A 135,885-nucleotide genomic window follows, 5' to 3' on the forward strand; every position below is an offset into this window, starting at 1 on the left:
CGTGGCTGGTGGATTTGAGTTGCCAACCTTTTGGTTAGCAGCCTGAGTTCTTAACCACTTCACCGCGAGGGCTTCTCATGAGACATTAAGGAAATGCAAATCAAAACCACAATGAGATATCACCTCACCTCCATTAGAATGCAATGATTAAAAAAAAAAAAAAATGAAAACAACTGGTGTTGACTAGGTTTTGGAGAAACTGGAACCCTCATCCATTGTTGACGGGAATGTAAAATGGTATAGCTGCTATGGAGAACAGTTTAATGGTCCTTCAGTAAGTTAAACATAGAACTATCACATGACTTAGCAACCCCAATCCTAGGCATCCACCCAGAAGAGGTGAAAGCAAGAACACAAACAGAAACTTGTACACCAATATTCATTGCAGCACTTTTCACAATAGCCAAAAGGTTGATGGAATCAATTGACACTTCCATTGACAGATGAATGGATAAACAATATGTGGTATATACATACAATGGGATGCAGTCATAAAGAAAAATGAAGCCCTGATGCATGCCACAACATGGATGAACCTTGAAACCATCATGCTGAGTCAGTTGCAAAAGGACAAATATGCTATGATCTCACTTATACGAAATAAGCAAATATATAGAAACCAAAGATTATTAATGGTTACCAGGGGCGAGAGGGATGGGGAAAGGGAGAGTTTTTGCTTAGGAGGTGTTGAGTTTATGGTAAGGCTGGAGGAATAATTTGTAAAAGGTTGGTGATAACGGTTCTACATAAAGTATGTCATCAACATCACAGAATTACACACTCGAGAATGTTTTGTATATATTTGTGTATATTTTCACCACAGTGAAAAAACTTATGTACAAAGAAAAGAGAAAAAAAAACAGGCAAATAATCTTGCGAGAGATATAGCCTAGCCTTCTCATCTGCTTTCTTCCCTGCCTGGAATGGTAGAAACTAGAAGGGGAGGTCAGAGAGGTGAGGGGGCACCCTGGGACTCTTCACAGTTCACCTCAGGTGAGCTAGGATGGATGTAAGTGCTAAGATACATCAGTGAGTAAAGGAGATGTGCCCTTATACTTTGCACCAAATATGAAAATCACTCACTTCTTTTTTTATTTTTAATTTTAAATCTGAGGAAAAGCACTATTCTGCTTTAATTTTCAAATAAGTCTTCCACACTAAAGCTCTATAACTTGGGCTATTATCAATTCTGTAAGATGAGTGGCCCTTTCTGGTTCTAAGAGCAGCAACTGTCTGTGTATGGCCCCAGGAATAATAGCCAAGGTGTACCCTGGATTATTTTATTAGTTCTTATCGACCAGGGGTGTGGGTACCCAAAGATTCAATAAAGAACTATGGTTCAATGACTAAATAAAGCAACACCTTCAAAATAAGCTGAAAAAAACCAAACCCATTGCTGCCAAGTCGATTCCAACTCATAGCGACCCTATAGGACAGAGTAGAACAATCCCTTAAGGTAAGGAGCAACTGGTAGATTCAGACTGCCAACATTTTGGTTTGCAGCTGGGCTCTTAACCATTGCACCACCAGGGTTCCACATGGCTAATTCATCAGGGATTATAATAGTAACAAGAAGGAATTTACAGACCTCAAGGAGCAATTGAATCTAACTGCCTCAAAGGAGTGGTCAGTAGCTGTCGTCTTCGGCTATTTTAACTGAACAAATGTGAATTGTTAGAAACTATAGACAACATAATGAGTATATGCTGAGCAATTCCTGCCTACGGGAGTTTCTAGTCTAGTTAAGGAAGACAAGACATGTGTAGTTGAAACATTTAGCAGAAAAACAATACTGAATAAGTGTTATTTACCAATATAATGTGCTATATTGTGCAGCTCAGTAACTTGAGAAATAAAAAGGAAATTGTACAAGAAAGCCTATGCTGATATAAAAAATTAGAAATACAAAAATAGAGTCACTATAATAATAAGGCTTACTATGTCAAATATTTTTATCTACCTTGGTCAAAGTATGCCTGTCCCTAGCATACCAAGGTACCTGGAGTCCGCTCTGACTCATGGTGACCCCATGTGTGTTACAGTAGACCTGTGCTCCATAGGATTTTCATGGTTGATTTTTCAGAAGCAGATTGCCAGGCCTTTCTTCTGAGGCACCTCTGAATGGACTCAGACCTCCAATCTTTTGAGCCCTTGAACTGCTTGTGCCACTCAGGGACTCTGTCCTTAGCATTGTTGTTGCTATTGTGTGCCATGGAGTCGATTTCAACTCATAGCAACCCCATCTGACAGAGTAGAACTGCCCTATAGGATTCCCTAGGCTGTGATCTTTATAGGAGGAGATCACCAGGCGTTTTCCCTGTGGAGCTGCTGGGTGGATCCAAACCTCTGGCCTTTTGGTTAGCAGCTGAGCTCTTTACTTTGTGTCACCAGGGGTTTCCAAGGAGCACCTGGTGGATTTGAACTGCCAACCTTTTGGTTAGCAGTCATAGCTCTTAACAACTGCGCCACCACAGTTTCTGTCCTTAGCGTAGGCCTCTTAAAGTAACAGTATCCAGATTTGTAGGCTTTATCCCTCTCTTTAATACCAACATTACAAAGTTTTTTCCAGTGAACTAACATGAATATTTGGGCTTAGTTCTCTCACAGAAGCCCAGGTGAGGAGAGCAGCAAATATTAAGGGTAATTTGAAAACATACTAGAGGAACCAAAAATTACAACCTATGATGATTTTTAAAAAACCCAGCTTAGTAGTATATCACATTAACATGAAGAGGAATTTGGAAATAATTTTGGTGTGTGGGGCATAACTGCTGGTTACGATCAATTTTTCCACTATGGATTTGTCACCATGACTCATTGTGAAGAATAGAACCTTTCCCTATGATATCCACGGGGCTATATTATCAATATTCTTCTTCTACATAATATTAAATTCATGACAAATGGAGTAAACGTTTCCTGGGTCACAACTGGAACAAAACAAAATCAATAGGATCTTACTGAGTGTCCCCTAGCAGACACTATCACCAGCCCAGCTCCTTGCACACACCCCCATTTCCTTGGCAGGATGTGTGGCGGCCTCAGCCGCTCTCCGTGCTGCCCTGCTCCTCATCACAGCCGAGCCCTTCTGCTCCCGAGGACTCTAGCTCCTTCTCAGGTGCCACTTATTTATACTCCCTGCCCTACAACATGTTTTCTGGCTGTACGTGTCAGGCTTCTAGGAAGTCCTGCCCACCCGCAAACAGAGAGCCCTCCAAACTAGGAAGGCCTGAGTTACAGGACCACTTGGGAAGCCCAGAATCTCAGAGCTTGATGGTACATTGCCTTAACTTCCTAGTGCTAACGTAACAAAAAAATACTACAAGTGGATGGCTTTAAAGAACAGAAATTTATTTCCTCACAGTTCAGGAGGCAAAAAGCCCAAATTCAGGGTAAGGCTGTAGCAGAGGCCCTTCTTTCCTGTTTCAGCTTCTACTAGCTGCCATCAATCCTTGGCCCTCCTGAGCTTGTAGATACGTCTGTCTCATTGTCTCTTCCGTGTGAGTCTCTGCCCATCAGCTACTTTTATAACTCAGAAGTTTTGAAAGGTTTAGGACCCACCCTTCTCTGATATGACCTCACTAACACAACAAAAAAGAAAATTCCTATTTCCTAACAGGGTCATATTTACAGGACAGGGTTTAGGATTTCAATACATATTTGGGGGAAATAAAATTCAGTCCATAGCATGCATCTTACAAACAGAAGTGTCATTTTAGAACTGGGATATAAGATGATGCCCGACAGCAGGAGAGACAATGCGGAGCCCCAGAATACAAGCCTGGAGCTCTTTATATCCCTCCTGCCCCAGATTAGCACTAGTCCTCCAAATGGGCAAGGGCAGGAGGGCTCCAGAGTCTTGGAAGCAGGCTGCGGTCAGAGATACTTGTTTGATTTCATCGCGTGCTGCTTCTCAAGGGCCACCACAGAAGTGCATAGTGCCACCTTATGGACATCTTGAGTAGTCGCACATAAACATTATTAATTATAAAACTCTGACAAAAGCAAACCCACTGCCGTTGAGTTGATTCTGACACATAACAACTCTATAGGACACAGTAGAACTGCCTCATAGGGTTTCCAAGGCTGTAAATCTTTACAGAAGCTGTAGAGAGGCCGGTAGGCTTGAACTTCTGACCTTTTGGTTAGCAGCCAAGCACTTTAACCACTGTGCCACCAGGGCTCCTTAAAATTCCAATAGAAAAAAAAATAATAATCATGAGTTGTTTTATATAAATATAAAATGAATATATTAAAATGAAAAATTAAATCGCAGTAGCAAGAGAAAAAAATTCTCAGAGCTCTTAAGGATTTTTAGCATTTTAGGAATTAGGAATCTTTTATTAATAGGATGCTCTTATTACTTCTGCTAAATTCTGGTTAGAAAATCCATTTTCAGTTACATACTGGTCTGGACAACTTGTATCTCTTAAAATTCCACTTTCCTCGCTTATATTATTGATCTCAAGAACATGCTACTCTAATCCCCATTTTTAAGATGGAAAAATTAAGATTTGAAAGGCTTATATAACTTTTTCTAAGTCAAACTAAGGGTAAACCCAAAATCTTTAGACTCCTGTCTGTTCACTTTCACATCAAAGAGGGAGGGGAAAATAAATTCGCAAGGATGCTGGATTATCTAGCAAAGGTAAGACAGATGTCAAGATGTCTCTGAAAAAATACCTGTTAGCTTAGAAAACAGGCAATACTCAGTAAGTGAGATAGCATGTTGAAGCAGTGAGAAAAACCAGATGAAATCGAAATTCATCTTTATTCTTATGAGAGCAGAAGAGTTTCAGAAAAGAACCCAAAGGCAATCAAATAAAATCTACTATAAAAATATTAAATAAAATTGATTTAAAAATAATACTGCTTTTTCTGAATGTGAAATAATTATAATTGTTTAAAATATGAAAGACATAGAGAGAAGCATAAAAATAAAGATCACAAATAATTTCACCACCCAAGGATAAAAACGTATAATATCTTTTCAATGCATACATCATATACATACCCTTTAATTTTTCTTTAATATTAACAGCTTTTAATTTAAAATCGCTTCTTTGGGGTCAGTTATGTTGCTTTCAGTTTTCACTGTAATAAATAATGCTGTTCAAGCATCAAAGATTATTTCTTTAGAATGAATACATTTTAATATTAAAGGATGCTTGACTCCATTTTAATTGTTAACATCCAAATATTTGCAGATCAACCAATGGCTGGTTTGACCCATAACCTAATCCTTACCACCACTCAAGACAAAATCACTGTTACCTGATGTGTCTGTATTTTGAGGCCTTTATGTATATGTAAATGAATTTAACATTTATATTGTATAATAATTGCATTCATAAAAGCACCTGCCACACTGGAGGCATTTAATAAATACTAACTGAATAAATTAATGGATAAATGAATACACATATTCTTACATAAATATTGTGGTGCTTGGGGATATGTGGGTTGGTTTGTTCATAAATGGCATCATATTACTCATAGCACTCTGCCATCTGCCTTTTTCATTCAAAAATTTGATTTGATGATATTTTATTTTCAGTAGGTATAGCTCCTTTCTATTGCATGTAATAGTATACGTACATCTGCGTAATATTCAATAGTATGGATTTGCCATATTTTAATCATTCCCCCATTGTTGAACATTTAAGTGGTCTCCATGTTTTTGCTTTTATAAACAAGGCTGGAATAACACCCTTACACAGGCCTTTTTGAGCTCACAATTAAGTTATTCTGAGGAGAAACCAAGAAATGCATTGCTGTATTAATTTACTCTCTCAACGGAAGTGTATGAAAATACTCTCATCCATACTTGATGTCACCACTCCTTAATTTTTGCCAATTTGATTACTGAAAAATGGTATTTCATGTTGTTTTAGTTATAACGTCTATGTTTCCTGGCAAGATTGGGTGTGTTTATATATATATTTTTAGATATTTTAAATTTATTGTTGTTGTTGTGAGGTGCCATCAAATCTGTTCCAACTCATAGCGACCCTATGCACAACAGAACGAAACACTGAGCCATCCTTACAATTGTTGTTATGCTTGAGCCCATTGTTACGGCCACTGTATCCTTCCACTATTGAGGGTCTTCCTCTTTTCCGCTGACCCTGTACTCTGCCAAACATGATGTCCTTCTCCAGGGACTGATCCCACCTGACAACATGTCTAAAGTATGTAAAACGCAGTGTCACCAACCTTGCTTCTAAGGAGCATTCTGGTTGTACTTCTTCTAAGACATATTCGTTCCTTCTTTTGGCAGTCCAGGGAATATTCTTCGCCAACACCACAATTCAAAGGCGTCAATTCTTCTTCGGTCTTCCTTATTCATTGTCCAGCTTTCACATGGTTATAATCGAATTGAAAATACCATGGCTCGGATCAGGTGCACCTTAGTCTTCAAGGTGACGTCTTTGCTCTTCTACAATTTAAAGAGGTCTTTTGCAGCAGATATACCCAGTGCAATGCGTCTTTTCATTTCTAGACTGCTGCTTCCATGGCTGTTGATTGTGGATTCAAGTAAAATGAAATCCTTGACAACTTCAATCTTTTCTCCATTTCTCATGATGTTGCTCATTGGTCCAGTTGTGAGGATTTTTGTTTTCTTTATGTTGAGGTGAAATCCATACTGGAGGCTGTGGTCTTTGATCTTCATTAGTAAGTGCTCCAAGTCCTCTTCACTTTCAGCAAGCAAGGTTGTGTCATCTGCATAACACAGGCTGTTAGAGAGTCTTCCTCCAATCCCGATGCCCTATTCTTCTTCATATAGTCCAGCTTCTCAGATTATTTGCTCAGCATACAGATTAAATAGGTATGGTGAAAGAATACAACCCTGACGCACACCTTTCCTGACTTTAAACCAATCAGTATCCCCTGATTCTGTCTGAAGAACTGCCTCTTGATCTATGTAAAGGTTCCTCATGAGCACAATTAAGTGTTCTGGAATTCCCATTCTTCGCAGTGTTATCCATAATTTGTTATGGTCCACACAGTTGAATGCCTTTGCATAGTCAATAAAACACAGGTAAACATCGTTTGGTATTCTCTGCTTTCAGCCAGGATCCATCTGATATCACCAATGATATCCCTGGTTCCATGTCCTCTTCTGAAACTGGCCTGAATTTCTTTCTTTTTTTTTTTTATCCGTGGTTCCATGTCCTCTTCTGAAACTGGCCTGAATTTCTGGTAGTTCCCTGTTGATATACTGCTGCAGCTGTTTTTGAATGATCTTCAGCAAAATTTTGTGACATTAATGATATTGTTCTATAATTTCCACATTCCATTGGATCACCTTTCTTGGGAATAGGCATAAATATGGATCTCTTCCAGTCAGTTGGCCAGGAAGCTGTCTTCCATATTTCTGGGCATAGATGAGTGAGCACCTCCAGTGCTGGATCTGTTTGTTGAAACATTTCAATTGATATTCCATCAATTCCTGTAGCCTTGTTTTTCGCCAATGCCTTCAGAGCAGCTTGGACTTCTTCCTTCAGTACCATTGATTCCTGATCATATGCCACCTCTTGAAATGGTTGAACATCGACTAATTCTTTTTGCTATAATGACTCTGTGTATTCCTTCCATCTTCTTTTGATGCTTCCTGGGTCATTTAATATTTTCCCCATGGAATCCTTCAGTATTGCAACTCGAGGCTTGAATTTTTTCTTCAGTTCTTTCAGCTTGAGAAACGCTGAGCGTTTTCTTCCCTTTTGGTTTTCCACCTCCAGGTCTTTGCACATGTCATTATAATACTTTGTCTTCTCAATATGTCCTTTGAAATCTTCTGTTCAGCTCTTTTACTTCATCAATTCTTCCTTTTGCTTTAGCTGCTCGATGTTCAAGAGCAAGTTTCAGAGTCTCCTCTGACATCCATCTTGGTCTTTTCTTTCTTTCTATTCTTTTCAATGACCTTTTGGTTTCTTCATGGATGATGTCCTTAATGTCATTCCACAACTCGTCTGATTTTTGGTCATGTATTCTTCAGATGGTCTCTAAATTCAGTTGAGATACACTCAAGGTCATATTTTGGCTCTTGTGGACTTGCTCTGATTTTCTTCAGTTTCAGCTTGAACTTGCATATGAGCAATTGGTGGTCTGTTCCACAGTCGGTCCCTGGTCTTGTTCTGACTAATGATATTGAGCTTTTCTGTCGTCTCTTTCCACAGATGTAGTCAATTTGATTTTTTTGTGTTCCATCTGGCGAGTTCCATTGGTATATAGCCACCGTTTATGTTGGTGAAAGAAGGTATTTGCAATGAAGAAGTTGTTGGTCTTGCAAAATTCTATCATTCGATCTCCAGCATTGTTTCTGTCACCAAGGCCATATTTTCCCACTACTGATCCTTCTTCTCTGTTTCCAACTTTTGCATTCCAATCACCAGTAATTATCAATGCATCTTGATTGCATGTTCGATCAATTTCAGACTGTAGCAGCTGATAAAAATCTTCTATTTCTTCATCTTTGGCCCTAGTGGTTGGTGCATAAATTTGAGTAATAGTCGTATTAACTGGTCTTCCTTGTAGGCGTATGGATATTATCCTATCACGGACAGCATTGTACTTCAGGATAGATCTTGAAATGTTCTTTTTGACAATGAATGCAACACCATTCCTCTTCGAGTTGTCATTCCCAGCATAATAGACTATATGATTGTCCGATTCAAAATGGCTGAAACTAGTCCATTTCAGCTCACTAATGCCTAGGATATCAATGTTTATGTGTTCCATTTCATTTTTGATGATTTCCCATTTTCCTAGATTCATACTTCATACATTCCAGGTTCCGATTATTAATGGATATTTGCAGCTGTTTCTTCTCATTTTTAGTTGTGGCACATCAGCAAATGAAGGTCCTGAAAGCTTTACTCCATCCATGTCATTAAGGTTGACTCTTCTTTGAGGAGGCAGCTCTCTCCCAGTTATCTTTTGAGTGCCTTCCAACCTGGGGGTCTCATCTTCTAGCACTTTATCAGACAATGTTCCACTTCTTTTCATAAGGTTTTCACTGGCTAATGGTTTTCAAAAGTAGACTGCCGGGTCCTTCTTCCTAGTCTGTCTTAGTCTGGACGCTCAGCTGAAACCTGTCCTCCATGGGTGACCCTGCTGGTATTTGAATACCGGTGGCATAGCTTCCAGCATCACAGCAACATGCAAGCCCCCACAATGGAGCAAACTGACAGACATGTGGGGGATTTTACATTTACAAGTCTGTAAATGTCTTGTTTATATACTTTGGTCATTGGGTGATTGGTTATTTCTTATTGGTTTGTAGGGGTTCTGCCTTTATTCTCAGTATTAATTTTCTGTCTGATAACTATTTGTACACATTTTCCCCAGTCTGTACCTTGTTGTTTTCAAAATTTTAAAACTTTTTGTGATATATTTTGCCATATAACCCATTGTCATCAAGTCAATTCCAATTCAAAGCAACCCTAGAGGACAGGGTAAAACTGTGCCATAAGGTTTCCAAGGAGAAGCTGGTGGATTTCAAAAGGTGACCTTTTGTTTAACAGCTGTATTACTTAACCACTGCACCACCAGGGCTCCTTTTGTCATATAGAAGTTTACATTTGTGATATAATTAAATTTACCAGTGCTTTTCCTGACCTTTACTTTTTTTGTGTCTGGTTTAAAATGACCTCCCTCACCACAATGAAATAATATAAACTTCCACACTTTTCTAATAGTTTTATAATTTTGGTTTTAAGACATAAAATTTTAATCCACGTGTGTGTGGGTTTGCACGTGGGTGTGAAGAGATATTCATTTATCATATTGAAAATTGATTTCCTACTATTGGGAATTTATATTTCAAAATGAATTTTCAAATCACCTTGCTAGTTATCTCCTTGAGGGATAAGTTATAGATGCATATTGCTCCTAGAGCAATCAATAGAAAATAATGTAAAAAAATAGCTAGAAAACCAATAGAGAAATTAAAATGGAATGTTAAGGTGGGGCCAAGATGGCTGACTAGCTAGAAGCTACCGTGGATCCCTCTTGCAAAAAAGACTCAGAAAACCAAGTGAATCGATTACATACATGACAATCTATGAACCCTGACCATCAAACACAGAACTAAGGAGTTAAACTGAGTGACAGGGGAGTGAAAAGCTGTGCCCTGAAGCAGCAAATGCTTCTGGAACTGGCATCCTGTGCCATAGCTTTGAGCCCTCGTGGTTCCCTGGTGCCAGAGTGGTGGGGCTGATTGCTGCTTACTGAGACAGGGCAAGAACAGGATGCAGCCCTAACCCCTAGCACCCTGGAGTAACCTCGGTAGAGACTCAGCCAGCGCAAGCAGACTGCACACTGACACTGCTGACAAGCGAACGAGCTACCACGGGGAAGCAGCGACTATTTTTGGAGCCTGGAGCCACCATCCCAGTCAGAAAACCTTGGAGCCGGGCTTTGGACTAAGTGCAGAGGAGCTGATCGCAGCTTCCTGAGACAGCACAAGCACGGGACACAGCCCTAGCCCCCTGAAGTAACCTCAGTGGAAACCCAGCCAGAGCACACAGGCTGCACAATGCTCAGCTGACAGAAGAAGGAGAAATCATGGTGAAGCAGCAACTGGTTTTGGAGACTGGAGTGCAGTGTCCCAGCCAGAAAACCTTGGTGTTGGGCTTTGGACTAGGAGCTGAGGAGCTGATCATGGCTTTCTGAAATGGCACAAGAATGGGACACAGGCCTGAACCTTGGGGGCAGTCTCAACCCAGCCAGTGCACACAGGCTACGTGCCCCTCTGGAATCTGAGATAAAACAGTCATCTCCAAGCAAGATAAGTAACTTTGTCTATATTGCCACACACTACTCTCTCCTCTCTATCTGATCTCTCCTCTCTCTGCCCCAGGCAGCTTCACTAACATTGGAATTTCCTAGGCAAGGGAGTGAAGTGCTCTGTGGTTTTTTTTTTTCCTAACCCATTCTTCTGGCCTGAGAAAAGCAGCAATTAACAACCCAGCGGGGAAAATCCTTCCTTGACTTTCCTAAACTGGAATAAAAATACAGAACCAGCTCCAGCCAAGCATAAGAGATCCACTGTCTTTGGCTTTCATCCTTACAGGGAACAAGGTGACTATTATAATGCAAAGGCAATTCTGATAGAGATCTGACCGGAATTGTTTTAGCAGAGCAGTGGAAAGGCAAGTTTTGGAGGTCTGATACCTCTCTACCTACTAAACAGAGCCCTCACTGATCCACAGCAGGGAACTGAGAGCTGAAGCTCCACCCAAACCACCTAGCCACCTGCTAAAGGGGTCTGAGGATAGTGACACCTACCAATCTTTAGAGGTACAAGCATTGGGTGCCTAAGGTACAGCTGCAGAGCCCACCCACCAAAGTGCTCTAGGAATAGAGACATACCTATCTCACTGGCACATAGAGGAAGGCTGTCAGCATCCTGCCTTCCTCAGAGTGTGACCCCCTCCTTCTACTAGAATCTGGTGCATACAACTATCACCACTACTCCTCTAATTAATAGGTGACAGCCTACACCACACACTTGGTGACCCAAAATCAGGACACCTAAGCTGATTCTATTCAAGAATAGCGAATGGACCCTTATGATTATATATCTGGTAACAGCTCAAGCAAGCTGGTAATAGGACATAAGTGATTCAAAGGCTACGACAATCAAGACAGCACAATCTAGGAGCCCATCTGGGTATACTGAAATGAAACAAAACAAGAAGATAAAACTCAGTGAGCAAATATAAAATAAATCATTACAATATCTTATAGATGGCTTGGAGACAGCAGTCAATATCAAATCACATAAAGAAGCAGACCATGATTGCTTCTACAAATCCCCAAATTAAAGAATCAAAATCTTTCCCAAATGAAGATACAATCCTGGAATTGCCAGGAAAAAAAAAAAAAAAAAAAGATGCAGATAATAAAAACTAATATACAGAATGCTTCAAGACATCAGGGATGACCTCATAAACAAAGTAAGGCAATCTACAGAAAAAGCCACAGAAGACACTGATAAAGCAGTTGAAGAAATCAAAAAGATTATTCAAGAACATAGTGGAAAAATTAATAAGCTGCAAGAATCCATAGAGAGACAGCATTCAGAAAACCAAAAGATTAACAGTAAAATTACAAAATTAGACAACTCAGTAGGAAGTCAGAGGAGCAGAATCAAGGAATTGGAATGCAGAGTGGGGGAGCTGGAGGATAAGGCAATTGACACCAATATAGTTGAAGAAAAATCAGATAAAAGAATTAAAAAGAATGAAGAAACCCTAAGAATCTTGTGGCACTCTATCAAGAAGAATAACTTGTGTGTGATTGCAGTTCCTGAACAGGGAGGGATAAGAGAAAATGCAGAGAGAATAGTTGAAGATCTGTGGGCAGAAAACTTCCCTGGCATCACGAAAGATGAAAGGATATCTATCCAAGACGCTTATTGAACCCCATACAAGATTGATACAAAAAGAAAATCACCAAGGCATATTATCATCAAACTCGCCAAAACCAAAGTTAAAGAGAATATTTTAAAAGCAGCCAGGGATAAAAGAAAAGTCACCTACAAAGGAGAATCAATAAGTTCAGACTACTTAGCAGAAATCATACAGTCCAGAAGGCAATGAGATGGCATATATAGAGCTCTGAAGGAGAAAAACTGCCAGCCAAGAATCATATATCCAGCAAAACTCTCTCTCAAATATGAAGGTGAAATTAAAACATTTACAGATAAACACAAACTTAGAGAATTTGCAAAAACCAAACCAAAGCTACAAGAATTACTAAAGGAAATTCTTTGGTCAGAAAATCAATAATATCAGATACCAACACAACACGAGATCACAGAACAGAACATCCTGATATCAACTCAAATAGGGAAATCACAAAACAAATTAAGATTAATTTTAAAAAGAAAAAAATGCTCAAAACAGGGAATCATTGAAGTCATTATGTAAAAGATCACAATAATCAAAAAAGAGGGACTAAATACAGGAGGCATAGATCTTCCATATGGAGAGGAAAACAGGTGATACAGGACGATACAAGTTAGGTTTTTACTTAGAAAAATAGGGGTAAATATTAAGGTAACCACAAAGAGGTCTAACAATTCCATACTAACAATTCCAAAATAAAAACCAAGAAAAACATAATGACTCAGCAAAAATAAATTTAACTACTATGAAAATAAGGAATGCACAATTTACAAAGAAAAACTCAGCACAAAAAACTAAGTGGAAAAAGGAAATGGTCAACAACACACAAAAAAAGGCATCAAAGTGACAGAACTAAACTCATACTTATCTATAATTACACTGAATGTAAATAGACTAAATGCACCAATAAGAGACAGAGAGTCTCAGACTGGATAAAAAAAAACATGATCTGTCTATATGCTGCCTACAAGAGACACACCTTAGACTTAGAGACACAAACTAAAATTCAAAGGATGGAAAAAAATATACCAAGCAAACAAAAATCAAAAAAGAGCAGGAGTGACAATATTAATTTCTGACAAAATAGACTTCAAAGTTAAATCCACCACAAAGGATAAAGAAGGACACTACATAATGACTAAAGGGACAATTGACCAGGAAGATATAACCATATTAAATATTTATGCATCCAATGACAGGGCTGCAAGATACATAAAACAAACTTTAACAGAACTGAAAAGTGAGATAGACACCTCCACAGTTATAGTAGGAGACTTCAACACACCACTTTTGGAGAAGGACAGGACTTCCAGTAAGAAGCTCAATAGAGACATGGAAGATCTAATTGCTACGATCAAGCAACTTGACCTCACAGACTTATACAGAACACTCCACCCAACAGCTGCAAAGTATACTTTTTTTTCTAGTGCACATGGAATATTCTCTAGAATAGATCACATATTAGGTCATAAAACAAACCTTTACAGAATCCAAAACATCAAAATATTACAAAGCATCTTCTCAGATCATAAGGCCATAAAAGTGGAAATCAATAACAGAAAAATCTGAGAAAAGAAATCAAATACTTGGAAACTGAACAATACCCTGGTGAAAAAAGACTGGGTTATAGAAGACGTTAAGAACGGAATAAAGAAATACATAGACTGCAATGAGAATGAAAACACTTCCTATCAAAACGTCTGGGACACAGCGAAAGCAGTGCTCAGAGGTCAATTTATATCGATAAATGCACACATACAAAGAGAAGAAAGAGCCAAAACCAGAGAACTGTCCCTAGAACTTGAACAAATAGAAAGAGAGCAACAAAAGAATCTGTCAGGCACCAGAAGAAAAACAATAAAATTTAGAGCAGAATTAAATGAATTAGAGAACAGAAAAACAATAGAAAGAATTAACAAAGCCAAAAGCTGGTTCTTTGAAAACATTTAACAAAATTGATAAACCATTGGCCAGACTGGAAATACAGAAATACAGGAAAAGAAACAAATAATTTGAATAAGAAATGAGATGGGCCATATCACAACAGACCCAACTGAAATTAAAAGAATCATATCAGATTACTATGAAAAATTATATTCTAATAAATTTGAAAACCTAGAAGAAAAGGATGAATTCCTAGAAACACACTACCTACCTAAACTAGCACAATCAGAAGTAGAACAGCTAAATAGACCCATAACAAAAAAAGAGGTTGAAAAGGTAATCAAAAAACTCCCAACAAAAAAAACACCCTGGCCTGGATGGCTTCACTGCAGAGTTCTAACAAACTTTCAGAGAAGAGTTAACACCACCACTACTACTAAAGGTATTTCAAAGCATAGAAAAGGATGGAATACTACCTAACTCATTCTATGAAGCCACCATCTCCCTGATACCAAAACCAGGAAAAGACACCACAAAAAAAGAAAATTACACACCTGTATCTTATCCCTCATGAACATAGATGCAAAAATCCTCAACAAAATTCTAGCCAATAGAATTCAACAACATATCAAAAAAATAATCCACCATGACCAAGTGGGATTTATATAATAATGCAAGGTTGTTTCCATATTAGAAAAACAATTAATGTAATCCACCATATAAATAAAACAAAAGACAAAAACCACATGATCTTATCAATTGTTGCAGAAAAAGCATTTGACAAAGTCCATGATAAAAACTCTCAGCAAAATAGGAATAAAAGGAAAAATCCTCAACATAAAAGGGCATTTATACAAAGCTAACAGCCAACATCATCCTAAATAGAGAGAACCTGAAAGCATTTCCCTTGAGAACGGAAACGAAACAAGGATGCTCTTTATCATCACTCTTATTCAACATTGTGCTGGAAGTCCTAGCCAGAGCAATTGGGCTAGACAAAGAAATAAAGGGTATCTGGATTGGCAAGGAAGAAGTAAAATTATCTCTATTTGCAGACAACATGATCTTATACACAGAAAACCCTAAGGAATCCTCCAGAAAACGTTTGGCAGAGTTTCAGGTTACAAGATAAACATAAAAAAATCAATTGGATTCCTCTACGTCAACAAAAAGAACGTTGAAGAGGAAATCACCAAATCAATGCCATTCACAGTAGCCCCCAAGAAGATAAAATACTTAGGAACACATCTTACCAAAGATGTGAAAGACCTATACAAAGAAAACTACAAGGTACTACTACAAGAAACTAAAAGGGACCCACAGAAGTGGAAAAACATACCTTGCTCATGGATAGGAAGACTTCACATTATAAAAATATCTATTCTACCAAAAGCTATCTATATATACAGTGCGCTTTGGATCCAAATTCCAAAGATTTTTTTAATGTGGTGGAGAAACAAATCACCAACTTCATATGGAAGGGAAAGAAGCCCCAGATAAGTAAAGCATTACTGAAAAAGAAGAAAGAGGGAGGCCTCACTCTACCTGATTTTAGAAAGTATTATACAGCCACAGTAGTCAAAACAGCCTGGTACTGGTACAACAACAGGCACACAGACCAATGGAACAGAATAGAGAACCCAGACATAAATCCATCCACATATGAGCAGCTGATATTTGGCAAAGGCCCAGTGTCAGTTAATTGGGGAAAAGATAGTCTTTTTGACAAATGGTGCTGGCATAACTGGATATGCATCTGCAAGAAAATGAAACAATACCCATACTTCACACCATGCACAAAAACTAACTCTAAATGGATCAAAGACCTAAATATAAAGTCTAAAATGATAAAGATCATGGAAGAAAAAATAGGGACAACGTTAGAAGCCCTAATATGAGGCATAAACAGAATAAAAAACATTACTAAAAATGATGAAGAGAAACCAGACAAGTGGTAGCTCCTAAGAATCAAACACCTATGCTCATCTAAAGACTTCACCAAAAAAGTAAAAAGACCACCTACAGACTGGGAAGAAATTTTCAGCTATGAGATCTCTGACCTGCACCTGACCTCTAAAATCTACATGATTCTGCTAAAACTCAACCACAAAAAGACAAACAACCCAAATAAAAATTGGGCAAAGGATGTGAACACCCACTTCACTAAAGAAGATATTCAGGTGGCTAACAGATACATGAGGAAATGCTCTCGATCATTAGCCATTAGAGAAATGCAAATTAAAACTACGATGAGATTCCATCTCACTCCAACAATGCTGGCATTAATCCAAAAAATACAAAATAATAAATGTTGGAGAGGCTGTGGAGAGATTGGAACACTTATACACTGCTGGTGGGAATGTAAAATGGTACAACCACTTTGGAAATCGATCTGGCATTTCCTTAAAAAGCTAGGAATAGAACTACCATACAACCCAGAAATCCCACTCCTCAGAATATATCCTAGAGACATAAGAGCCTTTACACGAACAGATATATATGCACCCATGTTTATTGCAGCACTGTTTACAATAGCAAAAAGATGGAAGCAACCAGGGTGCCCATCAAAGGATGAATGGATAAATAAATTATGGTATATTCACACAATGGGATTCTACACATCAATAAAGAACAGGGATGAATCTGTGAAACATTTCATAACATGGAGGAACCTGGAAGGCATTATGCAGAGTGAAATTAGTCAGATACAAAGGACAAATATTGTATAAGACCACTATTATAAGATCTTGAGAAATAGTTCAAACTGAGAAGAACACATTCTTTTGCGGCTACGAGAGGGGGGATGGAGGGAGGGTGGGTGAGGGTTATTTACTGATTAGATAGTAGATAAGAACTACTTTAGGTGAAGGGAAGGACAACACTCAATACAGGGGAGGTCAGCACAACTGGACTGGACCAAAAGCAAAGAAGTTTCCTGAATAAACTGAATGCTTCGAAGGTCGGAGGAGCAGGGGCGGGGGTTTGGGGACTATGGCTTCAGGGGACATCTAAGTCAATTGGCAAAATGAATTCTATTAAGAAAACATTCTGCACTCCACTTCGAAGTGTGGCGTCTGGTGTCTTAAACGCTAGCAAGTGGCCATCTGAGATGCATCAATGAGTCTCAACCCACCTGGATCAAAGAAGGATGAAGAACACCAAGGTCACAAGGTAATTATGAGTCCAAGAGACAGAAACGGCTACATGAACTAGAGACTACATCATCCTGAGACCAGAAGAACTAGATGGTGCCCAGCCACAACGGATGACTGCCCTGACAGGGAGCACAACAGAGAACCCCTGAGGGAGTAGGAGAACAGTGGGATGCAGACCATAAATTCTCATAAAAAGACCAGACTTAATGGTCTGACTGAGATTAGAAGGACCCTGGTGGTCATGGACCCCAGACCTTCTGTTGGCCCGGGACAGGAACCATTCCCAAAACCAACTCTTCAGACATGGATTGGACTGGACAATGGGATGGAGAGGGATGCTGGTGAGGAGTGAGCTTCTTGGATCAGGTGGACACTTGAGGCTATGTTGGCATCTCCTCCCTAGAGGGGGAGATGAGAGGGTAGAGCGGGTTAGAAGCTGATGAAATGGACATGAAAAGAGAGAGTGGAGGGAGGGAGCAGGCTGTCTCATTAGGAGGAGAGCAATTGGGAGTATGTAGCAAAGTGTATGTAAGTTTTTGTGTGAGAGACTGACTTGATTTGTAAACTTTCACTTAAAGCGTAATAAAAATTAAAAAAAAAAAGCCCATAAACTGGGCCATTAAACAAGTCTTAGTTTTCAAAAGATTGAAATCTTATAGAATACATTCTCTGACTACAACAGAACTAAATCAGAAGTCAGCAATGATAAAACACCTAGAAAAGATCTGGAATTAAACAACTCATTTCTAAACCATCAACATGTAAAAGAAAAAAATCACAAAGGAAATTAGAAAATACCATATCTCTAACTGAATGGCAGTGAAAACACAGTGTATCAAAATTTGTGGGATGGAGCTAAAGCAGTGATTAGAGAGAAAGCTATAGCTTAAAATGTTTATATTAGTAAAGGAGAACCCTTTCATTCATGAAATTTATGTTGGATGTTCTTTATTAGTGATTTTTCCTATAGGCTTCATGCTGTTTTTTGGTCTTACCATTGTTCACCTTCTTCATTCGTATGAGGGAAGATTTATCCGGGTCTGTTATTTGCCAAATGACAAGATACTAGGTTTTTGTTTTTTTTTCTTACTTATGCTAATTGAACACACTTTGAAAACTAGACCTGGCAAAATGGCAGTCATCCAGTGCTGCTCTTCTTGCCAGAGACCAGATCTCCTCCTCCCCCAGCCTGTCCCCTTGGACAACTTCGTTTGAGATTATTATCCAGTGGTGTCCTGGGTCCAGCTTGTACCAGCTCAAGACAACCAATTGTTAAATTTTCAGGAATTATGCAAGTTGGTTGTTAATCGCAGCCATTATTAAAGATTAAATTACATAAGCTTACAAATAAATATTTATATTAAAAACAAAAGTTATACTTGAAAGTATCACTTCCTTGTTTTTATTACTATTTTCTTTGCTTTTGAGGTTATTCAAGTATGTTTTATCTGAATAGCATCAATGTCATATAATAGTGTGCTACTGCAAATCCAGAAACCCTGGTGACATAATGGTTAAGTGCTACGGCTGCTACGGCAGTTCGAATCCACCAGGCGCTCCTTGGAAACTCTATGCGGCAGTTCTACTCTGTCCTATAGGGTCGCTATGAGTCAGAATTGACTCGCCAGCACTGGGTTTGGTTTTTTTTTGGTTTGGACTGCAAATCCTTTTGTTCAGTGACATCATGTTGTTTACTTGAAATCAGCTATCCTGGGTGTATTTACACTGTGGAAATCTACTAGGACTTGATTTATTGATTTGTTGATTGTTAATCAACACACATTAAAATTAATAGTGTGTTGTGTTCATAATTGAGAAAATATTCTTCCAGTATTTGAAAGCTATTATCTGATTCAGCAAAGAAGTCATTGACATCATTGATGAGTGGATGAAGTTGTAACACATCTTCATTGTTTCACTTTTGTAGGGCTCATTGATAAAAACAAAAGTATCAACTGCATTCTTCTTCGAACTACACACATTCCTCAATGACATGAGCAACTTCTTTGCTGAATCAGATGATAAACAAGCATTTATTCATATTCTGAAGCTGTCAAATCATGGCTGAATTAGAAGCATAAATTGGCTATGGATATGATCCAGAAAAAAAACCCACTGCCGATGATAGTTTGGCAAAAATCAATGGAAACATTCTCTAAAAATCAATTGGCTATATGGAATTTACAATAAAGAGTATCAGATTTGTGACTTGTATGCTATGCATCATTTATACCAGTAAACTTTATAATGATTTATTATATGCATATATTTTTCCCCAAGAGAGATGATTGTTAACATGTACCAGCACACCACTGATTCTGATTCTCAATATGTCATAAGCTCGTTCTACTCTCCGCCACCTGCCTTTCTCTCCCGTTGCCATATTTATTAATAACTGAAGTTTTCAATGAATATACCAAGAAATAGAATGTTGGGTAGAAAATAATCCTCCAAATTCTTTAAAAATCAGTGCCTGGACTGCAGAGGGATGGTTATTGTCTTGGCTTATTGCAACTCTCTGAGTCTCTGAGCCAGAGGGCAGTCAGGGGATGTTCAAAGCCTTTCCCTGATTAATTCCAGGCCACCAGATTTGCTCTGACTCAGAGCAAATTTTTCCCCTAATTCAGATCCATCAATCTTGCAGTTCCCAATAGTTTGCAGTAGTAATAGGCTTTTCCAGTCTAAGTACTTAATATTATGAGTTTCCATTATTCTCAGTGCCTTAGTTTTGCATTCAATGAGAAAAGAGAATATTTGCTGCAGTATATTATTCAGGTGACATTTAAAATTAAAATTCAAAATCTGGCATTTTTGACATGAAGGAGATAGGGAAAATTAACAAAAAGTTGTATAAGGTTCTCCTAGATAGAAGACTAGTTGGTTTTTCTCTCTAGCTGAAGTGATGAAATTAAAGTAAGTTCCTAAATCATTTATATTCCTTACAGTCTACTTAATCACCTGCACAACCGTACCTCAGATTGCTTGGATTTAAAAAGAGAAGTTTTGCTTATTTTCATTAAGGAGTTCATAAATGTGTAGAGAACAGCTATTTCAAAATGCACTAATTTACCAAGTATTTTTTGACTGTTTTTGTACAAATCGTATTTCTAAGTGTCACAGAGGGTTTCAAGAGGAAGATAGTAAAATAATTCTGAAACCCAGTTTCTCTTCTCTGGGTCTTCATATATATGAGATCCAGAGAATATACAAATGAAACCATTATTAAGCGTTAATAGATCTATGACCCACAAAAAAAATAATGAGCACCATAGATAGTGTTGTGTGAGGATAAAAACAAGGTCAGATCAGTGTAGGAGGCAAGCCTTTTACTGGTTCTTAAAAGATACTTTCAAACATATGCAAGGAACAAAACAAACTGCTCTTCAGGGGTAACATCTCTCCTAGGCTATTTGGCTTTTCATAACTTACATTCTTCTCTGATAAATGCATTTTCTTAGAACCACATTTTCAGAACCCATTTGTCCTTAAAGTTAATTCTGGGTAGATTCAAATGAAACACTTATCAGGGTTATGTTTCAAAATCTTAAGATTCAAGCTTTTTGCAATTAGCAGGAATGTCTAGAAATCTCATTTCATCTATTGCCTTGCATGTTTTGGTCAACTGGTCAATGTTTGTTCTCATTAGAGAGTGTTGAAACCTCTTTTTGTTTCAAGAATGTTTTCCCTTAAATATTAAAAGTATGATGTGAAGAATTTGCAAGAAATTTATGCATGGACATCTGTGGTCCCTGCCAAACTCTCCCTGTGGATGTCTGTACAATAACATCTTTTTCAGTTAACAAGAAATATTTCATTAAAAACCAAAATCTCCAGCTGCTGCATATTACAGGAAGCAACCATAGAGTAAAGGGGATCAACTGACATTTGTAGACAAGATCTTCATCTTCAGAGTGGACCAAGGAGACAAGTAGAATTACCTACAGAATGATTTCTAAATAGGACCTTAAGCCATCATGGTAGGACATATATTGTTATCCCTTCACTTTACCATCTGTTGTTTTTGAAAAGAGTGATAAGTGTTTTCCAATAACTGCTATTTCACCAGGGTCAGGTTGTCAGTAAATTGATCTTTGGTTGTTCTTTGATTCAGCCCACTACAGCTCTTTAGAAAGAGATTCCTAAAGGGAAAAGTTTGTGGTACCTGAGCTGTTGGTATGAACTCAAAGGTGAACTTAGGTTCCCCAGAGGTTTACCGATGGCTTTCTGGGGAAGCCAATGAACAAAACTGGATAAACACAGTAAATCTTACAAAACAGGTCCCGAAACTGGAAAACAGGCTAGTATTAAAGAAATATCTATGCATATTAGAAAGACAAACTACTCATGGTGCAATGATTTCTGGGAGATGTGCTACCAGGCTGCTCAGAATCAGGATAAACACTAGTAGGGAATACTGGGAGTTTTATTGTTTGTGGTTTGCATTTTCCCATGAATCAGAGATGTAGTCAAAGGGGTTTTATGAAAGATGCCACCTTTGTAAAACAGAAAGGCCCATGTGAAGCTTCCTAAAAGCAGAGAATTAGATTGAATTAGAGAGTGTACCAGTACTCTAGCTATAGATATTACTAGGGAATAAAAGTGGACACAAAACAATCCCAGAACTACTCCAGCCACTCACCCTCTCTATCAAAATAGAACACGTATATTCCTGAAAAAAAGGTGAAGAGAATGAACAGGATCATGGGAGCAACAAGTGGAAAATAAGTTAGACCACTGGAAAGGTAGTGACTAGAGAAGACCCAGAAAAAGAGGATCAAGAAAATTATCTATCCAGGAAATGAATAACTTGAGGAAAGTTCGGCTTTTAAGCAAAATAAAAGCATAAAGTCACAGGGGAGGCATGGCTAAGTTGAAAAGTCAGCAGGTTGACTTCTAGCCAACATGGGTGACCGAGCTGGGGCAGAAAAATGCATGCTCTAGCTCAAAACATGTGGAGATACTGAATAAAATATCTTAAATATTTTTATTTCTAAAGTTTTTAATTTAGCTCAAAACTAAGAGAAGAAAATACTTAGGCAAGAGAAACAAGGCAGGAAATCAAAATCAGAGGGGTAAGTATAACTGAGACAAAAATAATTCACTGGGGCATTAGGATGGAGAGTAAATCTTAATAGGTGGGGCTAGGATTCTAACATTGACACCCTCACAGGTCCACTTGCTATAGGGTTGAGAGAGTCCAGGATTCAGCTTCCACATTCCCAGTTAACTGAAACTACCTGTATACAACTGGAAATAAAGACATGGTGCCCCATTTCAGAAATGGGACTAGAAGTTCCCTGCATCTCCCCTGCCTGCCCAACTGGCTTAGTGATAGAATGCAAGGACGGATTACCCAATAAGCAAGTTTACTGTAAGCTCGTGTGTACCACGCTTACTGGTTAATCCACCCTGTGGTAGGAGCAAGGATGTTTGCCATCCATATGGGGTTCTATGTGGATAAAAACTTATTGGTGAGAAATTCAGGTATCAGGATTGTGCCATCCATAGATATGAGTTTGGATTTTCAACTATTCATGTGAAATAGGAAATGTAAGCTAGGAAATTAACATAAAACTGATCCAGTCCTCTAGATCCCAATGATGGGGCCAGGCAAAGGCCCATAGGTCATCCCCATGCAGGTGTGCTTCCACAGTCCTTTCACAGGGGCTCACACTGGAATCTACTGCTAAAGATGAGCTCACAGTCAAAAGCTACAAACATCAAAGGAAAGGAATCACCATAAAGGAGAGTCAGTAGACCCAATAAATGGAAGGACTGGCATCCCAAGAATTGGGAAAAATAGAGCAAGCTGAAAGAGATGTTAAAGTAAGTGTAAAAGATACAATTATGCAAAAAAGAGTAACTTTTAAAAAAGATTTTTTGATATAAATTCTATAAATAACATAATCAATGAAATGTAAAAAAAAAAAAAAAAGACACATGTAAAGTTTACAAAGACAAAGAAAGAGGGTCCAGAGGAATCTGCCCCAGATTTGCAGAGACTAAGAAGGCATAGGAACTAAGTGCAATGTGGGATCCTGGATTGGGGCCAGGACTAGAACAAGGATGTTAGTGGGAAAACGGAAAAGATCTGCATAAATTCTCTGCAGTAGTTGAGTACTGTAGCAATGTTAGTTGCCTAGTTTTGATCACTGTGCCACCATTATGAAAGATGCAAACATTAGGGGAAGCTGGATAAAGATGAATGAAAATTTTTTTGTAAAATATTTTTTGAAGAGTTTTTAACATTATTTCTAAATAAAAAAGTAAAACAAACAAAGCACCATGAGTAAATGCAAGAGATGAAGATGGAGAGACAGGATAGGGTTGGCTCTCAGAGAGCCTCCCGCCCCGTTTTAAGAAGTATAATACGTTTATTCTTTAAAAAAGACCTGCCAAGAAAGAATTCAAAGAGGAGGAGCGATATGGTCAAATCTGCCCTTAAGACAGCCCGCCCTGGCAACGGAGGAGAGCTGATGGGGGAACAAAGACCGGGTCAGGAGGATTCGGACACAGCAACTGAAGGAGAGGAGGGTCCTGTGAAGGATGATAGGAGGTGGAAGGAGGATTTCGTGTCCCTTCAGGGTAGGGGAAGAAGGAGCAAGAAAAATAAAGGGGGGACGGTTTTAGGGCCACCTGCTCTTGTAGCGCTTCGCAGGTGTACCTGCCTGGCTGGGCGCGCGGAGCCTCCAGGTGCTTCCACGGGTGGGGGTGGGCCAGGGCTCGAGAGCCTGGCAGCAGAGTGGGCGGGGAACGTTGGCGCCTCTCAGGCCCAGGACCCACATCCTCTTCCTCCGGCTTTCTCTTCTTTTAGCTGGACTAGCACCAGGAGAAAGCACAGCAGGAGCCCAGCCACCCTCGGCGCCGCAAGACCCTAGGCACCCCAGGTACTCGGACTTTAGGAGCTCCCCCCTAAAACGACTACAGACCCGTCAAGGTAGTTCGGATCCTCAGAGGTTGTTCATTCCTGTTCTTTAAGACCCCATCTAGCTTAAAGGAGGATCTGTTTTGTGTAAAGCTTGTTGGAGAATCCAGCACCCGTGAATGGGATACAGCCTTGTCCGTGGCCATCCCTTTGCTTTATGCTGATATCCGCTTTCACACACATACAGACAGACACGCGAGCTAAGCTGGCCCCTGACATCAAATAGGGGATTCTGGCGTCACTGACTGAATAGTTTTGAAAAGTTTATGTTGTCCTCCAGAACACACCAGTGACCTTGTTTTAAAAATAAAATATCTTTGGAGTGGGCAGATCTTAAGAGGGACCGGAGAAAGATCTACATGCATGTTCACAGACAATTAAAATGTGAGCAGATTAAAATATAGAGAGGGCTTCATAATACTTCAGGAAAATGAAGCTATTAAAAAAAAAAAAAAAGACCACCAGTAACTGGTAACATTCCTGCCTTACTTCAAGGTTATTGGGAGAATAAGACAGTGAGATAGTCATGCATCAAGCGTAGATCCCAGCAGTGACATTAGCTCCTTCTCTCCAGAGAAGGTGAGAGTGCATCAATGCCTTGTGAAGGGTGCAGCATATTAAGATGTTGTTTTAATGCAAAAAGGGGAAAACATGATTTGAATTTCCTCTGAAATGTTTTCTATTTTTCTCCTCTTGTTCATAGGATAGATAAATGGCGAGCAAAAAGCGAGGAGAAGCCCAGTTGCAGGTAGGCATGACACATCCACAATCCTTTACTTGCTGCACTGGTACTTGAAGACCCCTTACAGTGCCTTCCTTTTTGCAGGCTGTCATCAATAATCAAAGCCTGTGGGATGAGATGTTGCTGAACAAAGGCTTAACAGGTACGGGGCTCCCCTGTGTCCCGCCATGCAGGGCCCAGGGCACCCTATCGCATCACAGGACAGACTGAGGTTCCTTCCCTGGCGCCTGAAACCCTGCTACACCTTTGCCCTCCCTCGCCCCGGTGTTGGAATGAGCTACTATTCTAGGTTCTTTGCTCTGTTCTTTCACAAACATTATCTTCTAGTGATCGACGTTTACCAAGCCTGGTGCGGACCTTGCAAAGCAATGCAGACTTTATTCAGAAAATTGAAAAATGAGCTGAACGAAGATGAAATTCTGCATTTTGCTGTCGTAAGAATTTCATTTCCATCAAAAAATTGTTTTCTTGTTACTCAGCGTCTTCTCTAAGTAGCCTCTAACACTTTAAATGTTGTCTTAATTTAAACAACCTTCAAAACAGACAGTTTTTGCCTGGCAGTTTTACTATGTATTTAGTTCTATCGTAGTTGAGATTGAATGTGATTTTTGCCCCTTCCCTGTAATGCTGAGGATTTTTAGCATGACTGTGAATGTTAGGAAGATATAAAAATGGACACCTGGCTATTGACCTGTTTCCCTAAACCTCACCACATGTTCCGTGGGTGCCCCTTGGAATAAGGGTTGCATATGCTGTTTCCTGAGGAGCCTTGGTGGCACAATGGTTAAGCACTTAACTGTTAACTGAAAGATTGGTAGTTCGAATCTACCAACCATCCTGTGCGAGAAAGATGTGGCAGTTTGCTTCCACAAAGATTAAAATCAAAGCCAAAACCTAACCCACTGCCATCGAGTTGATTCCGACTCATAGCGACCTATAGGACAGAGCTGAATTGCACCACAGGGTTTCCAAGGAGCAGGTGGTAGGTTAGAACTGCTGACCTTTTGGTTAGCAGCTGTGGCTCTTAACCACTATGCCACCAGGGTTTCCCCATAAAGATTACAGCCTTGGAAACCTAAGGGGCAGTTCTACTCTGTCCTACAGTGTCGCTATGAGTTGGAATGGACTCTATGGCAGTGAGTATGCTGTTTACTGGATGTCGTTGGGCAGGACTCTGGGCACTTACCCAGTTACCAATTTTCCAATGGTAGTGATTTTCCCCTCACTTGGGTGTGCCACCCAGATGTGACAAGGGATTAAAAGTGTCACAGACAAACTTACCTGACTTCACTGTATTGTCTTGATTTTTCAATTTATCCACATCAAATTACCAGCTGCTTAGAGGTTTCTCATTCAATGTGGTATCCACTACTGCAAGTTGCTACTGAGTATCTGCGATAGGCTAATGAAACTGAGGGGCTGAATTTTTTCATTTTAATCAATATGAATTTAAATTTAAAAACTGATACTTGCTTCAGTTATCAGAAAACTTTTAAAGTTGTTTGGGACAACTTGGGTGTGTGAATCAACTTTCTGAGCTGTACATTTTATGAAATCTAAATATCAAGTACTTCTGCTTAAAATTTAGCATCCGAATTGAGATACGGTATAAGTTTAAGATATACACACAGGACTTTGAAGACTTAATAGGAAAAAAAAAGTGAAACACCCCATTAATTTATTTTTACATTTTATTACATGTCAAAATGATAATATTTTGGATATATTGGATTAAGTTAAATACGTTATTACTTTTTTGTCTTTTTTTACTTTTTCAGTGAGGCTATTAGAGAGTTTAAAGTTATATATTTGGCTCACACCATCTTTCTATTGGACAAAAACACATCCAAACCAATTAGACCTAAGATACAGAAGCAGGTAATTGCTTGTTTATCTGTACTCCTCACCCCTGAAACACATAGTCTCTGATGCAGATGTGAAAGGTCAATGCATTGCATGGCCTCCTGTGAATGGGCTTTCCATGACCTTGTTCAACCTTGATCTTGGGATGATTTGTTTACTGACCTTCACTTGTGTTTGACTCTCCATACCCTTCTTGCAGATACATTCTTTATAGAACTTCTTTTCCTTAGTTCAATGTTAGTAACAAGTACTCTAAAGCCTCAAAACTAAATTCTCTCATAATTTTTGTGTTCAAGAGAGAAGAAAAGTGGGCAGCTGTATACGGTGGTTAAATCCTTTTGTCCTGAGCAAAGGGGTTGAGGTCATCTTCTGAGATAAAGGACTTGTCGTTTTCAGCCATTTTCACTCTGTAGAGTCAGGACCACCTGAAGGAGCTGGGGTGTGAGTCTAGATTTGATCACAAGCAGGAAGGAAAACCCAAGTGGGCAGAGTATATGGCTTAATAGGTATAAAAAACCCAAAACCCGTTGCCATCAAGTCAATTCCAACTCATAGCGACCCTGTAGGACAGAGGAGAACTGCCCCATAAGGTTCCCAAGGAGTGGCTGGTGGATTGGAACTACTGACCTTTTGGGTAGCAGCCATCAGCTCTTAACCACTGTGCCACCAGGGCTATAGCCATGCAAAATAGACTAGAGGTTGGCATAAGAAGTTAGTTAAAAAATAGTATCAGAAGGGTCTAAGAGCTGGCAGGTGCATCACAGAGAATCTGGGGTCACAAAACTCTCAGGGATCCTGGCAGTTGACGTTGGGGAGGTTTGCCTGGACTCGGTGAGACTGCAGTTTCCCAGGCTAGGGATCGTGGGAATACTCCAGTGTCTAGCAGGAAATTGGGCTCAGTGAGGAGAGGCTAACACCAGCAAGGCACATGCCCCCGTGCACCTGTCAGACTACCTGCAACGGAACTCGGGCACAGAAAAGTAAGATAAAGAGTCCTTAGATCAGCAGGAAGTATAACTAGATGTTGTACTCCCTGGTGGTCTAGAGTCATCAAATCCCCCTTGTTTATATGAGTTTGGGTAAGAACAAACATGGCGTCTGTGTGGGTTGGATGTGATGGTAGAGACTGAAGAGTGAGTGTTTGGGGGATCAGACTGCAGAGTTTGTTGGGTTCCCATTTCAGCACACCTCAGAGGAGCCCCCAGAAAGGAGGGCTGGTCATAGGAAAGGTGTTGGGGGATAGTATGCTGTAGCTCTCTTCACAGTGGCTCCTGCCAACCCCAGAATCTTTAGGCTTGTGTCCATCCAGCAGTACCAGGCCCACTAGACACAATTCCTCAACATACTTTTTATATTCCACAAGGCTCAGTTCAACTAATACATCTATCCCACTTGGAAGTGCTAGTAAAGTCTTTACAAAACACGTCCTAGTCCTAACACTAGCACAAGTTGAATTTAACAACAAATAAATGTGTACTATCTCCCAAAATACGTTGACTTCTGTTATGTTTGAGCTTACTGAACATTCACATAGATTGGTGCTATTTTTATGATATGATCGGCTCATAAATGGTGAAAGAAAATGCATGTATTAGTCTCCAAATCGCCATTGTGAGCAACGCTTGGTGGAGGGGTGCCCTCTGCTGGACATTTTGATTTCTGCAGTTAAACCGAAGAAAGTAACCGTTTCTGAACTTGTAAATTAATGTCCAGAATTAAAATTTACGAGGTCCATTACCTATTAAAAGATTTTTTTTTTTCCTGTTGTGGGTTTTTTTAAAGACTTTTTGTACTAACATTAGACCTTATATGTCTGTCTGTCTCATGACACAGTGCCTCTACATATAAAAATTCAATGTTATTTGCAGTAGCTATTACTAAATTTGTAACTTAAATAACTTATTTATTATAAACACTGTTATGATGATATTTGGACTACTTTTAAATATAATCTTTGAATTTTCTACTTTAATATTATAAATTAGTATCTTTAAGCCCACTGTTTTTTAAAAGCAGCACTTTTTTTTTCCTAAAAGAAAATCATGTGGAAGCCAATATGCTAAAAAAAAAAAAAAAGAAAGAAAATTACAATACAGCTGCTCTCTTGCTGAGACAGAGGTAAAGGAGCCTTGACTGGCTTTCCCCTCACTGTCCTCCGTGGCTCTTGAGGAACCTCCTGAAATCCCAGTTTGAAAAACATTGCCCTAGGTTACAATAACAATTCTTAGAGAAGACACGACCACATTTTCTCATTCTGATAGCTGGACCAACTGAAGCTGTGTTAATATGGAAGAAGACACCATTATTTAATAAGTAGTTTTATATTCAATTTAGTATAACTTGAAATGTCTGAGAAAATTTTAAGAAATTTACAAATATGTAGAAATCAAAGACTTTAAAATTGAATGACCAGTTCATTCAAGAAGCATTTAGTAAGCAAAAACTGGTTACCACTGAGCCGCTTCTGACTCACGGCAACCCCGTGTGTCTTAGAGTAGAGCTGTGCCCCGTAAGGTTTTCAGTGGCAAATTTTTCAGAAACAGATTGCCCATGGTGCTTGTGGATGGGTTCGAACCTCCAGCCTTTTGGTTAGCAGCCAGGCAAGTTAATGGTTTGCACTATCCAGGGACTCCTTTAGTATGGAAGCACCTTATTATGTGTGGTCCTGTGACTGCCACTTGGCAGTGGGGAGAGAGATATCGAGGTGAAGATGAACCACCCTCAATTCATGCACATAGCTTTCCTGCTAGAAGAGGAGAAGAAATGGGCCCAGGTATAACAGTAGTACAACATTGAAAGCGACAATAAGTACCTGAAGAAGGTGCATATAGTGATTTGTGGAGGGAGAGATGATTTGTAGTAGGAGGGAGCAAGACAGACTTCATGGAGGAAGGTTACAGGAGCTGGGCTGGAAAAGCGAGGGGAGACGTCCCAGGTCCAGAAGCAGTAGGAGCCCAGGGAATGAGGAAGGAATACAGAGTGATGTATAGTGAAGATCAAGGATGAGATGAGTTTGACTGAAGGTTGAGCTCCATAAAATGGGACAGGGAGAGGTGAGGTTGGGGCCAAATGGTGCAAGGAGTGAACTGCCAGGATAAGCAATTTGATCATGATGACCACTCTACCATACTCAGAAAATGTTGTAATAAATATAAAGTAAAAATTGTATGCATTGCTGCATTTTTTATCGAATGACTTGGATATACACCTTCTTCTCACTTATTGGAAACCCCGATGGCGTAATGATTAAGAACTATGGCTGCTAACCAAAAGGCTGGCAGTTCAAATCCACCAGAAGCTCCTTGGAAACCCTATGGGACAGTTCTACTCTGTCCTATAGGGTTGCTAGGAGTCGGAATTGACTTGAAGGCAGCAGTGTGTATGGATGATGACCTCCTTATTGGCTATCTCTTTATCCAACATTTTCCCTTTACTATAATAGTAAAAAATCTATAATCTGACTAATTTGTGCATTAACAATGTACATCTGGCAATAACAAACTAGTGGTAATGAATGCTGAGGTGTGAGGCGAGAGTAATGCAGGGCTGAGTCTCAGCGGTTTGACACTTATGTGATATAATTTGGCAGTTATGTAATGATGTAGTAAGCCTCCATTTTGTGATCTGATGTGGTCATTTTCCATTTTCGCATAATGCCAATTTCACATGATGATCTGGTCTTTGGAACCTAACCATGTCAATAAGTGAGTAGAAGGTGTAGTTTCCTTTATTATATGAAATTTTTGCATTTATTTCAGGCAGAAGCTGACAGCGTTGTGACTTTGCAGTCATTTAGAGATAAATGTGAGCCCGTTTTTCTCTTTAGTCTTGTAAGTACAATATTTATACACTCGATTGTGTTATCGGATTCCAATACACGGTAAAAGGACAAGTAGCATTGTAAAATTACCATGGAACTATTTGCTGATAATAGTAATTGTACATTTTTTGTCTTATCTTTGCTTATCTATTAATATATTTTATAACTTGACCTCCAGGAGTTCACAATGGATGGAGGAGATTAGACTGCTACATACTGAGTTGATCAGGGAAAAGGAAAATAAGATGGTATTTACCTTTCCTAAGGAAGTAATCAGAGATTTGTACTGTGAGTTATTATTTACAGGTGTGAAAAATTGAAAATTTTACTGAAAGACCCAGAAGGGAATTGGTTATAAATATTCATGCATAACCATAGAAGAAAATATTCTGCACCATTAAAAAGCATGTCAGAGTATTTACTGACCACCCCCCCGCTAGCTGCCATGATGTAATGTTTAGTGAAAAAATAAAAAAACAGGGTGCAAATAGTTTGTAGTATGATCACAGTTTGGTAATATATATTCCTTTTATCTCTGTGTTTACAAATGCATAGAAAGAAGATAGAATGTGGATTCACCAAAATGTTAGTAGTAGTTTATTATATATGGTGGCACAAACAATTAAGTGCTGGGCTACTAACTGAAAGGTTGGCAGTTTGAACCCACCCAGAGGCATCTAGGAAGAAAGGGCTGGCAATTTGCTTTCAAAAGGTGACTGCCATGAAAACTCCATGGAGCACAGTCCTAGTCTGAATTGACTCAACGGCAATTGGTTTTATGTACGGTGAAAGGGTGCATAATTTAAGGGTGTGTTTTTTTTTTTTTTTATAATTTTCTGCATCTTCCAAATATTCTGTGATGAACACATAACTTTGATAATCAGAAAACAACATAAGTGCTGCTTCCTAAAAAGAGAGTATTCAGTTAAGTGCTAAGTTGTGTGACACAGGCTGTAGTTGCTCCAAAGTTGGAGAGTCGTGATGGTAAGGAAAAGCTTCACCAAGGATGTAAGACTGTAATTAGGTAATTCGACTATTTGTCATTAGGAATAATTATTTTAAAAAATTTCCCTGGATATAACCTTTTGTTTTTATTAAGCAACACCCTTGAGGTTATCTCAAAGAATTGAATTTCTGGGTCAACGGAGTAAAAAGCCTGTGCTGTAGATATTGCTGTAGAATCTGATGGTTAAGATTAGCAAACTGAATTAGGAAACTTGTCTGTAAAGGGCCAGCCAGGAAATATTTATGACTTTACAGAAATACAGTCTCTCCTGTATTTCTGTGTTTTTTTTTTTAGCAACCTTTTAAAATTGTGAAAAAAGATGCTTAGCTCTGGGATGTGCAGGTCCAGTTTGGCCCTTGAGCCACAGTTTGCTGACCCCTGGCCTACATATAGTGGTTTAGGGAGTCAGAATGCGTCAGTGACCCGAGGTAGAAATAAACTTGGGAAAGGGAGGAGGACCTCATGGAACAATTGGGAATGTCTAGCAGCAGGTAGCTGTTAGGAGCAAGGCATTGAGGCAGACCAAGCATGTGGAGTCTGGAGCTCTGGGACAGCACTAACTTCACCACGTTGGTCAGATCTGACCAGGAGACCCATAACCATGCTCCTTAAATGGGCCATCCAGTCCAAGTTCTCTCATTCCTCCAAATCATTGCCCAGAATGTAAGCCCCAACCTTTCCCCCAGCCATGTACCACCTAGCCTTCTAATGCTCAGAATTTTCTTTTCCTGACCCCATTCTCCACTACACTTCCTGTGTCCCAAACCGTTTCACGTTGTGACATCTGGAATTGACACAGACAACCCACAAACTTCCCAAGATCTTCAATCACTCCTCGGAGCTTTTGCTCCACCTCCTTGACTTACCTTAAGCCTAGGTCCTTCCCAAGGATGTTTTCTCTGCAGCCTGGAAGTGGTGACCACTTTCTCAGGCCTTGTTTCTTAGTGCCAGGAGTGGGATTCCCATGACTGACTTCTTCAGTAACTCCTCCCTTCTTATTAGAGGTCTGTTCTATTTGTGTAAACCTCCTCTTCCACCATCTCACGCCTGTCATTAATTGACTTTCTAACTAGTTCCTCCAATGACTGAAGACTTTGGCAGCTGGTTCAGTCTTCCTCTCCAACTCAAGTCTTGCCATTACCCTGGAGACTTTAGTATCCATGTGGGCAGCCCATACAATATCCTGGCCTCTCAATTCTTGACCTCCTTACTGACAATAAACTTTTCTTCCAATTTCCCATAACCCTTTTGAGCCATCTCCCAATTTATCTCCTTAAAATCACAGCTAAATTTCTCAGAACTCCATTGCCATCTAGTCGATTCTGACTCATAGTCCTATAGGACAGCGTAGAACTGCCTCATGAGGTTTCCAAGGAGCGACTGGTGGATTTGAACTGCTGCCCTATTGGCTAACAGCCAAACGCTTAACGACTGCACCCCTGGGGCTCTGTTAAAACTCATTCTAGAAGATGGCATATATATATATGGTTTGGCTTTTTAAATACATACATGTATATAAAACCAAACCTGATGCCATCCAATCAATTCCGACTCATAACGACCCTATAGGACAGGGTAGAACTGCCCCATAGGGTTTCCAAGGAGTGCCTGGTGGATTTGAACTGGTGACCTTTTGGTTAGCAGCCAAGCTCTTAACCACTGCGCCACCAGGGTTCCATAAATTTCTCAGTTTTCATATTTTTTTCTACTCCATTTTCCCCCTCTCATGAACCCTCAACCCATTCAATCTGACTTCCGTCTGATTATTCCACTAAAATTTTTGTCACTGATATATCCAATTACCACCTTGTTGCCAAATATAATGGATATTCTGTATCTCTTAAATGTATTGAATACCATGTCTATGCCTTCCTTTTTAAAACAGTCACTTCCTTACGCTTTTGTGACTTGGATTAATCAGTTGCTATCAAGTCATATCTGACTTGTGGAGACCCTATTTGTGTTACAGTAGAACTGTGCTCCATAGGCTTTTCAATAGCTTTAATCTTTACACAAGTATGTTGCTAGGTCTTTCTACTGAGGTGCCCCTGGGTGGACTTGAACCTTCAACCTTTCAGTTAGCAGCCAAGTATATTAACCATTTATACCACCCAGGGACTCCTCCTGGGTGTTACTCCCCTCCATATCCTTTTTAGGTTCACCTTTCTTTATCCAGCCATTAAAGATTAACCTTATCTCTATGAAACCAACATATCCCTGATACCAAAACCAGGTAAAGACACAACTAAAAAAGGAAATTACAGACCTATATCCCTCATGAACTTAGATGCAAAAATCCTCAACAAAATTCTAGCCAATAGAATTCAACAACATATCAAAAAAATAATTCACCATGGGATTCATACCAGGTATGCAGGGATGGTTCAATATTAGAAAAACAACTAATGCAATCCATCATATAAATAAAACAAAAGACAAGAATCACAAGATTTTATCAATTGATGCAGAAAAGGCATTTGACAAAGTTCAACACCCATTCATGATAAAAACTCTCAGCAAAATAGGAATAGAAGGAAACTTTCTCAAAATAATGAAGCGCATTTATACAAAACCAATAGCCAACATCATCTTAAATGGAGAGAGCCTGAAAGCATTCCCCTTGAGACTGGGAACCAGACAAGGATGCCCTTTATCACCACTCTTATTCAACATTATGCTGCAGGTCCTAGTCAGAGCAATTAGGCTAGATAAAGAAATAAAGGGCATCCAGATTGGCAAGGAAGAAGTAAAAGTACCTCTGTTTGCAGATGACATGATCTTATACACAGAAAACCCTAAGAAATCCTCAAGAAAACTACTGAAACAAATAGAAGAGTTACCCAGAAAATCAGGATACAAGATAAACATACAAAAATCAGTTGGATTCCTCTACACCAACAAAAAGAACATCGAAGAGGAAATCACCAAATCAGTACCATTTACAGTAGCCCCAAAGAAGATAAAATACTTAGGAATAAATCTTACCAGAGATATAAAAGACTTATACAAAGAAAACTACAAAACACTTCTGCAAGAAACCAAAAGAGACTTACATAAGTGGAAAAACATACCTTGCTCACAGATAGGAAGACTTAACATTGTGAAAATGTCTATTCTACCAAAAGCGATCTATAGATTTAATGCAATTCTGATCCAAATTCCAATGACATTTTTTAATAAGATGGAGAAACAAATCACCAACTTCATATGGAAGGGAAAAAGGCCCCCAGGTAAGTAAAGCATTACTGAAAAAGAAGAACAAGGTGGGAGGCCTCACTCTACCTGATTTTAGAAACTATTATACCGCCACAGTAGTCAAAACAGCCTGGTACTGGTACAACAACAGATACATGGACCAATGGAACAGAGTTGAGAATCCAGACATAAGTCCACCTGCATATGAGCAGTTGATATTTGACAAAGGCCCCAATGCAGTTAAATGGGGAAAAGAGTGTTTCTGACAAATGGTGCTGGCATAACTGGATACCCATCTGCAAAAAAATGAAACAAGACCCATTCCTCATACCATGCACAAGAACGAGCTCGAAATGGATCAAAGACCTGAATATAAAGTCTAAAATGATAAAGATCATGGAAGAAAAAATAGGGACAATGTTAGGAGCCCTAATACATGGCATAAACAGTATACAAAACATTACTAACAATGCAGAAGAAAAAGTAGATAACTGGGAGCTTCTAAAAATCAAACACCTATGCTCACTCAAAGACTTCACCAAAAGAGTAAAAAGATTACCTACAGACTGGGAAAAAAATTTTAGCATGACATTTCCAATCAGCACCTGATCTCTAAAATCTACATGATACTGCAAGAACCCAACTACAAGAAGACAAATAAACCAATTAAAAAATGGGCAAAAGATATGAACAGACACTTCACTAAAGAAGATGTTCAGGTAGCTAGCAGATACATGAGGAAATGCTTTTGATCATTAGCCATTAGAGAAATGCAAACTCAAAACTACAATGAGATTCCATCTCACTCCAGCAAGGCTGGCATTAATCAAAAAAACAGAAAATAATAAATGTTGGAGAGATTGTGGAGAGACTGGAACACTTGTACACTGCTGGTGGGAAAGTAAAATGGTACAGCCACTTTGGAAATTGATTTGGAGCTTCCTTAAAAAGCTAGAAATAGAACTACTGTAGGATCCAGCAATCCCGCTCCTTGGAATATACCCTAGAGAAATTAGAGCCTTTACACGAACAGATACCTATGCACACCCATGTTCATTACAGCACTGTTTCCAATAGCAAAAAGATGGAAGCAACCAAGGTGCCCACCAACAGATGAATGGATACATAAATTATGGTATATTTGCACAATGGAATACTATGCCTCGATAAAGAACAGTGATGAACCTGTGAAACATTTTATAACATGGAGAAATCTGGAAGGCATTATGCTGAGTAAAATTAGTCAGTTGCAAAAGGACAAATATTGTAAATATAAGACCACTGTTATAAGAACACAGGAAAGTTTGAACAGAGAAGAAAGTATTCCTTGATGGTTAAGAGATGGGGGAGGGAGGAAGGATGGGAGAGGGGTATTCACTAATTAAATAGTAGATAAGAACTACTTTAGGTGAAGGGAAAGACTACAATACAGGCAAGGTCAGCACAACTGGACTAAACCAAAAGCAAAGAAGTTTCCTGAATAAACAGAACACCTCAAAGGCAGAGTAACAGAGGCGGGGGTTTGGGGACCATGGTTTCAGGGGACATCTAAGTAAATTGGCATAATAAAATCTATTAAAAAAAACATTCTGCATTCCATTCTGGAGAGTGGCATCTGGGGTCTTAAACACTAGCAAGTGGCCATCTAAGATGCATCAATTGTTCTCAACCCACCTGGAGCAAAGAAGAATGAAGGACACCAAGGACACAAGGCAATTATGAGCCCAAGAGACAGAAAGGGCCACATAAACCAGAGACTACATCAGCCTGAGACCAGAAGAACTAGATAGTGCCCGGCTACAACCGATGACTGCCCTGACAAGGGACACAATAGAGAACGCCTGAAGGAGCAGGAGAGTAGTGGGATGCAGACCCCAAATTCTTGTAAAAAGACCAGACTTAATGGTCTGACTGAGACTAGAAGGACCCTGGTGGTCATGGCCCCCAGACCTTCTGTTGGCCCAGGACAGGAACCATTCCCAAAGCCAACTCTTCAGACAGGGATTGGACTGGACAATGAGATGGAGAGGGATGCTGGTGAGGAGTGAGCTTCCTGGATCGGGTGGACACTTAAGACTATATTGGCATCTCCTCCCTGGAGGGGAGATGAGAGGGTAGAGGAGGTTAGAAGCTGGTGGAATGGACACAAAAATAGAGAGTGGAGGGAGGGAGCGGGCTGTCTCATTATGGAGAGAGCAATTGGGAGTATGTAGCAAGGTGTATGTAAGTTTTTGTGTGAGAGACTGACTTGATTTGTAAACTTTCACTTAAGCACCATAAAAATTAAAAAAAAAAAAATTGACCTTATCATGCCATATACTTTTGGTAGGTAATTTCCTCCACGATTTCAATTGTCTTCACATATACATCAATAATTCAAGTTTATATTTTCAGCCAAATCTCATACTTTGGGTTCAAGATAGGTTTATCCAGCTGGTGACAAAGATATCTCAAAATGAACTGGTCCAACACCAGACCTCTTCCCCTACCCTATAAAACATTGTCTTCTTCCAGTGTCTCCTCATTTGGCAAATAATACAATTTATCCAGTTCTCAAGCCAAAAATAGGAGAGTCATCCTAGTCACTCCTCTTTATATCACACCCAATCCAAACCATCCCTTGGACCTGTCAGTCTCACTGCCCAAATCTCCCTTGTCCCTATCTACTTTTTCCATCTCCACCACCATTACCACTGCTGTAGACTGAGCCACCATTGTTTCTCATCTTCACATCTAGAATAATTTCTAACTGCTGTACAAACACTCTCTCTTACCTCCCCCTGCCCCAACTTTTTCTCCACGCAGTAGATAAAGTGATCTTTGTGAACAACAATTCTGCCTGTGTTTAAACATTCCAAAGCCTTCTGACTGCACTTAGGATGAAGGCTGCATCCTTTCTTGTCCACAACTGTCTTCCCACCTATCTCCCCTGGCTGTGGGCCTTTAGCTCCTACCAGGCTCCCTTCTCTGTCTCTGCTGACCTCACTTACCATATGCCCTTCCAGCTAGGACTTTGCATCTGCTGTTCACTTTACAAAGAATGCTCTTTGTTTTCCTTTTCATCTAAATATCTCTTACTTTAATCATTCATATTTTTAATCCTTCATATATTAACCCAAGAATAACTTCTAATATTTAAAGTACCTCCCCTGGCCTCCTTGACAAGGACAAATTCTTGTAGATTCTCCCAACATTTTGTATCTTTGGTGACTGCAACCGTCATGGTTGCTATTTCACATGTTTGTGTTGTCTTTGTTGTTTAACTAGGTCATATACCAGGCTTGTTATTCCACACCATCATTCCTGATACAGTGCCCAGTAACTAGGTGCTCAGTATATATGTGTTGAAAGATGGATGATAGAGGCATGGTGCCACAATAGTTAGGAGGGTAACATTGAGAGGCCTGTAGAGAATTGTTCAAATTTAATGCAGGGATGCCTCAGGAGAGGTTGCCTGCTATACGTGCTCTTGTAGGGTGGTGAATCCTGCAAAGTGCTGGAGGGTGTTGCCTCATCTTTCGTTGCAGGTGGTCAGACAAATTGAAGGTAGATCTCAAAGAACTGGGTTTACCAAATGGGGACATACTTTCTTTCACATTGTTGTTGTTAGCTGCCGTCAAGTCAATTCCAATTCATGGCTGCCTCATCTGTGCAGAATAGAACTGCCCCACAGGGTTTTCAAGGCTGTGACCTTTTGGAAGCAGATCACCAGGTCTCTCTTCCAAGGTGCCTCTGGGTGGGTTTGAAGCACTCACCTTTGGGTTCATAGTCAGTTCTTAACCATTTGCCCCTCCCAGGGACTCCTTACTTTCACAATGTTGTTGTTAGTTACTGAGTCTATTCTGACTTATGGTAACTCCATGTGTGCAGAGTAAAACTGCTCCATAGGGTTTTCAAGGTTGTGACCTTTTAGAAGCAGACCACCAGGCTTATCTTCCAAGGAGCCCCAGGGTGGGTTCGAGTCACCAACATTTCAGTTAGTAGTCAGTGCTTAACAGTTTGAGCTACTAATTACGGTAGCTAAAAGAGGATGGGGGAGAGGAACAGGAAAGGGTAACGTAGTCCAGTTTAAGGGTTAATTGTTGACTTTTCTTGAAAATGAACATTTCCTTCATGTTTCATTTTCTCTTGTAGAATGGTAAAATTATTTCAAAGGTTAAGGGTGCAAACGCACCACTTGTTAATGACAAAGTTATTCAGCTCATCAACGAGGAAAAGAAAATTGAAGCAGGTGAAATGGTTCGCCCTCAGGTAATACTTTTAATCAAGGATAATTTTCATTTTAAAAATGTGTTACATTTTTCCTAATTTTATATCTATCTGGGAGTCTAGGTATAGCCTTTCTGGGAAGCCTGTTGACAATGTTAAAATACATATATATCCTTTGATTCAGCAATTACACTCCAATGATTTTCCCTAAGAAGACAGTGACACAAATATAGAAAGGGGTGTTGATTGCACTGTTATCTGTATCACTAAATGTTTGGAATCAGCCATCTTATGAGATATTTACAAATGATAAAACCAAGGCTTTAAGAAAACTTAAGCCTTATGTCCAGAAACAAGCAACTGATAGTGAAACCAGAATTTGAAGTCAGGCAGGATGAATCTCAACAGTGAATTAATTACATAAAATGTATGTAATGTATGTCATAAATCATACAAATCCCTACAGTGAGGCCCCCACGTGTCTGTCAGTTTGTTGTACTGTGCGGGCTTGCATGTTGCTGTGATGCTGGAAGCTATACCACCGGTATTCAGATACCAACAGGGTCACCCATGGAGGGCAGGTTTCACCTGAGCTTCCAGACTAAGACAGACTAGAAGGACCCGGCAGTCTACTTCTGAAAAGCATTAGCCAGTGAAAACCTTATAAACAGTAGCGGAACATTGTCTGATACAGTGCTAGAAGATGAACCCCCCAGGTTGGAAGGCACTCAAAAGATGACTGGGGAAGAGCTGCCTCCTCAAAGTAGAGTCGACTTTAATGATGTGGATGAAGTAAAGCTTTTGGGACATTCATTTGCTGATGTGGCACTACCGAAAATGAGAAGAAACAGCTGCAAACATCCATTAATAATCAGAACCTGGAATGTACAAAGCATGAATCTAGGAAAATTGGAGATCATCAAAAATGAAATGGAATGCATTAACATCGATATCCTAGGCATTAGTTAGCTGAAATGGACTGGTATTGGCCATTTTGAATTGGACAATCATATAGTCTACTATGCTGGGAATGACAACTCGAAGAGGAATAGTGTTGCATTCATCATCAAAAACAACATTTCAAGATCTATCCTGAAGTACAACACTGTCAGTGATAGGATAATATCCCTACGCCTACAAGGAAGACCAGTTAATATGACTATTATTCAAATTTATGCACCAACTATTAGGGCCAAATATGAAGACATAGAAGATTTTTATCAGCTGCTGCAGTCTGAAGTTGATCAAACATGCAATCAAGATACATTGATATTACTGGCGATTGGAATGCAAAAATTGGAAGCAAAGAAGGATCAGTAGTTGGAAAATATGGCCTTGGTGATAGAAAACAATGCCGGAGATCAAATGATAGAATTTTGCAAGACCAACGACTTCTTCATTGCAAATACCTTCTTTCACCAACATAAACGGTGACTATACACATGAACCTCACCAGATGGAACACAGAGAAATCAAGTTGACTACATCTGTGGATAGAGATGATGGAAAAGCTCAATAACATCATCAGGACAAGGCCAGGGGCCGACTGTGGAACAGACCATCAGTTGCTCATATGCAAGTTCACGCTGAAACTGAAGAAAATCAGAGCAAGTCCACAAGGGCCAAAATATGACCTTGAGTATATCCCACCGGAATTTAGAGACCATCTGAAGGATAGATTTGACACATTGAACACAAGTGACTGAAGACCAGATGAGTTGGGGGATGACATCAAGGACATCATCCATGAAGAAAGTAAGAGGTCATTGAAAAGACAGGAAAGAAAGAAAAAGACCAAGATGGATGTCAGAGGAGACACTGAAACTTGCTCTCAAACATCAAGCAGCTAAAGCAAAAGAAAGAATTGATGAAGTAAAAGAACTGAACAGAAGATTTAAAAGGGCAGCTCGAGAAGACAAAGTAAAGTATTATAATGACGTGCAAAGAGCTGAAGATGGAAAACCAAAAGAGAAGAACATGCTCGCCATTTCTCAAGCTGAAAGAATTGAAGAAAAAACTCAAGCCTCAAGTTGCAATAGTGAAGGATTCTATGGGGAAAATATTAAACAACGCAGGAAGCCTCAAAAGAAGATGGAAGGAATACACATGGTCATTATACCAAAAATAATTAGTTGATGTTTAACCATTTGAAGAGGTAGCATATAATCAGGAACTGATGGTACTGAAGGAAGAAGTCCAAGCTGCTCTGAAGGCATTGATGGAAAACAAGGCTTCAGGAATTGATCGAATATCAAATGAGATGTTTCAACAAACAGATGCAGCGCTGGAGGTAATCACTCGTCTCTGCCAAGAAATATGGAAGACAGTTTCCTGGCCAACTGACTGGAAGAGATCCATATTTATGCCTATTCCCAAGAAAGGTGATCCAACCAAATGTGGAAATTATAGAACAATATCATTAATATCACACACAAGCAAAGTTTTGCTGAAGATCATTCAAAACTGGCTGCAGCAGTCTATCAATAGGGAACTGCCAGAAATTCAGGCCGGATTCTGAAGAGGACATGGAACCAGGGATATCACTGCTGATGTCAGATGGATCCTGGCTGAAAGCAGAGAATACCAGAAGGATGTTTACCTGTGTTTTATTGACTATGCAAAGGCATTCGACTGTGTGGATCATAACAAATTATGGATAACATTGTGAAGAGTGGGAATTCCAAAACACTTAATTGTGCTCATGAGGAACCTTTACATAGATCAAGAGGCAGTTGTTTGAACAGAACAAGGGAATACTGGTTTAAAGTCAGGAAAGGTGTACGTCAGGGCTGTATCCTTTTGCCATACTTTTTTTTTTTTTTAATCAACCTGTATGCTGAGCAAATAGTCCGAGAATCTGGACTACATGAAGAACAGGGCATCAGGATTGGAGGAAGACTCATTAACAACCTGTGTTACGCAGATGGTACAACCTTGCTTGCTGAAAGTGAAAAGGACTTGACCCACCTACTGATGAAGATGAAAGACCACAGACTTCAGTATGGATTGTACCTGAACATAAGGAAAACAAAAATCTTCACAACTGGACCAATGAGCAACATCATGAGAAACGGAGAAAAGATTGAAGTTGTCAATGATTTCATTTTACTTGGATCCACAATCAGCAGCCATGTAAGCAGCAGTCAAGAAATCAAAAGACACATTGCATTGGGCAAATCTGCTGCAAAGGACCTCTTTAACGTGTTGAAGAGCAAAGATGTCACCTTGAAGACTAAGGTGCACCTGACCCAAGCCATGGTATTTTCAATCACATCATATGCATGTGAAAGCTGGACAATGAATAAGGAAGACTGAAGAAGAGTTGAAGGCTTTGAATTGTGGTGTTGGCAAAGAATGTTGAATATACCATGGACTGCCAAAAGAACGAACAAATCTGTCTTAGAAGAAGTACAACCAGAATGCTTCTTAGAAGCAAGGATGGCGAGACTGTGTCTTACATACTTTGGACATGTTGTCAAGAGGGGTTAGTCCCTGGAGAAGGATATCATGCTTGGCAAAGTACAGGGTCAGCTGATGAGAGGAAGACCCTCAATGAGGTAGATTGACACAGTGGCTGCGACAATGAGCTCAAGCATAACAACGATTGTAAGGATGGTGCAGGACCAGGCAGTGTTTCGTTCTGTTGTGCATAGGGTCGCTATGAGTCGGAGCCGACTCGACGGCACCTAACAACAATGGCATACAGTGGGGTATTATCCAGTGCATTCTAGTTCTGTACTTATAGGCATGAAAAGGGGCCAGGATAGATTGATGAATGCAAAAAGACACTTTAAAAGGGGACTTTTGATAAGATACTATACGTGTATGTGTGTATGTGTTAATACATTACCTGTGTAACAAGAAATAAGACATTTTAAAATGAGATGAACCACAAAGCACGTAGAGATAAGAACATAATAGCATAAGAAATTAAACCACCTAAAAAAAAGAAGCAGATCAGAAATATAGTCAGAGAAACAGGAGAGACTGATGTTATTAAAAAAAGAAAATAAGGGAAAGTATGATATTAAGAAACAGTAGAGATTAATCTAGAAATATTGCAACGTAGAATACGGAGAAGATACAGGCTCCAGCATGTGTATTTGTTATAAGAAGAAGTGTCACTTCAAATCTGGAAAGCATAAGAAACTTCAGTAAAGCAGGGTTACAAATATTGGCTTAACTATATTAACAGATATTGGGTGTAGAAAAAAAAAGATGTCATTTTGTCATGTTATGTATGTAAGAAAATTCCAGATGAATTAAATAATTGAATATAAAGAAACAAACCATAAAACTATTTGAAGGAAATATTGGTGAACATTTATATTGTTATAGGTTGAGGAAGGTCTTCTAACTGTATCACAAAATAGAGAAATCAGTAAGGAAGAATTGAGAGATTTGATTATTTGTTTATCTAAAACTTTCAAGGGAAGCAACAAACTGAGACAAGTGGATGTACTCTATGTGTCACTGTGCTCATGTCAATAATCTATGCAAAGTAATTTCTGAGCATTAAGAAAAAGATGAACATTTCAACAGAGAAGTGACAAATGACTTAAAGGGAAATTTATATTTATTATAATGATTTTTCTCATCCAATAACTTTTTTTTTTTTGCGTTTTCGAGTTTTCTTGTTTTTCAATGAATCTTCACCCCCTTCTCCTCCACATTCCCACTTCTTTCAGAAGCCATTAGTGAGGACTGGCTATTGCTAAGATCTTCAAACAGATTTCCTCCCTTAATTCGGGCAGCCATCTTACAAGATATTTACAAATGATAAAACCAAGGCTTTAAGAGACTTAAGTCTTAACGTCCAGAAACAAGCGATTGGTGGTGAAACCAGAATTTGAAGTCAGGGAGGATGAATCTAAAACAACCCTCACCTGATTGCCCTATTCTCTTGAGCTTTCTTCATATGTAACCTGTTCTGTGGTTTTGTTGTTCTTATTGTTCTGGTTCTTCTCGTAGAATGACATCCTATTTTAATTAACAGCTGTGTGTATATGAGAAATTTATTGATGTTTGATTTATTATTCCGTTTTGTTGAACACTCCCCATTATGTAGCTTTATTGCCTAATTGCTTTGTCTAGCACGGCCCTGTTCAATAGCAATAAAATACAAGCCACATCAGAGTAGTTCATGCCATTTAAAATTCCCTAGGAGTCACAATAAAAACTGTAAAAAGAAACAGGTGAAATTAAGTTCAAAGATGTGTTGTTGTTGTTTTTATGTGCTGTCGAGTCGGTTCTGACTCATAGCGACCCTATGTACAACAGAACGAAACACTGCCTGGTCCTGCGCCATCCTCACAATCATTGTTATACTTGACCCACTGTTGCAGCCACCGTGTCAATCCATCTTATTGAAAGTCTTCCTCTTTTTCCGTGACCTTCTACTTTACCAAGCATGATGTCCTTCTCCAGGAACTGATCCCTGTTGATAATATGTCCAAAGAATGTGAGACGTAGTCTTGCCATCCTTGCTTCTAAGAAACATTCTGGTTGTACTTCTTCCAAGACAGATCTGTTCATTCTTTTGGCATTTCATGGTATGTTCAATATTCTTTGCCAGTACCGCAATTCAAAGGCATCAATCCTTCTTTGGTCTTTGTTCACTGTCCAGCTTTCACATGCATATGAGGCAATTGAAAACACCATGGCTGGGTCAGGCACACCTTAGTCTTCATGGTGACATCTTTGCTTTTTAACACTTTAAAGAGGTCTTTTGCAGCAGATTTGCCCAATGCAATGCGTCTTTTGATTTCTTGACTGCTGCTCTGGGTGTTGATTGTGGACCATTCCAGGGTCCAATTATTAATGGATGTTTGCAGCTGTTTCTTCTCATTTTGAGTCGTGCCACATCAGCAGATGAAGGTCCCAAAAGCTTGACTCCATCTGCGTTATTAAAGATGTATATATGACTTTATCCAATATACTCAAAATTTTCCAATTTAAAGATGTACTCAATATAAAAATTATTAATAAGATATTTGCATCTTTTTCATACTAAGTCTTTAAAATATGCCATGTGTTCTACACTGGTAAAAGTAAGCATATCTTAATTCAGACTAACCTCGTTTTAAGAGCTCATGTAGCCTTATATGGTCAGCTACTGACATATTGGCCAACACAGGTCTAGCAAATGAAAAGCGAAGTTAATTTGAGGTTGTACCTAGCACAATTATCTTATTCCTGATTATAATAGGAATGAATGCTTTTAAGGTAGTGATTTCCAACTTTGGGGAGGGTCTTTATTCCACTGAGACTCTGAATTTATGCACTTTCTTACAAACAAAAAAACGTACGTATGAAACTTCTTAGGTAGTTCACAGAACCACATCCACACAGTCAGGGCTTCCCTGGAAGTGAAGAACCCCTGTCTGTCCTAGTGTTTTACGTTTTAGTAGGCTATTGGCTATTGGTTTGAGAAAAATATTTTTTATAGGTTAAGGAGGCATTTCCTGTTCCTCATTTGTAAGAGTATTATCAAGAATGGATCTTGAAATTTAGTAAATACCCTTTTGAACTTTAATGTGATCACCATGTGTTTCAAAAACCGAATCAGTTGCCCCCAAGTCAACTCCAGCTCATGGTGACCCATGTATGTCAGAGTAGAGCTATGCTCCATAGAGTCGTCAATGGCTGAGGTTTGGAAGTAAATTGCCAGGCCTTTCTTCCAAACCATGTGTTTACTGCTTTCTTATTGTTCATCTCTGTTTCTTATTTTACTCTTTGTGTGCTTAAGTTTATTTTATGCTTTTTTTAAACTATTTTTCCATATAGCACCAATGCATTATTTCTGATAGCCTCCCTGTGCCACTTTTAAATATCCTTTCTTCATTTCAGTGGAAAAAAGCTGAGAAAAAATAGTGCTAGGTAAATACAGGCACATTTTCACTTTACCTTCTATCTCCTGGGTTATACATATTTATTACAAACAAAATTTCTAAAAACTCTTTCACCATCATATTAAAACATAACTGTGTTTTACTTGCATTTCTTTTCCATAGTACCATGAAATTATGTTTGCAGACTCAGATACAGAAGATGCTGGGGAAGGACAAGGTGAAAATGCTGGTAAATAAATTTACTTTAAGATAATGGCAAGAATTTAATGTTCATGGATGTCATTACTGTATTGTTTTGAAACTGCAAAAAGCTGGTGACAACATCAATGTTAATCAATAGGGAATTGGTCAGATAAATTATGGTTAGACTAGACTCTCATGACTACCCTGAATAGCAGTTCTTATTTCATCCTTCGTTATTTTCCAAAAATTTGTTAAAATGATTTCTTCCATGATGACCCATGCTACTGTTTATTCTGCAGCTAACAATTTTATGCCTTCAGTGTGATTGTATGTGTGTGTGTGTGTTTATTCTTTGGAGGGAGGAGAGGGAAACAGACATGCTCAGTAAGCTGTCTTGAGCTAAAAACTCATAAGAATGTAGATAAATTTGTAGGTGGTAAGTCCATCAGTTTGTAATCCTTTTTTTTTGTGTGTGTGTTTTAGGTGAAAGTTTACAGCACAAATTAGTTTCTTATTCAAAAATTTATACACAAATTGTTTTGGGACATTGGTTGCAATCCCAGCAATATGTCAGCACTCTCTGCCTTTCCTTTTACACTCCAGGTTCCCCATGCCCATTCATTTGTCCAGGTTTCCTGTCCCTTCCTGCCTTCTGCTCTTTGCTTTTGGGCAGATGTTGCCCATTTGGTTTCATATACTTGATTGAACTAAAAAGCATGTCCCTCATGTGTGTTATTGTTTTATAAGCCTGTCGAATCTTTGGCTGAAAGGTAGACTTCAGGAGTGGCTTCAGTTCTGAGTTAGCAGGGTGTCCGTATAGTCTTGGGGGTTCCACCAGTCTCTGTCAGACTAGTAAGCCTGTTTTTGTGAATTCAAATTTTGTTCTACATTTTTCTCTCGCTTTGTCCGGAACTCTGTATTGTGATCCCTGCCAGACTGATTGGTGGTGGTAGCTGGGCACCATCTAGCTCTTCTGGGTTCATGTGACCTATTAGTGCTTTGGACTGATATTTTCCTTGTGTCTTCGGTTTTCTTCATTCTCCTTTGCTCCGAACCAACAGGTATATTTTGGATGGCCACTCGCAAGCTTTTAAGACCCCAGATGCTACTCACCAAAATAGGATGTAGAATATTTTGTTTACGAAGTATGTTACGCCAGTTGACCTAGATGTCCCCCGAGATCAGTTTATAATCTGTCCTTGCGTAATGGAAAGTTGAAACTCCACTCATACAGATATTGAACTGGATGGATCATGGGTATGAATCTAAGGCTTTGAATCAAAATCCAAATGAAAACTCACCAGTGTCTACCTACTCATCTTTTTACTTATTGACTAAAACCTCTTGTGAATTTTTGTCCTGTACACAAATATAACTACACTTTGATTCTAAGTAGAAAACCTTTGGTAGTTGAAATGCTGTAATAAGATACAGAGCTATCAGTGGACAAAAACTCACTAGACGTTAGGGATTTACATTTCCAATCGCCAAACTTTTCATTATCCAGACTCATGTCAAGAAAATGAAATTCTTCTGTTTTTTCCTAGAGGAACAATACAATATTGTTATAATCAAACCAGATGCTGTGTTTAGTGGAAAAGCCCAAGAAATTATAGAACAAGTAAGTAATATTTTCTAACAATAGCTTAAATTAATTGCAAAATTCCAGGTGCCATTGAGTCCATTTCCACTCATGGTGACCTCATATGTGTCAGAGTAGAACTGGCCGATTTTTCGGAAGTAGGTGACCAGGCCTTACTTAAAGACTACCAAGCTTTTAGTTAGTAGCTGGTAATGCTAACCATTCGCACCATCCAAAAACAAAAACAAACATTCCTGTGAAGTAAATTCTGACTCGTAGTGACCCTATAGGACACAGTAGAACTGCCCCACAAGGTTTCCAAGGTGGATTCAAACCACTGAACTTTTTGTTAGCAGCCAAGCTCTTAACCACTGCACTACCAGGTGACGCTTAATTGTCAATCTGTAGACAAGTCTATCATTTAGAGTAAAATAGAATATAATGAACTGCTGGTGTTAAGTAACTCTAAAGTTTTTGAATTTTTTTTTTTCTGAACAAAAGACTCCATTTACTCATGCATCCTTGTTTAAATAACCCTGCTCTACCACTACTAGATAGGAGCCCTCGTGGCACAGTGGTTAAGAGCTGTGGTGAGCTATGGCTGCTAACAATAAAGGAGGGCAATTTGAATCCACTAGCCACTCCTTGGAAACCCTCTGAGGCAGTTCTACTCTGTCCTATAGGGTTGCTATAAGTTGGAATTGATTTGATGGCAATGGGTTTGTTTTTTCTTTGGTACTAGTATTACATATAAATTGTAAAAGTTATATTTTTATATTGAATTGTATTAAATATATTTTATGTTTAATTATTAACAATGCAATCTTGTTAATAGCTCTTGTTAGCTTGGGTTCTTCTCTGTATGTTGTCACCAACGTGTCGTCCTTGTAGATACATGATAGTTTAAGGGAGCATTTAATGTTTCTCCATAGAGCCAAAATAAATCCAATTTTTTTTAGAGAAAGATTTTATTCTAAGCCAGAGGTCAGCAAACAGTTTCTGTAAAGGGCTAGATAGTAACTATTTTCAACTTTGCAGGGCATAATGGCTTTGTTGCAACTACTCAACTCCAGCATAGCATCAAGAAAGTGGCCACTGATAATATGTAAATGAACGGGCATGGCTATGTTCCAAGAAAACTTTATTTACAAAGACAGGTGGTAGGCTGGATTTGGCCTGTGGAAGGGTTGTGTATCTCTTGATGAACATCCTATCAGGCATTCATTCTTTAGCTGTAGCTGTATTTACATTGATTAAGCTGCAATAAAACACCTGATCAAAATTCTGACAGCCTTCTTTACAGAAATAGCAAAACCAGTTGTCATCTTTATATGGAATAGCAAGTGGCCCCAAATATTTAAATAAATTTTGAAGGAGAAGAACAAAATAGAGAACTCACACTTTCTGATCTCAAAACATATTTTACAGCTACAGTAATCAAATAGCCTGGTAATGGTGTAATAATAGACACATAGATTAATGGAACAGATCGAGAGTTCATAAATAAACCCACACACCTATGGTCAACTGATTTTTGACAAGGGTGCTAAGTCCATTCAATGGGGAAAGAAGAGTCTTTTCAATAAATGATGCTGGGAAAATTGGATTTCTACATGCAGAAAAATGAAACAGGATCCATGCCTCACACCCTATATAAAAACAAATTCAAAATGGGTTAAGGACCTAAATGTGAAAAATAAAACCATAACACTCTTAGAAGAAAATGCAGGGGCAAGGCTATCAGGCCTAGCTTCTAACAATGGATTATCTGATATGATAACAAAAGCATGAACAGCAAAAGACAGAATAAATAAATGAAACCTCATAAAAATTAAATACTTTTGTTCTTCAAAAGACTTTACCAAAAGAGTGAAAAGACAAGCTACCCATTGGGAGAATATCTCCAGAAACCATATATCTGTTTACAACCTAGTAACCTGTGTGTGTGTGTGTGTGTGTGTGTGTGTGTGTGTAAAACTTCAACAACTTAACAACAAAAAGGCAAATAACCCAATCAAAAAATGGGCAAAGGACTTGTGGAGACATTTCACCAAAAAGGGTATTCAAATAGCCAACAAACACATGAAAAGATGCTCAACATCTTTAGCCATCAAAAATATGCAAATCAAAATGACAATGAAATATTGTTTTACAGCCACTAGAATGGCTAAGGTAAAAAAAAATGTTGATGAGGATGTGAGGACATTGAAACATTTATCCATTGCTGGTGGAAATGCAAAATGGTACATAACCCTTGGAGAAAATAGTATGGTGGTTCCTCAAAAAAACTAAAAATAGAACTACCGTATGATCCGATAGCTCTTCTAGGAATATACCAACGGGACTTGAAAGCAGTGATGGGAACTGAGATACGTACACCCTTGTTCATCGCAACAGTATTCACAATAGCCAAAAGCTGAAAACAACCTAAATTCCCATCAGCAGATGAATGGATTAACAAAATGTGGTACAAACATGCAATGGAATACTACTTAGTCAGAAAGAGAAATGAAGTCCTGATACATGCTACAATATCGATGGAGCTGGAAGACATTATGCTTAGTGAAAAAAGTCAATCACAAAAGGACAAATATTGTAAAATTATATAAAAAGAGAAAAACAGGCAAATGCATAGAGACCAAAGTATATTAGTGGTTACCAGGGGTAGGAGGAAGGGGAACAGTTGTGGTTATTGCTTTTGGAGCACTGAGTTTCAATTGGCATTGATGGTAAATTAGCACTGATTAAGTGTAAGGGTTACACAGCCTATTAATGTAATTGATGTCAATAAGGTGTACACCTGTGAATAGTTATATTGAATTGGCAAAAGTTGTGTGATAGATATATTCACAACAACAAAAGCGCAGCTGCTGAGATTTCTTATGTACAACCAAATCCCTCATGGGATTTGGTTTCTTGGTTTGGAGGTTTGGGGTCATGTTTTCATGGGACATCCCAGTTAATTGACCTAATATCATGTTTAGTGCTTCCATTCTACATCCTAGTTTGTTTTGTAGTGTCTGGGGTCTTAAAAGCTTGTAAGCAGCCATCCAAGTCACAACGATTGGTCTTTATTCACTTAGAGCAACAGAGGAAAAAAGAAGAGTCAGGAATAGGAGGAAGAAATGGAATTTGTTGCTAATTGTCTCCATGAGGAAACCCTGGTGGCGTAGTGGTTAAGTGCTACAGTTGCTAACCAAAGGGTCGGCAGCTCAAATCCGCCAGGCGCTCCTTGGAAACTCTATGGGGCAGTTCTATTCTGTCTTATAGGGTCGCTATGAGTTGGAATCAATTTGACGGCACTGGGTTTTTTTTTTTTTGTCTCCATGAACAATTGCCTCCTTTGCCACGAGACCAGAAGAACTGGATGGTGCCTGGCTACCATTACTGATCGTTTTGATCAAAGATTCTATAGAAGAATCCTGATCAAAAGGGGGAAAATGCAGAAGCAAATTTCAAATTTTCACGGAATCTAGACTTTCTGGAGTCATTGAAACTGGTTGAACCCCAAAAGCATTGCCCTGAGGTAACCTTTAAACATTGAACCAAGAATATCCCCTGAAATCTTCTTTAGTTTAGCTTAATTAATAAAGACTGTCTGCCTTGAGCTTTGTGCTTTTTTAAAGAACTATCTATAAAGGATCAAATTGACAACAGCAACTTGAAAGATTAGTTAGGAAATTTAGGGAGCAGTGTATTCATGTTAATAGGGGAGGAACAATTTGGAAAAGGAGGGTAAGAATGGTTGCACAACTTGAAGAATGCAATGAGTGTCACTGAATAGTATATGTAGAAAATGTTGGATTGGTATGTATTCTGCTGTGTATATTCTCAACAACAATAAAAAAAGACAGTAATTTTTTTTTTTTTTGAGAAAGTAAAAAAAAACCTATAATAAAATAGATGGTACAGAGGTCATGGGACACACATATTTTCCTCCAATTATGTGTTGATTTCATCAATATGACTCTATAAAGGTAGCCTTACTTTCCATTTTCTATCGTTTGTCAAAGGAGTGCACCAAACTGTACCTCACTCCCCCATAAATCGGTTATATTTTATAACACCTTTCAAAAATAATATCATATACCAATGGTTTACTGTTCCTTATTAGAGTATGTTTTAATAGCCATGATGGTGAAGGTTCTCAAAATATATAGTTCTTTTAGTTAATACAATGCTGTTAATCATCAATTCATCCTAATTTTTTTGCTTCAGAGTAATAAATATTTTTGAGATGTAATGAATATCTACTAAAGACCTTACTTTTCTGAATTGTAGTAAAAGGCAACATAACAGATAAAATAAGGAATGTGGAATATTTTGAACAAAAAGGAAATGAACACAGGCATTTTTCAACTACTGTAAAGGAGGAGTTACTGAGTTTCAGTATTACTTAGATTTTATTTACTGTTTTCAGGCACTAACTAACTTAACAAAGACATGATTTGAGTTTTAAACTTTGTTCGAAAGGAACGTTTTTTAGGAGATTATTCACACAGATGTAACTAATGATCTGTAACACCAAAAAGCCATTGGAACCAGTACAGTGTTTGTTTTCATACTAGATGCAGAATGTAGCTGGTGCTGGATGCTCGCAAATCAAATTAAGCTCATATTGATGGTATCATTTAATGCAATTATTGAGTTGCTTCGAACCCAGTTTCTGTTCGTATTTAATTGCTTAGTATCTCATTTGCCTTGTTATATTTCCATCCAAACTTCCATTTGTTACATTTTATTATTCTTGAGGGACATGCACATGGAATTTTGGCATTATATTAAATTTTCATTCAAATAAGTAAAAAAAAAGTTAACATTGAGTTGATTTCAACTCATGGCAACCCCATGTGTTTCAGAGTAGAACTGCATTCCATACGGTTTTCAATGGCTACAAGCTTTTGGAAGTGGATTGCCAAGGTGCCTCTGGGTGGATTTCAACAGCCGACCTTTTAGTTAGATGAGTGCTTAACATTTGTATCATACAGGGACTCCTAAAATAAGTAAAAAAAAAAAGCATGATTAAATCTTAAATCCTGCCTTCCTAATAATTTATATGTATATGTTTGTGTGTGTGTGTGTGCTTTAATAACATGTGTGCTGTAACTTTAACAAATTCTAGAATATATGCTATAAAAAATAGCTTTAGCAAATTGGAAACCCTGGTGGTGTAGTGATTAAGAGCTACGGCTACTAACCCAAAGGTCAGCAGTTCAAATCCACCAGGTGCTCCTTGGAAACCCTATGTGGCAGTTATACTCTGTCCTATAGTGTTGACTTTGGTTTGGTTTTTTGGTTTAACAAATTAAGGACTAAAAGAAATTTAAAACAATTTTGAAAATAGCGACTAAAAAGTGCTTTCAAATTTATGTCTTTAGGAACTATTTAGAATGCTATGTCTTTCCTTGGAATTCAGTTAGTTTGTATATATTCAAAGGCAGTCCACTTAAATAACAGAAATATGCCGAATCTCTGGTACAAGCCTTGACAACCCAGATATCTGGAGGGAGTGAAAAGGGCCCTCTTTGTTTATATATTTTTAGCAGCTTGAAACCTATAGATCCTGCTGAGGTCTTTACACAAAACACATTCAAATCTGGGTGGTTTGTTAAGCCCAGGAAATAAATGTCCTTGACTTGTCTTACATGTGGTCCCACAACACTTCTGGATCTGACCTTACTCTCCAATGGAAGATTACAAAGGCAGGATTTGTCATAGAAGCAGAAGATAAGAGAAGGCTCACTGAAGAAAATGTTAGGGACTTCTATAGTCAAATGGCAGACCAGGTAAGAAAGTTTAAAAAAAAAACAAATCAAACTTTTTTTTTTTAATACAATGGGTTACCATAAGCTTTTTGGATTCTCATTATAGAAACTCAGTAAGTGTGACCAAACAAGTAAGTTCCAGATGTCCTTGTTAGTGTCAATATCATGGTGATGCCAGTGATGGCAGCTATGGGGAAATCCCCAGGAGAAATAGTGGTGGCTGAGCACAACTGGATGGCCTGATTCTGTTGTGTGTGTGTGTGTGTGTATGTGTGTGTGTGAAGACCTCTTTATTTCATGATCTCCAAGACTCTCTGTATCAACATTCTAGAAGTGAATATCCAGTCCTTTCCTATACATTCTTACCCTGGGTTGAAGTTTCCTTGTCATAAACTACAGAGGATTACTTTACCCTGTCTCTACCTAAAGGTCTTTCTCTCAAACTATTTCTTTAATTCTCCTTCACCTGGATTATATAATAAAGGCAGTGCTGTGTACTGGAAAGTGCACTGGCTTGGAAATCAGGAAACCTTGTTTCTAGAACTACACTGCTCAGTATGGTAGGCACTACATACATATGGTTATTTGAATTTAAATGAATTAAAATTAGATAAAATTAAAAATTCAGTGTCTCGATTGCACAAACCACATTCAAGTGCTCTATAGCTACCTGTGGCTACTGTGTTGTACAGTAAGGAAGAACATATCCATCGTATCAGAAAGCTCTATTGGACAGCGCTTTCTAGAACTAGCTGCATAACTCAGTCTCTCTGGACCCCAGCTTCTACACATGTAAAGGAAGAGGGCTGGATCAGCTGCATCAGCATCACCGGGGAACTTTTTAGAAAATTGAATGCCTGAGCCCCACCCAAAATCCCAAATCAGACTCTGGGGCTGGGCTTTAGCAATCTGTTTTAGTAAGCCCTCCAGATGATTTGGATACACGCTAAAGTTTGAGAACCATGTTATTAGTCTGTCTTTAAGATCAATCCCTGCTCTCAGTGAACATCTATCCTTCAAAGATTTGTTTATTAACAGGGAGTTTATAAGGATAACATTCTCTTACCCAATGATCACAAAGGGGTACATTTCACTTGACTTGGTTAGTGCTGCCATTTTAGTTCATCCAGTTGAGAAACCTGAATAAACAGCTTTTAATTTTATTTTGTAGCCTGACTTTGAAGATTTTGTCTCATTTATGACAACTGGCATAAGCTACATTCTAGTTATCTCACAAGGAAATCAACAACAGGCTCCCTTTGAAGAACATGAATCTGAACCAGAGACCCAATCTGAAGAACCGTCTGAAGACCACCCCGAGGTCGAAGATGAGGGCACATCTGCAGAGATGAAGAAGAAACAAGACAGGTAGCTCAAGACCAGAAAATTTAATATTTACAATGTGTTATTAAATAATGAAATGTAATGTCCAAATATCTCAAGATCTAAGTCAAAGCATTTTTATGATGAAGTCTCAAGTATTTCTTCTAGTCAACTGAGTAATATTGTATATTCAGCAAGCCTGGGATTGCCCTGAAAGTTTATATCAAGAGAATTAGAGAGGAAAGAATTTTCCCTGCTTGTATTTATAAAGTTAGGCACATCAGTCTAGCATCGTAGCCTGGAGCTGGAGGGGTAGTTTGGGACTCTTCATAATCCTTCCCAATCCAGTCTCCACTTCCATGTCCCCATCCCACTTCCACCTTCCTTGTATCCTAAAGACATGAAGCATAGTTTGCTGCTTGACTTAGGGCAGTTAGTAGTTATAAAATGCTGAGAACAAAATGGTTATATATTTTTGTTAATGAGCTTTTAAAATTATATTTGAAAATGAGCATAAGTAACATGCACATGTTGGCTTTATGTGTTGCCATTTGTGCCTTTTATTTCCCTGAAGACTCAGGATATCCAAAGAATTCGACACACAGTTAGAGCTGTGACTGTAATAAAGGTGGGTGAATAGGAACGTAGTTAAAGTCACTGAGTCTTGCGACTTCAGAGGATGTGTCTCCTCCTGCTTGGTAGCCAATTGCCACTGCGTTTTCTGGTTGTGAATCTCCAGAACTTTCTTTGTTGCCTTATTAATGAATTGTAGTGGTTTGTCTTGAGTAGCTCTATCTACTGGTTCCTGGAGCTGTCATATTTTTCTAGGTAGTGAGAAGGCCCCAAATAACATTAATTCTAAGTTTTAAACAGGATAAAACCAGTTCAAACTCAGGATGACCCCATGTGTGTCACAGTAGAATTGTGATCCATAGGGTTTTCAGTGACTAATTTTTTTAAAGTAGATGGTCAGGCCTTTTTTTTTTTTGGAGGCTCTTTTGAGTGGATTCAAACCTCCAACCATGTTAATCATTTGCACCACCCAGGGGAGAGACTCATAAAGAAAATCAGCTTCTGACAAAGGGCTTTGTAAACAGCACTAGTTATTTTCAGGGTTTTGAGGGGAAAATTATAATAAGCGGACAGGAGAAAGGTTTGGGTGAGAGCGTTGGGTTTAAAAACGTGTCGAATTTCATACCAGAATTTATGAGCCATTAAAAGAAAAAACTGTTCTATGAAACACTCATTAATGCAACCGGTAAAAGCGAAGTTGCCATCCCATTGGTGCTATATTTCAGGTAAAAAGTCCCCACTGGATCCAACTTTGAAGCTATTGTCCCCACTTTTTCAAAACCCATATAATGACAGGAACAATTTAGACATTTTAATTGGAAACATGGTGGTGGAATGAGATGTGGAAGTCTTGTTTTGACAAAGTCTGTAGTATTTTCTTCCTAAACTTAAAAACCAAAAAACCAAGCCCATTGCCAATGAGTCTATTCCAAATCATAGCAACCCTATAGGATGAGTAAAACTGCCCCATAGGATTTCCAAGGCTGTAGTCTACCACATCTTTCTCCTGTGAAGCTGCTGGTGGGTTCAAACCACCAACTCACCCACCTTTCAGTTAGCAGCCATGCACTTTATCCACTGCACCACCAGGGCTGCTACTTCCTAAACTTAGAGATTCAGTTTTTTCCTCGGCCCATGTTTATCCTGAGCAATAGCCACAAGAGGGCAGCATGGAATGGTGCTAGTATCCAAACCCACTGCTGTTGAGTAGATTCAGACTCAGCAACCCTATAGGACAGAGTAGAACTGCCCCATAGAGTTTCCAAGGAGCGCCTGGTGGATTTGAACTGCCGACCTTTTGGTTAGCAGGCATAGCACTTAACCACTATGCCACCAGGGTTTCTCAAAAACCAAACCCACTGCGTCAAGTTGAATTCGACATACAGGGACCTTATAGGACAGAGTAGAGCTGCCCCCATAAGATTTCCAAGGCTATAAATCATTATGGAAGCAGAGTAACACATCTTTCTGCTGTGGAGTGGCTGGTAGGTTTGAACCACCAACCTTTTGGTTAACAGCCAAGCACTTTACCCTCTGTGCCACCAGGGCCCCTGGTGCTAGTATAGAGCTGGAATTTTACATCTCTTTTCTGGAGGCCAGGCTCAACAAGTGCCATCCACATCCACCTGACGTACTTTAAGTAGACCTAGAACCTGAAAAATTAGAGGGCAGAAACTCTCAAGATTAATTTACACATTTGTTTACTTCTACTTTTTATTGCCACCCTCTTCCCGCATCTCAGAGCATCCTCTCTCTCCTCTTTGGGGCTTGGCAGGTGAGCTGAAATGGTTGTTCAAACCAGAGCAAGTAGACTGGGGGTACTAGGTGGTCCCGTCCATAAACATGAAGGGGTCTCTGGGTGGTACAAACAGTTAAGCGCTCAGCTGCTAACCAAAAGATTGATGGATGGAACCCACTCAGAAACATCTCAGAAGAAAGACCTGGCAGTCTATTTCTGGAAGATCATAGCCATTGAAAACCCTACGGAGCACAATTCTACTCTGAATTGTTTTTGTCAGACTCAGCAGCAACTGTTTCCATGAACATGAGCCCCACGTCTTTGTCAGGTTGGTTATCCCTGCACAGACAAATGCTTGAAGTTTGTGAACCTGCATCGCCTGGAGGAAAGTTTCTCCATGACAGAAGTGGCCAACCTGTTCTGCTCTATTTAGGTCCTCAACAAAAGATACAGAAAAAATGCTGTGGTACTTTTTCCACTGAGGGCTTGGTGTGTGCCTCGAGGAAAGATCTGAGCCCAGGAGATCAGAACCTGGAGACAGACCACAGACCCTGGGAAGAGCTAACACAGACTTGTGATGTCCAAAAGGAAGGGTGATATTGGACTTCGCTGGGTTCCTGACCCCTGAAATGCCAAGATGGAGCCGAGTGGAATTACCGAATTCATTGTCCTTGAAACCCAGCACTCTGGGCTTTTTCCACTTGTTCCTGCAGGGAATGACAGCCTTCTGGCTTCTACAGCACAGCGCATAGCCTAGAGGCCACTTTGCCTTCTATCTACAGGAGTTCCACCACTTAGTACTCTTAATAAACAGAGCTAGGTTAGTGAGCCAACAAAGGAAAACAACTACCTACTTAAGGGAGCCTAGCAGCCAGAGAAAGACCTACACAGCAATCAAAACACATGTCCAGTGAACGAGAACTGATAAAAGAGACAGACAAATCCTAAATGATAATAATAATACTTGAAATACAAGTACAGGACAGACTAAAAAAAATTGCTTTTAATTTGAATTATAAAAATCATAATTTGACCTAGAAATTCAGAGGAGAATTAGAGGGTCTGATAGTCATTTGAGACTTGGAAAATCAGATGCAGGAATAGCTCGAAGTACAGAACAAAAAATGAGGTAGAAATCACAAGAGCATCAGTAAGCAATCTAGAGAATATATCTGGGAGAATGAATGTGCTAATGAGGGAAAGTCTATACTGAGAAAAAGAGTGAAGGTGGTGAAGCTATAATTCGGCAAATAACAGAAAAAAAAATTTCCCTGAAATAAAGAAGAAAAAAAAAAAGATATGAGTCTGTTGACTGAAAGAGTTTATAGTGGTCTAGCCTGGGCTGATACAAAAAACACAGATTTGGGCAAATCCTGGGATAAAACCCTAAACATGAAGGATAAATATAAACTTACAAAAGAGGAGACAAAAAGGAAAGGGAGAACAAGTGTAGTGTTAAAGACTGAAATAGAGTACCAGGATGCAATTTATAATTGGAATATATGTGTCTGGTTATGAGAGCAGGTAAAAGATGTTAAACATTAGTTCTGTGCACAGGTGTAGTACAACTTCCACATTAATGGGGTTAGGGGTAGGGCAAGAAAGGAATAGCAACTTGATCGGATCAGGAAAAGAATAAAGAAGAAGCCACAATGTCAAATAAATAGATGTATAAAGTAATGTGGAAGGAAGAAAATCAAATGTATGGCTGTATACTAAATATTAAAAGATTTCATTCTGTCATAAATCTAATCTAGAGATTACCAGATTATGTTAAAAAAAAAAAAAACTGAACTCACTAAAACCATCATAGTAATAACTGATTTAGATAAGAATCCTCAAGGGGCACTAAAACCAGGTATAAAAATATTTACACTATTTCAAATAATGTTCCCACAGATTGGACTGGACTATAAGACAGAAAATGACACTGGTGAGGAGTGAGCTTCTTGGCTCAAGTAGACACATGAGACTCTGTGGGCAGCTCCTGTCTGGAGGCGAGATGAGAAGGCAAAGGGGGACAGGAGCTGGTTGAACAGTCACAGGGAATACAGGGTGGAGTGGAGGAGTGTGCCGTCTCCTTGGGGGAGCACAGCTAGGAGAACATAGCAAGATGTGTATAGGTTTTTGTATGAGAGACTGACTTGATTTGTAAACTTTCACTTAAAGTATAATAAATAAATAATAATAATAATGTCCCCACAGGTAACTTATTATTTAAGTGGAGAAAATGGTAGCTTTTCAGTGGAGAAAATTGGAAGATACTACATTAACCACATCAATATCACCAATATTGGGAAAAACAGACATTGTACACTTCCTATCACGATGTACCAAGCAGGACACATCACTATGGAGTATTCCTGCCAACAGTTCATCCATTGGGTACATCCAAAATGAGGAACGCTACAAAACATCTGGCCTAGACTCTTAAAGATACCAGTATCATGAAAGACAAAAAACAACTGACACACTGTTAGGCATTAAAGGAGGCTAAGGAGACAGGACAACTAAATGCAATGCATGAACCTGGATTAAGAAAAAAAAAAAAAAAAAAGACTGCTATAAAGGAGAGTATTGGGAAATTGGTAAAATTTGAATATGGATGGTTTATGAAACAATAATTTATATCAATGTAAAATTTCCTGAAACATTTGAGGGTAAATGGCTAAGATGTTTGCAACTTACCCTCAAATGTTTTCTCCCCTCAACAAGCATACACACACACACACACACACACACACACAAACATGTAGAAAGAGAGAGAAAACAGATCCGGCAAAATGTTAACAGTTGTTGAATCTAGATCAGTGGTATAATTGGGAGTTCATTGCCCTTGTCTTGCAATTTTTGGTAAATTGTAAAATTTTTAAAAACAAAAAGTTTTAAAAAACTGCACTCATCTATGTTGTTTGCAAGAAACACAGAAAGAGAAATAAAAATAAAGGTATGGCAGAAAACAAGTAGCCAGGGAAGATAAAAGTATTTGAATTGAATGGTAAAAGCTCTAAACTTGATAAAGAAGGATGCAATGTAAAAGTCAGTATTTATGAAAAAGATACAGTAATAAGAAGACTTATCTCCAACCAATGTAACAGCTAAATACATAAAGGAAAACAGTATTCAAAAAATAAGGAGAAATGGGAAAAAAATACCATTGTTGTGAGAGAGCTCAGTACATCTGCTAACACACAGAAATAAGCCAGGATATACAGTAATGAAAAATATATACTCCATAAACTACATATAGTAAATGACCTATGATATATGATATCCAAATATATTCATATATACAATCTCAAATCCCCAAAATAAAAATTAAAAAATTGACACTTTTTATCTCCATGGAATAGCCACAAAAAAATTGGTGATGTCTTTGTTCACAAAGAAAACCTTAACAAAAGATTTCTTAAAAATTAAGATACTACCACTCACATTTTTGTCTATGCAAAGGCATTCGACTGTGTGGATCATAACAAACTACGGATAACACTGAAAAAAATGGGAATTCCAGAACACTTAGTTGTGCTCATGAGGAACCTTTACTTAGATCAAGAGGCAGTTGTTCAGACAGAACAAGGGGATAGTAATTGGTTTAAAGTCAGGAAAGGTGTGCGTCAGGGTTGTATTCTTTCACCATACCTATTTAATCTGTATGCTGGACAAATAATACGAGAAGCTGGACTACATGAAGAAGAAGGAGGCATCAGGATTGGAGGAAGACTCATTGACAACCTGCGTTATGCAGATGGCACAACCTTGCTTGCTGAAAGTGAAGAGGACTTGAAGCACTTACTAATGAAGCTCAAAGACCACAGCCTTCAGTATGGATTGCACCTCAACATAAAGAAAACAAAAATCCTCACAACTGGACCAATGAGCAACATCATGAGAAACGGAGAAAAGATTGAAGTTGTCAAGGATTTCATTTTACTTGGATCCACAATCAACAGCCATGGAAGCAGCAGTCAAGAAATCAAAAGGCGCTTTGCGTTGGGCAAATCTGCTGCAAAGGACCTCTTCAAAGCGTTGAAGAGCAAAGATGTCACCCTGAAGACTAAGGTGCGCCCGACCCAAGCCATGGTGTTTTCAATCACATCATATGCATGTGAAAGCAGGACAATGAGTAAGGAAGACCGAAGAAGAGTTGACGCCTTTGAATTGTGGTGTTGGCGAAGAATATTGAATATACCATGGACTGCCAAAAGAACGAACAAATCAGTCTTGGAAGAACTGCGGCCAGAATGCTCCTTAGAGGCAAGGATGGCGAGACTGCGTCTTATATACTTTGGAATGTTGTCAAGAGGGATCAGTCCCTGGAGAAGGACATCATGCTTGGCAGAGTACAGGTTCAGCGGAAAAGAGGAAGACCCTCAATGAGGTGGATTGACACAGTGGCTGCGACAATGAGCTCAAGCATAACAACGATTGTAAGGATGGTGCAGGACCGGGCAGTGTTTCGTTCCGTTGTGCATAGGGTCGCTATGAGTCGGAACTGACTCGATGGCACCTAACAACAACAACAACAACTACTCATATTTACTGAGCATATTCCAATAAAATTGGAAATAAATAATAAAAAAGACCCAAAAGGTCTTAGCCATTTGAAAATAGGAAATGAGCTTGTGCTCCAAAAAACCTTTGGTTCAAAGACAAAACTGAAAGGAAAAATAGAAACTATTTGTAAAGCTCTACAAAGAGGAAATATACATATTTTATTTTAAATAAAACATTTTATCTTCAAGTCTGTTTATCCTTGAAGATAGTCAGAAATAGAGGATATCATATCACTGATTCTTATTTGGTGTGGTTCAATAAAAAGAGTTGAATTAAATGCCATATTCTTGGACATGACAGACATATACAACTTGCCTTTACTTGAAATTCAATGTTTACTTGTTTTTTTAAACCCCCACTTATTTGTTAATATATTTTTTAAGTCTTCTTTATTTGCATGTTTATTAAACTTCAGTTTATAATAATCTTAAATTGTATTTTGGATTTTGACAGTTTAGAAGAATACCTGGAAAGACAACATGTATCTCAGTTTTGTGATGTTGAAGATGATTCAATTAATGTCAGCAAGTTCGTTGATATCTTCTTCCCTGAATTTAAAAAAATGAAAAGCATGAAATTGGAAAAGATCCTAGCGTTGATTAGACCAGACCTCTTTAAAGAAAATAAAAGTAAGTAAGAAAATATACATCGATCATTTTGTAGATGGAATCATTGCTAGTATAAATAAATGACATTATTTTAAAATTGAAGGCAAAGACCTGAAATAAGAAGTTTAGTTAATGTTAATTTGCTAATTTCTTATAAAAATGAATATAACATTTTTTCAGTTAAAGAGTTTACAAAGCATTTTCTAACCTGTGACTCTGTTAGAGTAGATATTAACGTTGGAGGAATTATTTCATAAGACTAAAAATTGGAATCTTTCAAGTCTGAAATTCCTCAGTTCAAAGCTTTGTCCAACCACTCACTGATAGTGTGACTTGAACAAGGTAATTTACCAAGTCTATTTCTTTTTTACTTTTTTATTTCTTCAGATACAAGGAGAAACATAAGTGCCAGTGTAGATAATAAGCACTAGTTGTTTTTGACCATAGATTTGGCACATAGCAGAGTGAATATGGCAGCATAAGAACACAACTCATTAATTAACATCATCATTCTTTGTTATACCTAATCCCGAGAAATACAGTTGACACAGCATTTGTATGTTGACCTTGTATTCTGTGACTTGCTAAACTCACTCATTAGTTCTAGGACTTTTTTGTTGTTGTTGCTTTTAATTGTGGTAAACACTTGCCATTTTAACATTTTTGTGTGTGTGTGTACAATTCAGTGACATTAATTATGTTCATCTTGTGATACAACCATCATCACTATTGGTTTCCAGATTTTCCACCACCCTGTCATCCTCTTCTGAGCCTGTTCCTATTGGGCTTCTACCAGAACTATTCTGGTCAAGACCACCAATACCTTTCAGATTGCCAAATCCACCTTGTAAGTGGTCAGTCCTTTCTTCTCAGCTCTTAGTAGTATTCAGCACAGTTTCTGCATCCATATTGGTCACCTTAGGTTGGATTGTCATTGACATCCTAATTCCCATTCCTGGGAAGCAAACATACTCTAGCCATTTTTCTAAGCAGAGCAAACCCACCCCCTATCAGGTTCCAATGATCTCCCCTTATACCCTTAAAAATTTTTCCCCAAACAAATACAGTTTTCTCCTGTGGAGAATTTTGGTGGTAGCTGTTAATATAATATTTCTACTATATACACATGGAGCCCTGGTGGCGCAGTGGTTAAGAGCTGGGCTGCTAACCAAAAGGTTGGCAGTTCAAATTCACCAGCCTGCTCCTTGGAAACCCCATGGAGCAGTTCTACTTTGTCCTAATGTTTTTCTTTTTTGGACTTTGTGCACAAATCTCACTGATGCTTAAGGATGACATGTTGTTGTTGTTAGGTGACGACAAGTCAGTTATGTCTCATGGCGACCCTATGTACAACAGAATGAAACACTGCCTGGTCCTGAGCCATCCTCACAATCATTGCTATGTTTGAGCCCATTGTTGCAGCCACCATGTCAGTCCATCTTGTCAAGGGTCTTCCTCTTTTTCACAGACCCTCTGCCTTACCAAGCATGTTGTCCTTTTCTGGGGACTGGTCCCTCCTGATCACATGTCTTGCCATCCTCGCTTCCAAGGAGCACTCTGGCAGTACTTCTTCCAAGACAGACTTGTTTGTTCTTCTGGCAGTCCATGGTATATTCAATATTCTTCACCAACGCCATAATTCAAAAGCATCAATTTTTCTTTGGTCATCCTTATTCATTGCTCAGCTTTTGCATGCATAAGTGGCAATTGAAAATATCCTGGCTTTGGACAGGTGCACCTTAGTCCTGAAAGTGATATCTTTGCTTTTTTAACACTTCAAAGAGGTCTTTTGCAACAGATTTGCCCAATGCAAATACGTCTTTTGATCTCTTGACTGCTGCTTCCATGGGTGTTAATTGTGGATCCAAGTAAAATGAAATCCTTGAGACCTTTGGTCTTTTTCCGTTCATCATGTTGTAGTTTATTGGTCCATTTGTGAGGATTTTTGTTTTCTTTATGTTAAGGTGTAATCCATACAGAAGGCTGTGGTCTTTGATCTTTATCAGTAAGTGCTTCAAGTTCTCTTTGCTCTCAGCAAGCAAGGTTGTGTCATCTGCCTATTGCAGGCTGTTACTGAGTCTTCTACCGATCCTGATGCCACATTTTTCTTCATATTGTCCAGCTTCTTGGATTATTTGCTCAGCATACAGATTAAGTATGGTAAAAGGATACAGCCCTGATGCACACCTTTTCTGGTTTTAAACCACCCAACATCTCCTTGTTCTGTTCAAATGACTGCCTCTTGGTCTATGTACAGGCCCAACATGAACATGAGTATAAGTAAGTGTTCTGAATTCCCATTCTTTGAAATGTCCATAATTTGTTATAATCCACACAGTCGAATGCCTTTTCATAGTCAGTAAATCACAGGTTAACATCTTTCTGGGTATAAAAGATTGAATTGTGTCCTCCCCACCCCCAAGATATGTGTTAACTTGGTTAGGCCATATGTGGTTGTCCTCCATTTTGTGATTTTTCCTATGTGTTATAAATCATAATCTCTGCCTGTGGTTAAAGAGGATTAGGGTGGAATGTAACACCCTTGCACAGGCCACATCCCTGATCCAATGTAAAGGGAGTTTCCCTGGGGTGTAGTAGCCTGCACCACCTTTTATCTTACAAGAGATGAAAGGGAAGCAAGCAGAGAGTTGGGGACCTCCAAGAAAACAGTGCCGGGAGCAGAGCATAACCTTTGGACCTGAGGTTCCTGGCTGAGATGCTCCCAGACCAAGGGAAGATTGATGACAAGGACCTTCCTCCAGAGCCGTCAGAGAGAGAAAGCCTTCCCGTGGAGCTGATGAACTGAATTTGGACTTGTAGCCTACTAGACAGTGTGAGAATAAACTTCTCTTTGTTAAAGCCATCCGTTTGTGGTATTTCTGTTATAGCAGCACTAGATGACTAAGACATTGCTATTCTCTGCTTTCAGCCAAGACCCATCTGACATCAGCCATGATATACTTCATTCCATGTCCTTTTCTGAATCTGGCTAGATTTTTTGGCAGTTCCCTGTTGATGTACTGGTGCATCTGTCTTTGAATTATCTTCAGTAAAATTTTACTCGTATGTGATATTAATGATATTGTTTGATAATTTCCACATTCTGTTAGATCACCTTTCTTTGGAATGGGCACAAATATGAATTTCTTCCAGTCAGTTGGCCAGGTAGCTGTCATCCAAATTTCCTAGCATAGATGAGTGAGCACCTCCAGTGCTGCATCCACTTGTTGAAACATCTCAATTGGTATTCCATCAGTTCCTGGAGCTTTGTATTTAGGCAATGCCTTTGGTATAGCTTGGGCTTCTTCCTTCAATACCATTGGTTCTTGATAATATGCTACCTCCTGAAGTTGTTTAATGTCAACCAGTTCTTTCTGGTACAGTGTCTCTGTGTATTCTTTCCAACTTCTTTTGATGCTTCCTGCATTGTTCAATATTTTGCCCATAAAAACCAAACCAAACCCGTTGACATCGAGGCAATTCCAACTCATAACAATCCTATAGGACAGAAAAGAACCACCCATAGGGTTTCCAAAGAGCAGCTGGTGGATTCAAACTGCCCACCTTTTGATTAGTAGGCATAGGTCTTAACCACTTTGCCACCGGGCTCCATTTTGCCCATAATCAAAAACCAAACTAAACTCGTTGCTGTCGAGTCGATTCTGACTCATAGGGACCCTATAGGACAGCGTAGAACTGCCCCGTAGAGTTTCCAAGGAGCACCTGGTGGATTCGAACTACACCGCCAGGGTTAGGAGCCCATCAGTATTGCAACTTGAGGCTTGAATTTTTTCTTCAGTTCTTTCAGCTTGAGAAATGCCGAGTGTGTTCTTCTCTTTTGGTTTCCTAACTCCAGGTCTTTGCACATTTCATTGTTATACCTTGCTTTGTCTTCTCAGGCCGCTCTTTGCAATCATCTGCTCAGCTCTTTTACTTCATCATTTCTTCTATTCCCTTTAGCTACTCTGCGTTCAAGAGCAAGTTGCAGAGTCTCTTCTGACATCCATTTTGGTCTTTTCTTTCCTTCCTGTCTTTTTAATGACCTTTTGGTTTCTTCAGGTATGATATCCTTGATGTCATCCCACAACTCATCTAGTCTTCAGTCATTAGTGTTCAATTCATCAACTCTATTCCTGATGGTCTGCAAACTCAGGTGGACTATACTCAAGGTAGTATTTCGGCTTTTGTGGATTTGCTTTAATTTTCTTCAGCTTCAACATGAACTTGTGTATGTGCAATTGATGATCTCTTCTGCAGTCGGCCCCTGGCCTTGTGCTGACTGAGGATAACTGAGCTTCTCCAACATCTCTTTCCACTGATGTAGTCAATTTGATTCCCATGTATTCCTTCCAGTGAGGTCCATGTGTATAGTTGAAATTTATGTTGTTGAAAAAGTTATTTGCAGTGAATAAGTCATTGGTCTTGCAAAATTCTATCATGCAATATTTGGCTGCATTTCTATCACCAAGGCCATATTTTCCATCTACTAAGCCTTCGTTTTTTGTTCCCAACTTTTGCATTCCAGTTACTAGTAATTATCAGTGCATCTTGATTGCATGTTTGATCAATTTCAGACAGCAGAAGTTGGTAAAAAATCTTCAGTTTCTCATCTTTGACATTAGTGATTGGTGTGTAAACTTGAATAATGGTTGTATTAACTGGTTTTCCTTGTAGACGTATGGATATTATCTTATCACTGACAATGTTGTACTTCAGGATCAATCTTGAATGTTTTTTTTTTTTGCAATGAATGTGATGTTGTTCCTCTTCAATTTGTCATTCCCAGCATGTCACCCAGTCCATTTCATCTCACTAATGCCTAGGATATTGATCTTTATGTGTTGTATTTCATTTTTGACAACTTCTAATTTCCCTAGATTCATATTTTGTACATTCCACGTTTCGATTATTAATGGATATTTGTAGCTGTTTCTTCTCATTTTGAGTCATGCCACCTTGGCAAATGAAGGTCCTGAACGCTTGACTCCATCCACGTCATTAAGGTCCACTCTCCTTTGAGGAGGCAGCTCTTCCCCAGTTGTGTTTCAAGTGCCTACCAACCCAAGGGGCTCATTTTTTCTGCACTACATCAGACAATGTTGTGCTGCTATTCATACGGTTTTCACTGGCCAATATTTTTAGACATAGATTGCCATGTCCTCCTTCCTAGTCCATCTTAGCCTGGAAGCTCCACTGAAACCTGTCCACCATTGGTGACCCTGCTGGTATTCGAAATACAGGTGGCATAGTTTCCAGAATCACAGCAATATGTAGGCCACCACAGTATGACAGACATGTGGTGGAAGATGACATAAAGGTATTAATTAAAGAGAGGGAAAGCAAAATTTGGAACTGGTTATTCAATATCACTCTTCTGTTGATCCATTGCTTGACTCTGGCCTCATTTTTTATTATTTCAGCTTTACATGTTTACATGTGTTTGACATCTGGTAGTTAGTGGTAATTCACTGCTTTTTTTTTAACTAGTTTTTTGGCTGTTATTGGCATTTTATTGTTCTGAATCACTTCCTGAAATTCCAAAGCAAAGTCCACATGGACTGATTAATTTGGGGAAAATTAATATCTTCATCATATTCTCATATATTTATTCAAATACGATAGTTTCTCATATTATCTTATTTTTTAGTTAAATGAACTAATATGCACAAAGCTCTTTGTTTTTTGCCTAATATGATATGCACTCAATAAATGTCAGTTGTTTGCAGTTGTTGCTGTTTAAACCAAACCAAATCTGTTGCAGTCAAGTCTATTCTGACTCATACCAACCCTATAGGACAGAGTAGAGCTGCCCCATAGAGTTTTCAAGGAGCAGCTGGTGGATTTGAACTGCCAACATTTTATTGGTTAGTAGCCTTAGCTCTTAACTACTGCTCCACCAGAGCTCCTGTTGCTGTTTAATGCCCAGATATTTCTTTTTAGGGTTATTCTTAGTTTTTTTGTTTTTTATGGTGAATGTAATCTTTTCTCCCCTTCATTTCATTTTCTATATAAAAAAGATAGTGATTTCTGTATACTTTTTCTTACTGACCACTTTATTGAGTTACAAATTTAATTCTAAATATTTCACCTTTTAAAAATTGACTCTAGAATTTTCCAAACAGCTTATGTTCAAACATAATTTTATTATCTTTCCGGATTGCTTAGAACTTTCAGAAAAATGTTAATATAACTTCCAGAAAAATGTTAAATAATTATTATTGAAACATCTTGCCTTATTTTTTTTTTTCCCCTGACTACTTTTTTTTACTGTTGAGGTCTGTAGTCTTTTTAATTATGATGTTGGTTTTTGACTTTGGAAAACCTTTTTAAACATCTGTAGGCAATATCTTTCTATTCCTACTTTGCTATAAAGTGATGCAAAAAGATTTTGAATGGAATCCAATTTTTTGTTTGTTTTTTTGTTTTACTGAGAACATAAGATATTCTTTGTCCTTTGACTTATTGATGAAATGAGATTTTCTAAGGTTCAACCTTCCTTGGGTTCCTAGAATAAATTTAAATAAGTTATGGTATATACCATGGTATTGCAGTTTATTCAGTAATATTTATTTTAGTTAAAATATTGTTCTTCATTCTTTCCCAGATATTGTTTTAGGATTATTCTAACTTTCCTTTGTGTTAAACACAGTGGGAGAATTTTACATATCATAGAAACTATTTATAACTTAATAAGATTTACTAATGAAAGTACCCAGTTGATTTCCCATTTGGGGGAGATAGTTAAGATTTTTAAATTTTTTCCATGGTTATTTATCTGTTTCTGGTTTTACAAATTCTTCCTTGGTTAGTTTTGGCAATTATACTTCCCTTGAAATTCATCCATCTCTTGACTTTCAAATATACCAAAAACTCATTGCCATCAAATTGATTCTGACTAATGGTGACCCCATGTGTTAGAGTTAAGATCTTTTTTAAAAAAAAGCAATTTGTTTTTCTTTCATAATTTCTTATTTTGGTTTTTATCTATGTTAATTCATTTGCATTCATTTTTATATCTTAGGTCTCTATTTTTGTTCCTTTCCTAACTTCTTGATTTGAATTTTTATCCACTTATTTTAATTTTTTATTGCTTGTTAATTGAAACATTCTTATGAGTATGACTTTGGCTTTAGCTCATAATTTTCAGTATTCATTATTCTACCCGGAAATTGTTTTAACTTAATCTGAGAATCTTTTGCTATTAGTAAGGAATTTTAGCTCATATAATTTTATTATTACAGCTGTTTTATTACTTATTTTGTCTGCTCTTTCGTTGTAATCTTTGTTTATTTTGCCGTAAGGACTAAGTATTTCTTGCTTTTATCTTTTCTACTATTTTGCAAGATGAATATCATGTTTTTAGTTCTACTTATGATTGTTTTTACTTTTTTAAAAGTAAGTTTAAACTCATACTTGATTATTTTTCAAAATCAAGAATGAATCATTCATTTGAGTTTAGCTGATTTTTTTTTAATTTCTCTCCCGATGCTCAAACCCACCTTATTCCAATTTCTTATGTTTTTAACTGGTTTAATGTTGTTTGAGGGTTTAGTAGACGGATAGCTTTTAAGTTCCTTTTTCAATACATCTTAATATGATAATGTTTAGAAATTTATATTTTGTTTGCAATCAGATTTACAACAGATGCATTTAGAATTTTCTTTATACTAACTGGTTTTCATGCTTTCCAGAGTCCTAAAAAGATCTACTAATTTTTACTTTTTAATTACATAATTGTATTTTATCTTTTGGTTATCTGGAGATATTTAAGCATATATTTTTAAACACATGTACCAAGTTGCTTGTTTTTTTTTTTGCCCTTGTATATCAAAGCATGTCTTTCTATTTTCTTTATATATGTGAAAGAAGACTTGTGTGGCAATACAAGTTGTTATATTAGCCTCTAACCCTCAAACCTATAGCCTTTGGTATGCAGACTTTTGATCTTTTGTATTGTAGAAGAAAAGTCTGCCATCAGCCTGGTTTTTGTACATTTGCAGATAATTTCATCTTTTGTTGTTGCTGTTTTATTTTGTTTGTTTCACTTAGATACTTACAGCCATTTTTCCCTTTGCTTTTTGCACAGATTTTTTTCAAGATCATGTAGAAACATAAGAATGAACTGATTTTTTACAGGTATTTTATTATTAACACTTTATGAAACAGTTTGTCTACAGTTGATGGACAAGTTATTCCATGAAACGTCCTTACAATGACTAAAGGCCTTTGTGTAGAACTAGAAACTCCCTGTGTCAGCATACCTGTCGCTGAATACATGCATTAGGTGGCATCACTGAAGTGTTTGAGATGATGATCAAAAATCTTCATGGATTTCATGTTTTTTTTTTTCTATAAGATAAATAATAAATAAAATGTTTATTGTTTTATCTGTCATAACGTTTGAAATGGAACTTAATTCTCTATTTGTGAGGTCAAGGAAACTCATTACCATCTTGCAAGCAATGGTACTCCCAAGTGCTTTGATACAGTATTCCAAGTTGGATATTGAGGACCCTGTATTTGCCTACCAGTGTTTATAATTCTTTGGTGATCACCTGACTGACTGAGAAAATGCAAAATAGGAAAGGCATTTTCAAGGACAATCAATCCACCCCCTCCAGCACTACTTCAATTAAAAAAAAAATAAAGTTGGCACTGGGTTGATTTTAACTTATGGCTACCCCAGGTGTGTCAGAGTGGAACTGTGCTCCAGAACTTTCAGTGGCTAATTTTTCAGAAGTAGATTGCCAGGCCTTTTTTCTGAGGTGCCTCTGGGTGGACTCAAACTTCCAATCTTCAGTTAGCAGCTGAGCATGCCGACCATTTTCACTACCCAGGGACTCCCTGTTGCAATTATGCTAGCCTTTGTTGGTTCACATGAACTGAATTTTATGCAGATTTACCTTCTCTGAATATTTTCTTCAGTGTTTACCATGAGTCATTACAAAAAGCCATCATATACCAACTAAAAAAAAAAAAAAAAAACTAAACTGTTTGAGGATTATTTTTCACATGTAAACTGTTGTTTAGCTACCCTCATGTGAGAAATCTTTTTGAAGTTTAGTAATTTAAAAATTTTTTTAAGTCTGTTCTAACAATTCATATGATTCCAGTTTTTTTAATTTCAAGACCTATATATATATTTTTTTATTTTTCTTGTCTGTGAAATAGTTCTCAAGTAAATCATTGCTTAAACTATATTAATGTGCAAGAATACATTGCTTGTTTTCCTCTTGCAATCATTTGTTTATTTGTAGTTTGTTGACTTAACTATATGTCCAGCAACGGAGATGGGGTGAAGGCTAAACACTGTCTGGGCTCTGAATCAGTGTTTTTGCTTTTGACTTGCCCCTCCCTGTTGCAAGATGGCCTCTGCAGAACCAAGCACTATGTCCTCCAAATGCTCAAAAGCAGGAAGCAGAGGTGGCATAGGGCGGAGAGGTTCTCCCTAGATACCTCTCTCAGAAGAACCCTCAGCATATTTCCTTTATACCTCATTGACCCCATCTGGATAACATTGCCATAGCATCTACAAGGAAGGATAGAGAAGCAAGTATTCAATCTTCTAGGCTTCTCTGGAGCCCTGGTGGTGCAGTGGTTAAGAACTTGGCTGCTAACCAAAAGGTCAGCAATTCAAATCCACCAGGTGCTCCTTGGAAACTATATGGGGCAGTTAGTTCTACTCTGTACTGTAGGGTTGCTATGAGTCAGCATCGACTAGATGGCAATGGGTTTGGTTTGATTTTATACACACAAATTATTTCTATGTGATGGAAAATTTGAAATACCGTTATGATTTGATATGTTAAGGGGTATTATTTACCTTAAATTGAAACTTAATAAGCTACTTCTGCAAAATTTTAAATTTCATGAGAATAAAATGCATTATATGCTTTCATGATAATATATATTGTGTATGTAACCAATAACTTGGCAGTTTAAAACTTTATTATGTGGCTGTTTTTATTTAGAGGATGTTTTGGAAATTATTGAAAAGGAAGGCTTTAAAATTCTGATGCAAAGACAAATAGTATTATCAGGAGAAGAAGCACAAACACTCTGCAAGGAATATGCAAATGAAGACTTTTTTGAGACTCTTATAAAAAACATGACCAGGTGAATTGGAGTTCAGGTTTACAAAGGAGAGCCTGCTTTATTTCTGAATCATTTAAGCCTTCTTTTAACCCTATTTTCTGTTCAAGTTGCCAAGCTTCTCAATTCTGTGAACATGTCCTGAGTCTACTTCTTTACCAGCCCTGCCCCCATCCTGATTCTCTGCTTGGCTGTCTGGCTTCTCTAATACTCCTGGATTGTCACTGGAACAATGAGGTCTCAGGCAAAGTAGCTGGAGTCTGATTGAGCTGAGTGGTAGAAATCTAGGGTGTGCAACATTATGAAGTCCAAGCAGAGAAATGACTGTCTCTCAAGGGCTTTGGTGTTTTTAAAGTCCCTGAGGTTTCCAGAAAAGTAACTGAAATAGCCAAGGCAGAAATCCAGCAAGAGCTTATCAATCAGCAGGAGGGTGGGAACAATATAGGAGCTGCTCTGTCAGAAACAAGGTCTTTCACTTTGCTTTCTTTCCATACTGCCACCCTTTTACAAATATACTCTTGCAAGTGTACAAATGGAAGTTAATTTTAGATCCCTGATAAAAGGATTATTTGACATATTGTCTAGCGTAAAAGATTGGCAGTTTGAATTCACCAACCACTCCTTGGAAACCCTATGGGGTGGTTCTACTCTGCCCTATAGGGTCGCTATGAGTCAGATTCGACTCAGTGGCAAGCGTTTTGTTTTGTTTTGTTTTAAATATGTATAATTAGCTTTTGAGCCATACTTAAACTTTTTTTTTTTTCCTTTTTAAATAGTGGTCCATCTCTAGCCCTTGTTTTACTAGGAGACAATGGTTTGAAGCACTGGAAAGACTTACTGGGACCAAAGTCTGTTGAAGAAGCCAGGAGACATGATCCAGAGAGGTAGGATTCACATCGTGGGTCCCCAACTTTATCCATGGCATCTACTTAAATTTCTTTTTGGGTACGGGATATGGGAACCACAGCTTTAGTACAAGATACTTTTCAGAAAAGCTAATTTTTCTAGGGAAGGAGTGGACTGCTTATGACTGGACTGGACAGTCCAATGCCAACCTGAAGATGGCCTAAGTTTTGCAAAAGAAGGTGGTGGGATGGTTGGTTTGGGGCTAGAAAGTAAGTGAAGGGATGCTCAGCCAACCTGCTCTTTAGTAGAAATTCTTTTGAGAAAGGTTGTGGTGGCAGCTACATGTCCTTTAACTGTTCATAAGAGTTTCAAGACAATGATATGTAGTCTACAATTTGGAAGGAACATTTACTGAGTTAGTTTACTGATGAATCCTAGAAATTGGCTAAACTCTGTAACCAGCTTAATACCTGGAACATTACCTGGCACATAGGGGGTACTCTTTAAATATCTTTTGAGCATAGTTGTTGGATTTGCTCCCATCTGGGGGATGGGAATGTATCTCATGCACTTCTATGCCTGGCATCCAGCTGATGGAAATCAAACTGAATTGCAATTTGATTGAATTATTTCCGGTAATTTCAGGTTAGGATTCTATTTAGGGAGAAAAAGTCTCCCCTTTCAAGTGGGTGAAAATAAAAATGCTCCATATGGCGCAGTGAGCTTGGCATGTATGTTGACACAATAAATAGACAGTATTTATGAAACATCACTTACATAAAAGCTGAGGTGATTTCTTTTTGGTAAAATCTACTTGACTCTGACTTGTCTTGCAAGGGCACAGTTTACCCCACATTTAGCCTTACTCACATATGTTGCTCCTCAGCCAGACAATTAATGCAAAGAATAATAAGGGTTGAATATCTTCCAAGTGGTATGAGTAACGTGCCACAGATTTCTTAATAAAATACAACATAGAATGTGGTGCATGACAGCAGAGAGAGAAATTCCTCTCAATCCAAGGCCTTTGGCTGCGTGCTTACTAGTCTAGAAGTTGTGGTTGGAGAGGTGGAGGTTGTGTTACCAGTCTAGAGACCTTTTCTCCAGGTGAAAGCTCTCAGTGACTGTCTCCCCTCACCCCATATGGTGAGAGTTCCCATCCATAGCCCTCATGTTGCCTAGTTTGCCCCAAGTTCTCAACTCATCTTGACCACTTCTTCCGGTTGGTCGTCCCTTCTCCAGTTTCCTTGGCTCCAACCAGCTCTTTGATGCTGTTTTAGAAATGATTCTATCCTCAGGGTTCTGCCCCTTTCTTGTGCTTGGGTATCAGATTCTACACTCTGCATATCTTTAATCCGAAGCCTGGCCTCTTGCATAAAAGAGAAAAACAGCAACCCATCATTCTCCTCCTTTATTCCCTCTTATGTTTTATTCTCCCCACTTTTTCCAATAATCATTTTTAACAGCATAACAAGGGGCTGGTTGTAATATTCTGCATTGAATAGAGTAAGTGCTGGTGATACCTGGGCTGTTTTCACCATTCTTTGTGCAAATACTCACCTCTTACTATCAGAGGTTCCAAAGGTCTTGGCTTGGAAGTATCTCTAAATAAGAGGTGTGAGAACAGCTAAGGGCAGTGTGGGAAGGTCAAGTTGGATAAGGCAAAAGGAGATCTGATAGGGTCACTAAAACCAGAGAGGCCAGAAGATGGCCCTGATGATGACCTTCTACCAAGCATGATGTCCTTCTCCAGGGACTGGTCCCTAGTGATAACTCCGAAGTGCAGGAGAACAAGTCTCGCCATCTTTGACTCTAAGAAGCACTCTGGCTGTACTCCTTCCAAGACAGATTTGTTCGTTTTTCTGGCAGTCCATGGTATATCCAATATTCTTTGCCAAACCCATAGTTCAAAGGCTTCCATACTTCTTTGGTCTTCCTTATTCTTTATTCATTGTCCAGCTTTCGCATGCAGATGAGGTGATTGAAAATACCTCGTCTTGGGTCAGGCACACTTTAGCTCTCAAAGTGACATCTTTGCTTTTTTACACTTTAAAGAGATCTTTTGCAGTAGATTTGCCCAAGGCAACACATGGTTTGATTTCTTGACTACTGCTTCCATGGGTGTTGATTGTGGATCCAGGTAAAATGAAATCCTTGTCAACTTCAATCTTTTCTCCGTTTATCATGATGTTGCTTATTGGTCCAGTTGTGAGGATTTTTGTTTTCTTTATGTTGAGGTGTAATCCATACTGAAGGCTGTAGTCTTTGATCTTCATCAGTGTTTCAAGTCCTCTTCACTTTCAGCAAGTGAGGTCATGTCATCTGCATATTTCATATTATTAATGAGCCTCCCACCAATCCTGATACCGTGTTTTTCTTTATATAGTCCAGCTTTCAGATTATTTGCTCAGCATACAGATTGAGTAAGTATGGTGAAAGAATACAGCCCTGATGCATATCTTTCCTGATTTTAAACCCCCCAGTATCCCTTTGTTCTGTTCAAATGACTGCCTGTTGTTCTAAGTACAGGTTCCTCATAAGCACAATTATTGTTCTGGAATTCCTGTTCTAAGCAATGTTATCCATAATTTGTTATGATCCACTGAGTCGAATGCCTTTGCATAGTCAATAAAACACAAGTAAACATCTTTCTGGTATTCTCTGCTTTCAACCAAGATCCCTCTGACATCAGCAATGATATTCCTCATTCCACGTCCTCTTCTGAACCCAGGTTGAATTTCTGGCAGTTCCCTGTTGATGTACTGCTTACAACCATTTTATAAAGACCATCAGCAAAATTTTACTTGTATGTGATGTTAATGATATTGTTCGATAAGTTCTGCATTCTGTTGGATCACCTTTCTTTGGAATGGGCACAAATACATATCTCTTCCAGGCGGCTAGCCAGATAGCTGTCTTCCAAATTTCTTGGCAGAGACAAATAAGCACCTGCAGCTCTGCATCTGTTTGTTAAAACATCTTAATTGGTATTCAGTCAATTCTTAGAGCCTTGTTTTTCGACAATGCCTTCAGTGCAGCTTATACTTCTTCGTTCAGTACCATTGATTCTTGATCATATATTACCTCCTGAAATAGCTGAACTGAATAGTTGAGGAGGTATTTAGTCATCAGTAATAAAGGAAGCAGAACCAGAATAAACCATCTAATCTCACATAGATTGTCCAGTACCATCAGCAATGCTCCTGCCACATCTCATAAAGCCGATCTGGATGCCCCTTTTATTGCTGCACTTGCTCACCCAAAAAATTCCATTACAGTATTTTCTGGATCCAATGTTTATATGGTAATTTTAGTGTATAGTTAAATGTCAACTATGTAAAGGTGAAAGAAAGGGAAGAATATTTATTGAGAGCTTAATATACACCATATATTTCAAATACATCATCTGATTATGTGTTCAAAATCACCTTCTAAAGCAGGTTTTATTATCGTGTTTATATTTGAAACTAAATAAAAACGTTGCAGTCGGGTTGATTCTGACTCATAGCAACTCTGTAGGACAGAATAGAACTGCCCTGTAGGGTTTCCAAGGCTGTAAACTTCATGCAAGCAGGCTGCCACATAGTTCCCCTGCAGAGCGACTGATGAGTTCGAACAGCTGACCTTTTCGGTTAGCAGCCAAGCACTTACCCGCTGTGCCGCCAGGGCACCAATCTCTGTTGTCGCGATTGATTCAATCTTACTTTTTTCCAAATGACTCTTAACTCCTTGAAGGGAAGTAGCATGCCCCACGTCACTCCGTGGTTAATTCCTTTTGCACAGTGCCTGGACCAGGAAAGAGTTGCTCCTGGTTAATAATAACTTTTGAACAATTTATGTAGTTAGTTGCATAGCGTTTTGTTTTGCTTTGTTGTTAGTTACAACATTTTTTGAACTTGACTTTTTTTTTTTTCAAGTTTATGCGCACAGTTTGCAAAGGAAAGTTTGCCTATCAACCAGTTGTATGGAAGTGATTCACTGGAAGCTGCCAAAAAGGATATACAGCATTTCTTTCCTCCTCAAAGCACTTTAGCGCTGGTTAAACCTCATGTATCCAATGAAAATAAAGGTAAATATTTAAAAATAAAAGCCAATGTGTACATTTTTATCCAAACTTTTTTGGGGAAAGTTTTCAAACTATAGAAAAGTTGAAAGAAGAATAATTGTTAAATTTTGCCACCTTTGCCTCCTCTCTCTTTGTCTCCTCCCTCCCTCCCCCTCCCCATTCTTCTTTCTATCCCTCCCTTATCCAAAAATGGCTATTGAATTTTGTGGAAGTCCTTTTTAGACTTGATGGAAATGGTGATTTTTTTTTCCTCTATAGATATGTAAGGGTCAGCACAAATCTAAAAACAGAACATCTTGAATTTTCCCTAGTACAAAAAGGGAAAGAGGCACCTCCCTACTTTTCTTAGAGCATTTACTTTAGAAAACTCTTAATTGTGAGTTCTTTCTCTGCCCCTTTAAGATGTAAGTTAATCTTTTTTAAAGCAAAGTAAGGCTTTTGCTGACTACTTTACAACCCAAGAATATCTTTCTCAAGAACCTGGGCGCCATCTTTTAAAAATGTAAACATCAAGGAAAATTGTATCCCTGTCTCCTCATCCCCAAGGGAACTTAAGCATTTAGCTCCAAAATGTAACTCTTCCTGCCATAGAGATTTGAGAAAATTTTATTATTCCTTTGGATAAAAGAACTAGCAAATATAAAAAAAAAAAAAAAATTCCCAGATGAATTTAAAATGAACTGTCTACAAATGGTGTAATCAAGTCCTCTTACTTGAGGGCTGGTTATCATTTATCTTGAGAGGTATATATTGGGTTGTATAGGCTTGGTTTTATAAAAAAGGTGAGATTTCTTTGTTTTTGCGATCCTTTTAGCAGATTGTCTGCAAGACACACCATATTCTGGCTTAATGTTTATTCGATAATAAAACTATTTTCTTTCTCTTCTACTTTTGTGGAGACGTTTTCTAGGTTTCCATGATATTTTAATTGTATTTCCCCAACATGTATTAATATGGAAAATTACATTAATGATTTTTCTAATATTGGACCATCTTTCCATTCTTGTGTAAACTCCACTTAGTCATGAGGTATTTTTAAATATGCTTTTGAAATCTATTTGCTTATATTTTATTTGGGATTTTTTGCACTGACACTTAAAAGTGAGATTGGTTTGTGCTTTTTGTTTTTTGTACAATTTTATCAGGTTTGGATGACAATGTAATATAGCATTAAAAATGCAGATGTCTTATTTTTCAGTGTTCTGACAGAGTTTAAGCAGCACTGGGGTTGGTATCGAAGGTTTGGTAGAATTGTCCTTCGAAACCGTCTGGGCCTGTTGCTTTCTTTTTGCGGGATAATTCTTTGACCACTTTCTCTACTGCTTTATGGAAATTAATTATTTCAACTTCTTATGGCTATGAGAGTTTTTTTTTTTTTAATTCATTTTCCTAGGAAATTATCTATTTCATTTACATAGAGCTTGTAATCTCTATTATTATTATATCTCATTTCTTCTGTTTCGATGGTTATTTCACCTTCCCATTTCATATTTTGCTGTATTTCAAGCAATCATAATTTGATTTTTTTATGAATTCAATTTTTTCTCTTTCCTAGCTCATTACTTTTTGTTTTTATCTTTATTATTTCCTTCTTTCTATTTTCTAGTAGTTTTGTTTGATGTTCTTTCTCTAGCTTTTTGAGTTGGATATTTATTTAATTCTTTCATTTATACTTGGTACATATTTTTAAGGTTATAGATTTTCCTCTGATCATCATTTTAATTGTGTCCTACAGGTTCTAATGTAGTGCTCTCTGTATCATTATTTTTTAATAAATTCTGCAATTTTGGTTTTTATTTCTCCTTAGAATTATTTAATTAAAAATTTATTTTTTAAAAAAGAAGTGCTTTTAAAAAACACCCAATTGGAAGACCCTTATTTTATCTTATTTTATTTTACTGCATTGTTATCAGAGAATGTTCTTTTATTATTTCTTCTTTGTTGAAATTAATAATTTTTTTTTAAGCTACTATGTGATAAATTTTTGTGAAAGTTGTGTGTGTGTGAAAGAAGGGATATTCTCTATTATCGTGGTGCATGGATTTTATATGTGTGTGTACATACAGATTCATAAGATCTACCTTATTGTTTGTTTTGTTCATATCTTCTGTATCCTTACTTTTGTTTTTTGACAACTTGATCTGTCTTGGTCTGTTGGTGGTGTGTTAGGGGGCCTATTTTTAGTAGTTGCTATTTCTCTTCTTGTTTCTGATTTATGAAGATGGCTGCTGTGTTATTTGATACATAGATATTTATAACTAATATTTATAGCAAATTTTGGCTTTTAGCATTATACAAGGTCCTTCTTTGTCTCATTTAATGCTGGTATGTGAACTTTATGTTGTCTGATACCAAGACCACACATTCTGCTTTCTAGTTATTTGTGTTTGCCTGGTATATTTTTTCTTATTTACTTACTTTTAGCATTTTTAAACCACTTTGATGAGTGTCTCTTGTGTATCGGGTAAGGCTGGGTTTTTATTTATGACTCTCTGAAAATAATTTTAATAGGTGAGACAAACTCATTTATGTTTACCAAAATAATATATTTGTTTTAACTGTTATTTTTTATGTTACATTTATTTCGTCAATTATTTTTCACTTCTGTTTTTCATCGTGTAGTCTTTATTTCTATGTTTGGGAAGTTTGTTTCTAGTATTTACTTTAATAGGAATGTCTAAGTCCTCTTTCTTGAGCATCTACTATGTTTTTTTTTCTCCTTTAAATACTATCTTTTGACTTCCCTCTACTACCTTTGTGACAATTAGTGAACTTAATGTACTTTCTCTTTAGACTCTCTATTCTCCTATTTTTACAAAAAGCTTTGTGTTACACCAGCCCAGGAACAGGGACTAGAAGGCAGCAGGGAACAGGAATGCTGGTAAGAGGGAACCCAGGGTTGAGAAGGGAGAGTGTTGACATGTCATGGGGTTATTAACCAGTGTCACAGAACAATGTGTGTACTATTTGAGGAAAAACTAGTTTGTTCTGTAAACCTTCATCTAAAGTACAAGTAAAAAAAAAAAAAGTTTTGTGTTACATCTACATAGTTAGAACCTGTGTTATTTATAACTTGCTGGATAAAAAAATCCTTGGCTCACATTTCCCCCTTAAGTTTCTTGATAATATAGCTCTATTCTTGTTTCACATATTGCTGTTAGGAAGTCTGATGCCATACTGATTTTCTCTCTTTTGTAAATTGCTTTTATTTTTGGCCTGGAAGCACAGGCTATTTTTTTCTTCATCTCTTAAGTCTAGTAGTACGACTAGCCCATATCTTAGAACTGATCATCCTTGATCTATTTTCCCAGGTATAGGTTAGTCCCTTTCAATGCTGTGATACATGCCTTTCTTATTGTAGGAAGATTTTCTGGGGTTATCTTTTTAAAAATTAGCTCTGTTCCATTGTTTTGCTTTTCTTCCTCAGGGACTTCACTGGTAAAAACAGCGGATTCTCTGGAAGTTTATGAGGGTTTGGACTGGCTTACACATATTTTAGTAGTTCAAAATGTTCTCGTTTGGTCTGATGAACTCCAGTTTCTTAATAAATATAATATAATAAGCTTGTGTTTGCCTAACTTCTGTATCCATCACTTACTCTGTTATCAACTTCTCTTTCTTTATTTGGTTTTCCCTCTCTTGGTTATTTTTATTCCTATCCTCTCTGTCCTTTACTGTCTTTTAAGCCATGCCTATTCTCCATTGAGCACCTTTTAAGTTAGTCTTTATTATATATGATAATTTTATTTTTTCTTCAGTTTTTTCTTGACTACAGTCAGTTCTTCTACTTTTGAGTTTGAAGTTCTGATTCATGATGTGTTTTTTGTCCCAAACGCTTCGTTAATGATACTTCATTCATGTTGGAGTGTTGTGTTACAGTTTTCTTCCGTCATGTCATTGCTGGGTTTTGCTTTTTTGTTTGTTTGTTTATGGAGTAAAGAAGGATTTTTTTTTTTAATCATATGAATAATTCTAATTTTTCTGTCTTCTCTCTTTGTATGGTAGTTTAATATGGGTATAGGATAGCTTGTTATGTTTATTATAAAGTGTATTGGATTTTCCTGTACATTTTACTTCACACAGTGATTCAACGGAGGGTTTGGATTTTGAGAGTTTGGATTAAAACTTGTTCAGTTTCCCATTTCATAATGTTCTCTTTCTTTTGTATAAGGAAGTTCAATTCCCTTAATAAATAGGGCCTTAACATGTGTTTTTGGTGTGGGGTAAGGGATGGCTCTATCTTCTATTTCTGTAATCCTCCCCATTTATCTAGGGCATTAACCTCACCCAATTGCTCCCTCTCTGGTCATCTCCAAGTACTCCAAGAGACATTTTTTTTCCAAGCTGCCTCTCCTTTTTCTAAGAAGTAGTGCCTTCCAAAGACTGTCATTTCTGTCCCCACACACTTTTCTAGCCCCATCCTCTTGATTCCATAGCATTTGTGCTCTTATGCATTGGATTTCAGATTTGTTCTCAATATATCCCTGCTCAGAGTGGGCCTCTCTTCATCTGGAGTTTGTCCCTAGTCAGTGCTATCTGTTCTTCCACTGATATGACCCTGCTTTACTGCCCTTCCTCTCACTTCATCCCTGTTGGACTCCCTGCTCTTGCATGGACTCCACAGCTGTCCTCTGCAGGCTTCAAATATTTATTTCCCAGCTAGTATTTAAACTAAAGTTTTTATTAATGTCTCCTAGTTATGCTATGAAGAGTTCTGGTGGTACAACAGTTAAGTGCCCAGGTGCCAACTGAAAGGTTGATGGTTTGAACCCACCCAGTAGCTTCACAAGTGAAAGACCTGGCAATTTGCCCCTGTAAAGATTACAGACTAAGAAACCCTACGGGGCAGTTCTACTTTGTCATATAGAATCCTTATGAGTTGAAAATTGACTCAATGGCACCTAACAACAACAACAGCTGTACCATAGGTGTGGATTCCATATTGATATGAATTATTGGTAGATAAAGGTAGATTCAGGTTTAGGTAGATGCTGTTATCCTACCCATCAACTTTTATTCAAATACGTAAATTTAATAAGGCAATTAAACTTCTGAAATATGTAAATCCTTCGTCACCTAAAGGAATTTAGTAATGTTAGTGGCCTTAACAAAATTCATATACTTGGTATCCATAATAAAATATCTTCTCCGTAAAATTAATGATGAACTGGGGTACATTTGATTTTGGCTTTATGCAACAAATATCAAGTTCTGTCTATCTAATGTCATTAAAAAAAAAAAAAAATCCCTGAGTGTATCACCAATGAGTCCTTCCCCGTTGTTCCTATATTCCTTTAGGCCACTATCTCATCTGGACTTGTACATTAGTTTTAAAACAAGTCGTCTTGCCTCTAGTCTACTTCCAATCCCATGTCCACCCTAATTCATTCTTCATACTGCAAAGGAAATTATCTTTCTGGAGTGCAAATCTGAATATATTTCTGCTTAGAATGCTTTAAATATTCCTTGATGCCTTCAGAGTGAAGTCCAAGTTCTCTCACAAGGCATAGACCTTAATAACTCTTCCACTGTTACTTCACCATCTTCATCTCTACTATGAGAGGTTTCCACTCTCTGCCACTTCTTTCTCACCTCTGAACTTTGAGTATGTTTCTCATCTGCCTGGAATGACCTACCTTTCTCTTTTTGTTGGCTTGGTGATCACTCTTTATTTTTTACGCAACACAGAGGTCAGCTTCTCTGAGAAGTCATCCCTGACCTTCCCACAGAGGTGAATAGTTCCCTCCCCTGTGGCCACAGAAACTTTGTACATAACTGGTAATAAGGATCACAGGGTTTTCATGATGCATTTGTAGGCCTGGCCTTCTCACCAGGCTATATCTGGAGGAAGGGTTTATGTCCTATTCACATTTGTTTTCCCAGCACCTAGTTCACCAACCATTAGTGGAACATCTTCATGTTCTGAGCACCTTTTAGGTGGGGTGGATGCAAAGACCCAGCAAGTTATGTAGGAAGTCATATTCAAATGAGATATAGAAAGTAAACAAATAATTATAACACGATCATGACAAGTGTTAAAAATTAACTCTGAGGTCCACAATATTCAAAATATTTTGTAGAACTCTAATCCATGTGGCAGCCACCATTATTTAAAAAATATGTGCTGCTAATCCCGACTTATGGCAACCCCATGTGTGTAGAGTATAACTGTGATCCATAGGGTTTCCAATGGTTGATTTTTCAGAAGTAGACCCCCAGGCCACTTCTGGGTAGACTTAAGCCTCCAACCTTTCAGTTAGCAGCCAAGTGTGTTAATTGTACCACCCAGGGTTTCCCTACTATTCATAGCATGGTTTAAAAACTTACGGGGAAAGAATCAATCAAGGCATCTTTTTAGAGATTATGAATGACCTTTCTTATTCCAATATTTAACACATATTTCTGTGTGTGTGCATGCGCTTCTCTAATTTTAAAATTCATGTTACTATATTTTTTTCATATAACTAATCCATATGAAATTTATTTTGGATTAATTGTGAAGTTGATATTTTTTTAATTAAGAAATATTTCTGTAATTAACCAATTAATTCTTGCCATTGATCAAATAATTCATTCTTTCCACATTGATTTGAAAGGCCTCCTTTTCGTATGACCAACGGTAGTATATATCTAGGTCAGCTTCTGTGCTTTCTGCTCTAGTCAGTTTGTCTTGATTCCTCTTAAACCCCAAAATGATTCCTCTTAGTGCCTCCAAATCTTACCATTTTAAATATCATAGTGTTGTAGTATGTTTTAATAACTGCGGACATTTTCTTGACTGCTCTGGACCCCTCTTCGTGGCCAACTTTCTGCGTTTTCTTTTCCGTTGTAACCAGCCTTCATTTCAGATTCAGTTTGTAACTTTGTGTGACTTACATTCTGGAGAACCTTGAGCTATACAGGCAATGCTTGCCTAAAGGCAGATCCCAGCCTAAGATCCTTATTTGGAGACCAAGCCCAGCCTCCTCCAGGCTGTCTTTTGCTTATGATCACCCTGACCTTTAGCTCCCAACCCAGTCACTTATAAGTACTTTTGATTTGGAGCAGAGAAAGTGCTATTTAACCAAAAAGTTCCCAGTCTCTCAGCTGACTCACCTTTGTATATAGAATGTAAACATAACAGAGAGATACTCATTTAGTTTATTGCAAGGTAGTCATGTCAAGGTACGCAAGTAAGACCTCACAACATTCATTTAGAACAGGAGAATCAGAATTAACAATTACAATTACAATGTTAGTTCGGTAGTTAGAGTCCAAATCTTTAGACTTTAGGAGTTTACCTTTAACGACAGGACTTGGGAGGAAGGCTTGACCATGGCTTGAACTCAGCAGAGGCCCCTTGGAGCTAGGGCCTGACCTTGGAATTTGCAGGCAGGCTCTTGGAGTTCAGAGAGAGAAAGAGACTAGAGAAAATTCCTTTGCCTCTGCCTCCTCTCAGTGCATGAGTAGAAATTCATGGTTTAAATGTGCAGTTCTTACCTTGGCCTCACACGATAAGGGCCAGTGTGATACCAAAGACTAGTAGGTTGCCGTTTCTCCAGGTTAGAGATTAGCCAAATGACACATTTTTTCTTCAAGGTTAGTGATTAGGGAGGTTTTTAGATTTATGTCTCAAGGCTAGTTTACAAAGATTACATCATGTCTTCTTTTATTATATCATGCCTGGCCAAAGTCAACTTAACTTAAAGGTCATTTACCATATTCTTCACATACTGCTATATTTCTATGTTCAAAAATTTTCTAAATAACTTCCTAATCACTTATAACTAATGTTAGAGAGCCTCACAAAGGCAGACATAATTTTAAGTTCCTTAAAAAAAAAAAAAAAAAAGGAGTGCCTATACATATGTATTTTGAAAATTTAATAGTGACTTATATTATTTGAGATCATCCTAGAAACATATAGAACATGGTCCTAGAAATTCAGTATTGGTGAGGTTCGGACACAATTTTCTTCATCTAATTCCCTCAACAATGCCCTACTTATTCAGAGAGAAGAATTATGATCAGTTCTCCCCTTTAATCAATATCTAGCAGAAATTCCTTGAAAATTTGTAGCATGGAGATGACCATATGCCTTCATCCCTTTCATAGGGATAGCCCCCACCGCCCCATCAACACACATACCTTTTGTAGCCCACTAGATGTTTCAGGTAATTTCTAGAAGGATGGGTCTCAGAGTTTGAATGTCTACATTAACATATTTAAAGTTCTGAATGTTAATGTATGCTTTGTTAGTTTAGTTTAGCATAACTGTGTTTTTGTAAGTCATAGTATGCAGGCAAAACTCTTCCTTTTTTAGTTATTCCAGCCTATTTGCAAAAGTGGAGTCAATCTGCATAATTGCCAAATATCTGTTTTTCTCTAGATGATATCTTGAAGATTATTAAGGAGGCTGGATTTGAGGTGACACATATGAAGGAAATACTCCTAACTCAAGAGTTAGCAGACTGCGTTTATATGAATATAAAAACAAAAGACTTTTATAAAAATGTTTTGGAAATGTTATTTGAGTAAGTTTCTGATATATAGTTCTTTGCATTATGAAAGTAATAACCATTTATTATGGAAATTTTTAAAAGCGCATAAAATAATTAAAACGTTCCCACATGATTTCACCCATGAAAAGACCCCCTGTTAAAGTTTCGAGTTAATTTCTTTTCTATTTCCCTTCCTCCCCCCATTCTTCTGTTCCCTCCTTTCTCCTTTCCACGCCTACCTCCCTTCTTCCTCACTCCCTTCTGTCTTCCTTGTTTTCTTTCTTTTTCTGTTTCTTTAAATCTTCCCATTAGCTATAGAGGCCATCTGATTTAAAGCCCTTCTTTGCCAACATACTTAACCTGTGCCTCAGTTTCTCTATCTATAAAATAGGCATTTTAATGTTACCTACTTCATAGGTTTATTGTAAAGGCTAAATCATAGATTGCACACACTTGGAACAGTGCCTGCACATAATAAGCACATCTCTTTTTCTCTTAAATGTATAGACACATTGCCAATAGTATATATATATATATATATATATATATATATATATATATAGTTACAGGAATATTGTGATACCAAACACGCTGCTCTGGAACTTTCTTCTATGCGTATCTGTCCCTGACAACGTATAGCTGTCTAACATGCATAGGAACTTAAGGCTACCATATAAAAAAAAAAAACAACTTATATTCAATTCCAGGCCTCTCTTCAATCCCAGGACTCATGCTGAATTAGATACAATTTATTTCATTTAATCCCCATAACTGTATGAAGGAGTGTTCAACTCTGATTTCCATTTTGGTTATGAGGAAACAGAGGCACAGAGACAGGATTTGTCCACAGTCACAAAGCTAGTGTTTGGCTAGTCTCTGAGCCAGGAAGTCTGTGCTCTTAACTGTTGCTTCTCAGGATTCACTTTTACATATAGCTCATAATTATTTGAACAACCGTATTGATTTTCTTTGAGTTTGTTTTTAATTTTCTGTGCTATTATATATAAGGGGTATATATGGGTGGCACAAATAGTTAATCGTTCAGCTACTAACTGAAAGGTTGGCAGTTTGAACCCACCCAGAGGTGCCTCAGAAAAAAGGCCTGGCAACCTGCTTCCAAAAGGTCACAGCCATTAAAAACTCTATGGAGCAGTTGTACCCTGCAATACATGAGGTCACCATGAATTGGACTCAACTTGAAGGTAACTAGTTATATATATATATATATACACACACATATATATATATATATACACACACATATATATATTAGCCTCTTTATATGCATCTATTTATATCTTCTTTTCAGTTTCTGACCATTTGTCGATTAGAAAGCAAAATTTATAGAGTTCAAACAAAAGATTACACGCAATCAAAAAAGAAGTAATTATACCTTAAACTCTTTGAATACACGTAGTAATTAATGCAAACAACAAGCAGAAGGCTGGGAGCTTTCAATAACTGCTCCACAGAAGCTTAGAAAACAAATTCCCTTTCATATCCATTGTAGACTGTAGTCCCCAGGGAGTAAAGTTTAGTGTGTGAAATATTTATTAAGGATATCCTGTGGAAAGAAGGAGAAAGAAGCAGTATCGAGAAGAGGGAGAAATCAAGATGCAATGCAGCCCAACACCAGCATCTCTGACTAGAGCTAGATTGGCCTTTCGGAATTGTCCTGCATTGGCCTGAGATGGCCAGGTCTTCATACCCTCCCTGTATATCGTCCTTGGAGGTGGGCCACCCTGGGAATGAGAGTGACCTTGAGCAAGGTAACTCTGCAGCGGAAGCCATCCCTGGAGGATCTCATAGCTGAAGGACGGCCGGGGACAAAGTGTTTCATTCAAGGGAGATCCGAGTGGTCAATTACAATGTCCAAACAATGTCTATATTTATGCTCCCCCCAAAGTAGCAAAACTAATGATGCCTTGACAAAATATTCCCTAGAATTAAACTATAGCACTCTTTTAGCACAACCACCTGTTAGAAGAGGGAGAAATGAAAAAGAAAAGAAAAGAAAGCAGAAGATTTATACCGATAGGAACTAAGAATAAGGAGGAAACTTCTGGGCAAAGGTGCCTTTACCCACATATGCAATCTCTGCTGTTGTAAATAGCCCAAATCTTCTGAAAGCATCTTTCCTTGCAGAGGCCCATCTATGATCATGGCCCTGACCAAGTGGAATGCTGTTGCTGAATGGAGAAGACTGATGGGCCCCACAGACCCAGAAGAAGCAAGACTACTGTCCCCCGACTCCATCCGAGCCCGTTTTGGAAAGAGCATTTTGCACAACGCTGTCCATGGAGCATCGAATGCCTTTGCAGCAGAAGAGACCATTACAAAACTGTTTGGAAAGCTCAAGCCTGAGAATCCTGAGGAAAACTAATGTATGTTGCGTCTTTAATTATTAGCTTCTTCTCTTTGCTTGTTCCAGGGCTAGGCTTAGGACAAAGCTGGTTTGGAAAGACCAGAACTTTTCCCATATTCCTGAATCAACATTTCTTTCCAGCAGACACGTTGCTGTCTTAAACACAGCCTGAAAGCTGAGCCAGGGATGTGGGGAATTCAAGCTGCACGGAGCCAGGCCAAGGCAGATGCATCCAGGCCCTTGGATGGAGACAGTGGGCCCAGTGAGGCAGACACTCCTGCGTGTGCAGGCCTTGGTCTCAAGTCATTTGTGTCATTTGTCATGTCACAGTCTTATGTAACCCTGCCCCTTAAATCTCTTCCACTTTGAATGGCCAAAGTCTTGTTCATCGGCCTGAACTCGGTTCTCTACCAACAACCTGTGGGTAATATATAATAATGCAACCTAATAAAAAGGACCCTGGTTGGCGTAAACAGTTTGCGCTCAACTACTAACCTAACGGTTGGTGGTTCAAACCCGCCCAGTGGTGCTGTGGAAGAAAATCGTGGTGATCTGCTTCTATAAAGATCACAGGCATGAAAATCCTATGGGGCCTTCCTACTCTGTAACACGCAGGGTTGCCATAAATCTGAATCAATTCAACATCAACTTTCTTTTTTTTCCCCAATGTAATAGAATATCAGAAACCATAGAGAAAAAGACAATCATTTCTAATCCTTGGCAAAGAAATATTGATTAAGTCTAGCTACTATCATATGCAAAAACATTGAGTCTGCTTAGTTGCCCCAAACATTTCTCTCCTGGGCAGTGTGGGAGATGGCATGTAAAATGGGTGACTTTTCCTATCAATCCTGCTTCCCTTCTTTAGTTTAACAGCCAAAAGTATAGAAAGAGCATGCTCACAATTGTATATCTGTTTGGCTCTACCTTGCTGACTTGAATATGACTGCATACACTCCTCATGTGTGGAGTGCTGTCTCCACCTGGATGAGCCCCATGGAGAAACAGCCCCCAGACCATAATGATAAAGCAGTATGAAATGTTATATTACTCAGAGGGCTAATATTGTGCTTCTGCTTCAGACATTCAAGACTCATTTGTTCAGCTTTTGCTATATGCTGAACCCTGTCCCGGGACTGTTTATGCGTAGTCCTGTCCTAAAGAAGTGGATGACTGTAAAGCAGGACATAGAAAGTTGACATGTGTCCTAGGGGTGAACACACAGTGCTCTGGGAAGATGTATATAGGAGTTTGAGAGCCAGAAGCTGAGATGCAAACTGTCCAGGTAGGGGATGTTGCATAATGGAAGTGAAGTAGGAAAGCAGCTGAACTAAGGTAGAAATGGTGAACTTAGTGATAAGCAGAATGACCAGAGAATTCTTAGAAGGCTGTGTCTCCAGGCCTCTGAGATTGGCTTCCACCCCACTGATGGAGTAGAGGAGATCAAGATGACTCCCAGCCTCCTGGCCTAGTAACTGAGTAAGTGGTTAAACCTTTCCCAGATGGGGGACTCGGAGAAAGAAGCATATCAGAGGGAAATGTCGCAAGTTCAGTTTTGGTCTTGTAAGAAAGCTCCATTAAGGAAGCACCCAACTCTCTTGCAGAAGAATTCTTCAAAGCCCCTCCTAAAATAACTCAAAATTAATCCTGTCTTGTGATACATTCATAAACCCTGGTGGCGTAGTAGTTAGGAACTACCGTTGCTAACCAAAAGGTTGGCAGTTCAAGTCACCAGGCGCTCCTTGGAAACTTTATGGGGCAGTTCTACTCTGTCCTGTGGGGCCACTGTGAGTCAGAATTGACTCGACAGCAACAGGTTTGGTTTTTTGGTTTGATGATACATTCAGAAGAAAATATATCTAATCCTGACATCAAGAACCTTAAATAAAAGCAAGCCTTTCATAAGATTTCTTGAAGAGATAGCAAACCAAGGATTTTTTTTTTTCCCTCAAACACAATAGAACAACAATACAAATTCCTAAAGGTCTTCATGGGGAATCTCTGTCCTCAGAGACCCACTGCTTCCCGTGTCCCTGTCCACTCCCTTCACCCTCCAGCCTCTCCATCATGTGCAGTGAGTAGAGGCACAGTTGGGTGGTTTGGCTTTCTCAGCTACTTCCCATTCTCTTTCTTGCCTTTGGCCTAACCAGCAATTCTGGACCCTCAAAAGGGTTGGGCTGGGGCAGTTGTGGTTACTCACAAGTTAGTATGTTTTTACCTCATCACAGGGCTTGGTCATTAAATTGGCAGCTTATAAATGCTTGTTGATAGCTAACTTACTGACTTGGGACAGTGATAGATAAAGACAAGAGGTCATCGCCGAAGCTCTGCAAGACTCTAATACGGAAAATTATTGCTGCTTTAGAATTAGTATGTGGCATGTAATTTATTTTATCAAGTGTATCCTTTCTTTTCCCAGAACTTTGAGAAGATAATACATAAATTCACATCAACTTGTAATTGTGTGGCACAGCTTCCTGGGAGGAAGATTAAGAAGGACATTCTTTGGAGAGAAACTCAACGGCATCTCAAGTTAAAAACTCACCTCAAGGTGAAAACCATATGACTAAGCATAATATAAAAATAAAAGCGTCACCCCCAAATATATCCTATGTGTTTATTATTACCCTGTCTTCCAGAAAGGAGTTGAGAGGCTTCTATAAACACACAGTCAATACGATAAAATACTTGGGCAGCAACCTGCAATGTGGGGAATAAGAGAGTAGAATAGATAAGTGAATCCAGGAGTGGGTTAGATGCAGCATGCATACTGCAGACCCTAACGCACCATTTAGAGGCTGAATGAAAATTTGACTCTGAGCTTTCCAGCAGGAACTTTGAAAAGGTGACAAAGTGATTTACATAATTTGCTGTCTAACTATGGGACAGTACAGGCTCCCTGATGGTCAGATGATGTGATGAATCTCTGCAGGAATGGGAGATGATAATAAGCCAAAGGTTTTGTTTTGTTTTTCTACCCTAGTCAGGATGTAATTTGAATCATGTCTCCTACAGTGATACACTCTCATGTTAATAAAACTAATTACCATCAAGTCAGTTCCTACTCGCAGTGACCTCATGTGTGTCTGATTAGAACTGTGCGCCACAGAGTTTTCAGTAGCAGATCACCAGGCTTTTCTTCCAGGGTGTCCCTGGGTGCACTCGAACCTTCAGCCTTTGAGTTAGCAGCCCAGCATGTTACCCGTTTGTATCACCCAGGGAGAATATCCAGAGTTATATGCAACTCCCAGCATGTTAGCTATGATACTCCTCCTTTTTCTTCCACTTAAGAGAACATATTGAAATGCAAGTAAGTGAGAATGATGTTGTTATATGATTAGTGTTTTTTCTTTTTTAAAATATGGTTGTATTAGGTTGTAGGGTTGCCTAACAAAGTACCAAAAGCGAGATAGATTAGAACAATGTAAATTTATTGTGTCACAGTTCTGGAAGCTAGATACCCAAAACCAAGGCATTAGCAGGGCCATGCTCTCTCTGAAGACTCTCGGGGAAGATCTTTCCTTGTGTCTTCCTAGTGTCTGGTGGATCCTGAGAGTCCTTGCCATTTCTTGGCTTGTAGCTGCATCATTCCAATCTCTGCATCTGTCTTCCTGTGATGCCTTCTCTCTTTGTCTCTCTCTCTTTTTAAAATAAGGACACCACTCATATTGGATTAGGACACATCCTACCCCAGTATAACCAGAAAAAAAAAACCCAAACCCTTTGCCGTTGAGTGGATTCTGACTCATAGCAACCCTATAGGACAGAGTAGAACTACCCTGTAGGGTTTCCAAGGCTGTCATGTTTACAGAAGCAGACTGCCACATCTTTCTGCCATGGTGTAGCTTGTGGGTTTGAACTGCTAACCTTTCGGTTAGCACCTGAGAGCTTTAACCACAGTGCCGCCAGTGCTCCCTTACTCCAGTGTAACCTCATGTTAACTTAGCTGATGTTATCTTCAAAGACCTTATTTCACAGTAAGGTCACATACACACCTACAGGGGATTAGGACTTCAGCATATCTTTTAGGGGGACTCAATTTAATCCATAACAAAGGCTAACTTTCTATTCTAATTTGTAAACTCTAATATTAATGAAATTAATATACTCACACACTTTGATTATTCAGTATTAGTGACACACTATTTGCCTCAAAACTAGTGTCACAACACTGAGAAAGAGGCCTGTGGACTATCATTGATTGTTAAAATATACAAAATCTAGTTAAACCAAAAAAAAAAAGATTACTGTCAAGTCAATCCCAACACATGGTGACCCCATGTGTGTCAGAGTAGAACTGTGCTCCATAGGGTTTTCAAGGCTGTGACCTTTCAGAAGATCTCCAGGCCTTTCTTCTGAGGCACCCCTGAGTGGGTTCCAACCATTAATCCTTCCATTAGTTGTTGAGTGCAATTAACTATTGCATTACCCAAGGAGAACAAAACCTAGTTAGGTGTGAATTATCAGTAAGGGTACTTCTCAAGTATTTCTTCAAAATGCATTTTAATTAAAAAAAAAGATCAATTATTGAATTTCCTTGGATTGTGCAGAGAAACTAGTAAAAATATTCACCCGTCTTACACCCTACACCTTCCCTAGTTCTTCTAATTGAATGCAGTTAGCTGCTGCTTAAGGTGGTCTGATCACATTTGGATATTCCTAACAAGGTTGTGTTAAGTGGTACACTGTTACTGCCTTAAAAATTTTCCAGAACTTCAACATGGTGATTGTAATGAGTGTCACTGAATTGGATACTTAAAAATGGTTAAAATGGCAAATGTTTTGTTACATATATTCCACTACAATGACATTTTAAGAACAATCAAAAACTCTTAAAGTTAACACCACATTTTACCAGTAGATAGATCGCAGACTTCACTCAGTTGTGTACCTAATGTCTGTATCTGTACAAAGATTTTATACGCAAGATGTATAGAAAGGCCACTTCTTTCGAGTTGTAGGGCTGGCTTTGAGGTAAGTAGCTAAAAACCTAATAATTAGTGTTCGAAGAAAAATATTTAATGAAACCTTAATTTGTGTCTGTGTTAGTCTTAGGAGGATTGAACGTAGTAGGTGGGGTGCAGCAGCAGGAGGTAAGCATATGGGAGCCAGGGTACAGTCAGCAGGACAGGAAATACCTTTTAGCCCCTGAGGAAGAAACGTTAGAAAAGGGTAGAAAGTTGTCAGGCCCCAATGAAGTGGGCGGAGTTTGAATCTCAGCTGGAATTTAGGCAGAAAACACATGTCCTGGGCCATTGCGGCTGTGGCAAGTGAAGACAGAAACCTTGGGGGGCAAAGCTTGGCGCTCTGGGCTGAGATTTTTTTCAAGATGATGACAGGCCACCTGATGGTGGGGATGCGGGTCCAGTTACAGGAACTGTCTTAGAAAGTAGACAATCCTGAAGGAAGCATCTCCATCCCAAGAGCCAATGAGAGCTGGGGGTAAGTTCTGCATCTCCATGAATTCCCCCAGACAGAACAGTCCCCATTTTTTTAGTGCTAGCTCAATCATGCACCTGGACTTTGAAGTCAGAGTTTCTTTGGTTGCCCTGCTTAGTCCCTCAGACCCCTTTCCAAGACAGAACAACTGAAGTTTTCTTCTTTGTATCCTAATATTTTCTAACATCCTCTCTCCCTGGATCCGGCTTCCTCTATGCAGATCCACTGCAGAAAATGGGCAGATGTCCTCCAATATATTAAACTCTGTCTTATAGCCCACTGCCTGGACTCTCTTGGTGCCCTTTCTGCTCACTGGAGTGGATCCCCCGGTACTGATGTTTGACTGAACTGTGTCTGAACTTGCTCAACCTTTGGATGCTACTTTGGATGACCTCCCAAGTCCATTTCTTAATGCCTTCAATGAAGGGAGACAATTGACTCAGCAATTGCCCATGTGATTTTTCAACTGCTGAAATATTTCAGTGACATAAGAAATATGTGAAAATATTAGAAGCCTACAAATGTTAATGGATTTTTAAAATCCATCAGATTGAGTTAACAATGGTATTTTAGATTACCTTGGATACCGTGATGGAATTTTATTCATAATACGATTATTTGTTTAACCTCAGTTACTTATACCTCCTTATTATTACACAATTCCTTGTAATTTTATGAAACTCAGAAACTTTTCTCTAGTTATGAATCTTCTCTGTTAGCTGAATTGAATCCCTAATAATATATGCTTTTTTCCCTTTTTAAAGCATGTCATTAAAATGATCCAAACTTGCCATTGAAAGTGGTTCTTATCCAGTTATTGCAGCTGAATATTTTAGAAGTATCTAGGCAATAAATTGCTTCCATGTAAATATCACAGTTAAAGATATTGGGGGGCATTGGTGGTTCAGTGGTAGAATGCTCACCTTCCATGAGGGAGATCTGGATATGATTCCCAGCCAATGCACCGCACTCACAGCCATCATCTGTCAGTGGAGGCTTGCATGTTGCTATGATGCTGAACCAGTTTCAGCAGAGTTTCCAGACTAAGATGGACTAGGAAGAAAGGTCTTGGCAATATACTTCTGAAAATCAGCTAATGAGGACGACGCAGGACAGAGAAACATTTTATTCCATTATACATGAAGTCAGCATGAGTTCAAGCCAACTCAACAGCAGCTAACAGCACAACAAACATATTAGGTGTATGAATCTACTGCCTGAACCTGTAAACAGACATATGACCAATGAAATAATTCCTACATTTACATGTCTACATGGCTTAAAACCGTACTACACTCTCTCTCAATCCTATTCTCTTCTCTCATAGTATTTTCATAATATCTTCTGACTAATTATTAGAGTAATACATGTTAATTATACAAAATACAGAAAATAGATGTTTTGCATTCTTTTTGCCCATTTTTTCCTGGTCCTGAGAATTCAATAATGAATATTGGAATGATATTTTAATATTTTTTGTAAAAATATTTTTGTAACAAGTTTGTCCCACACTGGCCTGCCTTGGGAGCTGCATTTAAAAGTCTATTCACTCAAGTTCTTGGTAAAATAAATTCTGATACATCCATGCTATCCAGCTGTGAAAAATGAAAAAGCAGATGTGTTTTTTAATGTGGAAAAAAAAAAGATGTTTGTGATGCATTATTAAATTTGTGCGAACACAGGAAAAATGTCTGGAAGGGTTCACACCAAATGCTAACGGTGGTTATTTTGACATTTTGGTGATTTTGTTTTCTTTTTCTTTTGACTTATTTCCTATAAAAGTGCGTATTTCATTGCCATCCTAGGGTCAAACCTCCGTTGGGGTACTGCCATGAATATAGATACCCTATCACGTGTACCCCATTTACCTGATGAACACAGAATGGTTGTTTAACAATGAAGTCATAAAGTTGACAACTAAAATTTTTGCTTGGCATGCCATTCTTTATGACATAATGCATCTCTCAAGGTGGAAATATTTTTTTTTAAGTATTTTGTGTTAGGAAACACAAGCAATATTGGGGTGTATTATGTACAACTAGAAGGAGCAGCTATTATATTGCTTTTCAAACCTACCAAACCCATTGCCATCAAATCGATTCCAACTCACAGCAACCCTATAGGACAGAATAGACCTGCCCCATAGGGTTTCCAAGGCTGTAATCTTTACAGAAGCAAACTGGCTCATCTTTCTCATGTGGAGCAGCTGGTGGGTTCCAATCGCCAACCTTTAGCAGCCAAGCTCTTAACCACTGCGCCAGTGGGCCTCTTACCACGGTCATAAGCGAGTACCTCCTACACCCACAAATAACCCAGTTTTATGTTTCAGAAAGATCTTTGCACATTGATCTGGAAAACTTTAGCTCAGGCACTCTGGGACTCAGTTCTTTCCCTAACTACACGTAAGACATCGGACAAGTCCTCAGGCATCCTCTCACCAACTCTAGTGCTTTCACACAAGGGAGATGATGACTTCTAAGGGCCAATGTTTTCATTCCGCGATTCCAAATAACCATTTTTTGTTTTTGAATAATGATAACAGCAGATAGAGAATTGTGGCAAAAATGTGTTCTTCCCTTTTCCTCAGGAATTAGTTTTCCAATCAGGAATGCCCTCAAACTAGCTGAAGTAAAGAGAATACAATGGACAATCTTATAGTCATCTAAGGGCAGAAAACAAAAGTGTGGTCAGACCAAATAGGATTAGAACTGGAGAGTAACAACTGAGGGTATTTAAGTTCTCATGCATCTTACGTAGAAGCTAGGTAGCGAAATCTGTTGGCATTTCTGCTACACTCCAATTCTTTGTTTTCTCTAGCCGACCAGTTATATTTTTAAATTTCATTCATCAAAAAAGATTGAAAAGGAGGTGAAGCCAATATGGTGCTATAGAGAGAAGTACCACATTGTCCCTCCAGAGCAAGGACCGAAAAAGCTAAGTAAAACAGAGGCAAACGTCAATCCTGGAACCCTAAGCATCAGTTGAAGAGATAAAGAACTCAACCAAGCACCAAATGGAATAAGAAACTGACAGAGAACAGAGGGCAAAGAGAGATATGGAGCTAACACTGCTTGGATTTGCCATCTTGGACTCCTCAGCCACTGAGATTGACATAAAGGGAGTACAGGAAAGCAGCTTCAGGGAGCTCCCACCAGGAGGCAGAGTACCCAGTAACCAGTGATACACGCTTTTCCACCCCCCAACCTTCTTCCCTCTGCTTGGGCTCCACTACTTCATGGAGGGCTAAGGTCACTGAACAAAGGAGGTGCTGGCTCCATGCCCCTTGGATTTGTTCCACCCACACCAGCCAGCTCCTTCAGTGCTATTTTTTTGATGTTGTTGCTTTTTTTGGCTTCTCTCTCTCTCTCATCTTTTTTCCCTTCCTTTCTCTCCAACACCTGGTGCCGTGTGCCATCTCAGCTTCTTCTTGACAGGCTGTGAAATGCTGCTCAGCTGGGGAACCACTTCCCCAGCCCATGCCACCACACTGCTGGAATCCCTGGGGAAATTTTTTTTCTTTTTTCTTCTTTTCTCCTTTTTTGTTTTTCTTCATTTCTCGATTTCTTGTCTCTCTCTACTTTCCTTCTTTTCCTCGTGCTGTGTACCATCTCCACACCTTCTGGACAGGCTGTAAAGCTCAGCTTGGGAGCCACTTCCCTGGTCTGATCTGCCACACTAGTGGGATACCTGAGGGCATTTCTTTTATTTATTTTTCTTTTTTTTTTTATTTCTCAGTTTCCTGTCTCTCTCTACCTTCCTTCTTTTCTTGTATCCTGAGTACCTGGCCCTGTGTGCCACCTCCGCCCCTTCTAGACAGGCTGTGCAGTGCCTAGCAGCTTGGGAGCCACTTCCCCAGTCTGCACCTCCAAGCCAGTGGCCTCCTTTGGGAATTTTTTATTTTTTTCTTTTCTCAATTTCTTGTCTCTCTACCATCTTTCCCTTCTTTTCACCTAAACACCTGGTGCTGTGTGCCATCTCTGATCCTTCTAGATGGGCTGTGCAGTGCCACTTGGCTGGGGAGCCACTTTCTCAGTCCGTGCCACCATACCAGTGGGCTCCCTCAGGGCATCTTTTTTTTTCCTTTCTTCTTTTCTCGGTTTCTTGTCTCTTTCTATCTTCCTTCCTTACTCTTCTCCTGAACCCCTGGTGAAATGTGCCATTGCTCCTCCTTCTTGACAGGCTGTGCAGTGCTACTGGGCTGGGGACCCACTTCCAGTGGGCTCCCGTGAGGCATTTCTTTCTTTCTTTACTTCTTTTCTTCTCAGTTTCTTGTCTCTCTCTACCTTGCTTCTTTACCCTTCTCCTGAACACCTGTAGTCATGTGCCATCTCTGCTCCTTGACGGGTTGTACAGTGCTGCTCAGCTGGGGATATGCTTCCAGTAGGTTCCCTTGGGGCATTTTCCTTTTCTGTCTTCTTCTTTTTTTTTTCTTGGTTTCTTGCCTCTCACTACTTCCCTTGCTTTCTTTCCTCCCAGCCACCTGGCATCTTTTTTTTTTTCTCTCTCAGTTTCTTCTCTCCCTCTACATTCTTTCCATTCCTTTCTCCTGAGCACATAGCCATGTGTGTCTTTCTCTCTCCTTTTTTTACATCTAGTTTCTTATCTCTCTCTCCCTTCTTTTCCTCCCCCTCCCCACCTCACTAGCTGTGTGTGCTGTATCTGTCCTTTCTTGACAGGCTGTGCCTCATCACCTGGATAGAAACCACTGGCACATGGCTTTCCTGGGTCTGTGCCACTCCAAAAGTAGGATCCCTCAGCAATTTTTTTTTGACTCCTGTTTCTGTCTCCTCTTTCCCACATGCATCTTAGCTCAACACATCACAACCTCCCCCTCCCTCCTGCATATTTGCACTGTGTGCTGAACACCACACCCCCAAGCAGCACAGGCACTGTCTACCAGAAACTGCCCTGCAATGATGCTTGACTCTCCCTTGTCGGTCCCAGTACATGCCATAAACAACCCATCCCAGCCCGTCCCCTTCCTCTGGACCTGCTTTGTGGCACCATAGCTGAGCAACTGGTCCTGCCCACTGGACAAGGTGGTGAGAAGTATCATGCCCACAGATGGGGAAACAACAAAGAGCACCCAACCCACCTGCTCAGACATAACCAAATAAAACAAAAAAGGAAGATGAAACAAACAAATCTACAATCAATAAACAAAGAAAATACTGAATGTCCCAAAGACAGCAGACAGTATCAAAACATATATATATATATAAAAGGACAGGATGGTTCCAGAAAGTGTCCAAAATAAAACATCAGATGACTTTCCAGTAGAAGAAAAGGCACTAGAACCACCTGATAAGGAATTCGAGTCTTTAATATTCAGAGCTATCCAAGAGTTGCTAACCAAAGGGTCAGCAGTTCAAATCCACCAAGCACTCCTTGAAAACTCTATGGAGCAGTTCTACCATGTCCTATAGGGTCGCTATGAGTTGGAATCGACTCGACTGCACTGGGTTTGCTTTTTTTGGTTTTTATACAAGAGTTGAAGGAAAAAGCAGACAAAAATATACAAAATAATAGAAAAGGCAGACAAAATCATGGAAAAGACAGACAAAACAATGGAAGAATTCAGGAAAATAATACAGAAACAAAATGCCAGAATAAATTTACAACTAGAAATCATACAAAAACAACAATTAGAAATTAAAAATATAAACAACATGATTTCAGAAATGGACAGTGTCATAGAAGGTCTGAGGAGCAGGTTTGAAACAATGGAAGACAGGATCAGTGAAATTGAAGACAAATACATGGATACCACTTTGAGGAATAATCAGAGGAAAAAAATGAAGAAACCTGAGAATGATATGGAATACAATCAAAAGCAAAAGAAATTATGAGTGATAGGAGCTCCAGAATAGAGGGAAAAAATGAAAAACACACAATCGTTGAAGAACTGGTGACAGAAAACTTCCCTAATATCATAAAAGATGAAAAGCAGGCCATCCAAGAAGCTCAATGAACCCCACATAGGATAGATCTCAAAAGAAAATCACCGAGGCGGGGCCAAGATGGCTGACGAGGTAGAAGCTACCTCAGATCCCTCTTGCAACAAAGACTCGGAAAAACAAGTGAATCGATCACATACATGACAATCTATGAACCCTGACCCTCAAACACAGATCTAAAGAGTTGACCTGAGTGACAGAGACTGAGAACAAACAACCACTGTTTTCAGAGCCTGGAGCCAGCGTCCCAGTCAGGAAACCTTGGCACCAGGCTTTGGACTGGGCACAGGGGAGATGAGCAGAGCATCCTGAGATGGCGCAAACATGGGGCACACCCTTAGCCCCCTGAATTGACCTCGGGGGAAGCCCAGCCAGTGCACGCAGGCAGCACAGCGACGCAGCTGACAGGAGGAGAACTCACCGGGAGGCAGCAACTGGTTTTGGAGCCAGGAGTGTGGCGTCCCAGCAGGGGAACTTTGGCGCTGGGCTTTGAACTGGGAGCGGAGGAACTAATGGGGCATCTGAGACAGCGCAAGCACGGGATGCGGGCCTGGCCCTCGGGGGCAATCTCTGCCCAGCCAATGCACACAGTCGACGCGCCCCTTGGGAATCTCAGATAAAACAGTCATCCCAAGCAAGATAAGTAACTTTGTCTATATTCCGGGGTGCTACTCTCTCCTATTTATCTGAACTCTCCCCTCCATTTCCCAGGCTGCTTCATTAACATGAGAATTTCCTGAGCAAGAAAGTAAACTGCTCTGTGGTTTTTCTTTTTTTTTTTTTTTTTTTTTGTCTTTTCCTAACTCATTCTCCTGGCCTGAGAGAAGCAACTACAAAAAACACAAGGACCAAAAATCCTTCCCTAATTGCACTAAAAACACAGAACCAGCTCCAGCCAAGCATATGAGATCCACAGTCTTGGGCTTTCATCCCTACAGGGAACAAGGTGGCTCTTACAATGCAAAGGCAATTCTGGTAACGATCTGACTGTAATTGTTTTAGCGGATTACTGGAAAGAAAAGTTTCCCAGGTCTGATACCTATGTATATTCAACAGAGCCCTCACTGACCCACAACAGGGAACTGAGGGCTGAAGCTCCCCCCAGACCACCTAGCCTCCTGCCTTAGGGGTCTAAGGAGGGTGACACCTACCAATCTGTAGAGGTAGTTGCATTGGGGACCTAAGGTACAGCTGCAGAGCCCACCACCAAAGTGCTTTAGGATAGAGACACACCTACCTCACTGGCACTTGGGAGAAGCCTGTCAGCATCCTGCCCCCGCCCCCGCCACTGGAGTGTGAACCCCTGCTGCTACTAGAATCTGGTGCACACAACTATCACCACTACTCCTCGAAGTGAATAGGTGACAGTCTACACCACACACTTGGTGACCCAAAATCAGATTCTACTCAAGAATAGTGAATGGACTCTTAGGCTTATATATCTGGTAACAGCCCAAACCAGCTGGTAATAGGACATAAGTGATTCAAAGGCTACAACAATCAAGACAGCTCAATCTAGTAGCCCATCTACGTATATTGAAAGAAAACAAAACGAGATAAGACTCAGTGAGCAAATATAAAATAAATCATTACAATATCTTATAGATGGCTCAGAGACAGCAGTCGATATCAAACCACATAAAGAACCAGGCCATGATTGCTTCTACAACTCCCCAGATTAAAGAATCAAAATCTTTCCCAAATGAAGATACAATCCTGGAATTGCCAGATGCACAATATAAAAAAACTAATTTACAGAATGCTTCAAGACATCAGGGATGACCTCAAAAATGAAATAAGGCAATCTACAGAAAAAGCCATGAAACACACTGATAAAGCAGTTGAAGAAATCAAAAAGATTATTCAAGAACATAGTGGAAAAATTAATAAGCTGCAAGAATCCATAGAGAGACAGCATTCAGAAATCCAAAAGATTAACAGTAAAATTACAGAATTAGACAACTCAATACGAAGTCAGAGAAGCAGAATCGAGCAATTGGAATGCAGAAAGGGGGAGGTGGAGGATAAGGCAATTGACACCAATATAGTTGAAGAAAAATCAGATAAAATAATTTTAAAAAATGAAGAAACCCTAAGAATCATGTGGGACTCTATCAAGAAGAATAACTTGTGTGTGATTGGAGTCCCAGAACAGGGAGGGATAACAGAAAATACAGACAGAATAGTTGAAGATCTGTTGGCAGAAAACTTCCCTGACATCATGAAAGATGAAAGGATATCTATCCGAGATGCTCATTGAACCCCATATAAGATTGATCCAAAAAGAAAATCACCAAGACATATTATCATCAAACTTGCCAAAACCAAAGATAAAGAGAACATTTTAAAAGCAGCCAGGGATAAAAGAAAGATATCCTACAAAGGAGAATCAATAAGAATAAGTTCAGACTACTCAGCAGAAACCATGCAGTCAAGAAGGCAATGGGATGACATATATAGAGCACTGAAGGAGAAAAATTGCCAGCCAAGGATCATATATCCAGCAAAACGCTCTGTAAAATATAAAGGCAAAATTAAAACATTTACAGATAAACACAAGCTTAGAGAATTTGCAAAAACCAAACCAAAGCTACAAGAGATACTAAAGGAAATTGGTCAGAAAACCAATAACATCAGATACCAGCACAACACAAGGTCACAGAACAGAATAACCTGATACCAACTCAAATAGGGAAATCACAAAACAAATTAAGATTAATTTTAAAAAGAAAAAAAATGCTCAAAACAGGGAATCATTGAAGTCAATATGTAAAAGATCACAGTAATCAAAAAGAGGGACTAAATACAGGTGGCATAGAACTGCCATATGGAGAGAGATACAAGGCAATATAGGACAATACTAGTTAGGTTTTTACTTAGAAAAATAGGGGTAAATATTAAGGTAACCACAAAGAGGTATAACAACTACATAACACAAAATAAAAACCAAGAAAAACATAACGACTCAGCAAACATAAAGTCAAATACTATGAAAATGAGGAACATGCAATTTACAAAGAAAAACATCTCAGCACAAAAAAGTAAGTGGAAAAATGAAATTGTCAACAACACACACAAAAAGGCATCAAAATGACAGCACTAAACACATACTTCTCTATAATTACACTGAATGTGAATGGACTAAATGCACCAATAAAGAGACAGAGAGTCTCAGACTGGATAAGAAACACGATCCGTCTATATGCTGCCTACAAGAGACACACCTTAGACTTAGAGACACAAACAAACTAAAACTCAAAGGATGGAAAAAAATATATCAAGCAAACAATAAGCAAAAAAGAGCAGGAGTAGCAATATAATTTCTGACAAAATAGACTTTAAACTTAAATCCACCGCAAAGACTAAAGAAGGACACTACATAATGATTAAAGGGACAATTGACCAGGAAGATATAACCATATTAAATATTTACGCACCCAAAGACAGGGCTGCAAGATACACAAAACAAACTTAACAGAACTGAAAAGTGAGATAGACACCTCCACAATTATACTAGGAGACTTCAACACGCCACTTTCGGAGAAGGACAGGACATCCAGTAAGAAGCTCAATAGAGACACGGAAGACCTAATTGCTACAATCAACCAACTTGACCTCATTGACTTATACAGAACACTCCACCCAACTGCTGCAAACTATACTTTTTTTCTAGCACGCATGGAACATTCTCCAGAATAGACCACATATTAAGTCATAAAACAAACCTTTGCAGAATCCAAAACACTGAAATATTACAAAGCATCTTTTCAGACCACAAGGCCATAAAAGTGGAAATCAATAACAGAAAAATTAGGGAAAAGAAATCAAATACCTGGAAAGTGAACAATACCCTGCTGAAAAAAGACTGGGTTATAGAAGACATTAAGGAGGGAATAAAGAAATTCATAGAATGCAACGAGAATGAAAACACTTCCTATCAAAACCTCTGGGACACAGCAAAAGCAGTGCTCAGAGGTCAATTTATAGCGATAAATGCACACATACAAAAAGAAGAAAGAGCCAAAAGCAGAGAACTGTCCCTACAACTTGAACAAACAGAAAGTGAGCAACAAAAGAATCCATCAGGCACCAGAAGAAAACAAATAATAAAAATTAGAGCTGAACTAAATGAATTAGAGAACAGAAAAACAATTGAAAAGAATTAACAAAGCCAAAAGCTGGTTCTTTGAAAAAATTAACAAAATTGATAATCCCTTGGCCAGACTGACTAAGGAAATACAGGAATGGAAACAAAGAACCTGAATAAGAAACGAGATGGGGCACATCACAACAGACCCAAATGAAATTAAAAGAATCATATCAGATTATGACGAAAAATTACACTCTAACAAATTCGCAAAGCTTGAAGAAATGGATGAATTCCTAGAAAAACACTACCTAGCTAAACTAACACAATCAGAAGTAGAACAACTAAACAGACCCATAACAAAAAAAGGGATTGAAACGATAATCAAAAAACTCCCAACAAAAAAAAAAGCCCTGGCCCGGACGGCTTTACTGCAGAGTTCTACCAAACTTTCAGAGAAGAGTTAACACCACTACTACTAAAGGTATTTCAAAGCATAGAAAATGATGGAATACTACCTAACTCATTCTATGAAGCCACCATATAGCTGATACCAAAACCAGGTAAAGACATCACAAAAAAAGAAAATTACAGACCTATATCCCTCATGAACATAGATACAAAAATCCTCAACAAAATTCTAGCCAATAGAATTCAACAACATATCAAAAAAATAATCCACCACGACCAAGTGGGATTTATACCAGGTATGCAAGGCTGGTTTAATATTAGAAAAACCATTAATGTAATCCACCATATAAATAAAACAAAAGACAAAAACCACATGATCTTATCAATTGATGCAGAAAAGGCATTTGACAAAGTCCAACACCTATCATGATAAAAACTCTCAGCAAAATAGGAATTGCAGGAAAATTCCTCAGCATAATAAAGGGCATCTATCCAAAGCCAACAGCCAACATCACTCTAAATGGAGACAGCCTGAAAGCATTTCCCTTGAGAACGGGAACCAGACAAGGATGCCCTTTATCACCGCTCTTATTCAACATTGTGCTAGAGGTCCTAGCCAGAGCAATTAGGCTAGACAAAGAAATAAGGGCATCCGGATTGGCAAGGAGGAAGTAAAATTATCTCTATTTGCAGATGACATGATCTTATACACAGAAAACCCTAAGGAATCCTCCAGAAAACTACTGAAACTAATAGAAGAGTTTGGCAGAGTCTCAGGTTATAAGATAAACATACAAAAATCACTTGGATTCCTCTACATCAACAAAAAGAACATCGAAGAGGAAATCACCAAATCAATACCATTCACAGTAGCCCCCAAGAAGTTAAAATACTTAGGAATAAATCTTACCAAAGATGTAAAAGACCTATAGAAAGAAAACTACAAAGTACTACTGCAAGAAACTAAAAAGGATCTACTTAAGTGGAAAAACATACCTCGCTCGTGGATAGGAAGACTTAACATAGTAAAAATGTCTATTCTACCAAAAGCCATCTCTACATACAATGCGCTTCTGATCCAAATTCCAATGACATTTTTTAATGTGATGGAGAAACAAATCACCAACTTCATATGGAAGGGAAAGAAGCCCCGGATAAGTAAAGCTTACTGAAAAAGAAGAAGAAAGTGGGAGGCTTTACTCTACCTGATTTTAGAACCTATTATACAACCACAGTAGTCAAAACAGCCTGGTACTGGTACAATAACAGGCACATAGACCAATGGAACAGAATTGAGAACCCAGATATAAATCCATCCACGTAGGAGCAGCTGATATTTGACAAAGGCCCGGTGTCAGTTAATCGGGGAAAAGATAGTCTTTTTAACAAATGGTGCTGGCATAACTGGATATCCATTTGCCAAAAAATGAAACAGGACCCGTACCTCACACCATGCACAAAAACTAACTCCAAGTGGATCAAAGACCTAAACATAAAGACTAAAACAATAAAGATCATGGAAGAAAAAATAGGGACAACGTTAGGAGCCCTAATTCAAGGCATAAACAGAATACAAAATATTACCAAAAATGACGAAAAGAAACCAGATAACTGGGAGCTCCTAAAAATCAAACACCTATGCTCATCTAAAGACTTCACCAAAAGAGTAAAAAGACCACCTAAAGATTGGGAAAAATTTTTCAGTTATGTCATCTCCGACCAGCGCCTAATCTCTAAAATCTATATGATTCTGTTAAAACTCAACCACAAAAAGACAAACAACCCAATTAAATATTGGGCAAAGGATATGAACACGCACTTCACTAAAGCAGATATTCAGGCAGCTAACAGGTACATGAAAAAATGCTCTCAATCATTAGCCATTAGAGAAATGCAAATTAAAACTAGGATGAGATTCCATCTCACTCCAACAAGGCTGGTGTTAATCAAAAAAACACAAAATAATAGATGTCGGAGAGGCCGTGGAGAGATTGGAACTCTTATACACTGCTGGTGGGAATGTAAAATGGTACAACCGCTTTGGAAATCTATCTGGCGTTTTCTTAAAAAGTTAGAAATAGAACTCCCATACAACCCAGAAATCCCACTCCTCGGAATATACCCTAGAGAAATAAGAGCCTTTACCGAACAGATATATGCACACCCATGTTTATTGCAGCACTGTTTACAATAGCAAAAAGCTGGAAGCAACCAAGGTGTCCATCAATGGATGAATGGTTAAATAAATTGTGGTATATTCACACAATGGAATACTACGCATCAATAAAGAACATTGAGGACTCTGTGAAAGATTTCATAACGTGGAGGAACCTGGAAGGCATTATGCTGAGTGAAATTAGTCAGAGGCAAAAGGACAAATATTGTATAAGACCACTATTATAAGATTTTGAGAAATAGTATAAACTGAGAACAACACATGCTTTTGTGGTTATGATTGGTGGAGGGAGGAAGGGTGGAAGAGGGTTATTCACTGATTAGTTAGTAGATAAGAACTATTTTAGGTGAAGGGAAGGATAATACTCAATACACGGAAGGTCAGCTCAAATGGACTGGACCAAAAGCAAAGAAGTTTCCTGAATAAACTGAATGCTTCGAAGGTCAGCGGAGCACGGGCGGGGGTTTGCGGACTATGGCTTAAGGGGACTTCTAAGTCATTTGGCAAAATAATACTATTATGAAAACATTCTGCATCCCACCTTGAAATGTGGTGTCTGGGGTCTTAAATGCTAACAAGTGACCATCTAGATGCATCAATGGGTCTCAACCCAGCTGGATCAAAGGAGAATGAAGAACAAGAACACCAAGGTCACATGACAACTATGAGTCCAAGAGACAGAAAGGGCCACATGAACCAGAGACTTACATCATCCTGAGACCAGAAGAACTAGATCGTGCCTGGACACAACCTATGACTGCCCTGACAGGGAGTACAACAGAGAACCCCTGAGGGAGCAGGAGATCAGTGGGATGCAGACCCCAAATTCTCATAAAAAGACCAGACTTAATGGTCTGACTGAGACTAGAGGAATCCCGGCGGTCATGGTCCCCAAACTTTCTGTTGGCCCAGGACAGGAACCATTCCTGAAGCAACTCATCAGACATGGACGGGACTGGACAATGGGTTGGAGAGAGATGCTGATGAAGAGTGAGCTACTTGTATCAGGTGGACACTTGAGACTGTGTTGGCATCTCCTGTCTGGAGGGGAGACAGGAGGGTAGAGAGGGTTAGAAACTGGCAAAATTGTCACGAAAGGATAGAGTGGAAGTGCAGACTCATTAGGGGGAGAGTAAGTGGGAGTATGGAGTAAGGTGTATGGAAGCTTATATGTGACGGACTGACTTGATTTGTAAACATTCACTTAAAGCTCAATAAAAATTATTTAAAAAAAAAAAGAAAGAAAATCACCAATGCATATCAAATCACACTCCCTAAAACCAAAGGCAAAGAAAGAATACTGAGAGCAGCTCAAGAAAAATGAAAAGTCACATACAGAGAGGAAACAATATGTCTAAACTCTGATAACTTGGTAGAAAGCATGCAAGCAAGAAGGCAATGGGATTACATACATAAAACCTTGAAAGAAAAAAATCGCAATGAAGAATAATATATACGGTAAAACTCTCACTCAAATATGATGGTGAAATGAGAACATTTCCAGATAAACAGAAATTAAGGGAATTTGTAAAAACCAAACCAAACTGACAAGAGTTATTAAAGGGAGACAAACAACATCAAATGACAGTCTGAATCTAGGATGCAAGACTGCATCAGCCAGACGCGAACCTAGGTAATGAACTCTCAAAGATTAATCAACACTAAAAGATTTACAACAAGGAACCAGAGAAGTTAATCTGTAAATGACAACGTCAGAACAATAAAAGAGGGAATAAGTGGTTTAGGTATAGAAGTTTCAGATAGAGAGGAAGACAAGTTTATACCATGTAATAAAAGACTGGTTCAATTTTAGGAAGATAAGGGTAAATATCAAGGTAACCACAAAGAACGTTAACAAACGTTCTCATCATAATAAAGAAGAAAAACATAAAGGCTCAGTAAATCCAAAATCTACAAAAACAAACAAAATGGAAAAAATATGCACAAGCAAAAAGAATTCAGCACAGGAGTAAAAGGAGCAAAGAAAATGTCAGCACCACAAAAAAAAAGCACTGCAAAATGACAGCAATAAACTCACACCTACTAATAATTACACTGAATGTAAAAGGTCTAAATGCACCCATAAAGACAGAGTGACAGAATGGTTTAAAAAAAAAAAAGGATCCATCGTTATGCTGTTGACAAGAGACACACCTTAGAAACAAAAACATAAATTTATTGAAAACAAAGGGTAAAAAAATATATTAAGCAAAAGCTACCAAAAAAAGAGCAGAAGTGGCAATACTAATCTCAGATAAAATAGACTTTAAAACAAAATCCACCATAAAAGACAAAGAAGGTCATTATATAATGAATAAAGGGATGATCCATCATGAAGACATAACCATAATAAATATCTATGTACCCAATGACAGGGCTCAAAAATACATAAAACAAACTCTAACAGCACTAAAAGGAGAAATTGACAGTGCCACAATGATAGTAGGAGACTTCAACACACCACCACTCTTGGTAAAGGACAGACCATCTAGAAAGAAACTCAACGAGATACTGAAGATCTAAAGGCCACAATCAGTCAACATGACCTCATAGACGTATACAGAACACTCCACCCAACAGGTGCAAAGTAGAAATTCTTTTCCAGCTCACATGGAACGTTCTCCAAAGTAAAACACATCTTAGGCCACAAAGCAACCCTCAAAAAAATCCAAAACGTTGAGATAATACAAAGTATCTTCTCTGATCACAATGCCACTAAAGTAGAAATTAACAAGAAGAGCAAAGAAAAAAATTCAATTACATGGAAACTACTTAACACCCTACTTAAAACCACTGAGTAATAGAAGAAATCAAAGATGGAATCAAAAAATTCCTAGAATCAAATGAAAATGCCAGTACATCATACCAGAACCTTTTGGCACACAGCAAAGGCAGTATTCAGAGGTCAATTTATAGCAATAGGTGCACACATCCACAAAGAAGAAAGGGACAAAATTAAAACATTAGATACACAGCAAGTAGAAAGAGAACAGCAAAAGGAAGCCACAGCCACCAGAAGAAAGCAGAAATGAATGAAATAGAGAATAGAAAACCAATAGAAAGAATCAACAAAACCAGAAGTTGGTTTTTTGAAAGGATCAACAAAATCGACAAACCACTGGCCAAACTGACAAAAGAAAAGCAGGAAAGGAGGCAAATAACCCAAATAAGAAATGAAATGGAGGACATTACAATAGACGCAACCGAAATAAAAAGGATCATAATAGAGTACTATGAAAAGCTATACTCCAACAAATTTGAAAACCTAGCGGAAAAGGACAAATTTCTAGAAAAACACTATCTACCCAAAGTAACACAAAATGATGTTGAAAATCTGAACAGACCAATAACAAGAGAAGAGATTGAAAAGGTAATTTAAAAAAACTCTCAACAAAAAAAGCCCTGGCCTAGATAGTTTCACCAGAGAACTCTACCAAACATCCAGAGAAGAGCTCACACCAGTACTACTCAAATTATTTCAGAACATAGGAAAGGAAGAGATGCTTCTAGATTCATTCTATGAAGCCAGCATAATCCTGGTACCAAAACCAGGCAAAAACATCACAAAAAAAAGAAAATTACAGATCAACATCTCTCATGGATGTAGGTGCAAAAATTCTCAACAAAATTCTAGCAAATACAATTCAGCATCACAAAAAAAAAAAAAAAAAAATCACCATCAAGTAGGATTCATACCAGGTATGCACGAATGGTTCAACATTAGAAAATCAATCAATGTAATCCACCACATAAGTAAAATAAAAGAATCACACGATCATCTCAATCAACGCAGAAAAGGCATCCGACAAACGCCTATTCCTAATAAAAAACTCTCAATGAAATAGGTATAGAAGAGAAATTCCTCAGTATAACAAAGGGTATCTATACAAAACCAACAGCCAACATCATTCTTAATGGAGAGAGGCTGAAAACATTCCCCTTTAGAACAAGAACAAAGATGCCCTTTAACATCATTCCTACTTAACATTGTGCAGGAAGTCTTAGCTAGAGCAATAACACAAGAAAAGGAAATAAAGGGCATCAAACTGGTAATGAAGAAGTAAAACCATTCCTATTTGCAGATGATATGATATTATACATAGAAAACCCAAAAGACTCCACAAGAAAACAACTGAAACTAATAGAAGGATTCAGCAGAGCAGCAGGATACGAGATAAACACAAAAATCAGTTGGATTCCTACGCACCAATAAAGAGAATGATGAAAAGGAAATCAGGAAAATGATGCTGTTGTTGCTGTTGTTACGTGCCATCAGGTTGCTTCTGACACATAGCGATCCTATGCACAACAGAACGAAACACTGCCCTGTCCTGCGCCATCCTTACAATCGTTGTTATGCTTTAGCTCATTGTTGCAGCCATTGTGTCAATCCACCTCATTGAGGGTCTTCCTCTTTTCCACTGACCCTGTACTCTGCCAAGCATGATGTCCTTCTCCATGGTGATCCCTCCTGACAACAAGTCCAAAGTGTGTAAGACACAGTCTCTCCATCCTTGTCTCTAAGGAGCATTCTGGCTGTAGTTCTAAGAAAGATTTGTTCGTTCTTTTGGCAGTCCATGGTATATTCAATAGTCTTCGCCAACACCACAATTCAAAGGCACCAATTCTTCTTCTGTCCTCCTTATTCATTGTCCAGCTTTCATATGCATATAATGCACTTGAAAATATCATGGCTCAGGTCAGGTGCGCCTTAGTCTTCATGGTGACATCTTTGCTCTTCAACACTTTAAAGAGGTCCTTTGAAGCAGATTTACCCAATGCAATGCATCTTTTGATTTTTTGACTGCTGCTTCCACGGGTGTTGATTGTGGATCCAGGTAAAACGAAATCCTTGACAACTTCAGTCTTTTCTCCGTTTCTCATGATGTTGCTCATTGGTCCAGTTGTGAGGATTTTTGTTTTCTTTATGTTGAGGTGCAATCCGTACTGAAGGCTGTGGTCTTGATCTTCACTAATAAGTGCTTCAAGTCCTCTTCACTTTCGGTAAGCAAGGTTGTGTCATCTGCACAATGCAGATTGTTAATGAGACTTCCTCCAAACCTGATGCCCCGTTCTTCTTCATATAGTCCAGATTATTAGCTCAGCATACAGATTAAATAGGTATGGTGAAAGAATACAACCCTGACGCACACCTTTTATGACTTTAAACCAATCAGTATCCCCTTGTTCTGTCCAAACAACTGCCTTTTGATCTATGTAAAGGTTCCTCATGAGCACAATTAAGTGTTCTGGAATTCCCACTCTTCACAATGTTATCCATAGTTTGTTATGATCCACACAGTCGAATGCCTTTGCATAGTCAATAAAACACAGGTAAACATCCTTCTGGTATTCTCTGCTTTCAGCTAGGATCCATCTGACATCAGTAATGATATCCCTGGTCCCACGTCCTCTTCTGAATCCGGCCTGAATTTCTGGCAGTTCCCTGTTGATATACTGCTGCAGCAGTTATTGAATGATCTTCAGCAAAATTTGTTTGCGTGTGATGTTAATGATACTGTTCTATAATTTCCACATTTGGTTGGATCACCTTTCTTGGGAATAGGCATAAATATGGATCTCTTCCAGTTGGTTGGCCAGGAAGCTATCTTCCATATTTCTTGGCATAGACGAGTGAGCACTTCCAGTGATGCACCTGTTTGTTGAAGCATCTCAATTGATATTCCATCAATTCCTGGAGCCTTGTTTTTCGCCAACGCCTTCAGAGCAGCTTGGACTTCTTCAGTACCATCAGTTCCTGATCATATGCCACCTCTTGAAATGGTTGAACATCGGCTAATTCTTTTTGGTATAATGACTCTGTGTATTCCTTCCATCTTCTTTTGATGCTTCTTGTGCCATTTTATATTTTCCCCGTGGAATCCTTCACTATTGCAACTCGAGGCTTAAATTTTTTCTTCAGTTCTTTCAGCTTGAGAAATGTCGAGCGTGTTTTTCCCTTTTGGTTTTCCATCTCCAGGTCTTTGCACATGTCATTGTAATACTTTACTTTGTCTTCTTGAGCTGCCCTTTGAAATCTTCTGTTCAGTTCTTTGACTTTATCAATTCTTCATTTTCCTTTAGCTGCTGGATGCTCAAGAGTAAGTTTCAGAGTCTCCTCTGACATCCACCTTGGTCTTTTCCTGTCTTTTCAATGATCTCTTGCTTTCTTTATGTATTAAGTCCTTGATGTCATTCCACAATTCGTTTGGTCTTTGGTCACTAGTGTTCAATGCATCAAATCTATTCTTGAGATGGTCTCTAAATTCAGGTGGGATATACTCTAGGTCATATTTTGGCTCTCGTGGACTTACTCTGATTTTCTTCAGTTTCAGCTCGAACTTGCATATGAGCAATTGATGGTCTGTTCCACTGTCAGCCCCTGGCCTTGTTCTGACTGATGATATTGAGCTTTTCCATAATCTCTTTCCACAGATGTAGTCAATTTGATTTCTGTGTATTCCATCTGGCGAGGTCCATGTGTATAGTCACCGTTTAATTTGGTGAAAGAAGGTATTTGCAATGAAGAATTTGTTGGTCTTGCAAAATTCTATCATTCAATCTCTGGCATTGTTTCTATCACCAAGGCCATATTTCCCAACTACTGATCCTTCTTCTTTGTTTCCAACTTTTGCATTCCAATTGCCAGTAATTATCAATGCATCTTGATTGCATGCTCAATCAATTTCAGACTGTAGCAGCTGATAAAAATCTTCTATTTCTTCATCTTTGGCCCTAGTGTTTTGTGCATAAATTTGAATAATAACCATATTAACTGGTTTTCCTTGTAGGCGTGGGGATATTATCCTATCACTGACAGCGTTGTACTTCAGGATAGATCTCGAAATGTTCTTTTTGATGATGAATGCAACACCATTCGTCTTCAAGTTGTCATTCCCAGCATAGTAGACTATATGATTGTCTGATTCAAAATGGCCAATAACAGTCCATTTCAGCTCACCAATGCCTAGGATATCGATGTTTATGCATTCCATTTCATTTTGGATGATTTCTAATTTTCGTAGATTCATACTTCATATATTCCAGGTTCCAATTATTAACGGATGTTTTCAGCTGTTCCTTTTCATTTTGAGTCATGCCACATCAGCAAATGAATGTCCCGAAAGCTTTACTCCATCCATGTCATTAAGGTCGACTCTACTTTGAGGAGGCAGCTCTTCCCCAGTGATCCTTTGAGTGTCTGCCAACCTGGGGGACTCATCTTCCAGCACTATATCAGACAATGTTCCGCTGCTATTCATAAGGTGTTTACTGGCTAATGTTTTTCAGAAGTAGACTGTTGCGTCCTTCTTCCTAGTCTGTCTTAGTCTGGAAGCTCAGCTGAAACCTGTCCTCCATGGGTGACCCTGCTGGTATCTGAATACCAGTGGCATAGCTTCCGGCATCACAGCAACAAGCAAGCCCCCACAGTACTACAAACTTAGGAATAACTCTAACCAAGGATGTAAAAGACCTATACAAAGAAAACTACAAAACACTATTGCAAGAATCCAAAAGAGAGCTACGTTAATGGACAAACATACCATGCTCCTCGATAGGTAGACCCAACATTGTGAAAACGTCAATTCTATCCAATGCAATCTACAAACACAATGCAATACCAATCCAAATCCCAACAACATTCTTTAAAGGATGGAAAAACTAATCATTAAGTTTATATGGAAAGGGAAATGGCCCCGGATGAGTAAGGCACTATTGAAGAAGAGTAATGTAGGAGGATTCACACTACCTGATCTCAGAATCTACTATTCAGCTACTGTCATAGATTGAATTATGTTCACCAAAAAATGTGTGTATCAATTTGGCTGGGCCACGATTTCCAGTATTGTGTAGTTGTCCTCCATTTTGTGATTGTAAGTTTACATTAAACAGGATTAGGGTGGGATTGTAACACCCTTACCCAATTTACATTCCTAATTCAATGTAAGGGGAGTTTTTCTGGGGTGTGGCCAACACGACTTTTTATCTCTCAAGAGATAAAAAGGAAAAGGAAGAAAGCAGAGAGTTGGGGACCTCATACCACTAAGAAAGTAACACCAGGAGCATAATTTGTCCTTTGGAACTGGGGCCCCTTCACCTGAGAAGCTTCTCAACCAGGGAAAGATTGATGACAAGGAATCTTCCTCCAGAACCAATACAGAGAGAAAGCCATCCCCTGGAGCTGACACCCTGAATTTGGACTTGTCACCTACTAGACCGTGAGAGATTAAATTTCTCTTTGTTAAAGCCATCCATTTGTGGTATTTCTGTTCTGACAGCACTAGTTGACTAAGACAGCTGCCTTAGTCAAAACAGCCTGGTTCTTGTACAATGACAGATACATTGACAGATGGAACAGAATTGAGAACCCAGATGTAAAATCATCCACCTACGGTCACCTGATCTTCAACAAGGGCCCAAAGCCCATCAAACAGGGAAAAGACGGTCTTTTTAACAAATGATGCTGGTCAAACTAGATGTCCATCTGCAAAAACATTAAATAGGACCCACACCTCACACCGTACACGAAAACTAATTGAAAATGGATCAGGGACCTAAATATAAAACCAAAAACTATAACTATAATGAAGAAAAAATAGGATCAATGCTACAGGCCCTAATACATGGCATTAACAAAATACAAACCAGAACTAACGACACACAAACTCCAGAAGATAAGCTAGAAAACTAGGATCTTCTAAAAATTAGACATTAATGCTCATCAAAAGATTTCACCAAAAGAGTAAAAAGAGAACTCACAAACTCGGAAAAAATTTTTGGCTATGACAAATCAGACAAATGTCTGATCTCTAAATATATAGGCAAACTCAATGCATCTACAACAGGAAGACAAATATCCAATTAAAAAATTGGCAGAGGAAATGAACAGACACTTCACCAAAGAAGACATTCAAGTGGCTAACAGACACCTGAGGAAATACTCGCGTTCATTAGCCATTAGAGAAATGCATATCAAAACTACAATGAGATACTATCTCACCCTGGCATTACTGGCAGAAATCAAAAAAACAGAAAATAACAAATGTTAGAGAGGCTGCGGGGAGATTGGAGCTTTTATGCACTACTGGTGGAAATAAAAAATGGTACAATCATTTTGAAAAGTGTTATGGCACTTCCTTAGAAAGCCAAAAATAGAAGTACCACATGATCTAGCAATCCCACTCCTAGGAATATGTCCTAGAGATATAAGAGCCTTCACACAAATAGATATAAGCATACCTGTGTCCATTGCAGCATTATTCACAATAGCAAAAAGATGGAAACAACCTGGCTGCTCACCAAGAGATGAATAGATACACAAGCTATCACACACACACAGTGGAGTACTACCCAATGATAAAGAACAATGATGAATCTTCAAAACATCTCATAACGTGGATGAATCTGGAAGGCATTATACTGAGTGAAATAAGTCAATCATAAAAGGACAAATATTATATGAGACCATTACTACAAAAACACATGAAAAGGTTTACACAAAAAAAAAAGAAAAAATCTTTGATGGTTATGAGGGAGGGGAGGGGTGGGGATGAAAAAACACTAAATATAGAATAGATATGTGGTAACTTTGGTAAAGAGTAAGACAATACACAATACTTGGGGAACCAGCACAATTTGTCCAAGGCAATGTCATGAAAGCTCCATAAACACATTCAAACTCCATGAGGGACTGAATTTCTGGGCTGAGGGCTGTGAGGACCATGGTCTCAGGGAACATCTAGTTCAGCTGGTAAAACATAGGTTACAAAGAAAATGTTCTACATTCTACTTTGGTGAGTATCTTCTGGGGTCTTAAAAGCTTGTGAGCAGCCATCTAAGATACTCCAATGGTCTTTCCCCATCAAGAGCAAGGGAGAATGAAGAAAACCAAATACACAAGGGAAAGATTAGTCCAAAGGACTAATGGACCACAACTACCACAGCCTCCACTAAACTGGGTCCAGTACAACTAGATGGTGCCCGACTACCATCACTGACTACTCTGACAGGGATCACATAGAGGTTCTGGGACAGAGCCAGGAAAAATGTAGTTTGTTTTAACTCACAAAAAAAGGCCAGAGTTACTGTCCTGACAGAGACTGGAGAACCTCTGAGAGTATGGCCCTCGGAAACCCTTTTAACTCAGTAATGAAGTCACTCCTGAGGTTCACCCTTCAGCCAAAGATTAAACAGGCCCATAAAACAAAATGAGACTAAAGGGGCACAACAGCCCAGGGGCAAGGACTAGAAGGCAGGAGGGGACAAGAAAGCTGTTAATAGGGAACCGAAGGTCGAGAAGGGAGAGTGATGACATGTCATGGGGTTGGTAACCAATGTCACAAAACAATATGTGTACTAATTGTTTAATCAGAAGCTAGTTTGTTCTGTAAACCTTATATAAATACAATTTAAAAAATGTAAAAAAAAAAATTGAAGAGATTGCATATCCTTTCCTCAATGGCTAAGAAATCTATCTCCATCTACCTATCTGTCTGTCTTATCAATCTATCTGTCTGTTTTATCTATCTGTCTATCTATCTATCTGTCTGTCTATCTATCTATCTGTCTGTCTGTCTGTGTCTGTCTGTCTGTCTATCCATCTATCTAATCTATCTATCAACTGTATATCTAGAGACTACACCCCCACCAGAATGGCTACATTGAAAAATATGTATACTACAGTGGATGCTATAATAACCACTCAAATCCCGCTCTTCAAGGCCCTCAATGACTCATTTCTCTAGCTGCAAGGAGTGTTGGAAGTGCTGATGACTCATGGAGGAAGTGAGAAGCTTTACTCAAGATTATGTCCCCAGCTAAGATTTATAAAATATGCTGGTTTGAGGAACAATTTTGGTGAGGGATTGGAAAGTTTATGTTTTCATACCTTTAGCATCCAAGACTTCTAGAGAATAACTGATGATATGATCAAGAACCTTCCTTGCTGGTCTTATTCCTTGGTCCAGCAATGCCACTTAAAAGAACTTATCCTAGGGAACTAATTCAGGATGTCCACAGATATTTAGCTGCCAAGATATTTATTCAATGTTCAGTTAAGAAACAACCTAAATGCTCAGTTACCCAGAGTTTGTAGAGTAACACATACTGTTATCAATAGGGTTGCATCAGTTTTATTGATGGGTAAAGCATTCCCAATAAAGGCTCAAGTGAAGAAAGTAGCTTACAAAATGGTATACACAAAAGGTTCCTACTTTTATTCTTCAAATCATTACATAAATGCGTAGAAAACCCCTGGAATATTATATACCAAAATACTAACAGTGATTACCTCTGTGTAGTGATGGGTGGGATTAGGTAGGACTTTAATTCCACTTTTTTTGATTTCACGCATTTATTAAATGCTTTATAAAGAACACGTGTTTATTGTGTCATTAAAAGACCAACATTGCTTCTAAATAAGAAATGTCTCCAGTTTTCCTTAAATCATGAAATCTGTTGATAAAAATATCACAAAATAAGTTATTTTTTTCTGATTAAAATAACTCACCTCTCAAATGATGCCCAATTCAGAGATAGACCCTCAACCCTCCTCCTTAAAGTGTTCATGTGAAGAAGATATTTGAAAACCGGGAAAAAGGAATTTGTTGGCACTCACACAGAGGCACTCCATACTTGTTCCATTACTCTTAGTCTGGGCTGATGTTCATTATAAAATTTTCATAATAAACAACCAAACAGTGGTCCTGGCTAATCTTTTTTATGAGTTAATCAAACTGGTAAATGTGCCTAATTTAGCTAAGTTTTTGTGTAATATTCAGGTATAATTTTAGTTAAATATTCAGATAAACATTGTTTAAATTTGTAAATTCATCTCATCTTAATTACATTCAATTTTCCATTAAAAAAAGTTCTTTTATGAGTGTTTTTTTCCTGAATTTCCGTGACTGCCCTCTAAATCTTCTCCCCCAAAGAATTCCTACCATGCTAAGAAGCCCTGGTGGTACAGTGGTTAAGAGCTCCGCTGTTATCCAGAAGGTTGACAGTTTGAATCCACCAGTTGCTCCTTGGAAACCCAATGGGTCTCTATGAGTTGGAATCAACTCGGTGGTAATGGGTAAGGTGGTAAACTAAGCTATTAATGCCTCTTCACATCGTTTCCTAGAACTCTATAGCTGGAATACTGTGCTAAACACCTATCTGGCCTTCCTTAAGGGTAAAATATGTTTGACTTTTATAAATCAGGAACACACACTGAGTATTTAATTAATATCCTGTGTAAGTCGATCTGCTGAATTAAGTCAAGCTTTCAGGAGAAGGTGAGTGCACATACCAGCATTCTCATTCACCAATTTCTCCACTTTCCCGTGGTTTAACCATGAACCTCACTTCCATGTTCCAATGGCTTCAAAGATTAAATTATTGGTTTACTTATTTTGTATAAATGCAACATGTAGCTTACCCCTTCTCTGAGGAGAAGAGACAATGGGGTAAGGGCTGTGGTAAAGAAGAAATTGCTCCTAACCTTTTAGATCATTTCTCTACCTCCATGAACAGTGGGTGGACAAGTGACCTTAGGCCCCTCTCCCAGGCTCAGTGCTGGTGTGTGATGGTGGTGAGACTGTGGGCCTTTGGTTCCCAACCTCCCACCCCATCCCTGTGGCACTAGAGATCAGCAGAGAGAAAATTCTCTCAGGTTTGGCAAGCAAGATACCTAGGATGACCTGGGGAATGAGAAGAGCATACCACCTCTGCTGCTGTGGCTGTAAAATACTTCAGGCCTAATTGCTACTTGTTATGAATTAAATTGTGTCCTTCCAAAATATGTGTTGGGATCCTAACCTTTATACCTGTGGATGTACAGTAATCCTGTTTGGGAATTGGGTTTTCTTTGTTATGATAATTAAGCCATATCAGTGTAGGGTGTGTCCTAAACGTAATCACTTCTAAGATGTATGAAGAGCAGATTAAACACAGAAGCAAACACACAGGGGAAGACAGACACTAACTGACGACAATGGAGGCAGATGAATCTACAAGTCCAGGAACTCCAGGGATTGCCAGCTACTAGAAGCTGATATAGACAAAGGGCCTCCCTCTAGACCTGGTGCCCTGAATTTGGACTTCCAGTCTCCTGAACTGTAAGAAAATAAATGTCTGTTTGTTAAAGCCACCCTTTTGTGGTATTTCTGTTATAGCACACTAGGAAACTAAGACAGCACCTAAATCATAGTGGGAGAAACAAATCCACTATTAATGGTGTGGCTTAAAGGGTACTGACGAGAAACATCAAGAACAACCTTTTACATCAGAGTGTCTTCACCGCGACATGGTAACCAGACAACAAGAATCCAGATGTTGTGTCTGCCTTTCCTTTTTATTTATTATTATTATTTTAATCTAGATAAAAACAGAGCAGAAAGTCTTCCTTGTCAGAACACATTACAATTTTCCACATCCTACTTTTCTAGGTTTTTCAAAACTCCATTATATCACACAAATCCTTCTAAAGACGGTAAACACATAAAGATCTTTTTAAACATTCAATCCTCTTGCTTTCTTTCTTAGAAGCATCACATTTTTAAAATATCACTAACAGTCTAGCAACAGAAGTCCGCCTGAAATAAAACATATTGTTAAAAAAAAAAAAAAAAGGTAGGTGCTTTGTTTGAAATAGGGTTTTTATTTTACAGTGCACATATCCAGGCAAATTGAAAGAACAAAAGCGCATTTTCCCCACGCGGAGATTCACAGAGTATGCACACATGCCACTCTGAATGCTATAGGCTTTTTCAACCAGCTTTAATCCATCTGCCATACCGAAGTGCAAACCTACCCCTATGGTTTGTGGTGGCTTAAAAGGAAAAATGGAAGCATATCATTCAGAAAAATGCTGCAAGACATGTCTATGAAGAGTATTGCAGTGAGTTTTTAAGGCGAGTGGTGGGTGGCCTTACACAGGCTGTCCCGGGCAACATCTGGCCTCATCCTCTAAGGAAATCTCCATCCTGGAAAGAACACAGCTCACACTTTTTTCGGGTTTGTCCTCTTTGGGGCACTCCTGGCATTAACGTTCTTCTTGGGGCTGGCTGGTTTGGGAGCAGGCGGCTTTCCCTTTGGTTTTGGTGGGTTACTACGACTGGTGCGTCCAGCTGTTTGCTTCTTGTCCTGAACTGTTTTCCGCTGTTCCTGAATTGTTCTCTGATGTTCCTGCAGCCTCTCTTCCCATTGCTGGAAGGCAATTTATGAACATGACTGTTAAATACATCTTATTCCTTTATGCTGTTAATGTCAGAATTAATGAAATCCTTTCACAGCAACATATTAATTGTAACAGTAGTAGTTATTCCGTATTATTTCCACCACCTCATCTGTAGGTCATTTTGTTGTACTGTGGTGACTTGCATGTTGTTATGATGCCAGGACCTATGCCATTGGTACTTCAAAAACAAGCAGGGTCACCCATGGTAAACAAGTTTCAGCAGTGCTTCCAGACTAAGACAGACTAGAAAGAAAGGCCTGGCAATCTACTTCCAATAATTAGCCAATGAGAACCCTGTGGATCACAATAAAATATTAGCTGATACAGTGCTCAGACAAGATGAGCCCATTAAGTTCGAAGGCACTCAAAATACACATTGGCTGCAACAATGGACGCGCAGATACCAATGATCATGAACATGGGGACGAACCGGGCAACATTTTGTTCTATTGTACATGGGGTCACCATGAATCGGAGCCAACTCCATGACAACTAACAACCACAACAACTCACCTCATTCAGGAGTTTTACTCCTGCAAGCTAAGAGAACCCAGGCAGTAGCAATACCTTTTGTGAACTTGAAAACACAAAAATTCTCCTGAATATACCTAAACATACTTTATGGAGGGGAAGTGCTTTTAAAATTTCAAACACATAACCTGGTTTCTTTAGTTCTGGTATGACTTGCATCTATGGGTAAAAAATGATTCTAATTATAATTCCCTTCATTAAATTATAAATATTTCTATAATGTTAACACTAAAATCATGGTTTTGGCCACAAAAGAGTTACTTTTTGTATATGGTTTATTTTGACCAAAGTCTTAAAATGATTTTAAATATAGGGAAAGATTACTCTCTGTATAGTAATGGTATAGGATTTAATGTGGGTACTCCCATCCTAAAAAATGTGTCTGTTTTAATCTCAGTATATATTATTCTGCTCAAGTATCTGACTGTTTGGCATAAAAATGAAATGTTCATAATGAATGAAAACAAAAATCAAATTTAACATGGCAGTAAGCAGTAGATCAGTATTGAACGCCACCAAATCCCATCTGAAGTTGAATGATAGAGTTGTGATAAAAATGCCAGGTGAGAAAACCTATACTTTTCTTAACTACCGAATCAGAAGTTAGATATCGTTGCTAGTGCTGGCGCCCATGATAGCGTGAAGATAACAGACTGTGAAGAATCCCCAAATTCTACAGAATTTCTCTGCTTGTACTTAAACCCATATTCACTGGGTTACTAGTTATACTTACGACGGATCTTTTACTAAGTTGATCTCTCCATTTTTCAACTAAGCAATTTTCAAGAAGCATCATCCTAAAAAAAAAGGGCAATTAGTCCTAAGAAGCAGCTTCTCATTAGAAAAGTAAAAAGTTTAAAACTCAGAATTAATGCAATCATTTCATCGTAAAAAATAAAAAAATCCTCAATAGCATTTAAAATCCCATAATCCAGATAAACACCATCTATATTTTAGTGGTATTTTCTTTCATTCTTCCTTGTACCTATACATATTTTTACATCATACTGTACATTTAGATAATAGGGTACATTTTGCTTCATCATTATATTATGTGCATTTCCTGATATAACAAAGATTCTTTAGAAGTATAGCTTTAATAACCATATAATATTGTGACTATGGATATCTATAGTATATTTACCCACTTCTTTACTGTTGAAGCTTTGTCTTTCTTAGTTATTATTGCCAGGGCTGCACTGAACATGTTTGCACAGACACTAGTGTGCGCAGCTGTCTTACTATTTCTTTAGGACAGATTTCTGAAAGTGGAATTACTAGGTCAAAGGATATGTATTTTCTTTTTTTTTTTAAAGATTTTCAGGGCATAGGGTCAAATTGTTTTCAACATGGTTGAACTTTCATCCATTTCATTACCAAGAAGAATTAGGTAAAAATGGAATCTTATTTTTTTTTGGATTTGAACACCAAGGAGGTTAAGTTTTTTCATGTTCATTTGCTATTTGTATTTCTTCTTCTGGAAGTTGTCCGTAGAGATTTAGATACATATATTTCTTTTTTATGGCCTTAATGTTTTAAATATTAATTTTTGTGGACTCCTTACAGAGTAAGTCTATTATCCCTTTGTCATATCTGTTGCCAGTATTGTTTTCTCAAATGTTATTTGGATATTTATGTACACAATATTATACGGTCATATATATATATGGGTACTTGCCCTTATAATTTCTTGCATTATTTTTATCTAATGTACTTTGCCATTCAGATATCACATATGTATTCGCCTAATTTTATCTTTGATTGTATTTTTAAATATTTATCTCTTAATCCATCTAAACTTATTTTACAGTATGATATAATCTGAAAATATGTACTATTTTTCCAAATAAAAATATTTCCAATATCATTTACTAATATAATAAACTCTTACATGCATTAGAATCTGTTCCAGGAAAATTTCCTGCTTTATTTACTTATGTGTCTATTCTCACACCACATGGTTTTAACAATTGTAGCTTTATACCAGTTTTGTATGTCTTATAAGGCATATTTTCTCTCACCTCTCTTACTTTCAAAATTTCCTTTACATCCCCTACTCATTTCTTCTTCCAAATAATCATTAGTATCACTTGTGAAGACATAACTCCCAATCCTGCAAAATTTTTTTTACTAGGATTTTAATCAGAATTACAATAAACCTATATGCTAACTTGGGAAAGGTGACATGAAAGTTGCTATTTATTTGGTATTTTTTTTATAAACCATTCATCTGTCCCAGTAGAATTTACTGACTAGCTGCCTGGTGCATCTCCAAAACTGCGTTGAATATGGCAGTAGATACAAACACCATGAAAGAGACCAGTCCAGAGGCAGTGATCGCTTCTTCAAAGAGACAAGATATAAACAGAAGAAGGGACCAGCTGATAGGAAGCAGAATAAGGTTATTCAAGTGAAGTCAGTTTCAGAAGGCTTTTTTTTTTTTTTGAGCAACAGTCTTGAGCCACAACAGGAAGAAACAGATGAACATTAATGGCAAAGAATCAAAGGGAGGTCAACCTGTTACATAAAAATGAGTAAATGGCTGGAGGAGTATAACAGGATCCATCCTGGAGCCTGCACAGATTTTCATCTTTAAGGAATATATATATACGTAAAAAGGGTCCAAGGAAAGAGATGTGGGGAGACAAACATTCTCAACTAGAGATACGTGTATACGTGTGTGTGAGTATATGTGTGCATGAGTGTGTGTGTGTGTGTGTGTGTGTGTGAGATGCTCCGGCAAACAAATAAGTGTGTATAACACAAATGTGCAGAGCTGTAGTCTCAAGTGGCTATCCTCACTTGATGTGTAAGCTATTAGTGTAAAAACCAAACCCATTGCCGTCAAAACTATCCCAACTCATCGCGACCCCATGTGTGTCAGAGTAAAACTGCACTCCACAGGGTTTCCAATGGCGGAAATCTTACGGAAGTAGATTACAAGGTCTTGCTTTCAAGGCACCACTGAGTGGATTCAAACCACCAACCTTTTGGTTAGTAGTGGAGCTGCAAACCGTTTGTGCCAAACACACACACACACACACAGGTGCCTGTTGCTGCCAAGTCAGTTCCAACTCATAGCAACCTTATAGGACAGAGTAGAACTGCCCCATGGGGTTTCCAAGGCGCGGCTGGTGGATTCGAACTGCCAACCTTCTGGCTAGCAGGCATAGCTCTTAACCACTGCACCACCAGGGCCCTAGGGACCTCTATTAAAGAGGCTTAAAAAAATAATAATCAGTATTTGCCATGTTAAGATTGATTTGGGTGAACAGAATTACTTTTACTCAAAGCAATTCACCTGTGTGTAAGTTTTTGAAATAACATATTGACTTTTGAAATTCATTCTTAAAGTTTTCTTTCAAATACTCGCATTTCTATTTATCCTTAATTCTATGAGCAAATGGGGTCCCTTGGTGGAGCAAACACTGAAGCGCTCAATTACTAGCCAAAAGGTTGGTGGTTCGAACCCACCCAGAGGCACCTGGGAAGATAGGCCTGGCAATTTGCTTCCATAGCCTTGGAAACTCTATGGAGCACAGCCCTGCTCTGTAGCACATGGGGACACCATAAGTCAGAATCGACTTGATGGCAACTTACAAACAACATGAGTAAACAATTGATATTTAGGATGTCTGATATTCCATCAGAGGCACCTACTAAAGCTATATATCTTTTTTAAAGGAAATACTGGTAATGTATTTTAAATCATGAATGCCAAGTGAAATTCATTTTAATAAGCAGTGGGCAGAGTGCCTACCTTGAGCGCCACTCGTAACACATGATGAGAACGTCCTGATGGGGCAGAATGTGTGGACACTGGCAGGAAGAATTGGTAATGAGCAGTACTTGAGTTCGAGGAATGGGTGATGAGGACTTGAAGACCTCTTTCACATCCACCACAGTAGTTACTTCATTGCAGCCGCTTCTCTGCACGGCTTTTATTTTGGCATGAATAACTGCAATTTAAAAATCGACATAAGTGTCCTTAAAGCCTTTGGAGAAAAAGTAGAGATGATGAATTCACATCAACTGCTGAGCCTGTCTAAAAGAATCACTCCTGTAATTATGGTCATGTCCAAACTGCCCAAACGAAGGCAAAAAACGCCCACACAATCATACGTTAAATGTAAGGCCTCCCACGTTGTCCACATTGTCTTCAAAGTTCTGAATCATACTGCAGGAAGTAAAAGCAAATCGACAAACAGGGGTTAGTCTGGGCTCTGCCTTTGGGTCAGTGATCGCTCCTAGTGGGGTTACAGACTGGATTTGATGGGAGGATCCCTTCTTCAAATCAGCCCTAAAATTCTATAGTTCTCAAATTAGCTTTTTTTGACAAGAATATCTCAGGAAATTGAGTTACATAGAACTCCAAGAAAGGTTTTACAGAAAGGTATATTTACTTGTTTATAGTCTATCTTGTGAGGATTTGAAGTGACAGCCATAAAGTCTCAGATTCAGAAGTCACCTTACAGTTCGTATGGTTCAACTTCCCATCTGACACTTGAACTTCCTCTGTTTTATGGGAAAGCTATTACAGTCACAAGATCCCTGAATGGCTCAAACATATTGCGCTGGACTGCTAACCTAAAGGCTGGCTGTTCAAACCCACCCAGCTGCCAGGAAAGGAAGGCCTGGTGATCTGTTTCCATAAAAATTACAGCCAAGAAAACCCTATGGAGCAGTTCTAGTTTGTAACACATGGGGTTGCCATGAGTCAGAATCCATTGGACAGCAATAGGTTTGATTTTTGTATTACTATTATTAGAGTGGTAATGCTTTTAAACAGTATTATGTAGCTCAATCCTTTAATTCTAGCATTTTTTATTTTGGTTGAATAACGTACATATGCTGTGTATGATGCTCAGATTTGACTGTCTACATAAGAATTTTTTTCAGATTTTTATATTGTCATGACCTTCCTACTTCCATGTGTGACATGGAAGTTTCCTTTTTGAGATAACATGTCAGTGTGAAATACAGAAAACCAGTTTAGCAAGGAAAACCAAGTTGGCAAATAGAATGAGTATTTTTCCCAAAACCATTTTATGTTATTTCAACATATATAATTTAAGAGATGCAATGAAAATATGAAGTGGCAAAATGGGTACTTTAAAAGAATATGCTTCTAGTTAAATTTACCTTTGGATGATGAGAGTAGAATTATACTTAAAAAAAAAAGCATTTAAAATATCATGACTGACTCATTCTTTCAAGAAAGTGCTGAATGGCTCCTTCAAATAAGAGAGAGCATTTAATCTATGCCAGTACTGTTGTCATAGGATTTCATGATTAACATATTTCCACACAATTTCTTTAAGATGTCAAATATTTGTAGCTGCTTATAAGTTTATATATATATATACACATACATGGATAGGTCTTAACTATTTGGGTCTCAGAAAATCAAATCATGGACCAGTTGCCCAATGTGCCCGTATCAGCCTTTCTACTCGCGGCAATGAAACCAATGAGAGAGTAAGTAGAGTTGATCTGTCCCAGCTAAGCAGGGCCTTCTCACCAAGGCCAGTAGGGCAATGATGTCAAACTTCCAATCTGATCCACATCACTGTTTTCATGTGGGTAATTTACTTTGTTTCCACTTGATTTACCCAGAGAAGAAAGAGAGAGAAGGTTTACAACAGCTGTTATTGCACCATCAAGGACCCACATCATTAACCTGAAAAATCATCAACCTTCTGCTTTTACCTCATGGCTAGCAGACCTGGTCTTAGCACGGACAACCCTATTGTGATTCCAGCTTCATAAGGTATCAAGTCTCAAAAGTGAGTGGCTTCATCAGATGACTTACCATAGCTGTAGTTCTTACTCAGATACGTCGCCAGAGTTGGTTTCACCTTTTTGCACTTGCACCTATCTAGAGAAGACACAAGAGAGGCAAAAAGTTAAAAAGGGTACAGCAATCACTTTGGGGAGAAGAAGAAGGAAACTTGAGGAAATAAGAACTTACCGGGGCTTAGGTGTTTACAGTCAGCTTCAAGAGGTCTTTCTTGTACCATCATGTCTTGGGTGATGTCTATCCACTTCACGTCTGAAACACACACAGGGCCACACGAGCATGGTCAGTGGTTTGGCTGTTAGCCCAACTGGAATAAGGAGAAATCTAAAGCCACAAACCTAACACAGAATCACAAAGAGCAGTACTAAATAGTAAAAAAGTCATATGATTGCTGACTACTTGTTTCATATAAACATCCTTGGGCTTATAACCAAAGACTTTTGGGTGAGACTCTGCCTTCAGTATAAACTGATGCGACTGAACATCCATTTATCTTGGCTGATACGGACAGCCATGCTGGATAAATTCCAGTCACTCCCTCTCCAAATTCATTCTAAAATGTTGGTTTCCCAAATTGACAATTTACACTAACCAAAATAGCCAAAATAGTTCCAAGTTCTCATCTCACATTTTGCAGTAGAGGAAAAAGTCCATGACCAAAGATAAGCAGAACCCTCTCTATAATTTACATAATTAAAGCAATAAGTGTATTTTTTCTAAAACTCTGAATTAGAGAGAAGTTTCAAATTTCCCCTTCCCTTAATTGCCACCTTCCTTCATGTTTTGGGCTATGCTCTGAGGTCTAACTTCAGAAACTACACTAAAGCAACCCCATAATCATTTTAAATGTGGGGTAACCTGGGTCAGGGAAAGCCTAGATAAATGAACACAAACATATTTTTAGTTTTCATTTCAAAACGTGGACTTAACCCTACTCCTTTTTCCCCTTGAGAAACACCAAAATGACCAAAGAGAAAAAGTGGCAGTGGAAGCTGAGATCGGGCTAACTAAGTTGCTATGAGTTGGAACTGACTCGCTGGAAGGCAACAGGTTTCCTTGTTTGTTTTTAAGATGCCACAGATGGCACCTCTTGATCCAAGACCATGAAATAAACACAACAATTTGATAACAAATTCAAAAACAGCACTCCTGCTGGGGAGTAATGATGTTTTCTGCTTTTTCAGAACATTTAAGAAGTAGCACTAAATGGAGAGAATATTAGCACCTGCCTTGGGGGATTGTTTTAAAGATTAAATGAGTTAATACATGTAAGTGCTTAGTAACTCAGGCAACACATAGTATTATATACGTGTTTGTTGCTGCTGCTATTATTTGTATTACTTCTGTAAATGAAAACATCTCCAATGACACCTTTTGTAAATAAAATCTTTTTTTTTTTTTTATTTTTTAAATGAGGCGTGGTCCTCTTACCCAGCTTCCCCAATTCCTTTGGGGGAAACCAGACTCTTCCGAAAGTAAAGTCTTACTCCACCGCCTGCCACCTCCTCCACCCTCACAAGTGGGACTGGGGTGACCACCCTCTGGCAGCCTTAGGTGGTGCTGCCGGGTTCTCGTGGGACTCCGACAGCCCCGGGAGCCTCCTTAGCTCCCTTCCTCCCTACACAGCCTCACCTTCCGGGAGGTCAGTGACGATGGCCTCGGGGGAGATGCAGACGCCACGGTCGTAGACTGGTAGCTCATCGCAGGCCAGGCTCTCGGGCCAGCTGTGGTTGTACATCTTCATGAGTGGCTCGCAGTCGTCGCGCGCGCGCTGACACACCGACTTGCACGGTTTGATGGGGTCGTGCAGGAACTCCAGGGTGCAGATGGGTGCGTACATGGCGCAGAGGAAGAAGCGCAGCACGGTGCTGCAGTTCACGTCCACCAGCTCCTCATACTGCTCGATGGCCAGGATAGCGTTCTCCTGCGTGCTGTGGTGCAGGTGGTTGGGCATCCGCGTGAGGTTCCAAGGCATATGCCGGCACATGGGGATGCGCACCGCCTCGCAGGGCGCGCCCCGCACGCCCAGCGCCAGGCGCAGCCACAGACAAAACGCGGCCAGAACCGAGAGGTGCATGGCCAGCCCTCCCGCGCTGCGACCCCGGCGGGCAGAAAAGGACTTTGTCTTCGCGCCTTCCTAGTCTTTCTCCCTCCCTTCTGGGAGGAGGATGTCTTTTGAGGCTCAGGAGAGATTCTCTTCCCAAACTTCCGTGGGCAGCAATGCGAAGCCCCCGGGTCCGGCCGCGGATATCCGCCGTCCGGCACACAGAGCTCTAGCAGCACCAGCCCTCGGCCTCTCGGGCGCAAACCCGCCTAGGCAGCTCCCGTCCCGGACCCCGCAGCTCGCAGCGCAGCCAACCACGGCCATTGCAGGACCCTATTTATCCCAACACCTCCCCTGACGTGGGCTCTCGGAACGCTCCCTTGGCAGCAGCCGGAGCGGCGCGGGCTCCCCCTCGACTGCCCCACCCCCGGCCCTCTCTGTGCAGAAGCGGTGACATCATCTCCTCCCGGTCCCAGCCCAAGGTTGGAATCTGCACTCCCCCAAAGTCCTTCCTTTTTAGTCTGGCCAGTCCTTTTCCTTCGGACCAAGAGAAAGAGCCTCTGGCAGTCGTTTTGGATGCTGGATCCAAGAGGGTGCAAGAGAGGATTTCAAGGAAGAAAAAGACGCTCTTTGGAGTCAAAGCTGAACCTTGGCGCTTTCTGCCTGTGCTTCTTGTTGTCGTTAGATGCCCTCGAGTTGGTTCTGACCCATAGCGACCCCCAAGAGTAGAGCTGGAGGAAGCGACAACTTCTAAACCAAACCTGTTGCCCTCGAGTAGATTCCGACTCATGGAGACAACTTCTGCTGCCTTATAATTCTGCCTATTTGCTTACTCCTGTAGAGGGCATGAGAAGCGCCGAATTGTGAGAATATTGAGAATATGGAGGGCAGCCAGGGAAGAGTGCAATATATGTTGGAACATAATGAATATATCATATAAGCCACCGTCCACCGCGCCCCAGCTGTGTGGAGGGCGTTTGTTGTGCTGGTGGCTAGAAGACTTTAATTCTGGCTCGTGTTCTTTCAGAATGGCACTTGGTTTGTACCTGCTCCAGGAATTTAACAGAACTCCCTGAAAAGTACAATAACATCTTCTAGTTAGAGAAATGTTTTCTATCTACCAGTATTCTCCCTTCCTTTTTCTAACCGTCTATTCAAATTTTTTTTTTTAGTTTTATTCCCCTCTTTTATTTATTTATTTTTTTATTCCCCTCTCCAACATGAATGGAATCCAGGAGAAAACCAAGACATTTTTGGACACCACAGTCTGAAAACTTTTTCCCCCTTCATGCCAAGACATTTCAATCCAGCAGCCTAAAATCCTGATTTTTTTTTTTTATCAGTCCTGGTTAGGATCCAAACTAAACTAACTTCTGTGGATCTAAGCTTTGGAGAGAAAAATCTGCCTTAAGTTCAGATTTCCAACTAAACTATGTTTTTAAAGCTTAACATTCGGAGGGAATGTTTCCATATTGTTAATGCCCTATGAAAATATCATGTCTTTCCTTGGAGATAGCTTGGAGATTGTTATTTGAAATGAATAGGAAGCTGCGGACCCAGAGAAGGAGAAAAAGATGAGGCTGAATGGCTTGACTGAGACTAGAGGAACCCCAGAAGACATGGCCCCCAGACTCTCTGTTAACCCAGAACTAAAATCGTTCCCAAAGCCAATGCTTTAGACAAAAGATAAACTGGACTATAAAACATAAAATAAAACTCATGAGGAGTGTGCTTCTTGGCTCAAGTAGATACATGAGGCTAAATGGGCAGCTCCTGTCTGGAGACGAGATGAGAAGGCAGAAAGGGACAGGAGCTGGTTGAATGGATACAGGAACCCCGGGTGGAAAGGGGGAGTGTGCTGTCACATTACAGGGATTGTAACTAGGGTCACGTAACAATATGTGTATAAAGTTTTTATGAGAAATTAACTTGAGCTATAAGCTTTCACCTAAAGCATAATTAAAAAAAAATTTTCCAGGCAAAAAATAAAAAGCTGTGTACCATGGAAAGCAAGTGTGAATATTTTGTTTTTTCTTTTATTTCTATTAGGCAGAGTTAGTGAAACCAATTGCTAGCTCAGCTATCCACAAAACAGGAGGCTTTCTTGTTGCCAGTGTACATCAAACTTCAGACAATACAATTTCTGGTACATGGTATTTTCCTAGGGCATTAACAAGATGGAAACATTCCCTCTGAATGTTAAGCTTTAAAAACACAGTTTAGTTGGAAATCTGAATTTCAAGCAGACAGATTTTTCTCTCCAAAGCTTAGACCCACAAACGTTAGTTTGATTTTGATCCTAACCAAGACTGAGGATTGAAATGGCCCAAGAAATAACAAAACAACTGACATTTTTTGAACATTTATAACGAGCTAAGCATAGTGCTACCCGTTGCTGCTGAGCCAATTCTAACTCATAGTGACCCTATAGGACAGAGTAGAACTGCCCCATATGGTTTCCAAGGAAGCACCTGGTGGATTCAAACTGTCAGCCTTTTGGTTAACAGCCATAGCTCTTAACCACTGCGCCACCAGAGTTTTCAAGCACAGTGCTAAGCACGTTAAATGCATTTTGTAGGGAAGATGAATTAAACATGGTGTCACTGGAAGTTAAAAAGATAAATGCATTCAACCAAGGAGGATTCACCCAAGGAGTTAAGCCTCATTTAGGGAAACCCCAGAGCCTCTAGATACACCCAGCCCAATCTAGAGAGGTGTTCCAGTTTTCTATAGAACAGATCTGGAGTCCCTGGGTGGTGCAAACCATTAAGCGCTCGATTACTAGCCAAAAGGTTGGTGGTTTAAGAACCCACTCAGAGTCACCTTGGAATACAGGCCTGGCAATCTACTTCCAAAAGGTCGCAGCCTTGAAAACCCTGTGGAGCGGTTCTACTGTGCTCACATGAGGTTGCCACAAGTCAGAATTAACTCGACAGCAACTGACAAGCAATAGGAAGCTCCAAAGATGCCAAATAGGGCTCTTGAAATATCAAACAAGCAGGTAGCCTAGATGATACTTCAAGCCATTTTCAGCAGTAAAATCCAATGAGTCTAAACCCCTAGCTTAGTGAAATATATTTTAGCCCGAGTTCCTACAATGGGAAAAAAAAATACTGTTTGGGGAAAAATCTGAACCATCCACCCTTTTCTTATGAGCTTCTTGAGGGCAGCTTTGGAAAGGGCTCAAACTTCTGCAGCCTGTTTGAACCTGCTGCAATTGTTCAGCCGTGCAAGTGCCAAGTGAAAACATTGTATGTGCTTCCTGATATTGTGATTGCATGCCCTTTAAAAAGTCTGCCTTTGTAAAGCTCTTAGAGTACCCCGTTAGAGCCATTGGTAGTTTGTCTCCAGTGCTCCCACAGAGGGGAGCAGCAGGTTGGGATTCATCAGGAGACTCTGTCAACTGGTCTCCCTCCTCATGCACTCCAGAGAGGCTATGATTCTAGACGACTCGGCTTTAGCATTCAGTCCATTACATTTAATTGCCAAAAGCTTACATAACTGAGGAAGTTCCAATGTTTAATAGCTTCTCTCTGGCCTCTCCTTTTCAGCCTTCTCAAGCACCTATTTCTCTGTCCATCCATGGATGTCTGTACTTCTCTAAGGCTCCATCCTCAATCCTCTTCTCACTCTCCACACTTCCTGTTACTCCAGGCTTTTCAACCCAACAATGGCACTATTGACATTTGGGCCTGATAATTCCTTCATGTGTGCACGCACGTGTGTGTGTGTGTTAGGGGAGGAGGCCCTGTCCTGTGGGTTGTAGGCATTGTAGGAAGTTTAGCACCATCCTTGGCCTCTGCCTACTAGAAGCCAATAGCACCACCTCCCCTAGGTGTGACAATCAAAAATGTCTCCAGATATGGCTAAATGTCCCTTGCAGGGCAAAATCAACCCTGGTGGAGAATCACTGCTCTACTTTGAAGACTTCACTTAATAACTACATGGCTATGGCTTCCAAATCCAGACCCCTAGACCACTTTTTTAAACTGTTTTCTAGAAATGTTAATCAACACTATATATCCCACATTTATCTCAAACTCAAAAACCAAACCTGTTAACATTGAGTTGGTTCCAACTCATGGTGATCTCATGTGGCACGTAGTACAAATGAGCTCCACAGGGTTTTCTTGGCTGTAATCTTTACAGAAGTAGATCCCCAGGCTTTTCTTCTGCACTGCTAGGTGAGTTTGAACCATCAACCTTTCAGCTAGCTGAGTGCAAATGACTTGTGCCACCTAGGCACCTATCTCAAATTTGATAAATCCTAAAGTGAATGTATCTTCTTTCCTTACTCAAGACTGAACTTCCAGTGCCCCGAACCTGAAAACCTTCCCTTTCCCTCTGAGTCTAAATCCTTCTCCATAGTTCTCAACTCTGTTCCATCCTCTCCCTTCTCCCTACTGGTGTCTTAGCTCAGATAGCCAGCATTTCTCATCTGGTTTATATCAACTGCTCCGTACTTCATTTCCCTGCTGTTTGTCTTGTATAAACCCAAAACAAAGCAAAACAAACCCATTGCTATCAATTTGGTTCCAACTCATAGTGACCCCACCATTTTCCACAGTGACACCAGAGTGAGACTTTCCTTGGATTTAAATTGGTCAATATATCCCATGCCCTCAATATTAATAATAAAATCCTTACAGTGGCTTTTAAGGCCTTTAATGCTCTGGCCCCAGATTACCTTTAGGGCTTGTCTTAGTTATCTAGTGCTGCTATAGCAGAAATACCACAAGTGGATGGCTTTAACAGAGAAATTTATTCTCTCACAGTCTAGGAGGCTAGAAGGAAAATTCAAGGTGCTAGCTTCAACGACAGCACTGGGTTTTGTAGCTTCGAGGGAGGGCTTTCTCTCTCTGTCGGCTCTGGGGGAAGGTCCTTGTCAACCATCATCCCTGTTCGAGGAACTTCTCAGCACAGGGATACCGGGTCCACAGGACATGCTATTCTCCTAGCTCTTGTTTCTTCGTGGTGTGAGGTCCTCCTGTCTCTCTGCTCACCTCTTCCTTTTATATCTCAAAGGAGATTGACTTAAAACCTAATCTTGTAGATTGAGTCCTGCCTCGTTAACATCATAGAAGTAGGATTTACAACACATAGGAAAATCACATCAGATGACAAAATGGAGGACAATCACATAATACTGGGAATCATGGACTAGCCAAGTGGACACACATTTTGGGGGGACACAATTCAATCCATAACATTCCACCCTTTGGCTCCCCAAAATTCATGTCCTTGTCACATGTAAAACATGTTCGCCTCATTACATCATAGCAAAAGTCTTAAATCAACTCCAAGGCCAAATTTGAAAATTCCTTTTCATCTGTGAAATCTAAAATACAAGTACTGCTTCCAAAGTACAATGGTGGAACATGCACAAGCTAGACATTTCCATTACAAATGGGAGAAACTGGAGGGAAAGAAGAGATAACAGGCACCAAGCAAGTCAGCAGAACACATCGCATTAACTCCTAAGGCTTGAAAATAATCCTCTGTTCTGAGACCATTTAAGCAATGGCCCTGCCTTCTAGACTCTGGGTGTTGGCCACAGTCTCTGAATTCTGAGTGGAAGCCTCTCAGCCCTGGGCTTCAGCTCCACCTTCCAGGCCCACTGGAATGGCAACACTGTACCCTTGATTTTGGGCAGCCCCAAGGGGTGACTCCACCCTTTGAGACCCCAGAGGTTGTGGCCCTATCCTTGAAGACTGAGACAGCTCAGCTTCTTGTGTTCTTTGTCTCTTCAGCCTCTGCTTCCTGGTTCCTTAGCTTCTTGGCTCACTGGACCGCACCACCTGTGTCTGCTCTGCTGGGGCAAGTGTTCCAAAGCTCTTTAGCTTCACTGATAAGTGCCTGGAGGTACCCCACTCCACCAGGAAACTTCAGCCAGAAGGCACTCAGCTCTCTTGCTCTGTGGGTTGGCAGGCCTAGCTCCACTGATAAGTGCTTAGAGGCACCCCAGTCTGCCAGGAAGCCTTCTGCCAAAGGCCCTCAGGTCTTTTGTTCCCTGGGTTGGCTCCAGGGCTCTCGCTGGTCCCCTGGCTCTGCTGCTGCTTCTCATCACCTGTGCCATCTCTGGGTTAACAGTTCTCCTCACTTCTTCTGAGTCCTCTATCCATTCACAGTTTCAAAACCATTTCCACATTTTAGGCATCTGTTAGAGCAGCACCCCACTCCCAGTACCAAATGTGTAAATATATAGAGAGAGAAAGAGGGAGAGAGAGAGAGATTTATGTCAAGGAAATGGCTCACACTGTTGTAGAGGCTGGAATGTCCCAAGTTGGTGGGTCAGAATAGACACTTCTCCTGACTCACATAACCTCAGGGGCTGGCAAACCCAAGATTGGCAGGTCAGGCAGCAGGGCTTTTGCTCTCTCTGGATCCTGCAACTGGCTCCTGTTCTTCCGAACTACAGTTGTTGGGACTTGAGCTAGCAGCTTACCTGCTGTTTTGCCTGCCGAACCTAGGATTTGTTGATCTGTGCAGCCTGTAAGTGCCCTGCTGTTTAACCTGCCAATCTTGGGTTCACCAGCCCCTGCAGCTATGTGAATCAGGAGAAGCCTCTATTCTGACCCACGGACTTGGGACATTCCAGCTTCTACAATCACGTGAGACATTTCCTTGATATAAGTGTCTCTATTTTTTATATATGTATTTATACTCTTTACTGGTATTGCTTCTCCAGAGAACTCAGCCTAAGTCAAGCCGCACACTTGAAGCCCGACACTATGACCCATTTTGTCTCCATGTCCTTTACCCAGAAAGTTCTTCCTCCCACTTTCACTTGCCTCCTTATTCCTCGTTTTTGAAACTCAGCTCAAGTGAAAAGACTTAGAAAGCAAGGGGCTTTTTTTCTTTTTTACTGTTTTATTCTTTCTTTCTTTCTTTTTGATTCCACGTTGTAGATCTTAACACTACACAAGCATAGCACAAGCATTAACTTTGTTCTTGAAGATCCGACACATAAACCTC

The 135,885-nt window shown here is 39.0% G+C and overlaps 2 protein-coding genes across 2 annotated transcripts; one reads left to right on the forward strand and one right to left on the reverse strand.

Moving 5' to 3' along the window:
* Positions 1-25,092: 25,092 nt before the first annotated feature.
* NME8 (NME/NM23 family member 8) lies at positions 25,093-90,758 on the forward strand. The gene is made up of 16 exons (XM_049894511.1): positions 25,093-25,128; positions 25,207-25,264; positions 25,450-25,556; positions 30,744-30,815; positions 39,141-39,257; positions 46,229-46,295; positions 47,797-47,870; positions 53,525-53,617; positions 54,768-54,964; positions 62,241-62,416; positions 72,367-72,511; positions 73,264-73,371; positions 77,251-77,402; positions 85,768-85,912; positions 88,025-88,263; positions 90,664-90,758. Exons 1-15 carry the CDS (start codon positions 25,093-25,095, stop codon positions 88,260-88,262), a joined length of 1,785 nt encoding a protein of 594 aa, XP_049750468.1. The 3' UTR covers position 88,263; positions 90,664-90,758.
* A 28,883-nt stretch (positions 90,759-119,641) lies between these two features.
* Positions 119,642-129,265, reverse strand: SFRP4 (secreted frizzled related protein 4). Its single transcript, XM_049894512.1, has 6 exons — positions 128,499-129,265; positions 127,038-127,118; positions 126,879-126,944; positions 124,827-125,025; positions 121,800-121,863; positions 119,642-120,504 (listed from the first exon to the last, which is right to left on the reverse strand). Exons 1-6 carry the CDS (start codon positions 128,941-128,943, stop codon positions 120,298-120,300), a joined length of 1,062 nt encoding a protein of 353 aa, XP_049750469.1. The 5' UTR covers positions 128,944-129,265; the 3' UTR covers positions 119,642-120,297.
* Between the last annotated feature and the right edge of the window lie 6,620 nt (positions 129,266-135,885).

This window comes from Elephas maximus, chromosome 8, assembly GCF_024166365.1.
Source record: "Elephas maximus indicus isolate mEleMax1 chromosome 8, mEleMax1 primary haplotype, whole genome shotgun sequence".
Lineage (NCBI taxonomy): Eukaryota > Metazoa > Chordata > Mammalia > Proboscidea > Elephantidae > Elephas > Elephas maximus.

Bases quoted from the DNA above. Each gene is read 5' to 3' on its own strand.
- NME8 (XM_049894511.1), top strand. From the start codon at position 25,093: ATGGCGAGCAAAAAGCGAGGAGAAGCCCAGTTGCAG. The intron at 25,557-30,743 runs GTAAGAATTTCA...CATTTATTTCAG, and splicing joins AAATTCTGCATTTTGCTGTC to GCAGAAGCTGACAGCGTTGT. The intron at 47,871-53,524 runs GTAAGTAATATT...CTCCAATGGAAG, and splicing joins CCCAAGAAATTATAGAACAA to ATTACAAAGGCAGGATTTGT.
- SFRP4 (XM_049894512.1), bottom strand. From the start codon at position 128,943: ATGCACCTCTCGGTTCTGGCCGCGTTTTGTCTGTGGCTGCGCCTGGCG. The intron at 127,119-128,498 runs GTGAGGCTGTGT...TGTGTGTTTCAG, and splicing joins CGTCACTGACCTCCCGGAAG to ACGTGAAGTGGATAGACATC. The intron at 125,026-126,878 runs GTAAGTCATCTG...TTTAAATTGCAG, and splicing joins GAGTAAGAACTACAGCTATG to TTATTCATGCCAAAATAAAA.